We start from the raw sequence: 142,934 nt of genomic DNA on the forward strand, positions 1-142,934 counted from the left end.
ACTATGTTGGCCAGCTGGCCTAGAACTCCTGACCTCAGGTGATCTGCCCACCTCGGCCTCTCAAAGTGCTGAGATTATAGGCACGAGCCACTGTGGCTGGCCTCTTTTTTTAATTTTTTTTTTTCATTCCAGGTGGTTAAAATCACTTGATCACTCTCTTTGAGGCACCTGAAATCTGGATTTAAAACACCAGGGAAACATTGCAATGATTTTGCATAATTTTTTAGGTTGGAACAAATTGTTTCTTCAAGGAAGGAAAACATCTTCAATGAATCATGCTAATTCTTTCTCCTTTTATTTTCTTTTTTGACATGTAGCCAAAGATGAACTTTTTTCCTTTTTTATTTTTATCTATTTATTCACTTATTTTCAGATATAGCATCTCACTCTGTTACCCAGGCTGGAGTGCAATGGCGCAATCATAGCTCACTGCAACCTTGAGTTCCTGAGCTCAAGTGACCCTCCCTCCTCAGCCTCCCAAGTAGCTGGGACTACAGGCACACACCACCCCATCTGGCTAATTTGTTTACTTTTTGTAGATACAGGGTCTTGCTGTGTTGTCCAAGCTAGTCTCCAACTCCTGACCTCAAGCGATCCTCCCCCCTCAGCCTCCCAAAGTGTTGGGATTACAAGCATGAGCCACTGTTCCCAGCTGTTATTTTTTCTTTTTTTAATTAAAGCTGTTAATACTGAGGGATGTAGTATAAAACTAGCATCTGATTCTCTAAGCTTCTCCAGTACAAAATAGGAGCAAGTTGATGCTCCTTTATACTATCCCCAGAAAAGATAAGTCAATGTGTCCTCTAGGCCCCAAGAAAGGGCACAGGGCACAGAGCAAGTAAATCTTCTCTCCCTGACCCTGTTTGAGATTGTGAGCACAGTTCACCTTCCTAGCTCATAGCTGAATGTTTTCATGTTAGAAGCATGTTCAGTGACCCACTAAATAGGATCAAATATTTCATTTCATTCAGGAGATTTTCACAGGTGAAAGTCAAAGAATTTAAATATTCAGTGAACAATTTGAGTCCACCAGCTCAAAACAGGCAGAAGTTCAAACTCAACTAGAAGAGGTTTCCTTGTATAGTGGTTCAAGTCACTGCAATCCAAGACCAATCCGTTCTAGCCAAGGTTCTTGGTTCTGTAGACTGGCAGAATATGCCACCTCAAAATATGACACTTTGACATAAGAATTATTTTGAGCTGAAGTCAATTGAGAAGAAACAGATACAAGAAAAGCTCGCTGCACTCCCCATCTTAGACATAAATTTATGAATATTTTCTTCCTCCCCTCTCTATCAGGAAGAAAAAAAGTTAATCACTGGAGACAACTTTAGATTTTTATCTGCCTAGAGTCGGCCCCAGAGGAACCTGTGAAGCAAACTTTACTAATAGGCCTTTATCTGCCATTGGTTTCCCACGTATTTGTCTTCCCACAATTTGCTGCCCCTAGAGACTCAGGTCCTTTTCCTTTGTCTTGTCACTTCTCTAAAAAATGTACATGGCTGGATGCGGTGGCTTACGCCTGTATTCCCAGTACTTTGGGTGGCCGAGGTAGGCAGATCACCTGAGGTCAGGAGTTTAAGACCAGCCTGGCCAACATGATGAAACCCCATCTCTACCAACAAAACAAAAATTAGCTGGGCGAGGTGGCACGCACCTGTAATCCCAGCTACTCAGGAAGCCGAAGCAGGAGAATGACTTGAACCCGGGAGGCAGAGGTTGTGGTGAGCTGAGATTGCACCATTGCACTCCAGCCTGGGCAACAAGTCTCAAAAAAAAGAAACTGTCTCAAAAAAAAGAAAAAAAAAATGTATTCGTCCTTTGCTAAAATGCTGTAAGCCCATGTTCCAACCAAACCTTTGAGTTTATTCATCTCTGAGTGTTCCCACATGTAATTGCAATGCACGTGCTAATAAAATTCTGATTGTTTTATTTTGTTAATCTGTCTATATCAGTCCAGTGCATAGGGGCTCAACCAGAGAAGCCAGAAAGGTAATCAGAAAAAGAATTTGGTACCTTTCAAAAGTTCTGAACTAGGACTTTCTTGAAGAGACTCTGCTGTCATTAGAGGCAGCTCTAGAGCTCCTACCATACCTCCAGTGGCCCAGCCTATAGACTCAAGACATAGCCCCAACTCCTTTCTCTGCTCATCCAGGCAAGTGTCTACTTGCTCAGTCCCTGGACCTGCCAAATGGGGACCTAACTCCCAGACTATGTGGTTTCCCCTTGACCCTATTTACTGAAGAAATACTCTTTGAATCAGGGTGACCCATCAGTCCAGACCTCTGAGCCTCGCTTAATTAAATGAGTGCCCCAAGGATGGTCCAGGCCTCGACCAGCTCCACACAGAAAGCAGGGAGCTCTAAGCACTCCATCAGTAACACTGAGAGGTGAAGTCAGCTGGACTTCCTGAGTGGGGACTTGGAGAACTTTTCTGGCTAGCTAGAGGACTGTAAACACACCAATCAGTGCTATGTGTCTAGCTAAAGGATTGTAAATGGACCACTCAGCACTCTGTAAAATTGACCAATCAGTGCTCTGTAAAATGGACCAATCAGCAGGACATGGGTGGGGCCAAATAAGGGAATAAAACCTGGCCACCTAAGCCAGCAGCAGCAACCGCTCTGGTCCCCTTCCACGCTGTGGAAGCTTTGTTCTTTCACTCTTCACAATAAATCTTGCTGCTGCTCATTCTTTGAGTCTGCACCATCTTTAAGAACTGTAACACTCACCGCAAAGGTCCACGGCTTCATTCTTGAAGTCAGCGAGACCAAGAACCCACTGGAAGGAATAAATTCTGGGCACAATACCATCTATTATATTGTACACAGAAAGTTTTCACATTTGATAGTGCATTTGTACTTCACTATTGTTTGGGGAAGAGAAGTGTGGTAGGTAACATTACAGTCATTTTACAGAGGAGGATGCTAGGCCTTAGAAGAGATGTAGCTGGCTGGGTGCAGTGGCTCACACCTGTAATCCCAGCACTTTGGGAGGTTGAGATGGGCTTGATCACTTGAGGTCAGGAGTTCGAGACCAGCCTGTCCAACATGGTGAAACCCCGTCTCTACTAAAAATACAAAAATTAACTGGGCATGGTGGCACATGCCTGTAATCCCAGCTACTCAGGAGGCTGAGGCAGGAGAATCACTTGCACTCAGGAGGCAGAGGTTGCAGTGAGCCAAGATCGTGCCACTGCACTCCAGCCTGGGCAACAGAGCGAGACTCCATCTCAAAAAAAAAAAAAAAAAAAGAATTGTGGCTTTCCCAGTGTTTCCGGGCTAAAAGTTGGGAATTAAATGCAGGTCTCCTGACAGGCCTGGTGCCATAGATTAAGAATCTGCTGAGCCAGAGCATAGCAAATGGAGAAGAGGCCATGCTGAAGGAAGCTCCTGCACTCAGCCCTAGCCTCTCCTCCTGTTCCACTGCTCCCTTATCAGCACTGTTTTCCATCCACTCTTTCCACCCGCCTACTGGCTCCCCACGGGGTTTCCTATCTTTGCCCATCCTATCTCTAACTGTCCCGTTTGTCCAAATTTACCTCTTCTACCTCCTACTCTCTTCCTAATAATTTTGAAATTTTCCCTGACTGGCTGCCTTTGGGAGCTGATTACTTCTGTTTTTTACTAAGGGATGAGGGATGGATAGCTCCAGGTAATGGTGGCAGAACCTAAATGAATTCTTAACTGGCAACTCTCTGATAGCATAAGGAGATGAAAATGAATGCAACAGAGGATATTCCAGACAGTGGGTGGAGAGGCATGTTTTCACAAATACTGTGGCAGAGGCCACTAGTTTCTCCCAGTATCCATTCTGTCCTCTTTCAGCATCATAGAACACCCAATTCTTGACTGAGTGTGTGGCTCCCAAGAGTAAATACTTGCTTCTCAACCTCCCTTTTGGCTGTATTTGCTGTGTGGATAAGTGTTGCCAATGTGGAGTGAGTGGAAGTGATGTGTGCCACCTCTGGGCCCCACCCTGAAATGGAAGGGTTGACACATCCCTAATGACCAGCTGACACATGGACAGGGCAGCGAGCCATCCTTGATGCAGAACAGCTACGCAGAAGGAGCTGAATGCCTAGACACCATGGAGTCACGCTGGACTCATGTTTGTACCTGGGCTCAGTGAGAAACTACCTTGGTGATTTTTTATTCTTTGAGGTCTCTGTTAGGGCAGCTAAAATAACGTCCTAAATAATACCAGGGCCCTGCCTGCAAGTCTAAGACTATTTCATTCTTCTAGGTAGAAAGACTGTCCTTAGCCAAGAAGGGGTAGTTGGAGGTGTGCCTAATTCATCAGTGCCTAAAGGAGAAAGCCATTGAATCCTTGAGCTAGAAGAGGCTTGAAATGTAACTTAGCCTAAAGAGGGAAATTTATAAAGTTGGGAAAGATGGTCTGAGCTGTTGCCCACCTGGGGCTAATTGGAGTGCATGCCTCCAACTAAAGAAACTTAAATTTGATTTTTTGAAAGTTGTCTCCTGGCCTGGTGCAGTGGCTAACGTCTATAATACTTAAATGGGAGAGTTCCCTGACCCCCCTCAGAGACGTGTGACAGAGTGTGGCTCATCTCTTCGGCCACTGTGCACTCAAACCCCACAGAGGAGAGGGAGCATGCAGGAGCTGGGGCAAGCGCTTTTTGGCTCCAACCCCACAGTAGCATCTAGGGGTGGGTGTCTGCAACTCCTGAAGCCCCAGTGGGCATATTACAATACTTTTTTAGCTCTGCCATCACAGATGGCTTAAGTGTTAACTAGCTCAGTGCCCTCTTGGTACCCGGGTCCTTTTCCAGCATCCAGGAAGAATCAGGTCACATGGACAAATTGAAGGGTGGCAAATGAGGAGGATTTTATTGCCAGATGGAGGTGGCTCTCAGCGGGATGGATGGGGAGCTGGCAAGGGGATGGAGTGGGAAGATGATCTTCCCCTGGAGTTAGGCAGACCCGCAGCCAATCTCCTCTCCAACCATCCTCAGCCAAACTCCTCTCAACGTTCAGATGTTCCTTCCCTTCTCTCCTCTGCTGCACTCTTATGCTCCTCTGTTCTTCTGCTCGTGGAGCCTGAGGTTTGGGGTTTATATGAGTACAGGATAGGGAGCATGGTGGGGCAAAAGGCAACATTTGGGCACAAAAACAGGAATGCTTGTTCCCATTTAGGGCCATGGGTTCCCAAGCTTGAGGGCAGGGCCTTTGACAGGGAACCGCCCTCTTCTACACAGTATCTCCCTGCCTACTGTCTGTATCACTCCCAGCACTTTGGGAGGCTGAGGTGGGTGGATTGCTTGAGCTCAGGATTTTGAGACCAGCCTAGGAAACACGGAAAAACCCTATCTCTACAAAAAATACAAAAATTCACCAGGCATGGTGGCACGCACCTGTGGTATCAGCTACTTGGGAGGTTGAGATAGGAGGATTGCTTGAGCCCAGGTGGTCAAGGGTGCAGTGAGCCATCATCACACCACTGCACTCCAGCCTGGGCACAGTGGGAGACCCTGTCTAAAAAAAAAAAAAAAAAAGGAAGGAAGTTGACTCCCAAACAAAATAAGGACTTAGGCCAATTTTGGCCATGGGGCACCAGTCTTTGATTTAGATTTGGTCCAATTCATTATTGGAAGAGCAGGGGCACAAGGAGATCAAATTACTTTTCTAACATCACTGGCCCCTTAGAAACAGAGCTGTGCCTGGAATGCAGGTGCTCCACCTCTGGGACCTGTGCCCACCCTGCCTATTCCACTCTTCCAGCTTAACTCCAGGCATCTCTCCTTCCTGCCCCAGAACAAGCACGCATGGGGAGTCAAGTACTATTTTGATTCTGACTCAAAATTCTGCATTTAAGGAAAGATCCGTCTTCTTTCTCTACCTCTTCTCTTCCCAAACAATTCAGTCCTGAAGCCATTAGATGGGTGAGAAGGGTGCCTCCACGTCGCAAAGCTGTGCATGGGTGTAAGACCCTGAACTAGGTGATGAGGGCACTCACGTGAGGACAAGTCCAGCACCATCAGAACCGGAGAGAGGTGAGGAGGGTGTCCTCAGGGGATGGGAGATAAGTGATACACAGGGAGTGATCTACAAAAAAATGCATCAAGGGTAGTGAGGCAGGTTTCTCATCAGAGACAAGTTGCAGATACTGAAAGGAAACAAACTAAAAAGGAACGCTGTGGTGTTGGATAGGATTTGGAAGTTTTCATGTAAACTCACACTTGTCTATATAAACAGATTTAGAAATAAATGTAGATGTACATGTCTGCCAGCTGCAAGAGCCTGGGAGCAGTGACATCCCCACATCAACAGGCGTCTCTATACCAGACTCTCGCTTATAAACATGATGCTTTACCAAAAAAGATCTGGGCTCCTTGAAGAAATGGCTGATTCCAGGGCTGGGGCAGGAAAAGTGCAAACTGAGCCTGGAACATCTTGTACCAAAAAGAAAGGAAGTGCTCAGAGAAGGACAGAAACATGTTGAAAGGACAGTGAAGCCAGCTTGAAGGGAGTCCTGCTGGCCAAATCAGGGATATAAAAATTTATTTTGAGCATCAAAATAAGTAATGTAATAAATGGATTATAACTCATTGGATAAAATAGAAAAATTTAAGTACATACAAATATAAATAAGTGAATCAATGGAAAGTTTGATGGAGAGCAGGACATGTACATAGTTTCAAAGTATCTCCCTTCACAAAGACCTACTAATTTACAAAGGGTAACAGAGATGCTTCACAGTGGAGAATGCTGGCAGACACCACCTTAATCAAGAAATCAAAGTTAACATCATTGGTATGGGCAAACAGAAATCACGTCGCACACTGCCTGATAGGATGCAGGTGAGAATACGGTGTTTTTCTGTGAGTGTATGGCTTAAGATGCACACCTGAATTTAATTATGAGAAAACGTCAACTTGAGGGATGATCTATGAAATAAGTGGCCTGTAATTTCAAAAGCATGAAAGTCATGAGAAGACTAAAAGAGACTAAAGGGATATGACAACATACAAGGGGCAAAAGTTGAACGGGATCTGAGGATTAGATATTAGTAACACGTTGATATGATTTGGCTCTGTCTCCACTGAAATCTTACGTTAAATTGTGATCCCGAGTGTTGGAGGTGGAGCCTGGTGGAAGGTGATTGGATCACATAAGTGGTTTCTAATGGTTTAGCACCATCCCAGTAGTGCTGTCTCGTGATAGAGTTCTCGAGAGATCTGGTCGCTTAAAAGTATGTAGCACTTCCCCCCTCACTCTCTTCCTCCTGCTCTGGCCATGTGAAGACCATGCCTGCATCCCTTCGCCTTCGTCCATGATTATGTTTCCTGAGGCCGCCCCAGCCACACCTCCTGCACAGCCTGTGGAACTGTGAGTCAATTAAACTTCTTTTCTTATAAATTACCCAGTCTCAAGTAGTTCTTTATAGCAGTGTGAGAACAGACTAATACACATATCAATCCTAATTTCCTGATTTTGATGGTTGTATTGTAGATATGCAGGAAAATGTCCTTGTCTGTGGGAAATATACACTAAAGCATTTGGGAGTAACAGGGCCTCATAGCAACAACATTCTCAAATAATTTATGGGGAAAAGTTCTATGTACTTGCAACTTTTCTTTAAGTTAGTGATTATGTCATAATAAAAGACACTGCAGCCCCCACTGGCTGCTCTGAAAAGCCATCTTTGCATTGTTCCTCGTCCGCCTCCTTGCTCGCCGCAGCCGCCTCCGCCGCGCGCTTCCTCCGCCGCCGCGGACTCCGGCAGCTTTATCGCCAGAGTTCCTGAACTCTCGCTTTCTTTTTAAATCCCCTGCATCGGATCACCGGCGTGCCCCACCATGTCAGACGCAGCCGTAGACACCAGCTCCGAAATCACCACCAAGGACTTAAAGGAGAAGAAGGAAGTTGTGGAAGAGGCAGAAAATGGAAGAGACGCCCCTGCTAACGGGAATGCTAATGAGGAAAATGGGGAGCAAGAGGCTGACCATGAGGTAGATGAAGAAGAGGAAGAAGGTGGGGAGGAAGAGGAGGAGGAAGAAGAAGGTGATGGTGAGGAAGAGGATGGAGATGAAGATGAGGAAGCTGAGTCAGCTACGGGCAAGCGGGCAGCTGAAGATGATGAGGATGACAATGTTGATACCAAGAAGCAGAAGACTGACGAGGATGACTAGACAGCAAAAAAGGAAAAGTTAAACTAAAAAAAAAAAGGCCGCCGTGACCTATTCACCCTCCACTTCCCGTCTCAGAATCTAAACGTGGTCACCTTCGAGTAGAGAGGCCCGCCCGCCTGCCCACCGTGGGCAGTGCCACCCGCAGATGACACGCGCTCTCCACCACCCCACCCAAACCATGAGAATTTGCAACAGGGGAGGAAAAAAGAACCAAAACTTCCAAGGCCCTGCTTTTTTTCTTAAAAGTACTTTAAAAAGGAAATTTGTTTGTATTTTTTATTTACATTTTATATTTTTGTACATATTGTTAGGGTCAGCCATTTTTAATGATCTCGGATGACCAAACCAGCCTTCGGAGCGTTCTCTGTCCTACTTCTGACTTTACTTGTGGTGTGACCATGTTCATTATAATCTCAAAGGAGAAAAAAAACCTTGTAAAAAAAGCAAAAACGACAACAGAAAAACAATCTTATTCCGAGCATTCCAGTAACTTTTTTGTGTATGTACTTAGCTGTACTATAAGTAGTTGGTTTGTATGAGATGGTTAAAAAGGCCAAAGATAAAAGGTTTCTTTTTTTTTCCTTTTTTGTCTATGAAGTTGCTGTTTATTTTTTTTGGCCCGTTTGATGTATGTGTGAAACAATGTTGTCCAACAATAAACAGGAATTTTATTTTGCTGAGTTGTTCTAACAACAACAAAGAAAAAGACACTGCAAAAAAAAAAAAAGAAAAGTCAACATTTAAGAGAGTCAGGCAGGGAAGGCGAGCAAATAAGAGCTCTGCTATTTCAGGGGCACTATTGACATTCATAAGAATTCTAACTCTGAGGCCAGGCTACTTGGATTCAAATCTCAGCCCCATCATTTATCAGCTGTGTGACTTGGGGTAAGTTATTCAACCTCTCTGTGCCTCAGTTTCCAAATAAATAAAGTGAAGGTCATAATAATATCTATTTCCTAGGGTTATGAGAATTCCATGGGTTTATATTTGCCAAGTGCTTTGAAAAGTGCCTGGAACAGAGTAGGCATCAGGTAAGTGTAAATAAATAAAACGAATGACCCACGGAGTTGTTCAAAATGGAATAACCTCACACATATGCTCACTGCAGGGAAAGAAAAATGGATGGAAAATTTAAAAAAAAAAAAAATGTTTTGTTTTGTTAGGATAGGGTCTCACTATGTTGCCTAGGCTGGACTCAAATTTCTGGGCTCAAGCAACCCTCCGTCCTCAGCCTCCCCAAATGTTGGGGTTACAGGGATGAGCCATCACGTCCAGTCACATTTTTAACTTAAAAGATACAAACCTGCAATTACAGGCAGTAGGAAAGGCAAGTTACCAATGGTGCTGGAAAGTAAAGCAGCTCATAAATGTGGGGCATTGTCTGTTGAGTGCAAAAACTTTTCCATGGTGACCTCCTGGATACAAAGTCAACACAACTCACTTCCCTGCTAAACTGAGACGTTTCCTTTGACCAACAGTGACACCCACAGGCCAACACTGTAAAGACAATTTGTATCTGAATGTGGGCCAGATTTCTAGAACCCTGTAATTGCCAGGCTGTAAGGATTCTCAACAAGCAAATAGCAAACATTGAGTAGTTGTTGGATCTATGTTTCTATTTTCAAAACTAATCTACCTCAGGGAGTAAATCGTCTCTGCAATAATTTTTGCATAAGATGGGAAATCCCATTCACCATAACGACTGAGCCAGGCGCAGTGGCTCACAACTATAATCTCAGCACTTTGGGAGGCCAAGGCAGAAGGATCACTTGAGGCCAGGAGTTCAAAACCAGCCTGGCCAACATGGCAAAATGCTGTCTCTACTAGAAATACAAAAATTAGCCAGGCTTGGTGGTGTGCACCTGTAATCCCAGCTACTCGGGAAGCTGAGGCATGAGAATCACTTGAATCCAGGAGGCAGAGGTTGCAGTCAGCTGAAATAGCACCACTGCACTCCAGCCTGGGCAACAGACCCTGAAAAAAAAAAAAAAAAAAAAGAAGCAGAGAAAATCCAAAATTATAAAATATATAGGAATAAACTTAAAACTTGTTAAGACATTGCATGAAATAAACTACAGAATGTTGCTAGGAACTATAAAAATTTGATCAAAATATATATCATTGATGTTTTTAAGATCTGAGTATTATATATTAGTTCTTCCTAACTTATAAATTTGAGTCCAATAAAAATCCCAAGGAAATTTACTTTTTAAAAACCTGGAAAATGTTTCTAAATTTTATTTAGGAAAATAATTAAAACATTAAAAGCTGAAAACAAATGTGGAAAACATCTTCATAACAGTAGCCAACATTTATTAAGCCCTTACCATGTACCTACCAGGCACTGTTAACTTTTATAATTTCACTCTTTAATCCTAATAATTGTGTGGGACAGATATTATTAGCATCCTCATGCAGTGGAAATATATTGTTTAAGCTTAGCAGCATCTCTGTTTCTTACCTATGGTAACAACTAATTTATTTTAGGGGAATTATCTGTCCTTGATTTCAGCATTAGGACTATTAATCCAGGCGTTTTGCTCTCCCCTTGCCAAGGGGCAGGTAAATTACCCTAAAGGTAAATGATCCATGCTAGGTGAATTACCTGGTCCTTTCCTGCAGTTTTAATTTTGAGAAACAAAAAGCCTAAAAACAATTGAAGTTCACTCATTCTAGCAGTGACGTTTCTAGAAGACAGTTGATTTTTACCTGCTACCTAACTAGGTCCCTAAAGGAGACAAACGCAGGAAATGTCAGCAGAATTGCATCTCCACTTGCAGACTAAAGGATTAAAAAAAGGGAGTCACGTTAGCAGAATCTACAGAGCCACAGTAGAGGGGCCATCCAACAGGAGATGCAGACACAGAAAAAGGAATAAGCTTTCCAGCGTGATGTCGCTAGAGAAGGATCTCCTTCACGCCTCTCCAGAAGAGAAAACCCGAGAAGCTCCTGGTGACAAACCAATTCCTTCTTCATGGATGTGAAATGACCAGGATACTATAAAGTCACCATGCTCTTTTGCCATGCCCAAAGCTGTGTGTGTTGACTGTTCCACTGTCCTATCAGCCTATGGAAGGACAAGCAAAGCTCACAGAAGAATGTTCCTTAGTAGGAAGCAGCACTAAAAGCACCCTGAATCAGGATGAATGGGAAACCATTCCAATAAACATGTTTTGGATACATTTTCCTTAAAAAAAAAAAAAAAAAAGACAGTAACTACCACAGGCTGGCAGGGGCGGAGTGGGAAAATTAATACTCTTACATTTTTTTTCCGCTCTGATTTTCTACCACTGGCCAAACACAATTAGAAGCCAGAGGATAAAGCAAGCCCAGGTGAAGCGGACCGTAGAGATCAGCCCCAAAGGACGCACTGCAGGAGAATGTCAGAGAGTGGATCTGAGAGGCAAATTGGATCTGGGCTTTCCAAACAGTCCGTGTTTGCTAAAGACACAATTGGTTTCTGCAGCTTGCAACAAAGAAACCAAACTGATACAACCCACGTTACAGACAAGAAAATGAAGTTCAAAGAGATTAGGTTACTTTTTGCAGGTCACATAGATAATGTATGTAGGACTCTAAAACAATTTAAATAGAAGACATTTCAAAGATCACAGAATTAAATGTTATTTTCCCTGGAGTTAGTAACTGCCCTTTTTATTGCTTAATTTGCTCTGTATGTTTTTTTCTCGTATTGTAAAATACAACATAAAACTCACCATTTTAAAATGAGCAATTGAGTAGCATTTAGTATATTTGTAGAGTTGTACAATGACCACCGCTATCTAACAGAATCCTATAGAGCCACGGCAGAGGGGACACCTGACAGGAGATGTAGTCATAGAAAAAGGATTAAGTTTGCCCTTGAGTCTGCACATGGAAATGGCATTCTATTGATCTATAGACACACACATATATACCAATTACTGAATCAGGATACACAGCTAAAAACAGATCCTGTTATACGTAAGAATGCAGTGTACTATAAAAGAGGTATCAGTGTGAAAAGGATAACTCAATTGTCTAATTGGGCTTGAGGAATTATTTTTATTTTTAAAAGGGAAATTAATGTAGACAAATCATAACATGTACCCCAAATTCAAATGGATTAAAGACAAAAATGTCAACAAAACATTTGTGGACCTTTCCAATAGAAAAAAAAAGAGCAAACTCTAACTGCCACCAACATTTTAAATCTCGAATCCTATATTCAATTAATATGGGGATAAAGTTCTTCCCCTTGGATAGGAGAGATTTGGTTTGGTTTTCTTTTAATTTCCTCCAAAACAATCATTGGCAGGAAGCTTCTGCAGGATAGGCTCCAGCAAAAGAAGAGCATAAAGCAATAAAGAGAAAAACAGGATCCAGTGAACAAGAGACTGTAACATAGAAGAGCAGCAAAGTGGAGTCCAAGGATGACACCTGTGCAGCTGCCCTAGAGAGCGGCCGCATGGGAGCAGGGGGACAAAAGGCCCTTGGGGAGTCAATGCCAGGAAAAAAAGGCAAGCAAAACAAAGACTGAAACTGACACCAAGTAACTGGAAAATATTAATGATAGGCATGTGACACAGATCATCCAACTGTTTGGAAATTAGTAAGAGATTTCTGTTTATATGAAATATCCAGAATAGGCAAGTCCATAGAGACAGAAAGCAGAATCAATGGTGGCCGGGGCCTGGGGGGGTGGGGGGAGTGGGGAATGACTGCTTAATAGGTACAAGATTTTTGGGGGGGATGGCAATGTTTTGGATGGAACTAGACAGTGGTGATGGTTGCACAACTAGAAATATATAGGTAAATAAGAGAAAATTAGAAAAGTCAACAGTAGAAAAGTGGTTATTGTGGAATGGAATCAGGAGTTGGGTAGAGTGGGAAAGTGAGCTGCTAGTTTTTATTATAAGCATTCTAGCCCCATTAGAATTTTTTTTTTTTTAAAGACAGGGTCTTACTCTGTTGCCCAGGCTGAAGTGTAATGGCATGATCATGGCTTACTGCAGCCTTGACCTCCTGGGCTCCAGCAATCCTCCCACCTCAGACTCACGAACAGTTGGGACTGCAGGTGATCACCACTGCACTCGGCTAATTTTTGTATTTTCTGTAGAGACAGGGTTTCACCATGTTGCCCAGGCTGGCCTCGAACTCCTGGGCTCAAGCAATCTGCCCATCTCAGCCTCTCAAAGTGCTGGGATTACAGGCGTGAGCCACTGTACCTGGCCCCATTTGAATTTTTAACTGCAAGCAAGTATTACTTTGATCTTTAAAAATACACCTCACAATAAAGAAAAAGCAAAAAGAGATATATTTGTAACCTAACTTTCAAAACTTAAATTGGAAAAACTATAAAAGATCATATATTTTATTATATGAAAAACCTAAAACTCTGGTACATCAACATGTACAGTTTTTGGGACTGAAGATTAATGGCAGCCACCTGCATCTAATCTCTTCACACCTCCTCTTTTAAAATGTTAAGACCAACAAATAGCACAAGTAAAATGAAACGAGTCATTATGTGGAAGGGGAGGTAAGTGCACAGAGGGTAGAAATTGCAGAAATGGTCACCATTGCATGTCTCCAGAGACCTTAATAAGGGATTCAAGGTAAGCAAGTGAATCAAGTCGGGTGTAAAAAAAATAATAATAAAAATAAATGAGTGTGTTGGAGACCATAGGAATTTCATACAAATATTGAAACTGAAAACACTTAAAAAACATTCCAAATCAGCTTTCCAATCTGCAACCTTTGTTAGAATGAAGGCAACAGGAAAATGGTCTGAAAGTGCCAGGGAAGAGAAGAAGGACACTGAGCCCTTTTCGTCCCTTCAGCACTTTCAGGAGACAGAATGCCACAGAGAATTTTCCAGAGAGCTGGGCATGGTAGCGCACTCCTGTAATCCCAATAACTCAAGAGGTTGAGGCGGGAAGATCGCTTGAGGCCACGAGTTCAAGACTAGCATGAGCAATGTAGTACGACCCAATCTTTACCAAAAGAATCATTAGCTGGGCACAGTGGCATGCACCTGTAGTCCCAGCTATGGGGGAGCATGAGGTGGAAGGATAGATTGAGCCCAGGAGTTGGAGGCTGCAATGAGCCATTATTGCACCGCTGCACTCCAGTGTGGGCAAAACTGAGACACCCAAAAAAAAAAAAAAAAAAAAAAAAAGTGTTCTGTGGTTGCAGAGCAGGAGAGAGAGAGGAGGCTTAACAGATTCCCACCCTGAAAGAGAAAGTGGGAAGCGGAGTACGTAATAGCACTCAATTTCCTTAGAGAAAACTGCCTCCCCTCCATTGTGAGAAGTCTTCATCTGGAGGGCCTGCCTCCCCAATGCTGCAGCCAGGAGCTAGGTCTTCACCCACTTCCCAGGGAGTCACAAGAGCCTGGCTGCTAGGCTCAGCGACTGGATGCTCTCTCCAAGTACAGCAAGATCCTAAGCAAGTTAGGCTTTAGTGCCGTGGCAGAAGCAAGCATGCTAACACAATTCCCCACATCCACAATGGAGGCTGGGCATTGTCAGCAGTGGCGGTTGGAATACAGGATTTAGGAGGAGGTAGCAGTTATGAAATACTCAATATAACCAGTAACGAGCAGCACAAGACCCCTCGCACCTTCAAATATAAGACCAGTAATAACACAAATGTACATTTTAACTTGGGTAGTTAAAAATACTAACAAGTGATTTATATCTGCTAAATCAGCAAAAAAGTACAAAGAGGAACAAATTGAAGGCATATGTTTTAATGAACATTATAACCAAAAAAAACTGAGTCCTTGTGCTAGAAACACGTAGAAAAAAATTATAAAATTGTTTCAAAGAAAGCTTTCAGAATCAGTTTTACCTAAAACCTATAGCTAAGATTAGCACTCCCACCTACCTTCACCCATGATTTCTTCCTGCCAACCTTCTCTCAATAGCTGTATCATTAGCATTTGGCTTGATTCATGTTCAATTTTGACAACAGCATGTCTAGTTAAATACTACTCGCAGCTGGCCATGGGACATATTATGAACACCTTTGCTTCCCAGATACATTTACAATTGTTTAGTTTTTCATTTGCTTACTACTCTGGGCCATAATTTAACCCCAAATTATTTGCCATTTATCCAAATCTCCACATCCTGATGGATCAGGTTGTCTACAAATGTCATCTTGTTCAAAGGTCTCTGTTCCAGTCCAACCTGGCAGGAGTAGAGGGGTACCATGCAGAGGGGGATCAGAGAGTGCCAGGAAGAAAGGAGAACAGGGGCCTCTGGACTGAACCATCCCAAAGACTCCTGTGCAGCTTCCTAATGAGAAGAGGTAAGACTGTCAGCAAAGAGAAAGTGAACTTTGCCCAGCTCTCTATGACCACACGCTGCCACACACACTGAGGATTGAGAACAGATCCAAGGGCAACTGCAGACACCTAAAGCTAAAGAAAATGGTCTAAGGTTGTATTAAAAAATCCAGATGCACTTTTTTTTTTTTTTTTTTGGAGACAGGATCTCACTGTTGTCCAGGTTGGAGTGCAGTGGCGCAATCTAGGCTCACTGCAACCTCCGCCTCCTGGGTTCACACAATTCTCCTGCCTCAGCCTCCCAAATAGCTGGGATTACAGGCGCCCACCACCACACCAGGCTAATTTTTGTATTTTTTGGTAAAGAAGGAGTTTCACCATATCGGCCAGGCTGGTCTCAAACTCCTATCCTCTAGTGATCCACCTGCCTCAGCCTCTCAAAGTGCTGGGATTATAGGCGTAAGCCACCTCGCCCAGCCTCCAGATGCACTTTGTATACAATTCTGCTCAGGCAGTTTTGGCCTCAGAGTCCTCCAGCAGGTGAAAGACTCCAACACAGGAACAAAATCTTTGTCTACCCCACAAATCTCTTCCAGGTTGACACAGCCTTCATAAGCAAGAGCCACGACTGTGATGAATGCCTGTTGTCATTTTAAGCACTGCAAGTTATTCCACATGAATACTGAACTATGGTCCAAGCATATAAGGGAATGCATCTCCCTTTCAATCACACGCCATCCAATGCATGCCATAGGTGGGTAATGTCAAGCAATATTCCCCCACCGAATCCTTTGCTTGGTCAGGAGACACCCTGTATCTACTGCAAAGACTTCTGTTTTCTCCTCTGTTCTGTATTTTCCCAAATTCCTACCCTGGTATGTACTCTTTTTTCTAATTACAAAATAATCATTAACTTCTAAAAAGCCATGTACAACTAGTTGACATAAAAATCCATCTAACCCATCTGTTAGTAAATATGACTATGTTGTAACAATTTTATTTTGATTTTAAAAAAAGGGGTCTCTTGATTTAATCAGGGCCTTGGGGTCATAGGGGGATTAGTCACTGTCACAGTCATGGTGATGCCTTTATTCAGGGAAAACTTTAATATTCTTTGTCTTCTTCAAAAACAGCTGCCGGAAAACTTCAAATTAAGGAATGTTCATCTAAAACACCTTTACTGAAACTTGATTCCTTGGGCCAGAGGAAGGTCTTTACTGTAGTTGATAGTACTAGTGGGAAAAAATGAACAGAATTAATGATAGTACATACATAACAGAAGATTTTCATGCCCACTTTTAAAACGTAGCAGATCTGTATATTTTAACAAGGTAAGATCTCCAAGTTACAACTTTTTAAGACAAACCTTTAAGATAAAAGACAATGTTAGTATTGGTCTCATTTTATTTAAAAGAAAAAAGAGAGAAACATAAAAATCTGGAAAGACAAATATCACACATGGTTTTTTGTTGGTTGGTTTTTTGGTTTGTTTGTTTTGTTTTGTTTTGTTTTGAGACAGGGTCTCACTCTGTTGCCCAGACTGGAGTGCAATGGCATGATCTCGGCTCACTGCAACCTCTGCCTCCCAGGCTCAAGCCATTCTCCTGCCTTAGCCTCCCGATTAGCTGGGATTATAAGCACCCGCCATCACGACCAGCTAATTTTTGTATTTTTAGTAGAGACGGGGTTTCACCATGTTGGCCAGGCTGGTCTTGAACTCCTGACCTCAAATGATCCACATGCCTCGGCCTCCCGAACTGCTTGGATTACAGAAATGAGCCACTGCAGGTATGGATCACCTGAGGTCAGGAGTTCAAGACCAGCCTGGCCAACATGGTGAAACCCGGTCTCTACTAAAAAATGCAAAAATTAGCCACGCGTGGTGGTGCATGCCTGCAATCACAGCTAGTTGGGAGGCTGAGGCAGGAGAATCGCTGGAATCTGGGAGGCAGAGCTGAGGCTGCAGTGAGCTGAGATCAGGCCACTGCACTCCAGCCTGGGTGACAGAGCAAGTCTCCATCTCAAAAAAAAAAAAAAAAGGTGTGCCATCAAAAGTGCAAGAAACAGCCCAGCATGGTGACTCACGCCTGTAATCCCAGCACTTTGAGAGGCCAAGGCAGGCAGATCACCTGAGGTCAGGAGTTCAACAACAGCCTGGCCAACATGGTGAAACCCCATCTCTACTAAAAATACAAAAATTAGCCGGGTGCTGTGGCTCACGCCTGTAATCTCAGCACACTGGGAGGCCGAGGCGGGTGGATCACCTGAGGTCGGGAGTTCGAGACCAGCCTGGCCAACACGGAGAAATCCCATCTTTACTAAAAATACAGAAACCACGCACGAGACCATTTCATTGTTGGGTGCTGGGCACTAACTGAAGCTAGATAAGAAAGCTAGAAAAATAGTACCAAATAGATACTCGGAGGAGACAGCTGTGGCATGCTGGAGAAATCAAATCAAATGACACTGCACAAAGACAGCACAGACAGTAGAAGAGTGTAAAAGCACATTCCCAAAGGCTTTAAGCCCAAACCTATCTTCCCAAAGCCATTTCTTACCAAGTAGACCTTCTCATGTAGTGCTTCCAGGCATCACTGCCAGACTCCCTGCCACCACCAGTGTGCTTTTCTCCTCCTAGAGAAATAAAAAATATCATTTGAGCAGTTTCCGTGTGGGCTCATAGTTGGTATCATTGAAAAGAAGATACCCAAAGGACACCAGAACAACCTGATTATTCACTTTACATTTAGCCCACAATATCTCCCCTGCAAACAAATAAATCAAAGACAGACACCAAGAGACCAAAACAAACAGAAAAAAAGGAATTAAGAGGGAAAATAAAATATAAGGAATTAAGAGGAAATGGAAACATATCAGAAACAAACCGTAAACAACAACAAAAAAATTCCATTTGCCAGGCATGGTGGCGCATGCCTGTAACCCCACTGCGCCTGGCCCATACATGTTATTCATAGTTTTTCTTTTGAGCAGCACGCAAGAATATGGGAGCTGTAACTGTCTTCTTTATCTCGCTCAATAACTTGTATTAAATTATCAGGAAAAACACAGATATTCCCATTTGATCGAAATACATTAAGAAAGGCCGGGCGCGGTGGCTCAAGCCTGTAATCCCAGCACTTTGGGAGGCCGAGGCGGGCGGATCACAAGGTCAGGAGATCGAGACCACAGTGAAACCCATCTCTACTAAAAATACAAAAAATTAGCCGGGCGCAGTTGTGGGCGCCTGTAGTCCCAGCTACTCAGGAGGCTGAGGCAGGAGAATGGCGGGAACCCGGGAGGCGGAGCTTGCAGTGAGCCGAGATCGCGCCACTGCACTCCAGCCTGGGCAACAGCGTGAGACTCCGTCTCAAAAAAAAAAAAAAAAAAAAAAGAAATACATTAAGAAAATATAATAATTTTGAAATAAAAGCTTCTCTATAATAAAACCAACTAGTCACCTGGTCTTTCTCATGAAAGGAAAAGAATCTCCATTAAATGGGTTCCAGAAAAATCACAGCTGAATGTTTGCCCTTCTAGTTCTCAAATGCACAAGCAAAGTAAAAAGAGACATAACTGACTTCAAAGAATGGGAAGCTAAAACAAGCCACAGCTAACAGCGCCTCTGAAATTCCTGGCAGGAACAGAGTCACAGAGGCTGTAAGGAACCAAGGCTGAGCACCTGCCTGAGGTTCCAGAGCTAGTGACAGCAGTAAATGGGACTGGGATGGTATCTCTTTGTTCCTCACCCAGTGCTCTTTCTATAAGATAACACCCCATGGGTCTTCCCCAACGAACTCTTTTATTGCACTTGAATAAAAGCTATTTCTACCCAAGGTGGGCAGGGAGGGAGTAGGGGGAGAACAAATAAAAGTAGAAGAATCAGGAGGCTGAGGCAGGAGAATGGCGTGAACCCAGGAGGCGGAGCATGCAGTGAGCCGAGATCGAACCACTGCACTCCAGCCCGGGGGACAGAGCAAGACTCCGTCTCAAAAAAAAAAAAAGTAGAAGAAATAAGTCCTAGTCAAAATCTCCCAAAAGACTCCCTATCCAGCTATGCGCATGCTGGGTGAATGAACTAATCCACTTTCAAGGACCATGCTCACTATTCTGAGAGCTGGTACCCCACTACCCTCTGCTTGCTAGCCAGGCCTGCAGGGCCCTCCCTGCCTCTGTTTTCTACTGCTTCTTCGGTCTGCAAGAGTCCTGAGTGCATCCAAGAAGAAAATGAAAAGAACAGCTTCTTCTTCTTTCTCCTACTAGTTGACTCCCACCTACTCCTGGACAGAAACCTCTATCATAATAGAGGGTCAATACATAATGTCTGAAGCTGTCAGGAGATAGCAGTGAAAGCATACTATTTAGAAAAGCTGACATCAATTCAAAGGTAAATTTGCTTTTTTCTTTTAGTAAAAAAGAATCTCAGCCAGGTACAGTGGCTCACAGCTGTATTCTCAGCACTTTGGGAGGCCAAGGCAGGTGGATCACAAGGTCAGGAGTTCAAGACCAGCCTGGCCAACATGGTGAAACCCCATCTCTACTAAAAAAAAAAAAACAAAAATTAGCCAGGCATGGTGGCGTGCGCCTGTAATCCCAGCTACTCAGGAGGCTGAGGTGGGAGAATTGCTTGAACTGGGGAGGTGGAGGTTGTAGCAAGCAAGATTGCACCGCTGCACTCCAGCATGGGCAACAGAGCAAGACTCCATCTCAAAAAAAAAAAACAAAAAGAATCTCAATGTAGCCTCTGGGAAAGGAGGAGAAGAAAAGTATGGGCAAAACTCCTTTTTCCATTATAATACTTCTTCAAAACTTTTATTTATTTAGAGACAGGGTCAAACTCACTCTGTCACCCGAGCTGAAGTGCAGTGGTGGGATCATGGTTTATTGCAGCCTCAAACTCTTGGGCTTAAGTGAGCCTTGAACCTCAGACTCACGAGAAGCTGGGAATACAGGTGTGTGCCACCATACCTGGCTAGTTTTTTTTATTTTTTGTAGAGACAGGGTCCTACTATGTTGCCCAGGTTCATCTCAAACTCTTGGGCTTAAACAATTACAGGCATGAGCTACCACGCCCAGCCTAAAACTTTTTTTTTTTTTTTTTTTGGGAAAGACAGGGTCTCACTCTGTCATCCAGGCATGAGTGCAATGGCACCATCTTGGCTCACTGCAAGCTCCACCTCCCAGACTCAAGAGATCCTCCCACCTCAGCCTCCCAAGTAGCTGGGACTACAGGCACACACCACTATGCCTAATTTTTGTATTTTTTGTAGAGACGAGTTTTTGCCATGTTGCGCAGGTTGGTCTTGAACTTCTAAGCTCAAGCGATCCGCCCGCCTCTGCCTCCCAAAGTGCGGGGATTCCAGGCATAAGCCAGTGTGAGTGGCCACCAGAACTTTAAAAATTAACTATAAAAGCTTAACTGAAGAATACTCAATTGACTGGGTACGGTGGCTCATGCCTGTAATCCCAACACTTTGGGAAGCCAAGGCAGGTGAATGGCTTGAGCCCAGGAGTTTGAGACCAGCCTGGGTAACAATAGTGAGGGCCTATTTCTAAAAAAAAAAAAAAAATTTTAATTAGCTGGGTGTGGAGGCACATGCCTGTAATCTCAGCTATTCATGAGGCTGAGGCAAGAGGATTGCTTGAGCCTGGGAGGTGGAGGCTGCAGTGAGCTGTGATTGTGCCACTGCACTCTAGCCTGGGCAACAGAACAAGCCCCCAACTCAAAAAAAAAAAAAAAAAAAAAAGGAATAGTCAGTTTGAGAGAGCAGGCATGGGTTGGAAACAGGGAAAAGATAGACACTCATGCATTCAGGCAACCGCACAGTGCAGCCCAGGCGTAAGGGGTGAACTGAAAACAGCGGTCTTTTGTCAGAGTCCGTGCATCAAATAGTAATTGTAGTATTTGGTCTAAAAATACAAAAGAATGCTACTAATGATATAAACTTTTACAAGTATTAATGAATGTTTGTTTTGCTTCTATATTTTTTTTAAAAAAGCAATTTATTTTACTTTGGATCATATTTAATAAATAATACTGAACATACAAGGGTTAGGGAGAGGTTTTTAGGAAAAACTACTACCCAGTTTCATCATTAATAATGCATGACTTATTAAGAGGAAACAGGAGCAGAGCCCAGTGAAAAGAAACAACTTAGTATTCTATCTAGTGAAAAAGAGTATGTTTAACATTTATATGCCTACTCTGCAAATAAAAACCAGACTATTTCATGTAAAATAGGGATTCTTAAGCTTTTTTGGGTCTGCAAACTTCTCCCCAGAAAACAAATGCCACCATTTCAGGGGTTCACACATTTCAGGTTAAGGGCCTCTCCTCTAACATGATGCTGCCTCTGAGGAGATGGCGCAGGACTCTATGCGATAACTTTGAATACAGAATGTAAGCTTTTTCAGGCATGTTAGATCATATTAGGTTATTTCAGAATATAAGGAGTGTTTCAGTCTCGTGGTCAACCTTTTCTAAAAGCTACTACTGGCTTTTCTTTGCTGCCCAACATGGAAAAGGAGAAATGATTCTCTACATACCAAAGGCACCTCCAATCTCAGCCCCACTTGTTGGAATGTTGACATTTACAATGCCACAGTCTGATCCTTTAGGTCTGTGTAAAAAGGGAGGCATGGTGAGAGCAATGAACAGGAAATTAAAAACAAACAAAAATAAATAAAAAATCTAAACCAAAGCTCAAAGGCTTTCAATACTGAAAAATTGATTTTCAACTACAATGGCTTAAGTCCACTCACCACATCAATCAGACTTATATAAATTTTCAAAATAGAGAAAGTTGTACCCAAGCCAGCGGAAGATTCTGCCCAGATCTTTGGTAAAGATGCTACTTGAAAGTCCCTGTTTTACTTCATTATTCCATGCAAAGACCTCTTCTTCATTCTAAAAGGAGAGACATTGGAAGCTGTTAGATGTTACAGTGTTCAGGTCAAAAGTTCACTGACAAAACTCATTTCCTGAGATGCACTCGTATAATTTTAGTATACAAAAAAAAGGAAACCAAAGAGTCATGTTTACTAACTGTTTCTCTTATAATTCAGATCATTGATAATAAGTAAAACTTTTGGGGATTTTTTTCCCCTAATTATAATTTGAGAAACAAATATTAACACATTCTTCCTTTCATTCAAGCTACTACATATAATAGTTAATATCTATTGAGCTCTTATGTGTGTAACACACTGATCTAAGCACTTAACATGCATTTAGTTATTTAATCCTCATCCTATAACATAGGTTTCCTACTACCTCCCAATTTACAGATTGGGCAACTGAGGCCAAGAGAGGCTAATTTGCTCAAGAGCTCACACAGCCTCATAATGTACACAAACACATTACAAAACACAAAATTATATTCTCTAGTCCCCATATGTGAAACGATAGGCAATTTAAAGCAAGAAATAAAGAAATGCAATCATGTAATTGCAACAAGACGCAATTCTCACTATTCTTTAACTGTTAATAATGGTACATTCAAATCTTGATTCAATCTTTCTGCAGTCTCAAAATTACTCCTAAATATTTACTGGCAAGGCTAGGGCCTGTCTCAAGCTAGGGAATGAGATCTTCTAATTTATTCACCTGTGTTGGTTTTTTTGGGTTTTGTTTATTTGTTTTAGAGACAGGATCTCTTCCCACCTCAGCCTCCCGAGCAGCTAGGATTACAGGTACATACCACACCTGGCTAATTTTTTAATTTTTTGTAGAGACAAGGTCTCCCTGTGTTGCGTAGGCTGGTCTTGAGCACCTGGCCTCAAGTGATCCTCCTAAAGCACTGAGATTACAAGCATGAGCCATTGTGCCCAGCTTCCTCACCTATTAAAACCTCTATAGTTTGAGATTAAGATATGAGAGCAGGGAAAACAAAACAAAACTCCGCAGCCTATCCTCTGATGGAGTTTATAACTATAGGTCTTTTGTTTGTTTTTTTTTTTAAGACGGAGTCTCGCTCTGTTGCCCAGGCTGGAGTGCAATGGTGTGATCTTGGCTCACTGCAATCTCAGCCTCCCGGGTTTAAGTGATTCTCCTGCCTCAGCCTCTCAGGTAGCTGGCATTACAGATGACAGGCGCCCATCACTATGCCTGGCTTTTTTATTTTTTAGTAGAGATGGGGTTTCACCACATTGGCCAGGCTGGTCTCGAACTCCTGACCTCAGGTGATCCGCCTGCCTCACCCTCCCAAAGTGCTGGGATTACAGGCATGAGCCACCGTGCCCGGCCAACTTTAGATTACCTCCACATCTCATTTTGTCTGCTGACATGTTCATAGCACTCAGTCTGTCAAACCATCCAGTACCATGGTTCAGGAGAAGGTGACTCTATGGCCTACACAGCCCAGAATTAAGATGACACAAGAAATGATGACTACATACTCCATAAACTCCAACACTAGTGCATTACCCAATCTGGTTTCCCTGGCAGCTAGCTTGGCATGCTATAGAGTTTTAAAGTGTTTATCTCATATTTTATCCTGAACCTTCATATATCTACTATTCAGATTACTTTCTAAAACCCTCTTAAAGGCTCATCAAGTGAAATTTAATCCACCATAATTTTCCTCTTATCATTTATTTCAACATTAGACTAGCGAACAGAAGGCATTTTTACCTTGAATTTAAAGACATAGAGAATCGGGGCAAAAGTCTCTGTGTGTGCAATGGACGCATCGTGGGCAAGACCTGTCACAATTGTCGGTTCTACATAATTTCCAGGGCGATCCATAACCTAATGCAAAGAAATGAAATAAAAAGAATGAAAGCATTATGTTGTCTAGGATTTGGGGTCAGAGGATGCAATCTTTGCCCACACTTATAAAGAAAAAAATTAGCATCATTTATAGGTGAATTATTTCTCCAAAATAAATTCCAATCATGAAAGAAAATTCTCTCTTCCTGACAATGGTTCTAACTTAGTTGGTCAAAGAAAAATGGAAATAAAGAGTCAGGAAGGGATGGAGAGCCATGCCATGTGACACAACCAAGTTATGTTGAACAAACACTGTTGGAAGCAGTTATTTTCACTCAGCCTGGAGTGTAATGGCTTGATCTTGGCTCACTGCAACCTCTGTCTCCCCGGTTCAAGCTATCTTCCCACCTCAGCCTCCCAAGTAACTGGGACTACAGGCACGCACCAGCATGCCCAGCTAAATTTTTTTTGTATTTTTAGTAGAGACCAGGTTTCACCATTTTGGCCAGGCTGCTCTTGAACTCCTGGCCTCAAGTGATCTACCTGCCTCAGTCTCCCAGAGTGCTGGGATTACAGGAATGAGTCAACATGCCCGGCCACAAACAAATCTTTTTATTTGGGGGGGGTTTGTTTTTGATTTGTTTTTTTTTTTTTTAGTTTGTTTTTTTGTTTTTGATTTGGTCTTGCTTTGTTGCCCAGGCTGCAGTGCAGTGATGTCATCACGACTCACTGCAGCCTCAAACTTGTGGGCTCAAGCAATCCTCTCACCTCAGCCTCCCAAGTAGCTAGCACTACACGTGCATGCCACCATACTCAGCTAATTTTTTTTTTTAGAGACAGGGTCTCACTATATTGTCCAGGTGGGTCTTGAACTCCTGGCCTCAAGCAGTCCTCCCAAAGTGCTGAGACTGCAGGTATGAGCCACTGCAATCTGTGTCAATTTCTTTTTTAATGCTTATGATATGCATTTTTTTATTCTGTGCCTTAACTGACTTTTAAAAATAACGAATAAATAGATTGTAACTGCTCTGAATACAAAGACTCCTACTATACTATGAAAAGGAATTCTGCTTTCCATACAAATATTTAGGGACCCAATTCAAAAGCAACCATGACTCAGTTTCTTATACGTCCTTCCAGAAATGTCCCATGCATTTTCTGTTGTCTTTTTTTTTTAATATGGAATGTTTCACGAATTTGCATATCATCCTCGTGCATAGGCCATGCTGATCTTCTCTGTATCATTCCAATTTTAGTATATGTACTGCCAGAGTAAGCACTGTTGTCATTCTTTAAAACATGTATTTCTGGCCGGGCACAGTGACTCGTGCCTGTAATCCCAGCACTTTGGGAGGCCAAGGCGAGTGGATCACAAAGTCAGGAGTTCTAGACCAGCCTGGCCAACATGGTGAAACCCCTTCTCTACTAAAAATACAAAAATTAGCTAGGCATGGTAACAGGTGCCTGTGATCCCAGCTACTCGGGAGGCTGAGACAGGAGAATCACTTGAACCTGGGAGGTGGAGGTTGCAGTGAGCTAAGATCACGCCACTGCACCCCAGTCTGGGCAACAGAGCAAGACTCAGGAGCCTGAGGTGGGATGATTGCTTTAGCCTGGGAAGCAGAGGTTGCAGTGAGCTGAGATGGCGCACCACTGCACTCCAGCCTGGTCAGCAGAGCAAGACCCTGTCACAAAAACAAACAGAGCCAAGTGTGGTGGCTCATGCCTGTAATCCCAGCACCTTGGGAGGCCAAGATGGGTGGATCACTTGAGGCCAGTATCGTGCCACTGCACTCCATCATGGGCAACAGAGTAAGACTCTGTCTCAAAAGCAGACAAACAAAAACATGTATATCCGTGTTTTATAATAATATATGAACAAAGACGGTAGAAGAGGATATCAAATGGGGTCACTTTCCCAATATGCCCAGAGCCCTGCTTGTGTCTCAAGGAAAAGGTTAAAAAGCTGTCACAACTGATCTCAGAGCATCCCTTACCTTGCCCCCATAGACCACTGTGCCACCTTCTTTCTTTGCTTCTTCCACTGCTCCAAGAAACATGCTCACTGCCTGCTTGGTGTGGAGTGGCCCATAGAGAACATTAGCTGGAGAGAGAAGAGGAAGGCTGGCTCAGCATTTTGCCCTTTATGGCATCATTTTATTATTAGAACAGCTTTCTCAATGAACAGACCGATCCCTTCCTGTATGCTCTCAATTGAGAACATAAGTCAGCATCCTTTTTCCATAAAGAACCAGATGGTAAATATTTTATGCTTTGGAGGACATACGTGATCTCCATCCCAATACTCAACTCCATGATTGTAGTGCAAAAGCAGCCACAAATGACATGCAAATGAAAGGGTATTTCTATGTGCCAAGAAACTTTTTTTTTACAGAAACAGGCAGGGCCAATTCTGTTTGCCAACCTCTAGCTTAAAGAATGGCTATCAATTCCTCAAAGTACTGCACTCAAAATATAGGGTCAGTTTACTCATTACGGTGTGACCATTCTCTAAGGAAACATCACAGTCTCAGTAGTTGGTGTGTAATTCAAGGGGGAAGAGAATGATGCTGTCCTATGTTATGGCTGCTGGAGACTAGAGCACTGACAGTGACCCAGCGACAGAGGAAGAAGGAAGATGTACGTAGTCCTCTATGAGGAGGAGGCATGTTAGCAGAGCCATCCCCACTCTGGGTGAAGAATGTTTCCAGCAGACAGCACAGCAGGACAGAGCCTGGCATGCCTGGAACACTGAAAGGATGTTGGAGAAGGTGGAGCTCTGGGAGCAAGAGGGAAAATGGACACAGAAAGGTTGGTGAGAAGGCAAGCAGGGCAGGAGGCAGAGAGCAGACCAGGAAGGATCGGGAGCCTGAAAAAAGAAGAAATCAAGAGGACTCTAGGTTTTAATCTAAAAGCAGGCCTGGTGCAATGGCTCACACCTGTAATCCTAGCACTTTGGGAGGCCGAGGCAGGCAGATTGCTTGAGGTCAGGAGTTTGAGACCAGCCTGGCCAACATGGCAAAACCCTGTCTCTACTAAAAATTACGAAAATCAGTCAGGCGTGGTGGAATGCACCTGTAATCCCAGCTATTCGGGAGGCTGAGGCAGGAGAATTGCTTGAACCCAGAAGGCGGAGGTTGCAGTGAGCCGAGATCAAGCCACTGCACTCCAGCCTGGGTAACAGAGTGAAACTGTGTCTCAAAAAAAAAAAAAAGAAAAAAAATCTAAAAGCAATGAGAAGTTACTGAGGAGTATTTTAAGCAGGAGAGTGATGATTGCATTTTAAAAATCACTCTGTAGCAATGGATGCAGAAAGGTCAGTTAGGGGATTCTTGCAGCCTTCCACAAGAGGGTTGGTGTCAGCTTGGACAAGGGTAATAGTAATGAGAGAGAAGTGCACTAAATCTCATTCCACCTAAACAAACTCTCCCAGTCTCACCCACTAGCCCACACCAAGCACCCAGGGTCGACACCTAGGAGCAGACACAATACCCCAAATCCTAATAACCTGCTTCACGTGCCTTCAGGCCTCTCAGGAAACGGAAAGAAACTCCAAACCTCAGACCAGAAACACTTGTTAACAACAGCTCTCAAAAAAGGATCGCTTTGAAAACAGAAGGACATACTCACAGTCCCATGGGTTCCCAACTCGGATCTGTGCATAGGCCTTTTTAAGTCTGTTTACAACCTCATCATGGATACTTTCATGTACAAACTAAGCGAAAAAAGAGATATTCAAGGGCATAGTATGATAAATGTACACATTTTTAAACAATGAATACTTTTCTTGATAGTTACTGAAATACTGTAATCTCTAAAAATATAAGCAAATCAAAGCATGTTTATTTTTTTAATTACATAATTTCTCATTTTAATATTAACTATATGAAGTTAAAAATTTCCTTTTAGGTAGATATTAGAATAAAAAAATCATAAGCCCTTTTTTTTTTTTTTTTGAGACAGAGTCTCACTCTGTCACCCAGGCTGGAGGACAGTGGCGTGATCTCGGCTCACTGCAACCTCCACCTCCCAGGTTCAAGCGATTCTTATACCTCAACCTCCCAAGTTGCTGGAATTACAGGCACCCACCACCACACCTATCTAATTTTTTGTATTTTTAGTAGAGATGGGTTTTTGCCATGTTGGCCAGGCTGGTCTTGAACTCATGACCTCAGGTGATCCACCCACCTCGGTCTCTCAAAGTGCTGGGATAACAGGTGTGAGTCACTGCACCCAGTCCATAAGCCATGTCTTCATCAAGTTTCCAAGGATGTATTTGGCTAAGCTTCACAAATACATTAAAGAAGGCCTCAAGTACATCTGTCCCATACTATAACCCTAAGTCCCAGTGAATACAGAGCACAGTCATAACTGACCTCTGCTGGGTAACTACAAACACTCAGCCCCAGGCCTTAATTAGGTGAGGACAAGCCTTGCGTTCTCTGGGTAGTTGTGAGGTCCGTGCTATGCTGCAAGTGGCAGAGCTGAACTTGCCAAACTATCTATGCTCTGGGTCAGTCTCCATGTGATGAATGAATTGACATTATGAGAACTAGTCTTTTTTTTTTTTTTTTTTGAGACGGAGTCTCGCGCTGTCACCCAGGCTGGAGTGCAGTGGCCGGATCTCAGCTCACTGCAAGCTCCGCCTCCCGGGTTCACGCCATTCTCCTGCCTCAGCCTCCCGAGTAGCTGGGACTACAGGCGCCCACCACCTCGCCCGGCTAGTTTTTTGTATTTTTTAGTAGAGACGGGGTTTCACCGTGTTAACCAGGATGGTCTCGATCTCCCGACCTAGTGATCCGCCCGTCTCGGCCTCCCAAAGTGCTGGGATTACAGGCTTGAGCCACCGCGCCCGGCCGAGAACTAGTCTTGAAGCAGTCCATAGTATTGGAATTTTTATGTGTATATACTGCTAACTCTAAGGAAATCTATCTGGACAATGACTAATATTATCTATTAATATCTAAAACTAATATAAAGGACATCAATAAATATTTGCTCCAAAACACACGAAAAAAAAATTGGCTGAATAGAGGAATATTTGGCTTTCGTGTTATTTCATATTTTAACATGTAATGAAGGGTATAATCATTTGAAGTACATGGTTTTTTCTTAGCTTTAATATAATCTTTAATGCAATTTAATGTTTATGGTGAACACATTTAATAAACTTTAATGTTACAAATATAGTATCAGATTATTTGAGAATGTCAGCTATGTAAAAATAAAGATTTATTTTCATTTGTGCAAAACACCTGAAAAAACAAATATGAAAGGTGTGAGTGGCCGGGCGTGGTGGCTCACACCTGTAATCCCAGCACTTTGGGAGGCGAAGGCAGGCACATCACCCAAGGTCAGGAGTTTGAGACCAGCCGGGCCAACATGGCAAAACCCCATCTCTGCTAAAAATACAAAAATTAGCCAGGCACGGTGGTGGGTGCCTGTAGTCCCAGCTACTCGGTAGGCTGAGGTGGGAGAATCACTCGAACCTGGGAGGTGGAGGTTGAGGTGAGCTGAGATCACACCATTGCACTCCAGCCTGGCCAACACAGAGAGACTCCATCTCAAAAAAAAAGAGAGAAAAAAGAAAAAACAAGAAAAGTATAAGGTAAAGATAATTTTCATATCTTTTAACTTATTCTAATTAATTTAGATTATGTCAGTCTTATAATTTGTTCACACTCATCATAAATGAGAACAAAAACCCAAAGCCAATTCCTTAATAATTCAACTGAATTATTCCTTTTTCATTACAAAAGGAAAACTCAACAATAATAAAAAAGGCTCAAGTCCAACAGAGCTTAAAAAGAATTTTTTTTAAATGGCAAATGCAGCCAAATTTTGTACCTAACTAAAATTTCCTCAGGGCCGGGCATGGTGGCTCCCACCTGTAATCCCAGCACTTTGGGAGGCCGAGGTGGGTGGATCACCTGAGGTCAGGAGTTCAAGAGCAGCCTGGCCAACATGGTGAAACCTCGTCTCTACTAAAAATACAAAAAATAGCCAGGCAGGGTGGCACACGCCTGTAGTCCCAGCTACTCAGGAGGCTGAGGCAGGAGAATCGCGTGAACCCAGCAGGTGGAGGTTGCAGTGAGCAAGATCACGCCACTACACTCCAACCTGAGCAACAGAGCAAGACTCCAACTCAAAAAATAAAAAAAAATAAATAAATAAATTTTAAAAAGCAAAAAACTTGCTTATAGTATAGTCTTTTAGTACCATAAAGTCATGAAAATCAAAGTTGTAACACATACTAAACTGAAGTCCAGCTCAATCTAAGTATAGAGATTAAACTTCCTAAATCCCACACTGAAGCTAAACCACATCTCCTTATATACACTTCATATTAATCTGTCCTCTCTCTATATATACGTATGCAGGCTATATATGTATATAGAGAGATCACACATATACAGAGCCATTTGCTTTTCAATGAATCATATCTGTATATATGTATATAGAGAGATCACACATATACAGAGCCATTTGCTTTTCAATGAATCATATCTGTATATATGTATATAGAGAGATCACACATATACAGAGCCATTTGCTTTTCAATGAATCATATCATTTCAAGTCAAATCTAATTCTAGACTTGAGGCTAAAAATTAAAATGTTTATTGATTGATTGGTAGAGACAGAGTCTTGCCCTGTCGCCCAGGCTGGAGTACAGTGGTGCAAATCATGGCTCATTGCAGCCTCATTGAGCCCTTTCCTGGGCTCAATCAATCCTCTTGCCTCAGCCTCCCAAGTAGCTGGGACTACAAGCATGAGCCATCATGCCTTGCTAAATTTTTTTTAACTTTTTGTAGAGACAGGGAATCACTATGTTGCCCAGGCTGGTCTCGAACTACTGGGCTCAAGCAATACTGCTGCCTCAACCTCTCAAAGAGTTAGAATTATATGTTCGAGATACTATGCCCAGCCTAAAATGTTTAACACGGTTTACTACTTAAAATGTTTTTATAAAAGAGCAAGACTCTATTTTTAGCTATAGTTTAATAATTTTTTTTATTTTTATCCTGTTTTATTCTCTAAGTGACACTGAACTTCGTCCATATTGTTCTAGGAGTAGGATTGAAAATAGGTCTCATCTCCTAGTCCAACTCCAATCAATTGGTAGTAGAACCCCTACTAGCTTGGGGTGGGAAAAAGGCAAAGTCTCTGATTGATTAACAACATCTGCCATGAGCACAGAAAGAGAACTGCACCACATATTTGCCAGCCACATCTAGAGAGCACATCGTTCTAGCAGTATTGCTGACACCTCCCTAACAGCAGAACTCATTAAAAAGTAGTGTTTTAAAAGCAAGACGATCTCACGGGCCTATGCAGATATACTCACCAGTCGCCTCGCAGTGGTACACCTCTGGCCAGCAGTTCCCACCGCAGCAAAGAGAGCTGATGGAACAACTAAGCTGAGGTCTGCATCTTCAAAGGCTTAGGAAAGCACAAACACTTCCATCAGTGAACCAAAACAGGTAGACAAGGCATTTGTTAGCTAGTGTAAAACAATGTTGTTTTCTGGTTTTGGTTTTGTTTTTTTTGTTTGTTTGTTGGTTGGTTTTTTTTTTTTTTTTTTTTTTTGAAACAGAGTTTTGCTCTTGTTGCCCAGGCTGGAGTGCAATGGCGCAATCATGGCTCACTGCAACCTTCGCCTCCTGGGTTCAAGAGATTCTGCCTCAGCCTCCCAAGTAGTTGGGATTACAAGGATGTACCACCACGCTTAGCTAATTTTTGTATTTTTAGTAGCAATGGAGTTTCACCATGTTGGTCAGGCCAGTCTCGAACTCCTCACCTCAAGTGATGCACCCACCTTGGCCTCCCAAAGTGCTGGGATTACAGGCATGAGCCACCATGCCCGGCAAAAGCTTTTATAAAGTGCAGTAAAAGAACATCAAAACTATTGTTGTAAAGTAAGCATATTAATGTCACAAAGACATATATACACATAACGGGGAAAGGCACACTCTTCTTCCAAGGAAGATTATGAGCTCTATGATCTTTGCCCAGATCACAGAAGGGTAAATTGAGGCTCTCGCCCCTCTGGCCTCTTCATCTTTTATTTCTCAGGGGTTTGTTTGTTCTTTTTTTGTTTAAGATGGGGTCTCACTCTGTCACCCAGGCTGGAGTGTGGTGGCACTACAGCCTTGACCTCCTGGGCTCAAGCAATCCTCCCACCTCAGCCTCTCAGTGGCTAGGACTATAGGTGTGCACCACCACGCCCACGTAATTTTTGTATTTTTTGTACAGGTGGGGTTTTACCATGTTGCCCAGGCTGCTCTCAAATTCCTGGATCAAGTAATCTACCCACCTTGGCCTTCCAAAGTGCTGGGATTACAGATGTGAGTCACCACGCTCAGCCTATTTTAACTTTTCAAGCCTCAGTTTCCTCATCTGTAAAATGGGGCAATAATGCCTGGGGTAATAATGGATGGTAGTAAGTAGATAAGGAAGAACTGTGCTCTGAGGTCTGGCTACCAGGATACAAATACTAGCATTTGTCATTTGCTATCCTGTCACTTCAGGTATATAATCATTGTAAGTCTCAGAATATAACCTTCAAATTAGATTAATAGCAATATTTACTTCATAGGATTGTTGTAGGGATTAAATGAAATAATGCATATAAAATAGCTGAACACAGTACCTGGCAGACACTAGTGCTCACTAAATGTGAACTATATTTTTTACTGAAGTCTCTCTTTAAAAGTTCATCTAGGCCGGGCGCGGTGGCTCAAGCCTGTAATCCCAGCACTTTGGGAGGCCGAGACGGGCGGATCACGAGGTCAGGAGATCGAGACCATCCTGGCTAACACGGTGAAACCCTGTCTCTACTAAAAAATATAAAAAACTAGCCGGGCGAGGTGGTGGGCGCCTGTAGTCCCAGCTACTCGGGAGGCTGAGGCAGGAGAATGGCGTGAACCCGGGAGGCGGAGCTTGCAGTGAGCTGAGATTCGGCCACAGCACTCCAGCCTGGGTGACAGAGCCAGACTCCGTCTCAAAAAAAAAAAAAAAAAAAAAAAGTTCATCTAGAGGCCAGGTGCGATGGCTTATGCCTGTAATCCCACCACTTTGGGAGGCCAAGGCAGGTGGATCACCTGAGGTCAGGAGTTCAAGACCATCCTGGCCAACATGGTGAAACCCCATCTCTACTAAAAATACAAAAATTAGCTGGGCATGGTGGCATGCACCTGTAATTCCAGCTACTCGGAAGGCTGAGGCAGGAGAATAGCTTGAACCTGGGAGGTGGAGGTTGTAGATTGCACCATTGCACTCCAGCCTGGGTGACAGAGTGAGACTCCATCTCGAAAACAACAGAAAAAGTTCATCCAGAACAAACATTTCACCATATACTTCTTATATCTTACACATACTCCTTATGTGTGTCAACTACAAATATCTAAGCATTTTTGTGACAAACTCAAACAGTTAAAAAAGAGTATTAAGTAATCTCTAAGCCTATAGGTAAGTGATTTTTTTGTAATGCCTTAGGGACATGTTCTTTACCAATATAAAAGCACTCAATATTCCACTAAAGATAAAATAATGTTTTTGAAATCTAAAGAAATGATCAAGTTACATAAGAGTTACTTAAGTTATTCTAGAGAAATGTGGCTGGTTTTCAGCAAACAGAAGAAGAAAAAACAATAAATAATGCCACACTACAATGGCAATGGAAGTCTCACTCACAGGTTCTAGATCATCCCAGGTAACATGTTCTAAACATGAATACCTTTCCTTTTTAGTTACCTCTGCCTTCAAACCAAGCTTGTGTCCTGTCTCCCAAGTAAAATTCCTAAACACAGGAACTAGGTCTCAGGCATATGCAACATGGAAGAAATGAGATCCAAAACAAGTTTCATATATTCAGGATGGTGATTTTGGAAACTGAACAGAAAACAAACAAAAACAAAGGGGCAGCCTTACCAATAATGGCATTGTTTCCTCCAAGTTCCAACAAACTTCTCCCTTTAAAAAAAATTATATATAAAAATCAATGCCTAGTTCCATGTTTACTGCACACTGCTACATAGCCTAATCCCAAGTATTAAATTATATAGCCTGTCCAATTATTTTTTATATAGCCTATCCCAATCATATAGCCTATCTCGATTACACCCTATCCCAATTATTTTTCAACTTAAGATTTTCTGATTTATAAAGTAGCATTACTATTGTATCAATATCAAATGTACTGATTTTAGTAACTACTGTGGTTATACAAGAGAATGTCAATATTCTTAGGAAATACACCAAAATATTTAGTAATAAAGGGGACATATCTTTGACTTAATCCAAACAGTTCAACAATAATATGCACCCACAGAGAGTGTGTTGTGTGTGTGTGTGTATGTGTGTGTGTGCGCCCGCGCACGCACTCATAGATGTTGCTGGAGAGAGAGAAAATGATAAATCAAATGGGGCAAAATGTAAGCAATTAGTGACTCTGATTACAGGGTTTACAGGAATTCCTTATGTTGGTTGTATAATTTTAGGTTTGAAATTATACATGAAAGTCTACAGCCAAACCAAACCACCCTGAACGTGCCCGGTCTTGTCTGAAATTATTAAAGAAAAATAAAGTAAAATGGGACAGCCACTGTAGAAAACAGTATGGCAACTGCTCCAAAAAATTAAACAACAGAGCCTGGGCAACATGGCAAGACCCTGTCTCTACAAAAATTAAAACAAATTAGCTGGGCATGGTAGTATCTGCCTATAGTCCCAGCTACTCGTGAAGCCCAGGAATTTGAGACAACAGTGAGCCGTGATCACACCGCTGCACTCCAGCCTGGGCCAACAGAATGAGACTGTCTCAACTAAGTAAGTAAATGAGTGAATGAATTAATTAATTAATTACCATATGATTGAGTAATTCCACTTCTGAGTATATAACCAAAGGTAGTAAAAGCAGGGACTCTGTAGATATTTGTACACCAATATTCATAGTAGCATAATTCACAATAGCCAAAATGTGGCAGCAACCCAAATGTGCATCATCTGATGAATTAGTAAAGTAAATGTGGTATATAAATACAATGAAATATGCAGCCTTTTTACATTTTTATTTTATTAATTTTTTTTTTTTTTTTTTTTGAGACAGGGTCTGATTCTGTTGCCCAGGCTGGGCTATACTGGCACGATCATGGCTTACTGCAGCCTCAACTTCCTGGGCTCAAGCAATTCCCCCACCTCAGCCTCCTAAGTAGCTGGGACAACAGGCATGCACCACCATGCCCAGCTCATTTTTGTACTTTTTTTTTTTGGCAGAGACAGGATCTTGGCATGTTGCCCAGGCTGGTCTCGAACTCCTGGGCTCAAGAGATCCTCCCACCTTGGCCTCCCAAAGTGCTAAGGTTACAGGCATGAGCCACGACACCCAGCTTATCATAGAGCCTTAAAAAGGAAATCCTACTACATGCTACAAGATGGTTGTACGTTGGGCTGGGCGCGGTGGCTGTAATCCCAGCACTTTGGGATTTTAGTCTCTACTAAAAATACAAAAATTAGCTGGGCGTGGTGGCGGATGTCTGTAATCCCAGCTACTCGGGAGGCTGAGGCAGAAGAATTGCTCAAACCCAGGAGGCAGAGGTTGCAGTGAGCTGAGATCACACCACTGCATTCCAGCCTGGCAACAGAGTGAGACTCCATGGTTGTACCTTGTAGACATTATGTTAAGTGAAATAAGGTAGTCACCAAAGGACAAATACTTACAACCCCACTCAAATGTAAATAGTCCATATCAATGAAACAGAAAGAAGTAGAAGGGTGGCTACCAAGGGCTGGGTGTAGGGGGAAGGAGGGATTAGTGTTTATAGGCTATGGAGTTTCAGTTTTACAAGATGAAAAAGTTCTAAAGATAGGCTGTATGATCATGTGAATGTACTTGACACTACTGAACTGTGTACCATGTTAACCATTTTAAAGTAAATTTTATGTTGTGTAGACTTTCGCCCACAATCAAAAAGAAAGAAAGAAAGAAACCTATGGCCCATAAGGCCACCACAAAAATCTCTCCTTACAATTTGATAGTGTCTTCCAATCTTTCCTCTGTGAATTTATATTTAGTTGAGATTATTTCATTTTACTTTATTTCCTGATGTCTTACACCTTTCCCCTAAGTCATTAAGAGTCATGAAAAGAAAAATCACTCCACAGCATTCCATCATGAAGACATACCAAATTTTATTTAGCTGTTTCTCCAGTGTTTAATATATTTGTTGATTATCTACTTAGGTTAGGACTCTTGATAGACACTGCCAACCTATATTCTAGAAGTTATATAGCAGGCCATGAGTGCCATTCTTTTCTTTCAGTCGGAGTCTTGCTCTGTGGCCCAGGTTGGAGTACAGTGGTGTGATCTCAGCTCACTGCAAACCTCCGCCTCCTGAGTTCAAGTGATTCTCCTGTCTCAGCTTCCCAAGTAGCTGGGACAACAGGCATGCACCATCACGCCCAGCTCATTTTTGTATTTATATTAGAGACAGGGTTTTGCCATGTTGGCCAGGCTGGTCTTGAACTCCTGACCCCAGGTGATCCGCCCACCTCGGCCTCCCAAAGTGCCAGGATTACAGGCTTGAGCCACCGCAACCAGCCCACCATTTTTTTTCTTTCTTTTTTTAACAGTCACCCAGGCTGGAATACAATGGTGCTATCATAGCTCACTGCAGCCTCAATTTCTGGGTTCAAGCAAACCTCCATCCTCAGCCTCCCAAGTAGCTCAGACAACAGGCATGTGTCACAACACCTGGCTTGTTTTGTTTTGTTTTGTTTTGTTTTGTTTTAAGAGATGGGTTTTCACTATGTTGCCCAGGCTCTGGTCTCAAACTCCTGGCTTCCAGTGATCCACCCACCTTGGCCTCCCAAAGTGCTGGGATTACAGGCTTGAGCCACCGCAACCAGCCCACCATTTTTTTTTCTTTCTTTTTTTAAGAGTCACCCAGGCCGGGCGCGGTGGCTCAAGCCTGTAATCCCAGCACTTTGGGAGGCCGAGATGGGCGGATCACGAGGTCAGGAGATCGAGACCATCCTGGCTAACACGGTGAAACCCCGTCTCTACTAAGAAATACAAAAAAAAAATAGCCGGGCGAGGTGGCAGCGCCTGTAGTCCCAGCTACTCGGGAGGCTGAGGCCGGAGAATGGCGTGAACCCGGGAGGCGGAGCTTGCAGTGAGCTGAGATCCGGCCACTGCACTCCAGCCTGGGCTACAGAGCGAGACTCCGTCTCAAAAAAAAAAAAAAAAAGAGTCACCCAGGCTGGAATACAATGGTGCTATCATAGCTCACTGCAGCCTCAATTTCTGGGTTCAAGCAAACCTCCATCCTCAGCCTCCCAAGTAGCTCAGACAACAGGCATGTGTCACAACACCTGGCTTGTTTTGTTTTGTTTTAAGAGATGGGTTTTCACTATGTTGCCCAGGCTCTGGTCTCAAACTCCTGGCTTCCAGTGATCCACCCACCTTGGCCTCCCAAAGTGCTGGGATTACAGATATGAGCCACTACACCTGGCCTATAAATGCCATTCTTACCTTACTCCTCCCGGCATAAAGATCTGAGAGATTTGTTTGCCTCAATTTTAGACATATGTTTATTTATTTATTTTTGAGACAGACTCTCACTCTGTTGCCCAGGCTGGAGTGCAGTAGTGCAATCTCAGCTCACTGCAACCTCTGCCTCTGAGTTCAAGCAATTCTCTTGCCTCAGCCTCCTGAGTAGCTGGGCATGCCGCCAAACCCAGCTAATTTTTTTGTATTTTAGTAGGGATGGGAGTTTCACAGTCTAGCCCAGGCTGGTCTTGAACTCTTGCCCGGCCTCAGACATACATTTATTAATGATCTTTTGACCATAAATTTCCTTAAGTGCAGTTTAAAATCAGCTTCCATGTGAATAACTTTTATTCACTTGTGGTATCAGGAGCATATGTGACAACAGGAGAGTATCTTCTCATTTTCATTGCTCTGAAACAGGTAAGCATCAAGTGAACATTAATTATGAAGACGTGGCTGTTATTACCAAAAGCCACCAAATGCTACACCGTCTCTAGTCTCTGCTGCAATCATTGAATTAATGACAGTTTGCTGGCTATAGCATAGCACTATGCTAGGTGTTAAGAAGAGAAGGAAGGAAACAGAAGCTTTTACACCTGCCATTAGCTTCTCCTGCCTGGCTGCAAGTGATGTTTGGCAGAAGAGAAGGGATCTATACTTTCTACATCCTTCCAGTTCTCTATCAGGCACTCTCTGACTATACTCCTAACCACCAACTCCTCCAAGAAAAGCACCTATAACTTAAGAGAGGCAGATACATTTTAAAAATTATAATTCTATTACTACTACTACTACTACTACTACTACTTGGCCAAGAACAACAAACTACTGCCTTGAGTAAGGAAAAGGGGAGAAAGCTGAGAAGATGAAATCTGCTAGTGGAACTAATGATGTTGAGAATCTTTTCATGTGCTAATTGGCCATTTAAGATGTCTATTCTAGGCCTGGTGCGGTGGCTCATTGCTTGTAATCCCAGCACTTTGGGAGGCCAAGGTGGGAGGATCACGAGGTCAGGAGTTCGAGACCAGCCTGGCCAATATGGTGAATCCCTGTCTCTACTAAAAATACAAAAATTAGGCATGGTGGCACATGCCTGTAGTCCCAGCTACTTGGGAGGCTGAGGCAGAAGAATCGCTTGAACTCAGGAGGCGGAGGTTGCAGTGAGCCGGGATCTCCCCCACTGCACTCCAGCTTGGGTAACAGAGCGTGAGAGTCCATCTCAAGAAAAAAAAAAAAAAGATGTCTATTCAAATCCAATGCCCATTTTTAATTGGGTTGTCTTTCATATTCTTAAATTTGAAGAGTTCTTTAGATATTCCACATACAAGTTCCTTATCAAATGACTTCCAAACATTTTCTGCCATTCTGTAGGTTGTTCTTTTCACTTTTTCCTGATGTCCTTTGAATCACAAAGTGCTTTAATTTTGATAAAAACTAATTTGTCTTTTAATTGTTGTTGCTTGTGCTTTAGTTGTCATTTCTAAGAAACTATCGCCTAATCCAAGGTCACGAAAACTTATTCCTATGTTTTCTTCTAAGAGTTTTAAAGGTCTTTGATACATTTTGAGTTTGTCTTTGCATAGGAGATGTAGTGGGGGTCTGACTTCACACTCATGTGTATAGACAGCTGGTTGTGTCAGTACCATTTGTTAAAAAGACCATCCTTTCCCCATTGAAATGTCTTGTCACCCTTGACACAACTGACCATAAATGCAAGAGTTTACTTCTGGACTTCCAATTCTATTCCATTGATTTTTATGTCTATCCGTATGCTGGTGCCACATAGTCTTGATTATCATAGTTTTGCCATAAATTTTTTGACTAAGAAGTGACAGTCCTTCAATTTTCTTCTTTTTCAAGATTGCTTTGGCTTTTTAGGGTCCTTTGCATTGTCATATTAATTTTAGGATTAACTTGTCAATTGTTACAAGACAGAAAACTGGGATTTTTACAGAAATTGCATTGAATCTGTAGATCATGTGGACCACATTGATACCTTTACAACATTAAATCTTCCAAAAACTGAAAAGGGGATATCTACTCATTTATTTAGGTCATCTGTAATTTATTTTGATGAGTGCTCCGTGCAACAGACTTACACTTCTTCTGTTAAATGTATTCCTAAGTATTTTATTCTTTTTGATGCTACTACTAATTAAATTGTTTTCTGGATTTCATTTTTGGATTGTTCATTGTTAATGCATAAAAATGTAATTGATTTTTGTATCTCAATCTTGAGTCCTGAAACCTTGCTGACCTTTTTTATTAGCTGTTATTTAATAAATTGCTTTGCCTAATAAAAAGCAATGCCTACATAGTTAAACAGTCGACAGATTAGTCAAATTTTGTCTTATGCTGGGGTAAAAGTCTAAAATTCAGCCTAACAGCCAAAAATCGATAGCCAGTATTATCCTCGAAAACCTTGGAAATCATTCATAAAGCACAGTACAGTATACAAAGCTACGTCTATACAACTCTTTTCAATCATGTACCCATGATCCATATCCATGATCCATATATATGATTCATATACATGAAAGAGCAGATTTAAACCTTCTATTCCACACTCACTGTAAGTTCTGTGCTCAGTGCTCCTGTTTAAATGATGACATTTTTCTCACCACTATACTAATGAGAAATGACATTTTTCTTATTTAATTTGCCAAACAGGACTAGTACAATTTGATAAGTGTAAAAAGTAAGTAGAGGTTCCTCTTCAAAGACTTTCCTCCCCATCTAATTAAAACTAAATAACTTCTCTTAAAAGCAAAATTTATTCAAAGACCTGTGCTCCTAAATATTTGCCCTGGCATGCTTATACTGGTCCAAGTACACATTAGGTCATAGCCTGTTCCTCTTCCTTATTTAAAAGTGTTTTTACTTTTCTCAGCATTCCTCAAGTTACTTTCTCCTTCCTTTGTTCTCCTCTACCTTTGCCTCTTTTAAAAAGTTCTAAGTTGCTAGCCAATCGGGACCAATACAAAATGTGAGGTTCCATTCCAGCCAATGGAAACCGGACATAGCAGTAGAGTGGACGCGTCAGGTTATAAATGACCCCGTCTCCTTTGTCCAGTGTACTCTCGTGCCAAAACTACTGGCGAGTATACCCTTTCTACAGGAAGTAAAAATGGCCTTACTAAATAAATTTATGTTCAAGTACTATTTCTTTACAGTATGAAAAAACAAACATTTCAAACATAAATATTCTACGTGATTCAATTATACCCATTTAGAGAGAAAATGACTTCCTTTCATAAATTTTTTTTTAGATGGAGTCTCGCTCTGTCACCCAGGCTGGAGTGCAGTGACGCGATCTTGGCTCACTGCAAGCTACACCTCCCAGGTTCAAGTCATTCTCCTGCCTCAGCCTCTCGAGTAGCTGGGACTACAGGCGCCCGCCACCACGCCCGGCTAATTTTTTGTATTTTTAGTAGAGACGGGGTTTCACTGTGTTAGCCAGGATGGTCTCATCTCCTGACCTTGTGATCCGCCTGCCTCGGCCTCCCAAAGTGCTCATATTTTCATAAATTTTGGTATTTAAATTTAAGACTTCCCTAATATTCAACTGCTAATAACTGTACCCTTTTCTTTTACTTAGACATTCAAATAAACATGACCACTGCCTCCATGGAAAAGGTTGAGGGGAAAACAAAAACTCAACTTTCAGATTTCACCTCCATATTTGAGAGAATTACAATCCTCATTAGAAAGCCAACACTTGGCCGGGCGCGGTGGCTCAAGCCTGTAATCCCAGCACTTTGGGAGGCCGAGACGGGCGGATCACGAGGTCGGGAGATCGAGACCATCCTGATTAACACGGTGAAACCCCGTCTCTACTAAAAAAAAAATACAAAAAACTAGCCGGGCGAGGTGGCGGGCGCCTGTAGTCCCAGCTACTCGGGAGGCTGAGGCCGGAGAATGGCGTGAACCCGGGAGGCGGAGCTTGCAGTGAGCTGAGATCCGGCCACTGCACTCCAGCCTAGGTGACAGAGCGAGACTCCGTCTCAAAAAAAAAAAAAAAAAAAAAAAGAAAGCCAACACTTACCAAACCTCTCCTGCACCATCAGGGCCACCTGTTTTCCCACCTGAGTGCTCCCAGTGAAGGACAGCAGGTTCACTCGTTCATCTTTGGCCATTGCTGTGCTGCAAGGGAACAGACATGGTCGGTCACCCAAGCAGAGAAACCCAGCAATGACAACTTCTAATGGTACCCATCACTGAAGTGCCCTTGGAAAAGCAGTCCCTCGAAGCTACAAGAAAGTCTGTCCCAGGGGAGCAAGGGAACGTCTTCAGGAGAAGGAAAAAAGTTTTTCACAAGTAGAACCATATGGCAGAAGAGGCTAACCTGCTGTGAATAGAAATCACCAAGAGGAAGTTGTTAGGGAAGAAAGTCTTTCCTATACTGAGTGAGTGACTGGACAATATGATCTTAGCATTTCCTTGCTGAGCATTCCAGTTTTACAGACTTTTAACTGCTGTGTAATTCCTTTAAGGATTAAAACTTGGCCAGGACTAGCCTAGGCAACACGATGAAACCCCGTCTCTACACAAAATACTAAAATTGGCCAGGTGTGCAGGCATGCGCCTGTAGTCCCAGCTACTTGGGAGGCTGAGGTGGGAGGATCACTTGAACCTGGGAGGCGGAGGTTGCAGTGAGCTGAGATCGAGCCACTGCACTCCAGCCTAGGTGACAGAGTGAGACCCTGTCTCAAAAAAATAAAAATAAAAGAATTAAAACTTAAAAGCCTGTAGGGAAATATCCTAAAGCAGGGGTCCCCAAGCCCCAGGATGCCGACCACTACCAGTCTGTGGCCTATTAGGAACCAGCAGGAGGTAGGCAGCAGGCAACCCAGCGAGCATTACTGCCTGAGCGCCACCTCCTGTCAGATCAGCGGCAGCATTAGATTTTCATAGGAGTGTGAACCCTATTGTGAACTGTGCATGCAAGGGATCTAGATTGCATGCTCCTTATAAGAATCTAACTAATGCCTTATGATCTGAGATGGAACAATTTCATCCTAAAACCATCCCCCTGCCGTGGTCCACGGAAAAATTGTCTTCCACTAAACCAGCCCCAGTCCCTGGTGCCAGAAAGGTTGGGGACCGCTATCCTAAAGTATTCCTCACGGAAGTTGACTTACAAAGGCTATGCTAGGATTTCCAGTTGCTTCTAAGGAATGCAAATCAGACATTACTGATTTGAACCTCTCTGTTCCTAGTTCAGTGCTACAAAAGGTCCAGTGTTAGCCAAGCGGGGCAGCCATAGCATCAGTCTAATGTAGGGCTGTACGGCTTGGCTCAGTTACCTAGGTCAGTCTTCCGAGGTTCAACCTAGCAAGCATGAGCACTAATACTCAAAGTGGCTGCTGCTTAACATGCTCTTGCATATACCACCATAATTATCTGAGCTATTGCAAGGCCAACACAAGCACTAGATACCCAGAATGCAAGAAGTCAAAGGCCGACTCATGTTTTAAATGACACTTAGATAATATTTCACTCTGCATTGTACATGTGGGAGTTGTATTTTGTAAAATTTTCTCATTAATATGAAAAACAGAGTAACTTATTGCTCCTTTTTGAGATTGCCCAGTAAGTACAACGGTATATTAAAAGTGTGGGAAGGCGAGGAAACTAACACTTTAGCCACACCAGTATGGGTTGTAAGACTTGACTCCTGGAAAACTCACCTAATCAAAGTCTAAGCTGATAAGAACCTCAGCTTTTATCCCAGTTCAGCACGATTATAGTCCACGTCATCTTAGTATCATGCCAAGTAAAAGCAGCAAGACACAAAAGGCCACATATTATATAACTACATTTATACAAAATGTCTCAAATAGGCAAATCCATAGAGAGAAAATTCTTTAGTGGCTGTCAGGGCATGAGAGCAGGGGGAATGGGAAGAGACTGCCAACGGGTATGGGATTACTTTCTGGGCTCATCAAAATGTTCTGGAAAAAGATAGTGGTGATAGTTGTACAATAGCCTGAATATTTTTAAAACCACTATATTGTACACTTTAAAAGAGAGGATTTTATGGTATACAAATTGTGAATTATATGGCAATTTAAAAAGAAAAAAAAAATTTTACTAAAAAGAGGCTGTGTTCCCAGGGTTTCCTTTTTCGGTCAGCTGAGAAACTCAGACAATAGGCTAGGTTCTCGGCAGGCAGTGAGACCCCAGACTACAATTTCATAGCTTTCTTTGTAAGTAAACACCTTGACAAACCAAGTGTCAGGAAGTCACAGGCTGCCCCCCATTACAGCAGTTTGTTATTTCAGGATATAAACACCTTAGAAACAGTACCTCTGGGCAATTAAAAAGACGATTCTTATTCATCCTCCAATAGAGGTTAGGCATTAATACAATAAGAACCCAACAAACTCCATAATAATAATGATTTCAAAAACCATTCTCAACTCCTTAGTTAAAAGCGAGTTCATTATTCTAGTAACGATGATTCTAGTTGGTGAACCTGGGGTCCTTCAACAGAGGATGCTCTCAGTCTAATAACCTACCCAATATCTGCTCCACCACAAGTCAAGGAACAAATCGCACCAGGCAGCTTGTTGTCCTCCAGAACCTTGGCTATTATCCTAGAAAGGAAAAAGCAATTATTGAGGCAATAATTTAATTTCTGAAGTCATTTTTTTAAAAACAAGGAATAAATTGCAACCACTTGACTCTCCTTTTTTCAACTTTCTCTCCCATCCCTCAAATATACTACTCTCTTGCTTTTTCAGCCCACTTTTCAATTTCTAAGTCACTGTTCCTAAATGGCCTTCTAACATTAAGAACACTCTTATACCAGACTCTGCCCTCAAACATTCAGACCTGGATTTCTCCTCACATATTGAAAATGCCATTTTCAAAAAACTATTAGCAGAATTTTTTTTTTTTTTTTGTCCTAAAAGAATCTTGAGGCCAGGTGTGGTGGCTCATGCCTGTAATCCCAGCACTTTGGGAGGCCGAGGCTGGTGGATCACTTGAGGTCAGGAGTTCAAGATCAGCCTGGCCAACATGGTGAAACCCCATCTCTACTAAAAATATAAAAATTAGCCAGGAGTGATGGTGGAAGCCTGTAATCCCACCAACTCAGGAGGCTGAGGCAGGAGAATCGCTTGAACCTGAAAGGCAGAGGTTGCAGCGAGCTGAGATTGTGCCACTGCACTCCAGCCTGGGAGACAGAGCAAGACTCTATCTCAAAAAAAAAAAAGAATCTTGAGAAGAAGAAAAGAACATAGAACATAAATAGAAGACACAAAGCATTGTTTAAGTAGCTCAAATTGTCATTGTTTTCAAGAATTTTCTACCAAACTATGAGGACACATCTGGTTCAAGACAGCAGACTGATCACTGGGCCATTTATTTATTTATTTAATTTATTTATTTTGGTCTTACACAAATCTATTAAAATGTGATTACAAAGGAAAATAAAAAGGAATAAGACCTAGAACGATGAAGGAAATTAGAGGTGGTCCCCACCAGCAAATAAGAGATTTAAACACACCTCTGCAAAGCAGAGTTAGAGAAGTTGTAAAGCACAAATTGGGGAAGAGGACGGGATCCTCAAAACCTAAAGTAAATGCCACAGACACAAAAGAAGGAGCTGGGGCCACCCTGCAGAACCCTGAAAGAGCTTGGGGCTAGTTCCCACCAAACCATGTCAGTCAGAAAATATCAGCGCCCTGCAGGCTACAGAATTGTGGACAAGCAGAGGTTTTTCTCTTGTTAAAATGAGAAATACATTTAAATGCTACTTAAATCTGATTTTGAGTTATTAAAAAAAAAAATGGCTAAAATAATTCTGGTTTCTCTGAAAAAGGATTCCATTCATTTTGCGTTTCCAGAGGACCAATAGAGCAAAGGTTATCTTTATCAATCATCTCAACTTACTGGCTACTTTCCAATTTGTTTAAACTTCAAAAAGACCCAAATCCCATACTCACTTTCATAGAAAAGGTACCATTATCACACCTAAGTTCCCCTAAAATACGCTTTATAGCTGTTTTCTTTCTTCCTTCCAATCCAGGATCCAATCAAGGATCATGAACTCCAGCTCTCATGTCCAAGACCAGGTTTCAGGATGTACAATTCTTTCCAGGGATTTCGGGTGTCTATATTGTCTGCACAAGTAGACTGTACTCTCTTTAAGGGCAAGGCTTTTGTTTTGTGCCTATGGGTAAAGGTTAACAAACCCCTACCCCTAAGATGAGACTCTAACTTTAAGTTGAACTCTAGCTCTGTTCTCCGTGTGACCTGGAAAGTGTCAGAGTGTCGTCAGTGTTTCTTAGACAACCCGGCTTACGGTAAACATGACCCCTGCCTGGTCACTTCCATCTGAACTGGGATAACTATCTATGAGCTATTAATGGGAATGCCATGCTTTTTGGCCTTTCCTGAGTGCAGTGACACTTGTAACTGCATGTCCCTGTGGCCCCTGAAAGCTACGATTGTTACAAGAGATTTTTGTTTCTGTGGGGCATTAGGCTTTAAGCCAGGGTAAACCCCACACCTCTCCAATGTGGCTCTCACTTCCTTGTACCTACGTGACTATGACAAGAACACTGATTGAAGAGGAATACCTGATGCCACCCTCCTGACAAGCTATGCTCCCGCACTCTATCCTTCTGAATACACAGAAGAACCATATGTGGCCTGTGGTCATCTAAGGAATCTGAAAATTTAGTTGAACTTAAGAAGACCTCCTTGTGGCACTGCATCACCCTTAGTTAATTCCAGCAAAATTTAGCATCATCTGACTTACTATCTTCCATTACAAAAGCAAATCACATTTTCAATGCTTTGAAAACTATCAACCCGCACATAAACTCTCACACGAACATTTCAAATTCTTCAACTCTTTAAAACAAAAAAAAAGCTTAAAGCAAAACCGGTATCAAATGGACAAAATTTTAACCAACTACTTCGTAACAATTGTTAGTTCACTACTTCCACATTAATTATTCTGCTGGTTTTTTGTTTGTTTGTTTTATTTTTAGGCCACGGGCAGGGGTTCATGCCTGTAATCCCAGCACTTTGGGAGGCCGAGGCAGGCAGATGACTTGAGGCCAGGAGTTCAAGACCAGCCTGGACAACATGGTGAAACCCCATGTCTACTAAAAATATGAAAATTAGCTAGCCGGGCACGGTGGCTCACGCCTGTAATCCCAGCACTTTGGGAGGCTGAGGCGGGCAGATCACGAGGTCAGGAGATTGAGACCATCCTGGTCAACATGGTAAAACCCCATCTCTACTAAAATACAAAAAATTAGCCAGGCGTGGTAGCACATGCCTGTAGCCCCAACCACTCAGGAGGCTGAGGCAGGGGAACCGCTTGAACCCAGGAAGCGGAGGTTTCAGTGGGCCGAGAGATCACGCCACTGCACTCCAGCCTGGCGACAGAGCAAGACTCTGTCTCAAAAAAAAAAAAAAAGAAAAAATGAGCCAATCATGGTGGCATGCACCTGTAATCCCAGCTACCTGGGAGGCTGAGGCAGGAGAATCGCTTGAACCTTGGAGGCAGAGGTTGGAGTCAGCCAAGATTGTGCCACTGAACTCCAGCCTGGGCGACAGAGCGAGACTCTCTCTTAAAAAAAAAAAATTAGCCTGGCATGGTGACCCACACCTGTAATCCCAGCTACTCGGGAGGCTGAAGCATGAGAATCTCTTGAACCCAGGAAGCAGAAACTACAGTGAGCTGAGATGGCCCCACTGCACTCCAGCCCGGGCAACAAAGACTCTGTCTCAAAAAAAAATAAAAAATAAAAATTAAAACAATTACCCTTGCTCTTTTCCAGCCCACCACTTTCCAATTCCTAAGCCACTATTCTAAATAATTGTCTAGGCTGGGCGCAGTGGCTCATGCCTGTAATCCCAGCACTTTGGGAAGCTGAGGCAGGTGGATCACGAGGTCAGGAGATCGAGACCATCCTGGTCAACATGGTGAAACCCCATCTCTACTAAAAATATAAAAATTAGCTGGGCGTGGTGGCACATGCCTGTAATCCCAGCTACTTGGGAGGCTGAGGCAGAAGAATCACTTGAACCAGGGAGTAGGAGGTTGCCGTGAGCTGAGATTGTGCCAGTGAGCTCCAGCCTGGGTGACAAAGTGAGACTCCATCTCAAAAATAATAATAATAATAATAATCTTCTAATATGAAGAACCCTCTTGCCCACAGACTCCACCCCAATTTCTCTACTAATAATTCTGAAATCAGAATGCAGACCAGGCAAGCAATGGAACATCAAAGGTACATCCTAATCCTACATGGGAAGGCACCCTAACTCTATACATCCTCCAAATTCCAGAATGATACATCAGTCACATTGCTTTTATGACTTAATCAGAGCTCCCAAGTTCTCAAATACAAGTAAACACTAATAATTGTTTAACCAAAAGATGCAATACATTTCAGTGTTAGATGAATCAGCAGATTAGTATAATAATCAATTTTGTTAACACTCTATTAAGCAAAAGCAATGTAAGTATTAACTGTATAGAAATCTATTCTCAAAACCATTAACTTGTTGAATAGTGAGAAAATATAGCTCCTAAATTGCAAAAATTTCCTTTCCACTGAAGATGCTTTTATTTTCCAAGTGACAAAATAATGTCTGCAAGTGTTCAATCAATATGTCAATATCTGGCATGTTTCCAAAGAGTTAAATTAAATGACATGGCACTGAAAGCACTCTGTATATAAAAATAATATTACAAGCAAAGGAGAAAGAGGTTATCCAAATTCCATGCTATGTGACTCTTTGATATCAGATTAAAAAGTCATGGCTATTAATCACCCTTTCAATATCATTCCATACCCAGGAAAAAGAAAGCCACACGTACTTACTTTGTGACAGCCACACTAATGAGGGAAGTGGTTGGAGCTCCTTTCCTTAAGAAGGTTAAAACAAAAAAAGAAAAAGAAAAACTTATTGACAGAAACCATAAATACCTTTTATTATCAAACAGACGCAAAAGTGTGAGAAAACGCTCTGTCCAATCAGACAACTGACAAATGAGTCTAGTAACTGAAATAGAAATCTGTCCTTTAGCTGGGTGTCTTTGAGACCTAAGGAACAACAAAACTTTCATGAACACAAAAATGGCACCGAGCAATTCTGAATCAGCTTGCTGCACTAATCGCAGGAATCATTACATTAACCTCAGCCAATTATGGGAAATGAGTGAAGCAGAAATCTACCAACGTGCTGCATTAACTAAACTTTCCTTGGAAAACTCAGAGAGCCGAGGAAAACTACACAATGAGCCTTTTTGGATTAGAATGTTGGAAAACATGAGTTTGCTTCACCACATGGTGCAAATTATTAGTCCTCCCAAATATGTCCTATTTTATAGTTTTTGAATAGATTCAACTGAGTACCACACATTTAAACTAAATTAATAACTAGTGGAACAGACGTAAGCAAAATGAGCCAAAAACAATTGTCCTGATTTTTCTCATTTAATTTCTTCCACTGAACACAAAAGCAAAAAACAAGTAACTGTTTGCCATCTGTAATATACAGACATTTTTACTATCAAATATTTTGTAAGTTGAAAAATTTAAGACCTAAATGAGAACACTGACCAAGTGCCTCAGAATTACTTGGGAGTTTACTATCAAAGTTTTACTAGCCAGGTGCAATGGCTCACACCTGTAATCCCAACACTTTGGGAGGCTGAGGCAGGTGGGTCACCTAAGGTCAGGAGTTCAAAACTAGCGTGGCCAACATGGTGAAACCCCATCTCTACTAAAAATACAAAAAATTAGCTGGGTGTGGTGGCACATGCCTGTAATCCCAGCTACTTGGAAGGCTAAGGCAGGAGAATTGCTTGAACCTGGGAGGCGGAGGTTGCAGTGAGCTGAGTTCACACCATTGCGCTCTAGCCTGGGCAACAAGAGTGAAACTCCATCTCAAAAAAAGATAAAATAAAGTGTTATTGATGAAGCCAGGTGTAGCGACACACACTTATAATCCCAGTTACTCAAGAGGCTGAGGCAGTAGTATCTAGAAATGCTATTTTTATCACTCACTACTAGAGAGGAAAGTGAGCAGGTCTTACCAGAGGCAGACATTTCCACAGATCATGGCAATGGCATTGTTCCAGCCATACACTGCCACAGGGAAATTGAATGCCGTGATGATTCCAACCAGGCCTACAGGATTCCACTGCTCAATCAGCGCATGGCCAGGTCCTGAGAACAGGAAAAGGAAGCAACATGCTGAAGCAAGTTAATTTAATGCCCATCAAGTTAATAAGAACAAATGTATAGCAGACCGGAGAAGATTTCAGGTGCCTTATAGTAGGATATTGCTACACAGCCGTGGGATATTGGTACATTAACTAATGTACAACAAAAGTGGTTATTACTATACTACCTTGTAAATCATAATGATATTCATTATGCCTCTGATCTTCATAGGACTCTGCATAGATCAGAGCAGTATCAGTGCACCTGGGAGACAAGGACACTTTCTAGAGATAATGGCTGCCCTAGGTGGTATGAACACAAAGGGCAGAACATGACCAGGGCACAGGGACTTAGGCCCACGTTCTTTGTTTTGTTTGGTTTTGAGTCAGTCTCACTCTGTCACTCAGGCTGGAGTGAAGCGGCGCAATCTCAGCTCACTGCAACCTGCACCTCCCAAGTTCCAGAAATTCTCGAGCCCCAGACTCCTGAGTAGCTGGGATTACAGGCACACACCACCATGCCCAGCTAATTGTTGTATTTTTAGTAGAGAAGGAGTTTCACCATGTTGCCCAGGCTGGTCTCAAACTCCTGACCTCAAGTGACCTGTCCACCTTGGCCTCCCAAAGTGCTGGGATTACAGGAGTGAGCCACCACACCTGGCCTCCCATATTCTTTATGTTACCTGATGAATCCCTGGGCCAACATCTCTGAATTCGAGACAAGATGGCTCATTTATTGGTGGAAGATGGGACGGGGGAGTTCTAATAATTATATATATGTTGAATAAATGAATTATGCAGGCCAGGCGCGGTGGCTCACGCCTGTAATCCCAGCACTTGGGGAGGCAGAGGCGGGCGGATCACGAGGTCAGGAGTTCGAGACCAGCCTGACCAACATGGTAAAACCCCGTCTCTACTAAAAATACAAAAATTAGCCGGGTGTGGTGGCACGTGCCTGTAATCCCAGCTACTCAGGAGGCTGAGGCAGGAGAATCGCTTGAACCCGGGAGGCAGAGGTTGCAGTGAGCTGAGATCCTGCGATTGCACTCCAGCCTGGACAACAGAGGGAGACTCCATCTCAATAAATAAATAAATAAATAAATAAATAAATAAAATGAATTATGCATATCTTTACATTCACTATAAGAAAACTAAAAATACAAATAAGCTTAACAGTGGCCCATGCCTGTAATCTCCAGCACTTTGGGATGCTGGGACAGGAGAATCACTTGAGCTCAGTTTGAAACTTGGATGAACATGGCAAGACCCCTGTCTCCACAAAAAAAAATTAAAAATTAGTTAGGTATGATTGGTATATGCCTGTAGTCCCAGCTACTTGGGAGGCTGAGGTGGGAGAACTGCTTAAGCCCAGGAGGTTGAGGCTGAAGTGACCTGTGATTGCACCACTGCACTCCAGCTTGGACAACAGAGTAAGACGCTATCTCCAAAAAAAAAAAAAAAGAAAGAAAAGAAAAAGAAAATACAAACAAAAATATTGTATTTTAAATACAAACTTTAAAGTCACCCATTATCCCTCAAGGTGTTTATTTTAATTAAAGGCAGCTGGAACAGTATAGAACCATACCACAGGAATACAAGGGTTCACAACTCCTGGTTAAAACCACAGATCAACTGGAAAGGTGGCTGTCCCAGCCATCAGTCTTTCTGGCCACACTCATACTGCTAGCTAGGATGAGGGACCATACCAGATGCAGCACCTCACTCCTGGGCCCTCCTTAATCTAGGCACCTTAATCCCTAGAGATGAAGTGCTGGCACAGCCTCTGCCTGGTAGGGCTCTCCTCCTCTCCTGCCCTCCCATCTCTGCCCTGATGTCACCCCCTTGCTTATAACCCTCTGGAGTTTGGATACCTACTGTAGCTATTCTCAGAATAAAGTCCAGTCTCCTTGTCAGAAAACGTCCCTTCCCAAGGTTCTCTTTCCAGTCCACCTGCCCTACCACTATACCTGCAGCTGTGCTGAAGCAATACAATCCCCCCAAATAAGCCAGACTCGCCCAGCTTTCACACAGGCGTCTTCCTTCTTTAAAACAACTTCCAGCACTCCACTCCTTCTCCTCTTTGTCCCATTTGGGACCTTACCTTGGCTGACCTTCTCTTGGAGGCCTTCCCCGACTGCACTCACGAGGCTGGGTTAGGGGCTCCCAGCTACGTGCCCACCATCCTACCGTCTACTCCCTCATATTACTTACCATGATGGAGTATGCTGGATATAATTACCTGTTTATTTATCTCCCACTGTAAGGTAAAATTTATAAGCTTATAAATCCCTTGAGGACAGGGACTATGCCTTATAGATTGAGTATCACCTAGTAGATTATCCGGCACCTGATAGATGCTCCGTAAGTATTTATTGAATTAATAAAGCCAAAGTTACCCCAAAGCTTCTACATAGATGAGTAAACTACTTAAAAAAAAAAAAACAAAAAAAAAAGTGTAGGCTAGGTGTAGTGGCTCATGCCTATAATCCCAACACTTTGGGTGGCCAAGGCAGGAGGATTATTCGAGCCAAGGAGTTCTAGACCAGCCTAGGCAACATAGTGTGACCTCGTCTCAACAAGAAAAATTTAAAAATTAGCTGGGCTTGGTGGCGTGTGCCTGTAATCCCAGCTACTCAGGAGGCTGAGGTGGAAAGATTGCTTGAGTCCAGGAGGTCCAGGCTGCAAGGGGTCATAATCACACCACTGCACTCCAGCCTGGGTGACAGAGATCCTATCTCAAATAAACAAACAAAAATGTACAAGCAACTGAGAAATGTTTTAATTGTGAGGCAGGCATCATAGTAGGTATAAATCAAAGGAGTTACCTGCTTGCACATGTACATGTCCCCAAATTGGAGGTTTATTAACCTTTTTTTGAAACGGAGTTTTCCTCCTGTTGCCCAGGTTGGAGAGCAATGGTGTGATTTTGGCTCACTGCAACCTCCACCTCCCAGGTTCAAGCGATTCTCCTGCCTCAGTCTCTCAAGTAGCTGGGATTACAGGTATGTGCCACCACGCCCAGCTTATCTGTATTTTTATTAGAGATGGGGTTTCTCCATGTTGGTCAGGCTGGTCTTGAACTCCCGACCTCAAGAGATCCACCCACTTCTGCCTCCCAAAGTGCTGGGATTACAGGCGTGAGTCACCGCATTGTTATTAACTTTTTTTAGCTGGAAAAAAAACTCCTGAAAGTGTTCAATGACATAAAATTAATATTGGATAATGGGAATCATTGCTAGATATCTAATTAAGGACATTAACTGTATATTAAAAAGACTCCCCCAACTCTTTCTACAAGAAGGGAATTTACTTAATATCTGGAGAAAAAGAGAAAAATATGATTTTTTAAAAAATGTTTATTTCCTGATTATAAATGTAACCTAATAACCATCATGGAAATTTAGAAAATATAGAAAAATAGAAGAAAATCCACTACTAATAATTCTGCCACAGAGATAACCACTGCTACCACTTTAGCATACATTTCTATCCCAGCATTGCCAATACAGACACAGTCACCTGTTTTGCTCCATCCACATTGCAAACATCACAAATCGCATATACTCTTAACCGCGTTTTTTTTGTTTTTTTTTTTTTTTTGAGATGGAGTTTCGCTCTTGTTGCCCAGGCTGGAGTGCAATGGCACGATCTTGGCTCACGGTAACCTCCACCTTCCGGGTTCAAGTGATTCTCCTGCCTCAGCCTCCATAGTAGCCAGGATTACAGGCATGCGCCACCATACCTGGCTAATTTTGTATTTTTAGTAGAGACAGGGTTTCTCCGTGTTGGCCAGGATGGTCTCTAACTCCTGACCTCGGGTGATCTGCCCGCCTCGGCCTCCCAAAGTGCTGGGATTACAGGTGTGAGCCACCATGTCCAGTTTTTTTTTTCTTACTCTTGCTGTCATCTTATTATCTTCATTGTTAAAACCTCAGAGTATAAGATTGGTTCTTACAGAACAGCTTGTAATAGCAAAACATTGAAAACAACCCTACATATACATCATTTGGGAGCTGACTAAATAAATTATGGTCTCTTTATATCAGAATAGACAGCAGCAGACACAGATGAAGGAAGCCCCTTAATAGACTAACATGAAAACAATTTCCAGCCTGATACAGTGGTTCACACCTATAATCCTAACACTTTGGGAGGCTGAGACAGGCCGATCACCTGAACCCTGGAGTTCGAGACCAGCCTGGGCAACATTGCCAAATCTCACCTCTACAAAAAAAAAAAAAAAAAAAAGTCAGGTATGGTGGCGTGCACCTATAGTCCCAGCCACTCAGGAGGCTGAGGTGGGAGGATGGCCTGATCCCGGGGTTGTTAAGGCTGCAATGAACTGTGATCGTGCCACTACATTCTGGCCTGGGCCAGACAGTAAAATCTTGTCTCAAAAAAAGAAAACAAAAAAACAATTTCCAAGATATATTATTGAATATAAAAGTATAAAACAGAATGTATAGTTTGCGGGCGGGCACAGTGGCTCACGCCTGTAATCCCAGCACTTTGGGAGGCCGAGTCATGTGGATCATGAGGTAAGGAGTTCAAGACCAGCCTGGTCAAGACGGTGAAACCCCACCTCTACCAAAAATATAAAAATTAGCTGGGTGTGGTGGTGCATGCCTGTAATCCCAGCTACTCGGGAGGCTGAGGCAGAAAATCGCTTGAACCCGGGAAGCGGAGGTTGCAGTGAGCCGAGATCACGCCACTGCACTCCAGCCTGGGCGACAGAGCGAGAGTCAGTCTCAAAAAAAAAAAAAAAAAACAAGAATGCATAGTTTGCTATATATTTGGCTGTACAAGCTCTAAAAAAGATACACAAGGGCCTAGCAGGGTGGCTTACGCCTATAATCCCAACTACTGGAGAGGCTGAAGGGCAGGATCACTTGAGGCCAGAAGTTTGAGACCAGCCTGAAGAACACAGCAAGATTCTACAAATATAAAAAGAACACACAAGAAATTGAAAGCATTCACTACTTCCATGGTGTACTATGGCTTAGCCACAGGGGTAGGAGGGAAACTTTTCATCCTTTACCCTTTTATTGCTTTCTAATTTTCTGATATGAATCTATCACCTCTTCAAAAAAAATTAACATTAGTATAATTTAAAAACAAGTAAATAAAACCTTCCTGTAAACGTGTGGGTCAGGGGAAGACAACCTTCACAAACATTATTTTTAGTACATGCTAATAGTCTACTAAAATTGGCTTAGATTTTTTCCCCTTATGATTCGACATTTAGGTCATTTCTAATGTTTTTAATTGATGCCACAATGAACTTCTTTACACATAACTTCTGTCTCATTTCAGATTATTTACTTAGATTCTTAAAACTGGGCTCTTTAAAGTTACAGCTCTTTGGGCATATTTCCAAATCATTTTACAGATGAGTTAAAAGTGTCTAACCATGCACTTGCCAACATTAAGTTTTATCTTTAAAACAAAAACGTTCTTGATCTAACATTTTCATATTTTAATTTACATTTCTTTGAAAGATTGAGGATATTTTCACCTATTTATGTCACTTTAAATTTCTCTTATGGCCGGGCGCGGGGGCTCACGCCTGTAATCCCAGCATTTTGGGAGGTTGAGGCGGGCGGATCATGAGGTCAGGAGATCGAGACCATCCTGGCTAACATGGTGAAACCCTGTCTCTACTAAAAATACAAAAACATTAGCCGGGCGTGGTGGTGGGTGCCTGTGGTCCCAGCTACTCGGGAGGCTCAGGCAGGAGAATGGCGTGGACCTGGGAGGCAGAGCTTGCAGTGAGCCGAGATGGCGCCACTGCACTCCAGCCTGGGCGACAGAGCAAGACTCCGTCTCAAAAAAAAAAAAAAAAGAAATTTCTCTTTTGCACAGTCCATAGCCAGAGTACTTTTTTTTTTTTTTTTTTTTTTTTTGGAGCTCTGTATATCAGAGTACAAAACTCAGCTCAACTAATTTCATTGCTTACTTTCAGAAGGCAAGATAGGTCCTCCAATCATCCGTGATAAACCAACAGCATAGTCACAGATATCCACATACTCCTGAACTTCACCCACACCTTCCACTAAGATTTTCCCCATCTCCAAAGACACCTAGAAATATAAAACGACAAGCAGAATTTTTCCAACAGAATTCACATTATAAACATTAAATTAAAGAAAGGGGGAAGCAAAACATATTTTGTAAATGTAATAAACTGAAGAAAGTCTGTTTTATTTCCCAAAGAAATTTCAAACACAAGAATTGCCTTCACTTTTTCCTGTCTACCTTGTTAATCTTTCCTCTAAGGAAAGAATTTTTAAAATACATTAAGTATAACCGGGCACAGTGGCTCATGCCTGTAATCCCAGCACTTTGGGGGGCCAAGGCAGGCGGATCACCTGAGGTCCAGAGTTCAAGACCAGCCTGGCCAACATGGTGAAACCGCATCTCTACTAAAAACACAAAAATTAGCCATACGTGGCGGCGCACACCTGTAATCCCAGCTACTCGGGAGGCTGAGGCAGGAGAATCGCTTGAACCCGAGATGGAGAGGTTGCAGTGAGCCAAGATCCTGCCATTGCACTCTAGCCTGGGTGACTCCATCTGGAAAGAGCAAGACTCCATCTCGAAAATAAATAAATTATTAAATAATAAATAAATAAAATATAAACTACTTTTCTTAAAAACTCATCTACCCAAGTGTGGTGGCCCACGCCTATAATCCCAGCACTTCGAGAGTCTGAGGCAGGTGGGATCACCTGAGGTTAAGAGTTCAAGACCAGCCTGGCCAACATGGGGAAACTCCATCTCTACTTAAAAAACACAAAAAATTGCTGGGCACGGTGGCTCACGCCTGTAACCCCAGCACTTTGGGAGGCTGAGGCGGGCAAATCACGAGGTCAGGAGATCGAGACCATCCTGGCTAACATGGTGAAACCCCGTATCTACTAAAAATACAAAAAAATTAGCCGGGCATGGTGGTGGGCACCTGTAGTCCCAGCTACTCAGGAGGCTGAGGCAGGAGAATGGTGTGAACCTGGGAGGCAAAGCTTGCAGTGAGCCGAGATCGCGCCACTGCACTCCAGCCTGGGCGACAGAGTGAGACTCAGTCTCAAAAAAAAAAAAAAATACAAAAACGTAGCCAGCCGTGGTATAACAAGCCTGTAATCCCAGCTACTCAGGAGGCTCAGGCAGGGAAATTGCTAGAACACGGGAGGCAGAGGCTGCAGTGAGTCAAGACTGTACCACTGCTCTCCAGCCTGGGTGACAGCGAGACTCCATCTCAAAATAAATTTTAAAAAACCTCACAATCGGCGGGGCGTGGTGGCTCACACCTGTAATCCCAGCACTTTGGGAGGCTGAGGCAGGAGGATCACAAGGTCAGGAGATCGAGACCACGGTGAAACCCCGTCTCTACTAAAAATACAAAAAATTAGCCGGGCGCGGTGGCAGGCACCTGTAGTCCCAGCTACTCAGGAGGCTGAGGCAGGAGAATGGCGTGAACCCGGGAGGCGGAGCTTGCAGTGAGCCGAGATCGCGCCACTGCACTCCAGCCAGGGGGACAGAGCGAGACTCCGTCTCAAAAAAAACCTCACAATCTTATATATAGAAAAGCATGACAGCCTTATTCTCCACTCAAAGAATTGTGTATATACTACAAAAATACTTTACCAAGCTTCCTAGTACTTGGATCTTCTCCCGCAAGGCATCGCCAATCTGTCTTACAATTTCTCCTCGTTTTGGAGCAGGAATCTAAGAAAATAATGCAATTTTTGTGTCTGATTCAAAGCATAAATTCATGTCTGTAACACAGTATTGGATGTGTGCTGTAAAAGAACAAAGTACAATCATATCAAAGACTTTTGATCATGTCAAGACTGTGATATGACCAGACACTAAAGCTAAAATAAGAAGCAAGGCATTCCTAGAGCAAATACCTACTGGAAGGCACAGAGGAGAAGAAAAGGCAACAAATAACTACAAATTGCCATCAGGGTTATAAAGACAAAGGAAATAAAAAGGAAGCTGAGGAAGAGAAAAACAGCAAGATTGGAGGGGAAATGGGTAAGTAACTTTACCTAAAAGGTTGGCAGGAGGCCCGGTGCAGTGGCTCACACCTGTAATCCCAACACTTTGGAAGGCTGAGGGGGGGCAGATCACGAGGTCAGGAGTTCGAGACCAGCCAGGCCAACATGGTGAAACCCCATCTCTACTACAAACACAAAAATTATCTGGGCATGGTAGTGTGCGCCTGTCATCCCAGCTACTTGGGAGGCCGAGATGGGAGAATTGCTTGAACCTTGGAGGCGGAGGTTGCAGTGAGCCGAGATCGTGCCACTGCCCTCCAGCCTTGGCAATAGAGTGAGACTCCATCTCCAAAAAAAAAAAAAAAAAAAGGTTGCCAGGAAAAATCTCAAAGGAGGTAATATTGAAGCTGAAACCTGAAGAATGGGAAAAGTAAGTCATAGGAATATTCTTCCCAGGGATAAGAAAAAAACATGTAAGAGGGATCCAAGGAAAATAAAAGCGGCTGATTGGGAAAGCCAGTATGTCTAAAGCCAGAAGCTTGTAAGGTGTTAGAATCTTACTCCAGGTGCAATGTGAAGTCTTGAATGGCTTTTAAGGTGCAGAATAAGAGGATTTGCTTTAATTTTAATATGCTATCAGACAAGTAGAGGATATGTTGAAGGGGAAAAGAGTAGAAGCAGGGAGATCAGTTAAGACTGTATTATAGGCCAGGCGCGGTGTCACACGCCTGTAATCCCAGCTTCGGGAGGCCAAGGTGGGTGGATCATCTGAGGTCAGTAGATCAAGACCAGCCTGACGAACATGGTGAAACCTCGTCTCACTAAAAATACAAAAAATTAGCCAGATGTGGTGGTGGGCACCTGTAATCCCAGCTACTTGGGAGGCTGAGGCAGGAGAATCATTGGAACCCAGGAGGCGGAGGCTGCAGTGAACCAAGATCATGATCATGCCACTGCACTCCAGCCTGGGCAACAAGAGCAAGACTCTGTCTCAAAAAAAAAAAAAAAAAAAAAAAAAGATTACAGAGACTTAGTCTTAAGATTGCAGTGGTAGCCGGGCACGGTGGCTCATGCCTATAAACCCAGCACTTCGGGAGGCCGAGGCAGGCGGATCACAAGGTCAGGAGATGGAAACCATTCTGGCTAACATGGTGAAACCCTATCTGTACTAAAAATGCAAAAAATTAGCTGGGCATGGTGGCGGGCACCTGTAGTCCCAGCTACTCAGGAGGCTGAGGCAGGAGAATGGTGTGAACCTGGGAGGCAGAGCTTGCAGTAAGCCGAGATCACACCACTGCACTCCAGCCTGGGCGACAGAGCGAGACTCCATTTCAAAAAAAAAAAAAAAGGATTGCAGTGGTAACAAGGGGAACAACAAGTGGATTCAGGGTCTATTTTGGGAGCAGAATTGAAAGGACACACAGATGCAGGAAATGAAGAGCATAAAAGAACTCAGGATGACTTCCAGGTTTCTAGCTTCAATAGCTAGGTAGATGGAAGTATAATTACTGGGATGAAGAAGACTTGAAGGGAAACATCAGGTTTTGGGGGTAAAGAGCACAGCTTATGTCATAAAGTTTGAGATGTGATTCATGAATGAGACACAATTTTTCCAACTGTGACCATTACTCCCTCTCTCCCATCAAGTTCTTCCCAATTCTGCCTCTTCTTCAAAGTACAGCTAAGGCTGGACGTGGTGGCTCACATCTGTAATCCCAGCACTTTGAGAGGCCAAGGCAGGTGGATCACTTGGGGTCAGGAGTTCAAGATGAGCCTGGCCAACATGGTGAAACCCCATCTTTACTAAAAATGCAAAAATTAGCCGGGTATGGTGGCAGGTGCCTGTAATCCCAGCTACTCGGGAGGCTGAAACAGGAGAATCACTTGAACCCAGGAGGGGGAGGTTGCAGGGAGCTGAGAGCCCACCATTACACTCCAGCCTGGATGACAAGAGTGAAATTCCATCTCAAATAAAAAAATAAAAAAATAAAAGTACAGGTAAAAGGAACACTCCCCTCCATGAAACCTTCCCCCAGGCAGAGGCCAATCACACCCTCCCCCTAACTCCCACTGCGCCTAATCACAGTACTGCTCACACTTGCCTCACAGAGCTTGACTGTGAGCTCAAGGCTTTTTCCTTGCTCTCTCTTCTCCCCAAGTGTATTATTATGTCTTAGCACAGCTTTTCTGGATGGTCACTCTGTAATCTATTAACATTTAAAACATTCCTATCCTTTATTTATTTATTTATTTATTTATTGAGACGGGGTCTCGCTCTGTTGCACCCAGGCTTGAGCGCAGTGGCACAATCTCGGCTCACTGCAATCTCCGCCTCTTGGGTTCAAGTGATTCTCCTGCCTCAGCCTCCCAAGTAGCTGGGATTACAGGCGCCTGCCACCACACCCGGCTAATTTTTTGTATTTTTAGCAGAGACGGGGTTTCACCATTGTTGGTCAGGCTGGTCTCGAACTCCTGATCTCAGGTAATCCGCCCGCCTCGGTCTCCCAAAGTGCTGGGATTACAGGCATGACATTCCTACCCTTTAACTAAGCAGTTCAGCTTATGGAAACTGAGCTTATACATAAGTATGCAAAAGTATAGGTACAATGATATTCATTGCAGTGCTGTTTCTAGTAAAGAAAAAAATAAAACCATCCAACTGTCCATCAGCACATGATTGGTTAATTATGGAACAGTGATAAAATAAGGTCGATTTTTATGGGAAAACATTGAAAAGCTATGATAGGATAATAGAAAACAAGAAAACACTTATGGTAACTAAACTTTTGCTTAAATTTGGAGGAACATATACCAAGCTGTTCACAATGGTTTTTTCTGGTGAGTGAAATTATAACAGATTTTCATCCACAATTTGTATGTTTGCAATGTCTGTCATTTTCACAATATATGCACACTTTTGGAAACAGGAAACAAAACCTGTAGCATTAAATCAATCAGCACACAACCTATACATTTCCTAGCACATGGTGTGGGTTTAATGATGTTTCAATTGAATTTAGTAAGCACATTTTTACGTTTAGTTAAGTTGGTTAATTTCAACTCAGAATGGCCAGTATACATGGCCTTTTACCTCCCATTCTGGACACATTTTATTCAGTCAGTCTTTCAACAATAATCATTGCACATGTTCTATGTGCCAGATACTGTGCTAATCCCTGGATACTCTACTGCAAATGAGGCAGTTACAATTCTTGCTCTCTATAGAGTTGACAGTCCATGGGGATGATAAAGGCAAGAAACAGGTAAGTACAATCTAATGTGGCAAATGCCACGAAAGGGGAGCTGGATTTCACAACTGGAGCAATCCGAAGTAGTCTTTTTACAAGTTTAGAGTTTAGGGCTAAGACCTAAAACATGCCAGATGTTGTGAAGAGGCAGGCAAAGTAGAGGAAAAGCATGGGGATAGAGAGGAACAGAGCATACGCAAAGGCTAAAAAGCAAGAGAAAGTGGTTTTGGAAAATTATGGCTGGGGATGGTGGTTCACACCTCTATTCCCAGCACTTTGGGAGGCCGAGGCAGGTGGATCATTTGAAATCAGGAGTTCAAGACCAGCTTGGCCAACATGGTGAGCCCCTGTAAACACAAAAATTAGCCACATATGGTGCCCATAATCCCAGGTTCTCAGGAGGCTGAGGCAGGAGAATCACTTGAACCCAGGAGGCAGAGGTTGCAGTGTGCCGAGATCACACCACTGCACTCCAGCCTGGGTGACAGAGTAAGACTCCACTCTTTCTCACCAGAGATGAGAGGGAAAATGAGGACACATGGGGATGCAGAGGGCAGAAACGGGCCCCATTCTGTGCTGAAACTGGCTCATGGAAGAAAGCAGCAAGTATATTCCTTAGAAAGAAATCAATTTCTATAAACTACCTTTCCATATGTTTCACTTTGTTTCCATTTCCCTTAAAGAAAAATGTTCCCTTTGAAAACTTCTAGAATTGGCCAGATGCAGTGGCTCATGCCTGTAATCCTAGCACTTTGGGAGTCCAAGGCGGGTGGATCACTTGAGGTCAGGAGTTCGAAACCAGCCTGGCCAACATGGTGAAACCCCATCTCTACTAAAAATATTTTTAAAATTGGTGGTGGGCGCCTGTAATCCCAGCTACTTGGGAGGCTGAGGTAGGAGAATCGCTTGAACAGGGGAGGCAGGGGTTGCAGTGAGCCAAGATGGCACCATTGCACTCCAGCCTGGGCAACAAGAGCAAAACTCTGTCTGAAAAAAAAAAAAGAAAAGAAAAGAAAAAGAAAAATTCTAGAATTAACTCAAATGAACTACATGAAACAGTGGTTTGTCCTAACACAGTCAAGGCCAGCCAAACGGACGAGGGCCAAGCAGAGAAGCCTCACATGAGGGAGGATCGAGACAGGAAAGCTTCTGTGACGAGAAGGGGGGTCAAGCTTTGGTCTGTCCTTACTGAGCCTCTCTAAGTCCCTGACCTATTGGCAGGCGCCCCAGAGCACAGTTAGGAAAAACTCTGCCTCTTTGCTAAACCTTGAACTCAATTGCTTAACTCAAAATCAAACAAGTAGGATCCCCAACGGACTCTACTATTACCCAGTAAAGCAACCTGTTCCCACTTAGCACCCCCATTCTATTTATTGGGAGGTCTAAAAAGCACCAGAAGTATGAGAAAGGATATTAGGTGCAGAGGCTGGCATGGTGAGCAAGACCTGACTGCCAGATAAGATCCTGAATGTGAAAATAGCAACCAAAAAAAGTACAGCCCGATATTTAAGAAAGATCATAATGTCAGCTGGCACTCCCTAGGGCAAAGATAGATTTAAAAACCAGTTCATTCCAGGTGCGGTGGCTCATGCCTGCAATCCCAGCACTTTGCGAGGCAGAGGCGGGCAGATCACTTGAGGTCAGGAGTTCAAGACCATCCTAGCCAACATGGTGAAACCCTGTTCTCTACTAAAAAACACACAAAAAAATTTTTTTTGCAATGGCTCATGCCTGTAGTTCCGGCTACTCAGGAAGATGAAGCAGGAGAATTGCTTGAGTCTAAGAGGTAGAGGTTGCAGTGAGCCAAGATCATGCCACTGCATTCCAGCCTGGGCAACAGAGCAAGACTCAGTCTCAAAAAAAAAAAAAAAAAAAAAACAGTTCAGGAAAAGACAAGATCCTGAATTCATATAAACTCTTTTTTTCTTTTTCAAATGTGTTTGTATTTACCCTGGATAAATAGACACATACAATAGACGCTTCTAGTCAGAAGACAACATGTTAAGTTGTACTAGCATTCAAAACAGTATATGCAAAGAGTGAACCCTCATGTAAATTGTGTACTTTAGTTAATAATAACACATCAACAATCGCTCATCAGTTGTAACAAAATATGACATACTAATGCAAAACTTTAATAATAGGGGAAATGGCCAGGCCTGGTGGCTCATGCCTGTAATCCCAGCACTTTGGGAGGTTGAGGTGGGCAAACTGCTTGAGCCCAGGAGTTTGAGACCAGCCTAGGCAACAGAGCAAAACCTCATCTCTACAAAAAATACAAAAATTAGCCAGGTGTGGAGGAACATGCCTGTAATCCTAGTTACTAAGGAGGCTGAGGTAGGAGGATTGCTTGAGCCCAGGTCGAAGCTGCAGTGAGCCGCAAGCTGTGAACATGCCACTGTACACTAGCCTGGGTGACAGAGTGAGACTCTGTCTTAAAAAAAAAAAAGGAAACTTGGGAAGAGGAATGAGGGAGGAATGGAAATTCTGTACTTTCTACTTGTTTTTCTGTAAACTTAAAACAGCTCTAAAAAATAAAAGTCTATTAATTTTTTTTTTCTTTGAGAGGGAGTTTTGCTCTTGTTGCCCAGGCTGGAGTGCAATGGCTCGATCTCAGCTCACGGTAACCTCCACCTCCCAGGTTCAACTGATTCTCCTGCCTCAGCCTCCTGAGTAGCTGGGATTACAGGCGCACACCACCACGCCTGGCTAATTTTGTATTTTTTAGTGTAGACAGGGTTTCTCCATGTTGGTCAGGCTGGTCTCGAACTCCCAACCTCAGGTGATCCACCCACCTTGGCCTTCCAAAGTGTTGGGATTACAAGCGTGAGCTACCGTGCCTGGTCTATTTTTTTTTTTTAAGTATAAATGTATAGGAAGGCCGGGTGCAGTGGCTCACGCCTGTAATCCAAACACTCTGGAAGGCCAAGGCAGGTGGATCACGAGGTCAGGAGTTCGAGACCAACCTGGCCAGCATGGTGAAACCGTCTCTACTAAAAATACAAAAATTAGCCAGGCCTGCCACCCACTCTGGAAAGTGAGGAGCGCCTCTGCCCAGCCGCCGCCCCATCTGGGATGTGAGGAGTGCCACTGCCGGGCCATCCCAGGGTCTGGAAAGTAAGGAGCGCCTCTGCCCAGCTGCCCAACTGTCTGGGAAGTGAGGTGCCCCTCTGCCCGGCTGCCCACCATCTGGCAAGTGAGGAGCACCTCTGCCCGGCCGCCGCCCCATCTGGGAAGTGAGGAGCGCCTCTGCCAGGCTTCCCACCGTCTGGCCAAGTGAGGAGCACCTCTGCCCCGCCGCCCCACCATCTGGGAAGTGTGGAGCGCCTCTGCCCGGCTTCCCACCGTCTGGCCAAGTGAGGAGCACCTCTGCCCCGCCGCCCCACCATCTGGGAAGTGTGGAGCGCCTCTGCCCCACTGCCCACCCTCTGGCAAGTGAGGAGCGCCTCGGCTCGGCCGCCCCATCTGGGAAGTAAGGAGCACTTCTGTCTGGCTTCTGCCCTGTCTGGAAAGTGAGGAGTGCCTCTGTCCAGCGGCTGTGCAACCTTCCAAGTGTGAAGTGACAGCCTTGTGTGTGATCTTTTCTGTCTTCCCCAAGTTTGCATTTTCGACATTAAAGCTTACTTTTTAATTAAAAGTTTTAAGTTGGAGAACATATTTAAGAAAAAAATTAGCCAGGCCTGGTGGTGCACATCTGTAGTCTCAGCTACTTGGGAGACTGAGGCAGGAAATTACTTGAACCTGGAAGGCAGAGGTTGCAGTGAGCGGAGATCACACCACTGCACTCCAGCCTGAGTGACAGAGCAAGACTCCATCTCAAAAGAAAAAAGTATATACGTATAGGAAAACAACAATTTTAAAAAAAATTACGCAGCTGGGCATGGTGGTTCACATCTGTAATCCCAGCACTTTGGGAGGCCAAAGAGGGCAGATCATTTGAACTTAGGAGTTCAAGACCGCCCTAGGCAATATGGTGAAACCCCATCTCTACAAAAAATGCAAAAAAATTAGCCAGGCATGGTGGTGTGTGCATGTAATCACAGCTACTTGGGAGGCTGAGATGGGAGGATCCCCTGAGCCCAGAAGGCAGAGGTCACAGTGAGCTGAGATTGACTCACTGCACTCCAGCCTAGGTGACAGAGCCAGATCCTGTCTTCAAAAAAAAAAAAAAAAAAAAAAGCAGTAACTCTAGGATGGTATGCAATAAAATCATCACAGGTCACAGGTCACAAAATTTTATACACGCCATGTATATATGAACGTATAATAATCACAGCTATGAAATAAATACATAAAAGACTGAAAGGAAATGCACCAAAACCTAAACCTAATAATCATTTTGCATTGCAGAGGTTGGGGTAAGGGGACTAAATTTGTTTATCTTATTTACAGCATCAATCTTTTCTTAAAAAAAAAAAGAAAAGAAAAAGAATATTTATTACTTTTATGATCAGAAATAAATAACAGTAAGTTTTTAAAACAATGAAGGATATTGTTTTGGACACTATTCTCTATCCAGGTAGGGTGAACTTTACCTAGCACACTGTTTACTTGTGGAAGTGGTATTTTTCTGCCCAAAGACACTTTTGATTGTGTATAATGGAACCGGAGGCCATACTTCTATCCATAATTAAAGTAGAGGAAAGATGTGCTTCATGCTTTACACAAAGACGTCTCTTGGCTGATTTAAAAAAAAAGAAAGAAAAAAAAAAAGCTTCATCCAAACCAGGGCTCTCCTGGACAGGTTGCCACTCTGCAACCCACCCCAACCCCACCCAACCCCCCTTGCAATCATTGACTCAGAGAAAACACTGCAGCTCAGCAGTCCCTCACCCAGCAGCACAGGGTTTAACTCAAATGTCTGGAGGCTTTTCCTGTGCCAGGCTCTCCAGTAAACACTTTAAATGATTAACTCATTTAACCCTCCCAGAAGGCAGGCACCCTCAGTCTTTTCTTTTTACAAGACCAAGCACACTGAGGATGGGGGTAGTGGGAAGGTTGGGAAATCAGGCTATCCCGGGTTCGGTTTGCCTTTACTCTCCCCTTCTCAGGAGCCTAGCCACCACCTAGTGACGAGTCAGTGTGGCCAGCCCAGCCCCAGTCACAGTTCCTAAATTTGCTCTCCACCAATGGTGGAGACTCAGAGACCAAGGAGGCTGACTCTGCCTCACAGCCTCATTAGACAGTCAAGGAATATGAGCTTCTGGCCCTGAGAAAGGGATGCTGCCACTGCTCTTTTTTTTCCTTTTTTTTTGAGACGGAGTCTCACTCTGTCGCCCAGGCTGGATGGAGTGTAGTGGTGCTATCTTGGTTCACTGCAGCCTCCGCCTCCCAAGCTCAAGCAATTCTACTGCCTCAGCCTCCTGAGTAGACTGGATTACACATGCCACCATGTTCGGCTAATTTTTGTATTTTTACTACAGACAGGGTTTCACCACGTTGGCCAGGCTGGTCTCAAACTCCTGACCTCAGATGATCCACCTGCCTCAGCCTCCTAAAAGTGCTGGGATTACAGGTGTGAGCCACCAGGTCCAGTCTGCTGCTGTTCTTTAAACCAGGAATGCTGACCTATTGCTGAGATACTCCCAGACAAATCTGGCAGGGGGTAAGAGGAGGAGCAAATGAATATATCTAGCATAGGTCTTCTATTCATTTTCTATTTAATTATAAATTCAAGTAATTTCAGTGAAGAATAGTGTTCACAGCTCAAGTTTATACTATACCAGCACAAAGTTTTAATTCATTTAAATTTATCCATTCAATGAATGGCAAGTACAGAAAAGGCACTACCCTAGAAATATGGCAGAGGTGTTACCAAGACAGCAGGAGCCCTAGTACAGTATCACAGCCCCCAAGGAGCTCACATTTTAACAAGGCAGCACTGACCTGCTTATCAGATGTTTATGTATCTCATTGCTTACAATAGGCAAAGTGACCTCTTATGAATTCTAGAAACAAAGGTCATACTTACATCTGCCCAGATTTTCCATGCTTCTTTTGCTTTCTTTACAGTTTCTTCATAGTCTGCCACACTGGCCTAAATTAAGAAGTAGGGGGACAGAGAGGGGGAAATAAAGAAAAGTGATGACAATCTTCTAGAACACACAAATATTTTCAGAAGAGAATTGGAAAATCTCTAGGGTTCTCTAACATTTATGGCTGAGAATGATTCCCACAGTCTACACTCCCCAAAACTAGCTAGAACCCGGTAAAATAGGTTGGAATCCAGCTATGCCTTAAAACCTTGCTTTTCAAAGCAAATCTGTCAGCTTCATCTGAGAACAACATGTGAGGCATATTAGAAATGCAGAACCTTGAGCTCCAACCCAAACTTCAGAAATCAAAAGCTTCATTCTAACAAAATCCTCAGGTACTTCAGAAGCACTGTCTTAAATGGCCCTCTGCCTAGTCTTTCTATGCTTCGCCTTTTCTATGGTTCTTTCCTTTTCACGCCCCCACCCAAGGGAGGACAGTCTCCCCCAGACAGTCCTAAATGTCAAATGAAAAATAAACACATTATTCTCTGCATTTGTGATTTTGTATTATTCTTCATCTGCCTAACTGGCTTCTGCCTCTAAAGAAAGCCTGCACAAACTCCTTGTGTGTAATTTGAATTAAACACACACACACACTTACCTGTCGGACTCTTGCTATTGGCTCATTGTTAGCAGGGCAATAGGTCGTAATAACCTTAAAACAAAAGGATGATGATCATGTATAGAAAACGTAATCCCTTCTGAAGTAAGGGAATAGACCAAACTTCAGGGGAAAGAAAAAGAAGAGAGGAAAAAATGATATAATATCCAAACTCAAAAACCTTAGGTTAACTTCTGTTACATATAAACCACTCTACAGAGGTTGTCTTTCATTTCTGACTTAAACATTAGAAACTACCTTTACTGCAAAACTCTCCCCGACATCTCAATATTAGGTGTATAAACAAAAGCTTTAATGTAACCAGTTATTTTGCCTCTTTTTCCATTAATAACAGCCCAAACTGACTAGTTTTAGTTATTCCTTCTCTCCCTTACTAGTGACAAGTCATCTCTGCTCAGAGATGAAATGGCCAAGGTGGGAAAACCATGGGAAAGGCCTGTGTCCACACCAGTTGGAGAGGTCTCAGGTCAACAATGAAAGGGAAAATCAAGGCACAGCTAAAAAGGCCTAATGATTAGATATCACATGGAAATCAAGATTAAACACTGAGGTTTGAGGAGCAATTAAAATTATCTGTATCTCCTACAGCCACTAATAACCAAAAGGAAGAAGTGTTCCCTTTACCAAGGCAGGTTCATTATATAATATACAACGTCCAACAAAGTTTAACTGTTATATAACGTCTTCTTATAAAAAATTTTCTTTTTAAAAAAATCTGGGCGATAATAACCTTACCTTTCCTTTGTATTCTATAAAACGTTGTATTGAGCAGTAACGGGCATCAGGCGCGGTGTTAAGCCCTGGGCAACGGAGAAATGCTGAAAACCCAGTCCTCAAAGGAGTTCACAACCCAAAGTAAAACATGGCAGGATTTCAGCAAGTCCGAGCTTGCAAACTCCCAAGGAATTCAGGAAGAGAGATAACTTTAAACTACACTGAAGAACGTTACTTGCGGTGCATGTCACAGGTGAAGAGCCAAAGTTAAGCTCTAAATTAAGATCAGTTGCACCCCTCAATGTGCCACATTTCTCACTACAGATCCAAGACCACAAGGTTTTAAATATGAGCGGGAAGTTTAGGCCCCTACAGCTCCAAAATGACTTCGGTTCTGCATAGGGCACAAGGACCTAAAATCTAAGTTTTCATTTTAAAGGCACCCTACACGAGAAAACTTGTACTGTGGAGCTTCAAAATCTCCCACTCTGTACTACCTCCTCCAGCGCCAGCGGGGACTCGGTAGGTCAGTGCCCGCCCGGCCTCCTCGAGCGAACCCCGGCGGCTGCAGAGATTTCTTAAGCGCCCGCATACCTCTCCCCGGCCTCCCCAGCTTCCATTATACACGCCCTCGTTTTCCTCGCGGAGCCCCAGCTCTTTCAGCCACGCATACTGGGGTTGATTGATGAGGAGAGTGGACATGAAGGCGGCAGGCCTGCTCCAAGGTCCGGGGAGCTTGCTGGTCTTTGCAGCGTGCACACACAGCGCGCGGGGTAGGCGCCACATACTGAGCTCAGAATTCGGAAGGAGCCTAAGGCCGGTCGAGTTGCTGAAATAGAGCCCCGCCCCCCGCCCGAGAGAACCCATTGGGCAGACCCGATCCCTCCCACAGGGTACGACCCCGCCACCGCCCCTTCGGCCCCTAGTCTTCCGGAGATGCCTGCGGCTGAATCCTGCCTGGAACAATGGGAGTGCCATAGGGAGGAGTGGGCTGCTGCCATCTGGTGAAAGACTCCGGGAGCCACGGCTCCAGCTAGGAATTCTTTTCAGCAAAATATTGGCTCTGAAGTATAGCAGGCTATAGCAGGGGTTCTGAAACTGTAAAATGCCTGAAGTTACCTGGTGGTCGTGGTAAATGCTCATTCTGATTCAGTAAGTCTGGGCTAGGGTCGGAGAGCCGACATTCCTAACCAGCTCCTTAGCGATGGCGATGCCTCTGGTCCCTGGAGTAGCCAAGGGAGGGTTTGTATTGAGGGGCGGGGGAAGGGTTGTTTGTTTTCACTGTTTTGGTAAATTACAAATGAAAGATTTGTAATTAATGATAAATATTAGATTGTTGCATTTCCTCTATAAATACCCTGCCTAGGTATATTCTTACTTTATTATTTATTTATTTATTTATTTATTTATTTATTTTGTTTTTTTGGAGACGGAGTTTCGATCTTGTTGCCCGAACTAGAGTGCAATGGCGCGATCTCGGCTCACTGCAACCTCCGCCTCCCGGGTTCAAGCGGATTCTCCTGCCTCAGCCTCCCAGTAGCTGCGATTACAGGTGTGTGCCACCACACCCAGCTAATTTTTTTGTATTTTTAGTAGAAACGGGGTTTCACCATGTTAGCCAGACTGGTCTGGAACTCCTGACCTCTGATCTGCCCACCTCAGTCTCTCAAAGTCCTGGGATTACAGGTGTGAGCCACTGCATCCGTCCTATTCTTGCTTTTTTTTTTTTTTTTTTTTTTTTTTTTAGAGGGAGTCTTGCACTGTCCCTGGGGCTGGAGTCCAATGGCTCAATCTCAGCTCACTGCCACCTCCACCTTCTGGGTTCAGGCGATTCTCCTGCCTCAGCCTCCTGCGTAGCTGGGATTTCAGGCGCCCACTACCACACTTGGCCAATTTTTTGTATTTTGAATATTGAGGGGGTTTCACTATGTTGGCTAGACTGGTCTCGAACTCCTGACCTCGTGATCCACCCACCTCAGCCTCCCAAAGTGCTGGGATTACAGGTATGAGCCACAGCACCCGGCTCTTACTTTTAAAGAATAAAGACAGTTTTGATCAATTTCCTTCATTCTCCATTTCTTCTGTCTTCCTACACTATCCTTTCACTCGTGCATGCCCCATCTCATTTCACAATAACTGGGCCAACCCTATAAGAAGGAAATACTAATATCTCAATTGGCATTATTTGAACATGAGTTTAAAATATGCTTGCCCATGCTAGAGTGCCGTGGCAAGATCATGGCTTACTGAAGCCTCAACCTCCAGGGCTCTAGTGATCCTCCTACCTCAACCTCCTGAGTCGCTGGGACTACAGGCATGCTACCACACCCAGCTAATTTTTGTGGGTTTTTTGTAAAGACGAGGTTCCCCCATGTTGCCCAGGCTGGTCTGCACCTCTTGGCTCAAGGGATCTGCCCACCTCGGCCTCCCAAACTGCTGGGATTACAGGCTTGAACCACTGGCCTCCCAAACTGCTGGGATTACAGGCTTGAGCCACCGCTCCTGGCCCCTTTCATCTCTGCATTCAAGCATGAGCTTTATCTCTTCCACCCTTATAATAAAAATGATTTGAACAAACACTCTGCATGTATCAAGCAGCTACCAGAAACTGCAGTTAGTACTAGGCATACATGCAAGATGCTTCCTTTTGTAAATGCTACGGTTTTTTCCTATTAGGGCAAGGACCATCTCTGACTCATCCTTGCATTGCTCCACAGTTCCTAGCATTGTTCCAAGTTTATGCTCACTTATATGAGTGTATGAACAAATGAACCAATGAATAACACCTTCGAAGGAGTAACAATGCCCTATCTGACATCGGTAATCTCTATCAACAACCCTGCTGCTGTCTTCCATCTACACGGAGGACCACAGTGCTAATTTTTCTAATTTTAATTCTCAGACTTCTTTTGTGTGTGTTTTTTTTGTTTTGTTTTGTTTTTTGAGGCAGAGTCTCACTCTGTCGCCAGGTTGGAGTACAGTGGCGCAATCTCAGCTCACCACAACCTCCACCTCCCAGGTTCAAGTGATTCGCCTGCCTCAGCCTCCTGAGTAGCTGGGACTACAGGTACGCACCATCACACCCAGCTAATTTTTGTATTTTTAGTAGAGACAGGGTTTCACCACGTTGGCCAGGATGGTCTCGATTTCCTGACCTTGTGATCCACCCACCTCAGCCTCCCAAAGTGCTGGGATTACAGGCATTAGCCACCGCACCCAGCTAATTCTCAGACATTTTAACTGACTCTCATCACTTTCTATCAGCCAACAAAGATTCTTTGTCTGCATATTCCAAAACCACATTATTTATTCTTTTCTCTTCCATTCACTTCCACGAAATTAAAACACATAGACAGATGCACTGAGGATTAGGAGCAATACATAGTGTCCTCAAGGAGTGTTGGCTTCCCTCTCTTCAAGTCAAGAAGAGAAGTGTGGCCATCCTTCTAAACCAATTCTGGCTGGCTGGGCACAGTGGCTCATACCTGTGATCCCAGAACTTTGGGAGGCCAAGGTGGAAGGATCACTTAGTGATCAGGAGTTCGAGACCAGCCTGGCCAACACGGTGAAACCCCATCTCTACTAAAAATACAAAAATTAGCCAGATATGGTGGTGCACATCTGAAGGTCCAGCTACTTGGGAGGCTGAGCCTGGAGAATCGCTTAAACCCAGGATGTGGAGGTTGCAGAGCACCAAGATCGTGCCATTCCATTCCAGCCTGGGGGACAGAGCAAGACCCTGTCTCAAAAAATAACTAAATAAGCCGATTCTGGGAAAATAGGCACCAGCAACTGCTCACACTGAAAATAGGGATTGCATCCTTTTTCTACCTTGTTTTTTCAAAACTCCTGTTAGCCCTGCTTAACAGGAGTTCAGGAAAAATCAGAAATGATGAATTGTAATGAGGTTGAGCAGGAAGAGACAGAATTAAATGAATCATATATGAAAGCACTTTGAAAACTGCAAAGCCCTATAGAAATGAAAATGTAGTGGCTAAACTCAGGACAGCTTAAAACAGTTCTGTATTAAAAGTGGCAGAGGAACCAGGTACTGTGGCTCACGCCTGTAGTCCCAGCACTTTGGGAGACCAAGGAGGGCAAATCAAGATTCAGGGCGATCAGGAGTTCGAGACCAGCCTGACCAACATGGTCAAGTGCCATCTCTACTAAAAATACAAAAATTAGCCGAACCTGGTGGTGTATGCCTGTATTCCCAGCTATTTGGGAGACTGAGGGATGAGAATGACTTGAACCCGGGAGGCAGAGGCTGCAGTGAGCCGAGATTTTGCCACTGCACTCCAGCCTGGGAGACAGAGCAAACTTGTCTCAAAAAGAAGAAAGAAAGAATTTAATAGACAGGAGGCCACCCACGCCGTGTGGGAGACAGAGTTATTACTCAAATCAATCTCTTGGAGAATTCAGGGACTAGTGTTTTCCAAAGATAGTTTGGGGAAGTGATGGAATGGCTAAGCAATGGGTTCTTGCTGCTTACTGGCTGGGGATACAGTCATTGGGGTGTGGGAAATTGTCCTCAAGCAGGTCAATAGCTTCTGTGTGGGACCACAGAAGCGGTTAGAGCTTCAGGTGGAACCATTGGTAGTCATACATGCAAAATACCTGAAAAGATATCTCAAAATGCCAATCTTAGGGTCTACAATAGTGATGTTATCTGGAAGAGTAATTGGAAAAGTTGCGTACCTTGTGACCTCTGGGATAATGACTGGCAACGGTTTATGTCTACACCTTAGCAGAATTCAGCCTCCTTTATCCTTCTACCCTGGTGATTTCTTATTAGCTTTACAAAGGCGGTTGGCTTTTGGGGAAGGGTTATTATCATTTAAACTATAAACTAAATATCTCCCAAAGTTACACTGACTGGCCCAAGCCCAGGAATAATTAAGGGCAGCTTGAAGGCTAAAAGCAAAATAGGGGTTAGCTAGATCAGATCTCCCCCGCTGCCGTAATTTTCTCACTGTTACAATTTTTGCAAAGGCGATTCCAAGATAATCTTTAAAGAATGGGGTGGGTTGAGGGAAGGGCCTTCCAGGCCGAGTGAACAGCAAATGCAGAGGGCTTGCCTGAGGAACAACAGGTTCAGCGCGCCCGCGGCTGGGCAGGGGGACACACCAGGACCAGTGACCTGGTGCCCAGTCCACATAACCTTGTTTGCCATTGTAAAAAGTAAAATAGAGGTTCCTCTTCAAAGACTTTCCTCCCCATCTAATTAGGAATAAATAGTAACCTCTCTTAAAAGCAAAATTTATTCAAAGACCTGTGCTAACATTCTTAAATATCTGCTAGCTATAATAAAATAAATGTACTTTATGTTCTTATCTCCCACAATTTAGCCTAAATATTTGCCCTGGCATGCTTATACTAGTCCAAGCAAGCATTAGGTCATAGCCTGTTCCTCTTCCTTATTTAAAAGTGTTTTTGTCTTTCTCCACATTCCACAAGGTACTTCTTCCTTCCTTTGTTCTCCTCTACCTTTGCCTCTTTTAAAAAGTTCCAAGTTGCTAGCCAATCCCGAGGAATACAAAATGTGAGGTCCTGTTCCAGCCAATAAAAACCAGCCACAGCAGTAAGGTAAACGCCTCAGCTTACAAATGACCCTGTCTCCTTTGTTCAGTGTACTCTCCTGGCAAAACTGCTGGTGGGCGTACCCTTTCTGCAGAAAGTAAAAATGGCCTTACTCAATAAATTAAATTTATGTTCAAGTGCTATTTCTTTATGACACCGAAAAACAAACATTTCAAACACCATGCTGAGAACTCAGTCCTTGTTTTGAGGAGGGGTGCACTTGGAAGATTCCAGCTAAGGTACAATCGTCCCTCGGTATCTGCCGGTCATTGTTTTCAGGACCCCCACAGATACCAACATAGGCCATGCTCGAGCCCCCTTATATTATGTGGTGGTGCACAGTGCGTCCTTCCCATCCGCAGGTTTGGCATCTGTGGATAGGGAGTGGATACAGAGGGCGGACTATACCGCTTGAAAGGCTTCCCTGGAAGCAATATGTAGAGTGGGTAGCGGAGGAGCAAGAATGGAAGCAAGGAGGCTTGTCCAGAGCATACAGGCGAAGGATGTACGGCCAAGGGGGGAATCCCAGACGACCGCGATTCGTGACATATTTTTGTTTGCACGAAAATAAAGTTCGAAAGAAAAGTGTTGGGGGAACAAGGGATTCATTTTCCCGCGGTAGTTGAAACGCAATGGCTACGCCTCAAGCCGCTGCAACATGCTGGCCTCCGTGCGGGGGCGCCCAAACAGGCGCGCCGCCGGGCCTTCCGGCCGCACCGCCGGAAGTGCTCTCCTGACCCTCCGCCGCGCAGCTCATCGCAGGGCAGGAAGATGGCGTTGGAGGTTGGCGACATGGAAGATGGGCAGCTTTCCGACTCGGATTCCGACATGACGGTCGCACCCAGCGACAGGACGCTGCAATTGCCGGTGAGTGTGAAAGGAGGGTGCGTTATCGTGGCTGGGCGCGCCGAGCCTGGGCCGCGGAAAGCGCGCAGGCAGCGGTGAGGGTGAGGGGTGAGAGCTAGGAGCCCGGTCCGGACCGGGCTGCTCGGTCAGTGGCGGCAGAAAGGGCGAGCAGGCGTCCCCCGGGCGGGCTCACGGAGCCCGGGCTGCAGGGGCCGGCAGCGAGGGGCGGAGGCGGCGGCAGCGGCTGGGCGTGCGAGCCCCAACCTGGCGGCTCCCTGCGAGGCCGGGCGCGCGAGCCCTGGCGCCTCCTGGAGGCTGGCTTGGCGGCTGTCTCTTGGCGGTCTCACCTCCACCTACCGCTCTTTGTTTTTTTCTAAACTTAGGGCTTCCCCACTCCAGCGCCGCTAGGTGACCATTAAGGGGCAGATTTTGCCAGATGTGTAGCATCTGGGGACATTGGCCTGAAACAGCCTGTGGTGCTCCTTTTCTCCCTGAGACAGAGACTGAGGCCCAGGAATGAAGTTTATCAGAGTTCACTTAAAGAGCTGGTTTTCCTTGTTTCCACCGAACCTAGCTTTGTCATGCGGTACCATGGCACTAGGTTTTTGTGGTAGCTTCTCTGGTTTTGTTTGTTGTTTTAAGACAGAGTCTCACTCTGTCACCCAGGCTGGAGTGTAGTGGCGCAGTCTTGGCTCACTGCAACCTCCGCCTCCCGGGTGCAAGCGATTCTCCTGCCTCAGCCTCCCGAGTAGCTGGGATTACAGGGGCCTGCGGCCACGCCCGGCTAATTTTTATATTTTTGGTAGACACGGAGTTTCACCATGTTGGCCAGGCTGGTCTCGAACTCCCGCCTGAAGTGATCCACCCGCCTTGGGCTCCTGAAGTGCTGGAATTACAGGCGTGAGCCACCGCGCCCAGCCTAGCTTTTTGTATTTTTATTAGAGACGGGGATTCTCCATGTTGGCCAGGCTGGTCTTGAACTCCTGACCTCAAGTGATCCACCTGCCTCGGCCTCCCGAAGTGCTGTGATTAGAGGCGCGAGCCACCGCGCCGGGCCCAGCTTCCCTGCTTTCTAAACGGTAATTTGTCTTGACTGCCTTAGTAGGTAGCAACCTCTTTGAGGGGGCTTTGGTGCCAGATTGCCTGTGTTCAGATCCTGGGGCCACCGATGTGTGACCTACAGCAGGTTTATTTAGCCTAACTGCTTTTTGTCTCCATCTATGGAATTGGCATGATGTTCCACTGATAGGGTTATTGCAAGGATTCTATGGAGCATACAGTGCGCGGTAATGCCTGAAAAGTGTTATCTCTGATCATTATTTGAAGATAGTGGGAGATAGATCCTCCCTACTTGCGTTTCCAGCGTAGTAGGAGTTTTAACAAATACAAATACTTGCTTTTGCATATAAATGTTTAGGAAATTAGTACCAAGATATTTTGTTTTTCAATCTCAGGTTGTTTTTACATAAATTGACCCATGACTTGGTAAATAAACTTAATGCTGTGGACTGTGGGGTTTTAAAAATATGCCCAGGCCGGGTGCGGTGGCTCACGCCCGTAATCCCAGCACTTTGGGAGGCCGAGGCAGGTGGATCACGAGGTCAGGAGATTGAGACCATCCTGGCTAACACAGTGAAACCCCGTCTCTACTAAAAATACAAAAAAATTAGCCGGGCGTGGTGGCAGGCGCCTGTAGTCCCAGCTACTTGGGAGGCTGAGGCAGGAGAATGGCCTGAACCCGGGAGACAAAGCTTGCAGTGAGCCAAGATCGCACCACTGCACTCCAGCCTGGGTGACAGTGCGAGACTCCCTCTAAAAAAAAAAAAAAAAAAATCATGCCCAGCCTAGGCAATATGGCAGAACCCCATCTCTACAAAAAATGCAAAAAAAAAAAAATTAGCTGGTTATGGTGAGGGTCCCTCAGGAGGCTGAGGTAGGAGGATTGCTTGAACCTGGGAGGTTGAGGCTGCGGTGAGCCATGATTGCTCCACTGCACTCCAGCCTGGGCCACAGAACAAAACTTTGTCTCAAAAAAAAAAAAGTAACAATTATTATGTATGTCATTTTAAAACATTCTGACAATAACTGAAAAGTTTGAAATCTTTTAAAGGTGACAAGAACTTTGGTAATATAGTAAAAGGATATCTTAGAACAAAGTGCTGCATTAGTTGTAAAGATAAGAATTTGTGGCTTTTAAATTGGCGAATTCCATGTGGAACTTAGAAAAGTAAGGATTTGATTGGTCTCAGACTTGTCTTTGAAGATCAGTTCCTTTTGGAATGGCGCAGTTGAATCTCTAAATTTTTAAAAATTAGGTAGGTGGAGTTTATGTGTTTTGTGAAATGGATTGTGTTTCTTTTCACTTGCAGAAAGTGCTAGGTGGCGACAGTGCTACGAGGGCCTTCCAGAACACAGCAACGACATGTGCGCCAGTATCACATTATCGAGCTGTTGAAAGCGTGGATTCAAGTGAAGAGAGTTTTTCTGATTCAGATGATGATAGCTGTCTTTGGAAACGCAAACGACAGAAATGTTTTAACCCTCCTCCCAAACCAGAGCCTTTTCAGTTTGGCCAGAGCAGTCAGAAACCACCTGTTGCTGGAGGAAAGAAGATTAACAACATATGGGGTGCTGTGCTGCAGGAACAGAATCAAGATGCAGTGGCCACTGAACTTGGTATCTTGGGAATGGAGGGCACTATTGACAGAAGCAGGCAATCCGAGACCTACAATTATTTGCTTGCTAAGAAACTTAGGAGGGAATCTCAAGAGCATACAAAAGATCTAGACAAGGAACTAGATGAATATATGCACGGTGGCAAAAAAATGGGATCAAAGGAAGAGGAAAATGGGCAAGGTCATCTCAAAAGGAAACGACCTGTCAAAGACAGGCTGGGGAACAGACCAGAAATGAACTATAAAGGTCGATATGAGATCACAGAGGAAGATTCTCAAGAGAAAGTGGCTGATGAAATTTCATTCAGGTGAACATTTGAATTACAAATAAGTACTTGACCAGATGGCTTCTATTTACAGGAAATAAATGCCAAATACTTTAATGATATGTTCCCCTCTTTTTTTTTTTTTTTTTGAGATTTTTTTTTTCTTTTTCTTTTTCCTTTTTTCTTTTTTCTTTTTGTTTTTTTTGAGACAGCGTCTTGCTCTGTCACCCATGCTGGAGTGCAGTTAGTTGCTCACTGCAACCTCCGCCTCCTGGCTCAAGGGATTCTCCCACCTCAGCCTCCTGAATAGCTGGGACCACAGACACGCACCCCCACACCCAACTATTCTTTGTATTTTTAGTAGAGACAGGGTCTTACCATGCTGTCCAAGCTACTCTCAAACTCCAGAGCTCAAGGGATCCACCCGCCTTCGCCTCTCAAAGTGCTGGGATTACAGGCGTGAGCCAAGAGCTGGCCTAATTTATTTTTTTTTGGAGGGGAGAGGATCTCACTCTGTTGCCCAGGCTGGAGTGCAGTGCTACAATCACACCTCACTGGAGCCTAGAATTCTTGGGCTGAAGGGATTCTTCCACCTCAGCTTCCTAAGTAGCTGGGACTACAGACTCAGGCCATGATGCCTGGCTAATTTAAAAAAAAAAAAAAAAAAAAAGATGGCCAGGCACGGTGCCTCACGCTTGTAATCCCAGCACTTTGGGAGGCCAAGGTGGGTGGATCATGAGGTCAGGAGTTTGAGACCAGCCTGGCCAAAACAGTGAAACCCCGTCTCTACTAAAAATACAAAAATTAGCTGGGCATGGTGGTGGACACCTATAATCCCAGCTACTTGGGAGGCTGAGGCAGGAGAATTGCTTGAACCTGAGAGGCAGAGGTTGCAGTGAGTCGAGATTGTGTTACTGCACTCCAGGGTAGGCAACAGAGCTAGACTCCATCTCAAAAAAAAAAAAAAAAAATTAGGAGTTTCACTATGTTGCCCAGGCTGGTGTCAAACTCCTGGGTGCAAGCAGTCCTCCCACATTGGTCTCCCAAAGTGCTGGGATTATATGCATGAGCCACTGCGCTGTCCGCAGATTTTTTTGTTTTTGTTTTTTAAGAGACGATCTTGCTCTGGTCACTCAACTGGAGTGCAGTAGCACAATCATAGCTCACTGAAGCTGAACTCCTGGGCTCAAGCAATCCTGCTTCAGCTTTCCAGATTGCTGGGATTATAGGTATGAGCCACTGTGCCTGACTTTTTTTGAGGCTTTTTCTTTAAGGAACTGGGGTAATTTGGTTATATGAATACATTTGTATTGTATTTTTCAGTTTGTTTTTTTGGTTTGTTTTTTTAGACAGTCTTGTTCTGTCACCCAGGCTGGAGTGCAGTGGTGTTATCTTGGCTCACTGCAACCTCCCCTCCCGAGTTCAAGCAATTCTCGTGTCTCAGCCACCTGGGTAACCTGGATTATAGGCATTCACCACCACATTCAAATACTTTTTTTTGTTTTGTTTTGTTTTTGTTTTTTGTGTTTTTAGTAGAGATGGGGTTTCAGTATGTTGGCCGGGCTGGTCTTGAACTCCTGGCTTCAAGTGATTTGCCTGCCTTGGCCTCCCAGAGTGCTGGGATTACAGGCATGAGCTGCACACCAGCTGTATTTTCTTAAATTTGAACAAGCCTGATAGAATAATTTTGCAGACTTTTATGAACTGTTAAACAACTCGTTGCATTTAGTGCCATAGAGCTTTTTAAATAAAGCATATCTTTTTAAATCATGAGTTGTTTTTGTTTGTTTAGTGTTTTCAAGAAATTATCCCTTTTTTCTTAACTTTGAGGTATAATTTACAGATAATAATATTCACCCATTTCTAGTGTTAATTTTTTTAGGAAACATATCAAGTTGTATAACCATCACCTTTGAAACATTTCCGTCACCCAGTAAGATCCCTTATGTCCCCATGCCAATTTACAGTTAATCCCTGTTCTCATCCCAGATAACTGCTAATCTACTTTCTATCTGTATAAATTTGCCTTTTCTGGTATTTCATATAAATGGTGTCATGTAGTATGTAATCTCGTGCTTTGCTTCTGTCACCTGATGTTATGTTTTTGTTTTTTTGTTGTGTGTGTGTGTGTGTGTGGTTTGTTTATTTGAGACAGAGTGTCACACTGTTGCCCAGGCTGGAGTGCAGTGTCATGATCTCAGCTCACTGCAACCTCCGCCTCCCGGGTTCAAGCAATTCTTGTGCCTCAGCCTCGTGAGTAGCTGGGATTACAGGCATGTGCTACAACACCCAGCTAATTTTTATATTTCTTAGTAGAGACAGGGTTTTGACATGTTGGCCAGGCTGGTCTCAAACTGCAGACCTCAGGTCATCCGCCCACCTCAGCCTCCCAAAGTGGTGGGATTAGAGGCGTGAGCCACTGTGACTGGCCAGTGTTATGTTTTTGAGATTGATCCGTGGTGTAGCAGGAGTCAATACATTTTTATTGTGTGTGTATATATGCATATATTCATATTGATTATTCTACTTTTTGGCTATTATGAATAATGCTGTTATGAACCTTCACATCCAGATCTTTAAACATATATTTTCATATCTTTGTTTTGTTTTGTTTTAGATGGAGTCTCACTCTGTCGCCCAGGTTGGAGTGCAGTGGCACGATCTCAGCTCACTGCAACCTCCACCTCCTGGGTTCAACCAATTCTCCTGCCTCAGCCTCCCTAGTAGCTGGGATTAGAGGCGTGTGCACCACGCCCAGCTAATTTTTTTTTTTTTTTTTTTTTTTTTGTATTTTAGTAGAGACAGGGTTTCACCATGTTGACCAGGCTGGTCTCAAACTTGTAACCTCAGATGATCCACCCTCTTCAGCCTCCCAAAGTGTTGGGATTGCAGGCATGAGCCACCTCGCCTGGCCATATTTTCATTTCTTTTGGGTAAATGTCCAGAAGTAGAATTGCTTGGTGTATGGTAAATTTACAATTCATGTATTTTTACCAAGTTCAGATTTTGAATTAACATTTTCATTAGCTCTAAATCACTAATGAACAGTGTCACAAATTTGAAAACAGGTATGGTTCAAGAGTAATGCAACTGGTAGGAAAACAAGTATTTACTTTCCAGGCAAACCTATCTGAACACCAGTACTTGATTTTTAAAATACTGGGGAAGTTTGGAATTTGAGTGCTGGAAAGGAACTTAGAGATGTTGTAAACCAAAACCTTCATTTTACAGATTAATATTAGACCTGGAACTAAACCCTGATCCTCATGTTCCTAGTGTCTATCTCTCTTTCCACAAAAATACACTGCCTCCCGTTGAGAAGAAACAAAGGATGCCAAGTCTGAATTCTTTTTTTTTTTTTTTTTTTTTTGAGACGGAGTTTCGCTCTTGTTGCCCGGGCTGGAGCGCAGTGGTGCAATCTCAACTCACTGCAACCTCTGCCTCAGGGTTCAAGCAGTTCTCCTGCCTCAGCCTCCTGAGTAGCTGGGATTACAGGCATGCGCCACCGCACCCAGCTAATTTTGTATTTTTTGTAGAGACAGGGTTTCTCCACGTTAGGCTGTTCTCTCAAACTCCCGACCTCAGGTGATCTGCCCACCTCAGCCTCCCAAAGTGCTGGGATTACAGGCATGAGCCATGGCACCCAGCTGAATTCTTGATCTGTTGAGAGTGTGAGCTTTGACACTGGAAGAATTACTTAGGCTACCTATGTTTCTAAAATCTCAATGACAAAATGAAAATGTACATTCTTTTTTTTTTTTTTCCGAGATGGAGTTTTGCTCTTGTTCCCCAGGCTGGAGTGCAATGGCGCGATCTCAGCTCACCGCAACCTCTGCCTCCCAGGTTCAAGCAATTCTGCCTCAGCCTCCCGAGTAGCTGGGATTACAGGCATGCGCCACCAGGCCTGGCTACTTTTTTTGTATTTTTAGTGGAGACGGGGTTACTCCATGTTGGTCAGGCTGGTCTCGAACTCCTCACCTCAGATATCTGCCCAGCTCGGCCTCCCAAAGTGCTGGGACTACAGGCGTGAGCCACGGTGCCTGGCCGGTATCTTGTACATTCTTGAGAGAATCAACTGGCATAGTGCATGTAAGGTTCTTAGGATTATGCTTACTGTAATAATAATGAGCCATCAGTAAATATTAGCTATTTCTATTTTTTGTTCTGAGGCAGGGAGTCTATGAGGGAAAGGTCCTATTCCATTGTAAAGCTCCAGCCATCTCTGGAGTTAGAGAGCCTTAGCTTTTAGGCATAATAATTGAAAGCGTATATGTCTGTCATTTATTTTGACAATAGTGGACTGGCTTTATCTTCTTTTGCATTCAGGCCTGCATTCGTCGTGCTGTATGTGCATTTTGAAATATACTGCAATACAGTATGGCAAATAAAGAAGCCAAATATGAGAGTTTAGATGGAAACTTGAGGTTACCATCTCCTGTGACCAAAGATTAGGAATGTTTACATGTCAGTGATTCCAAGATTAAATATTGAAGATTTAGGAAACCAGGTGTTGCTGGAATCAGATTTTATTCTAGCTGGGGACTAAGCTGGAGACTCAGGTAGATTTCTTCAACTTTGTACAACAAACAGAGGTTAATTTTACTTATTTGTTTCTCATCAGGTTACAGGAACCAAAGAAAGACCTGATAGCTCGAGTAGTGAGGATTATTGGGAACAAAAAGGCAATTGAACTTCTGATGGAAACTGCTGAAGTTGAACAAAATGGTGGTCTCTTTATAATGGTAAGACTGCTTAACCGTTTTTGTTTTTGTATTGTTTCTCCTGTGGTTTTGTTTTTGTTTTTGATTACAAATTTAACTTGGTCTTTGTTGGATCTCTGATTTATCATGCCTTCTTACAGTATGTTTGAGGTTTTTAAACTATTATCAACAGTGAAGACTGGGTTTAAAAAAAAAAATCAGTGGCTGGGCGCAGTGGCTCACGCCTGTAATCTCAGCACTTTGGGAGGTTGAGGTGGGCCTATCACCTGAGTTTGGGAGTTCCGAGACCAGCCTGACCAACATGGAGAAACCCTGTCTCTACTAAAAATACAAAATTAGCCAAGCATGGTGGCGTATGCCTATACTCCCAGCTACTCAGGAGGCTGAGGCAGGAGAATCACTTGAATCCGGGAGGCCAGAGGTTGCGGTGAGCTAAGATGGTACCCTTGCACTCAAGCCTGGGCAAAGAAGCAAAACTCCGTCTGGAAAAAAAAAATTAATACAGTTATAGACTGTATTAATTATACTTTCCTGACAAAAGAAAACAGATAAATTGTAGCCTGTTACTGTATAGTCACCAAAACATTTCTTACATGATTCGTTAAAGGTAGGGGTTGAATTTTGTTTTAATTAATTTTTTTTTTTTTTTTTTTTGAGAAGGAGTCTTGCTCTGTCGCCCAGACTGGAGTGCAGTGGTTCAATCTTGGCTTACTGAAACCTCCGCCTCCCGGGTTCAAGCGATTCCCCTGCCTCAACCTCCCAAGTAGCTGAGATCACAGGCGTGCACCACCACACCTGGCTAATATTTGTATTTTTAGTAGAGATGGGGTTTCACCATGTTGGCCAGGCTGGTCTGAAACTCCTAACCTCAGGTAATCCACCCACCTCGGCCTCCCAAAGTGCTGGGATTATAGGCGTGAACCACTGCACCCGGCCAAGGGGTTGAAATTTTAAGACAATAGAGTCTAGGGGAGCCTAGGAGCTCAGATATTGAGAATATGGGTTTTAGAGTTTAGGTACCCTTTTTTACTTCTAGATTTTCAGCATATTAATTGAAATTTGGCTAAGTTGTTTGACTCCCTGGAGCCTCAGTCTCCTTAGCTGTAAAATGGAGATTAGTCCTACTTTGTAAGGAGTAGAGGAGATGATGCACGTAAAGTACTGACCACGGTGTCCAGCACTTTAGCAATGGTAAACAGAAGTATTCTTTTTGGTTCACTTAATTCATGCGTTCTTGAAAAAGAGAGCAAAAAAATAACTTTTTTTGTTTGTTTTTTGAGACGGGGTCTCACTCTGTCAACCAGGCTGGAGTGCAGTGGTGCGATCTCAGCTCACTGCAACCTCCGCCTCTGGATTCAAGCAATTCCCCTGCCTCAGCCTCCCGAGTGGCTAGGACTACAGGCATCTACCACCACGCTTGGCTAATTTTTGTATTTTAATAGAGGCAGGTTTTCACCATGTTGCCTAGGCTGGTTGAGAACTCCTGAGCTCAGGCAATCCACCCGCCTCAGCCTCCCAAAGTGCTAGGATTACAGGCTTGAGCCACTGCGCCCGGCCAACACTTTTGTTGTATGAGCACACAGGAAAGCACAAATAGGTACACAGTATTTTTGTGTGTATTAAAATTTCCTGGGTGTAGGAATGAAAGCTGGGGGAAGTCTAAAAAGGGTCCTGGAGCAATAATGGGAGAAAAGTTTGAGAAGCACTTAACTGTTTCAGAATGACAGAAAGAGCTGCTCTGCCTAGGCCAGATCACGAGCACTGGCAGTTGTAGAAGGGTTTGGCACATCTCATTTAATTCAGCTTTCACCACCGGGTGAGGATGAAGGTTTGAATGACTTCCTTGTTTTTTTTACTGGTTAAGTCTGAATAGTATAATGACATCACAAGGGAGTAGATCAATATTGTGCTTTAAACATGGGGAGAAAGAAAACCCAGTTAAGATTGATAGCATTGGCTAAGGAAATAGCCTATGAACATAAATTACAGGAGTCAAAACAGAAGTTAGCAACAAAACAAATTATAATAATCACGAATGCACTGCCATCCCTATTTGTGTCATTGTTAAAAGTACTTCAATTTTCATTCAGTTAAACACAGTTACAGATTTCATCAATATTTTAATACTGTAGTAATAAAACTTTATATTCCAATGAGCTAATGCAGATTTACTGAATATTGGGAAGATGCAAGTTCAAATTTACTTTATTTTATTTTATTTTTTGAGACACAGTCTGGCTCTGTTGCCTAAGCTGGAGTGCAGTGGTGTGATCTTAGCTCACTGTAACCTCCCCCTCCCAGGCTCAAGCCATCCCCCACTTCAGCCTCTGAGTAGCTCGGATTGCAGGTGCATGCCACTGTGCTTGGCTAATTTTTTTGTGTTTTTAATAGAGACGGAGTTTCATCATGTTGCCCAGGCTGGTTTTGAACTTGTGAGCTCAAGCAATCTGCCAGCCTCGGTCTCCCAAAGTGCTAGGATTACAGGTGTGAGCCACTATGTCTGGCCCCCAAATTTACTTCTTTGGATACATTCTGTCCTTGAATTTAGTGCTTTCTACATGCCAGGCACTGTTCTAGAGGAAGGAGCTTATGGTGTGGTTGGGGGAGAGGAAGACAGTCTATAAACAATAAGTATAACTTCAAGTACATTAAAAACTGATACATTGACTGGACACACCTGTAATCCCAGCACTTTGGGAGGCCGAGGAGGGTAGATGGCTTGAGTACAGGAGTTCGAGACCAGCCTGGGCAACACGGTGAAATCCTGTTTCTAAAAAAAAAAAAAAAAAAAAAATGAACATACATATATATATATATATATATATATATATATATATATATATATATATATATATATATATATTAGCTGGGCTTGGTAGCACATGTGTTTAGTCCCAGCTATCCAGGAGGCTGAGGTGAGAGGATCACTTGAACTTGGGAGGTCAAGGCTGCAATGAACCGTAATCATACCACTACACTCTAGCTTGGGTGACAGAGCGAGACCCTGTCTCAAAAAAAATAAAAAGTGATACATCCTATGGTAAAAGAAAGAAATCAGATGGAGCTATAGGGAGTAGTGGAGAGGGGGACGTTGCAGTTAAACTAGAGTGGTCTGGGTAGATGTTATTAAGAATGCGCCATTTGAACGAAGACTTGAGGTGAAGCAGTGACTACTGCTGGAAGAATAGACCAAGTAGAGGCCGGGCGCGGTGGCTCAAGCCTGTAATCCCAGCACTTTGGGAGGCCGAGGCGGGTGGATCACGAGGTCAGGAGATCGAGACTATCCTGGCTAACATGGTGAAACCCTGTCTCTACTAAAAATACAAAAAACTAGCCGGGTGTGGTGGCGGGCGCCTGTAGTCTCAGCTACTTGGGAGGCTGAGGCGAGAGAATGGCGTGAACCCGGGAGGCGGAGCTTGCAGTGAGCCGAGATCACGCCACTGCACTCCAGCCTGGGAGACACAGCGAGACTCCGTCTCAAAAAAAAAAAAGAATAGACCAAGTAGAAGTAACACCCATTGTAGAAGTGAAGGGTGCCCAGCAAGGCCAGAACTGGGGTGAAGTGAACAATTTACTTGCTTTAGGTGCAAAATTTGAGAGTGCCTTAAAAACTCAGTAATCAAAACAAATAATATTTGAATGTACCAATTTCAAAAATCAAAATTAATGCAAAAAATCCATAATGGACAAAATTTTAAAGACAGGCTCTTACCCTGAACTTGGCAAGGCTGCTCTTTCCACCCTAATCTCTACCTAGTTCCTGTCTGAACAAGGGGCCAGTGTGGCAGGAGCAGAGTGCATGAGAGAGTGAGTTGGGTTATAAGGTTAGAGAGGTAATTGGGCCAGGTCTAGTGGGAACTTGTTTGCCATCTTAAGGAATTTGCCTTTTACTTTAAATGAGATAGTCCATAGAGGGTTTTGAATGATAAGAAATGCATTTCCTAGGCCGGGCGTGGTGGTTTATACCTGTAATCCCAACACTTTGGGAGGCTGAGGCGGGCGGATCACTTGAGGTTGGGAGTTCGAGACCAGCCTGACCAACATAGCGAAACCCCATCTCTATTAAAAATACACAAAAATTAGCCGGGCATGGTGGTGTATTCCTGTAATCCCAGCTACTCACGAGGCTGAGGCAGGAGAATCGTTTGAACCCAGGAGGTGGAGGTTGCCATGAACCGAGATCACGCCATTGCACTCCAGCCTGGGCAACAAGAGTGAAACTCAGTCTCAAAAAAAAAGAAAAAGAAATGCATTTCCTTTCAGCTGCTGTTTTGAGGGATAAGAGTAGAAGCAGGAAATGCCATTCCAGGTGGGTCTGACCAGCATGGTAGCACTGGGGTGAAGGAAAAGTGGTCAGATTCTGAGTATATGTGGAAGATACAGCCAACAGAATTTCCTAGTGGATTAGATGCAGGATGTAAGAAAAGGAAGAGTCAAGGATTACTCCAAGGTTTTTAGCCAGTTTAAAGAGCAATGTCCAAAAATTCACATTAGCTCCAGAGTCTCAAAAGTCTATTTAACATGAACATGGAAGGCTGTGTATAATGGATTGTTAAATGAAAAGACACAGATTACAAACCAATTGGCCAGGCGCAGTGGCTTACTCGCTTTGGGAGGCTGAGACGGGCATATCACCTGAGGTCAGGAGTTCAAGACGAGCCTGGCCAACAAGGTGAAACCCCATCTCTACTAAAAATACAAAATTAGCCTGATGTGGTGGCACATGCCTGTAATTCCAGCTGCTCGGGAGGCTGAGGCAGGAGCATCGCTTGAACCAGAGAGGTAGAGGTTACAGTGAGCAGAAATGTGCCACTGCATTCTAGCCCGGGCAACAAGAACATAACTCTGTCTCAAAAATAAATAAATAAATAAATAAACAAACCAATTTATATAACAGAATCCCATTTGGGTTGGGTTACAAATGTATGTGGCATACAAAAAAGTAAAAAGATGTCCAGGTGTGGTGGCTCACACCTATAATTCTGAGACCAGCCTGGGTGACATGGTGAAACCTAATCACTACAAAAAAATACAAAAATTAGCTGGATGTTGTGGCAAGTGCTTGTAGTCCCAGCTACTCGGGAGGCTAAGGAGGTGGGAAGATCCCTTCAGCCCAGGAGGTCAAGCTGCAGTGAGGTATGATCACACCACTTCACTTCAGCCTGGGTGACGGAGTGAGACTGTGTCAAATAAAAGTAAAAAGATTATGTGTCAAAATGTTACAGTGATTACCTATGGGTAGTGGGATTATGGGTGGTTTTTTTTCTTTTTTCTTTCTTTTTTTTTTCTTTTTGATACAGGGTCTCCCTCTGTCATCCACGCTGGAGTGCAGTGGCACAATCAGGTCACTGCAGCCTCAACCTCCCTGACTCAAGCAGTCCTCCCACCTCAGCCTTCCAAGTAGCTGGGACTGTAGGCTTGAGCCACCATGCCCAGCTAATTTTTGTATATTTTGTAGAGATGAGGTTTTACCATGTTGCCCAGGTTGGTCTCAAACTCCTACAAAAATATGTGTGTGAGTTTTTTGGTTTTTGTTTTTTGGTTTTTGTTTTTTTTTTAGACAGAGTCTTGCTCTGTCATCCAGGGTGGAATGCAGTGGTGCCATCTCAGCTCACTGCAACCTCTGCCTCCCAGGTTCAAGCAATTCTGCCTCAACCTTCTTAGTAGCTGGGATTACAGGCATATCCTACCATGCCCAGCTAATTTTGTATTTTTAGTAGAAACAGGGTTTCACCCTGTTGGCCAGGCTGGTCTCAAACTCCTGACCTCAAGTGATCCACCCGTCTTGGCCCCCCAACCCACGAGCCACTGCGCCCGGCCACACGTGTGTATATGTACCTATTTCCTTATTTTTAAAAATTCAATTGTTTGAATGGCAACCAGTTCACATGATAAAACATAAGAAAGAGTATCAAGGGCTGAAGGGAGGAGGCTAAGGAAAATTGATGTGTACAGAGTGTCAGATTTGCAAGATGAAACAGTTTTGTTTTTTTTGTTTTTTTTTTTTTTTTTTGAGACGGAGTCTGGCTCTGTCGCCCAGGCTGGACTGCAGTGGCCGGATCTCAGCTCACTGCAAGCTCCGCCTCCCGGGTTTACGCCATTCTCCTGCCTCAGCCTCCCGAGTAGCTGGGACTACAGGCGCCCGCCACCTCGTCTGGCTAGGTTTTTTTTGTGTGTTTTTTGGTAGAGGCGGGGTTTCACCGTGTTAGCCAGGATGGTCTCGACCTCCTGACCTAGTGATCCGCCCGTCTCGGCCTCCCAAAGTGCTGGGGTTACAGGCTTGAGCCACCGCGCCCGGCCGATGAAACAGTTTTGGAGATCATTTTATAACAGTGTAAATATACTTTACTGCTGAACTGTACACTTAAAAATTGTGAAGACAGTAAAAATTTTTGTCATGTGTTTATTATCACAGTAAAAAATCAGAAGAGTAAAAGGTATGTAGTGAGAGGCTACCCGACCACATGTATCCTCAAGCCACTCAGACTCCTCCCCAACACACATTATTATTTTTTTGAGATGGAGTCTCGCTCTGTCACCCAGGCTGGAGTGCAGTGGTGCGATCTCGGCTCACTGCAACCTCTGCCTCCCGGGTTCAAGCAATTCTCCTGCCTCAGCCTTCTAAGTAGCTGGGATTACAGGCACGCGCCACCATGGCCAGCTAATTTTTATATTTTTAGTAGAGATGGGGTTTCACCATGATAGTCAGGCTGGTCTCAAACTCCTGACCTCATAATCTGCCCACCTTGGCCTCCCAAAGTGCTGGGATGACAGGCGTGAGCCACTGCGCGTGGCTCCAACACACTTTTTTTTTTTACACAGGTGGTCATATACTATACACACTATTCTATACCCTTGCTTTTTTAACTTAATGTATCTTAGAAATGTTATGAAGTATATAAAGAGAGCCCCTCCATTCTTTTTTGCAGTTGCTAGCATTCCAGTGAATGGTTATATCATAATTTGTATTACACATATACACATACGTGTGTGTATATACACATACGTGCTCAGTTGATCTTCATTATTTGTAGATTTTATATTTTCAAATTTGCCTACTTGGTAAAAAGTTATTAACCTCAAAATTAATGCTAGTGGTTTCACAGTCGTTCACAGACGTGCAGTTTCTAAAAAAATTTGAGTTGTCCAACATGCACATGCTTAACTGAGGTCGAACAAGGCAACACTCTGCCTTGTGTCAGCTTCCATACTATAAAATAAATAATACGTTTATCTTCTCCAATTTAAGATAGTACCTATATCATAGACTAAATACCAATATATATTTGGCCTTTTTTCCTGGATTTTCTGTTTTGCTTCACTGATCATTCTAGATTTATTTTGTTACCATACAGTTTTAATTATACAGGGTTTATGATGTGTTTTAACATCTAATAGAATATTCATGGTGGATGCGGTGGCTCGCAACTGTAATGCTAGCACTTTGGGAGGCCAAGGCGGGCAGATCACCTGAGGTCAGGAGTTCGAGACCAGGCTGGCCAACATGGCAATTTCTGTTTCTACTAAAAATACAAAAATTCTCCAGTCATGGTCGTGAGTACCTGTAATCCCAGCTACTCAGGAGGCTGAGGCAGGAGAATCACTTGAACCCCGCGGGAGAGGCAGAGGCTACAGTGAGCCAAGATCACGCCATTTCACTCTAGCCTGAGCAAAAGAGTGAAACTCCGTCTCAAAAAAAAAAAAAAAAAAAAAAATTTACTGACTTAAGCAGCTGGCAGATAAAAACAGAAAATCCAGTGATTTGTTAGGTCATTTGAGCTGAGTGGCCTATTTTTCTTTGTTACCATATAGATTTTTTAAATCACAGAATTTCAGAGTTAAAAAAGACCAAAGACCTTTGGCCTTCGTTTTATAGATGAAGAAACTGAAACTCATATTTCGGTAATTTACTGGTGTTATCTATTTCATAAGAGTCAGAATCAGGACTGGACTTCAGATCTGGTATTCCTTCTATCTCCTGAATTGTGTCCCTGTTAAAAGATGCCTTGACCATTTATGGGAAGAGTATATGCACTTTAACTTTTCTGTTCCTTTTTGTAGAATGGTAGTCGAAGAAGAACACCAGGTGGAGTTTTTCTGAATCTCTTGAAAAACACTCCTAGTATCAGCGAGGAACAAATTAAGGTAATAATAATGTCCTCACCTCTTAAACTCCATCATAATTTGACTTGTAACTCACCCTCTAGCTTCATTTTCTATGAATATCCATTACCTGCTGTGCCTTCAGTGGACTGATTTTGTTACTGTCTTATTCTAAGGAACATTTGTGCCTTTTATTTTATTTTTTTTTATTTTTTTTTGAGGTGGAGTCTCACTCTTTCGCCCAGGCTGGAGTGCAGTGGCGTGATCTCAGCACCCTGCAACCTCTGCCTTCTGGGTTCAAGTGATTCTCGTGCCTCAGCCTCCCAGGTAGCTGGGATTACAAGCACATGCCACTATGCCTGGCTGATTTTTATATATATATATATATATTTTTTTTTTTTTTTTTTTTTTTGAGATGGAGTCTGGCTCTGTCGCCCAGGCTGGAGTGCAGTGGCCGGATCTCAGCTCACTGCAAGCTCCGCCTCCTGGGTTTATGCCATTCTCCTGCCTCAGCCTCCGGAGTAGCTGGGACTACAGGCGCCCGCCACCTCGCCCGGCTAGTTTTTCGTATTTTTTAGTAGAGACGGGGTTTCACTGTGTTAGCCAGGATGGTCTCGATCTCCTGACCTCGTGATCCGCCCGTCTCGGCCTCCCAAAGTGCTGGGATTACAGGCTTGAGCCACCGCGCCCGGCCTGATTTTTATATTTTTAGTAGAGACGGAGTTTCACCATGTTGGCCAGGCTGGTCTCAAACTCCTGACCTCAAGCAATCTGCCCATCTGGGCCTCCCAAAGTGCTGGGATTACAGGCGCCCAGCCAGCTTTTTATTTTTTGTAGATACAGGGTCTCGGTATGTTGCCCAGGCTGGTCTTGTACATCTCAGCTCAAGTAATCCTCCTGCCCCAATCTCCCAAAGTGCTGCAATTACAGGCATGAACCGTTCTTACTTTACCTATACACTTTATTTATTTATTTATTTATTTATTTATTTAATCCTTTGAGACAGGGTCTAAGAATCTAGCTCTGTTGCCCAGGCTGGAGTGCAGTGGCACAATTTCTGTTCACTGCGCAACCTCTGCCTCCTGGGCTCAAATGGTCCTCCCACCTCAGCCTCCAGAGTAACTGGGAGTACAGGTATGCGCCACCACACCCAGCTAATTTTTGTATTTTTTTGTAGAGATGTTGCCCAGGCTGGTCTGGAACTCTAGGCTCTAGTGATCCACCCACCTCAGCCTCCCATAGTGTTGGGATTATAGGCATGAGCCACTACGCCTGGCCTATACAGTCTTTTTCTGTTCCATGTGGAAATAAATAACAAGCATCAAATGCTTAGCTCTAATTATTTGAACAAGCGTAAGGGCAGGCAGTGAGTCTGGAGTGAGTAGTACAGTTAGCACTTCAGCGTGGTGCTATCTCCCACCAAAAAAAAAAAAAGTATGTCCCAGTAATGACAATACCCTACATAACCGCAAGACCCGTTATCACTCCTAAGAGAAATAAAAACAGTTTCATAATATTCAATATCTAGGCCTTATTCCAATTTCGTAATTTGTACCAAGAATATATTTTACGGCCAGGCGCGGTGGCTCAAGCCTGTAATCCCAGCACTTTGGGAGGCCGAGACAGGCGGATCACGAAGTCAGGAGATCGAGACCATCCTGGCTAACCCGGTGAAACTCCGTCTCTACTAAAAAAATACAAAAAACTAGCCGGGCGAGGTGGCGGGCGCCTGTAGTGGAGGCTGAGGCAGGAGAATGGCATAAACCCAGGAGGCGGAGCTTGCAGTGAGCTGAGATCCGGCCACTGCACTCCAGCCTGGGAGACAGAGCGAGACTCCGTCTCAAAAAAAAAAAAAAAAAAAAAAGAATATATTTTACATACCTTCCTCCTAAGCAGGATACAGTCTAGGTTTCCATATTCCATTTGTTAAATCTCCTTTATTATATATTTTTAATTATTTTATTTTATTTTATTTTTTTGAGACAAAGTCTTACTCTGTTGCCCGAGCTGGAGTGCATCATCACGGCTCACTGCAGTCTTGACCTCCCTGGTCTTAGATGACCCTCAGCTTCCCAATTAGCTGGGACTACAGGCACGCACCACTATGGCCAGCTAATTTTTGTATTTTTTGTAGAGACGGAGTTTCACCATGTTGGCCAGGCTGGTCTTCAACTCCTGGGCTCAAGCAGTCCTCCCACCTTGGCCTCCCAAAGTGCTGGAATTACAGGTGTTAGCCACCTCGCCTGGCCCTCCTTTATTCTTTTTAACCCCACATTTTCCTTCATGATTTAGACCTTTTAAAGAGTTAAGGCCGGTCGCAGTGGCTCAAGCCTGTAATCCCAGCACTTTGGAAGGCTGAGACGGGCAGATCAAGAGGTCAGGAGATCGAGACCATCCTGGCTAACATGGTGAAACCCCATCTCTACTAAAAAAATACAAAAAAACTAGCCGGGCAAGGTGGCGGGCGCCTGTAGTCCCAGCTACTCGGGACTGAGGCAGGAGAATGGCGTAAACCCGGGAGGCAGAGCTTGCAGTGACCTGAGATCCGGCCACTGCACTCCGGCCTGGGCGACAGAGTGAGACTCCGTCTCAAAAAAAAAAAAAAAAAAGTTAAAGATGGTGAGGTCAGGCATGGTGGCTCATGTTTGTAATTCCAGCACTTTGGGAGGCCGAGGTGGGCAGATCACTTGAGTTCAGGATTTCAAGACCAGCCAGGCCAACATGGTGAAACCCTGACTCTACTCAAAATACAAAAATTAACCAGGCATGGTGGCGGACGCCTGTAGTCCCTACTAGGGAGGCTAACGCAGGACAATCACTTGAACCTGGGAGGTGGAGGTTGCAGTGAGCTGAGATCACACCACTGCACTCCAGCCTGGGTGACAGAGCAAGACTCTGTCTTTTTAAAAAAAAAAGGAAGAAGAGTTACAGGTGGTTATCTTACAGAATATTTGGTTACTTTATTATATTCTGGTGATTGTCTCCTCCTGGCTTTGTTTAATTCATTCTTCTGTCTCCAGTATTATAAACTGGAAGGTGTAGACTCTCTAGTTTTTTGGGGGTTTTTTCCCCCCAAGACAGAGTTTCGCTCTGTCGCTGAGGCTGGAGTGCAGTTGCACGATCTCAGCTCACTGCAAGCTCCGCCTCCTGGGTTCACACCATTCTCCTGCCTCAGCCTCCTGTGTAGCTGGGACTACAGGCACCCACCACCACGCCCAGCTAATTTTTTTATTTTTAGTAGAAATGGGGTTTCACCGTGTTAGCCAGGATGGTCTCGATCTCCTGACCTCGTGATCCACCCGCTTTGGCCTCCCAAAGTGCTGGGATTACAGGCATGAGCCACCATGCCCAGAGACTCTTTAGTATTTTAAGTCATTTTTGTGTTATTGGGAATGTCTTTTATAGACATATTTTAATTTGTTAATCAGAGAACATAATTTGTACTTAGCATTTATTCAAATACTAAAGATTGAGAACTAACCTCTTGCATAGGAAAGAGGTGGTACACATCTAATGCAGCTGTTGTATTTGAGTAGCTCTGTGTTTTCCTTACGATAACAATGGTGATAAAGATTAATAAGAATGTGTCTTTTAGCCATACTGACTGTAATGCTAATGATGACAGATAAAGCCACTTACCTTGAGCTGGTCCAGGTAATTGTATTTTGCATCTGCTCAGTGTTCTTTTTCCTTAAGTTTTCTGGCTGTTCACTTAACAGTCACTTTAAAAGAGTCTGCTATGTTGACATTCCTATAGGAGATGTTACTGTTACTGCAAATCTAAAATCTCTAGTATAGTAACTACTTTTTTCATTTCATTGTAACAACTGTTTCAGTAACATGATTTGTGACAATGTAAGTTTCCTTAGGAACACAACTGTTGAGTGGTAGCAAAGATTATACTCTAATGTTCTCTCCCCTCACCCAAAATAATTCTTGACAAAAGTATGTACTTAAAAGATACCTTCTAAGTAACTAAACCTTGGACAAACCATATTCTCAGGCAGGAGAGAAGAAATACTGTAACATTTATTGATTTCCTCCCACTGGACCAGAGATTAATATTATGTAACTTAATCTTCACATTGTATCACTGTGGGTGTTACTTTGTTATGCAAATGAAGAATAATCAAAATTATATGCCTGAGATCACACAGACCACTCTGACTCCAAACCCATGCTGGAGTTACTTTCACTGTATTATGTCTTTGTAATTCAGTAATTCCAGCTCATTTAGGGAAAGGATTTTAATGCTAGAAAGTTTTTATGTTAAACTGCCAGAAACTTTGCATTATAATAAGAAAATATAGAAACATTTGGAATATCTAATAATAGGGACATATTGATTTACAAGGACATTCTTTTGTTTGTTTGTTTGTTTGTTTGTTTGTTGAGATGGAGTCTCGCTCTGCCTCCCAGGCTGGAGTGCAGTGGCCGGATCTCAGCTCACTGCAAGCTCTGCCTCCCGGGTTCACGCCATTCTCCTGCCTCAGCAAGACGGAGTCTCACTCTGTCCCCTAGGCTGAATGAAGTGCAATGGCACGATCTTGGCGCACTGCGTCCTCCGCCTCCCAGGTTCAAGCAGTTTTGTCACCTCAGCCTCTCGAGTAGCTGAGATTACAGGCGTATCACCACACCCGGCTAATTTTTGTATTTTTAGTAGAGACGGGGTTTCACCATGTTGGCCAGGCTTGTCCCAAATTCCTGACTTCAGGTGATCCACCCTCCTTGGCCTCCCAAAGTGCTGGGATTACAGGCGTGAGCCACTGCGCCTGGTCAAAAAATTCTTTTTAAAAAGAGACTGTTTCACTCTGTCACCCAGGTCTCACGCCGTGTTGCTCAGGGTGGTCTTGAACTCTGGGGCTCAAATGATGTTCATGCCTTGGCCTCTCAAAGTGCTGGGATTGCAGGTGTGAGCCAGTGTACCCGGCAGTTTTGTTTTGAAGAGATAGATCTCCTGCTCTCACTCACACAGGAGTCCAGTGGCACTATCATAGCTCACTGTAGCCTCAAACTCCAGGGCTCAAGTGACCCTCTTGCCTCACCCTCCCAAGTAGCTGGGACTACAGGCACATGCCATCACTCTCGGCTTTTTTAAATGTTTTGTAGAGACAGGGTCTTTCTGTATTGATCAGTCTAGTCTCAAACACCTGGCCTTAAGCAGTCCTCCTGCCTGGGCCTCCCAAAGGCCTGGGATTACAGGTGTGAGCCACCATGCCTGACCAATACAATTTTATTATACATAATTTATTTCAGATGCTACCCAAATGATGATGTTACAATTATTCTTTTCATTGCTGTGTTGCTAACAGTCACCGTATGTAGAACTTAGAAGCCAGAACTTGACTGAATGGATTTGTTTTCCTGTTTTAAAATTCCATTTGGGTACATGACCTCACAATTAAGTTTTGTTTTAAAAAATATAAAGTTTTCTGAAGGGAAAAAGCAATAGTTAAAACTTTATTTACTTTGTTCAAAAAAAAAAAAAAAAAAAAGCTTAGCTAAAACACTAGAGTTAGATCCTTAACTTCCTTAACTTGGAGAGTAAAGTATATATAGATATGGATGGGAAGGGGAAAATTTTCCCTCAAATTACCTGCCTGCCTTTGTGATAAAGATATTAACAATTGCCAGGCATGGTGGCTCACGCCTGTAATCCCAGCACTTTGGGAGGCTGAGTTGGGCAGATCACGAGGTCAGGAGATCGAGACCATCCAGGCTAACACAGTGAAACCCCGTCTCTACTAAAAATACAAAAAGTTAGCCAGTTGTAGTGGCAGGCGCCTGTAGTCCCAGCTACTCAGGAGGCTGAGGCAGAAGAATGGTGTGAACCCAGGAGGTGGAGCTTGCAGTGAGCCAAGATTGTGCCACTGCACTCCAGCCTGGGCAACAGAGCGAGACTCCGTCTAAAAAAATAAAAAGATACTAACGTATTGCAACAACATTTTGGGAACCATTTCCCACTTTGTTCTATTAAATTCATAACGCATGGGAATAAAGTTTCTTTTTATTTTGTTTATTGTTTTTTCTTTTAATTTTTGAGATGGAGTCTCCTAGCTCTGTCGCCCAGGCTGGAGTGCAGTGGTGCGATCTTGGCTCACTGCAACCTCTGCCTCCCACATTCAAGCGATTCCCCTGCCTCAGCCTCCCTAGTAGCTGGGATTACAGGCTCGCACCACCACGCCCAGCTGATTTTTTGTATTTTAGTAGAGATGGGGTTTCACCATGTTGCCCAGGATGGTCTCGATCTCCGGACCTCGTGATCCACCTGCCTCGGCCTTCCAAAGTGCTGGGATTACAGGCATGAGCCAGCACGCCCAGCCTAATTTTTGTATTTTTTTTTTTTAAAGTAGAGATGGAATTTTACCATATTGGCTAGTCTGGTCTCAAACTCCTGACCTCAAGTGATCTGACCACCTCGGCCTCCTAAAGTGCTAGGATTACAAGCATGAGCTACCGCACTTGGCCAAAGTTTCTTTTTAGTAAGGCTTGCCATGTTTGGAGAGAAAAGGACAGCTTCATAAAATTTATTCGTTGTTACCAAGCATTATACTACTTAGAATTCTTAGCAAGATGCTTGGATGTGCTTCCATATAAAATGAAAATGCTTCTACTTGTGGCTTCTTCATAGTCTTTGAATTAAAGGTAATTGAACTCTTGGAAAAAATTGCAAATCATCACACTTTTGTGAAGTCAGTATAATGGATTTTAAGAATATTGGGCTGGGTGCAGTGGCTCACCCCTGTAAATCCCAGCACTTTGGGAGGCCAAGGCAGGTGGATCGCTTGAGGCCAGGAGTTGGAGACCAGCCTGGGCAACATGGAGAAACCCCATCTCTACTAAAAATACAAAATTTAGTTGGGTGTGGTAGCTCACGCCTGTAGTTCCAGCTACTCGGGAGGCCGAGGCATGAGAATTGCTTGAACCCTGAAAGCAGAGATTGCAGTGAGCCGAGATTGCACCGCTACCCTCCAGCCTGGGCAACAGAGCCAGACTCTGTCTCAAAAAAAAGAAGAAAAAAAAAAAAACAAGAATGTGGGAGAAATCACCAGCTACTTGGGATGCTGAGGCAGGATGATTGCTTTAGTCCAGGAATTCGAGGCTGCAGTGAGGTTTAATTATACCACTCCACTCCAGCTTGGGTGACAGAGCAAGGCCCCATCTCTATCAAAAACTTTTAAGAAGAAGAATATTAGAGAAATCTTATATGAGTTCAGACTTCATACTTTCACATGTTAGCTCTGTAATTTTGTGCCTCATTTTCCACATCTGAAAACAAAGATAGTATAACTACCTCGTAAGGCTTTTGTGAGGATGAAATGAGTTAATGTGTGTGTAAAGTCCTTAGCAAAATGCCTGGTACATAAAAGTACTCACTTGATAACTGGTAGCGAGCCTCATTATCTTCTGAGTTTACCTTTGTCTTTTCTCACATATGTACCCTCCTTCTCCATCCTCAGTTCCTCCTTTTTAGCAAATACTTTTATTATTTCTCTTCATCAAAACACTCATATTCTGAAGTTTTCCTTACCCCTTCATTTCAAAGATCTTTACACCTTCCTCTGTTAATTCTGTGTGCTGCTTATAACTATTCAGCATACATTTTAGGAGAGGGTCTCCTTTTTCCCACCATCTTCCATAGTGCTTTTTATAAACAAAAAGGCATTGGGATTTATATTCGTTAAGAATATTAGAGGCACTGGCTTGGCTGCAGCTTTTAGGAATCCCTGCCCAGAAGATAATAGGGTCCCAGAAGTGTGTCCTGCCAACACCAGTTTCTTTTTTAAAGCTTTGAACCTTCTTTGTTTTAGTACAGTTTGATGATCCCTAATCTAGAAATCCAAAATGCTCCAAAACTTTGTTGTTTTGGTTTGGGTCTTTTTTTTTTTTTTGAGACAGTCTTGCTCTGCCACCCAGGCTGGAGTGCAGTGGCACAATCTCGGCTCACTGCAACCTCTGTCTCCTGGGTTCAAATGATCCTCCTTCCTCAGCCTCCCTAGTAGCTGGGACTACAGATGTATGCCACCACACCTGGCTAATTTTTGTATTTTTAGTACAGACAGGGTTTCACCATGTTGGCCAGGCTGGTCTGCAACTCCTGACCTCAAGTGAACCACCCACCTCCGCCTCCCAAAGTGCTGGGATTATAGGCATAAGCCACCATGCCCAGCCTTCATTTAGGAAATTTTTAACTGTAGAGATGATACGTTATGGTAGAATAAGCATGGGCCCTAAACCTAGCACTAGGCTGGGTTTAAATCAGTTCAACCTTTACTTGCAGTGAGTACTTACTTAATATCTTGAACTCCATCTTAATAAGGAGCCTAATGATATTTGCTAATTTTTGGTAAGAAATGGAGATAATGATTTTAAAGGGACAGGCATGGAATAAACTTTTAATACGTGGTAGTTCTTGCTTACTAAAGTTGTTCCTTTATTACAGGACATTTTCTACATTGAAAACCAAAAGGAATACGAAAATAAAAAAGCTGCTAGGAAGAGGAGAACACAAGTGTTGGGAAAAAAGATGAAACAAGCTATTAAAAGTCTAAATTTTCAAGAGGATGATGATACATCACGAGAAACTTTTGCAAGTGATACAAATGAGGCCTTGGCCTCTCTTGATGAGTCACAGGAAGGACATGGAGAAGCCAAGTTGGATGCAGAGGAAGCCATTGAAGTTGATCATTCTCATGATTTGGACATTTTTTAAGTACATTTTTGACAGTTTGAGGACTAAGCCTTTCTAAAATAACATTGTAATAAACCATTTTTACTGAGATTGCAATGTTTTGCACTGATAAACATGAGAATCTGGAGGAAAGACAATTGTTTTGTTTAAAATGGTGTATGTGCAGAAAGGAATGCAATTGATAGAACATTTAAGGATATCTCATGTCTGACAATACTTAAGAGTATATAGCACAGGATTTAATTTCTCATTCTGTTGCACGTGCTAATTGTGAGTATTACTAGTTGATAATCAGTTTTGTCTAGGTCATAACATACTATTCGAAAGTTTGCTTTTTCAAGTTTATCTTTGCAGTGAATTATGCTTTGACTTTAAAACATTCCACTAAAATCATAATGGGACATATAAATTATTAAGCTGTTACAAATGCATTCAAATTTGTTTTTTCTGTGTTCTAAGAACTCAGGCAATTTTAAGGATAAAAACTAACATTGGCCAGGCACGGTGACTCACGCTTGTAATTCCAGCACTTTGGGTGGCTGAGGCAGGCGGATCACTTGCGGTCAGGAGTTTGAGACCAGCCAGGCCAACATGGTGAAACTTTGTTTCTACTAAAAATATAAAAACTAGCCAGGCGTGGTTATGCATGCCTATAATCCGAGCTAGTGGGGAGGCTGAGGCAGGAGAATCACCTGAACCCGGGAGGCAGAGGTTGCAGTGAACTGAGATTGCACCACTGCACTCCAGCCTGGGCGACAGAGCGAGACTCCGTCTCAAAAAAAAAAAAGATACAGTTAAGAGGTGTATGCTGATGATTCGTCCCACTCATTTGTTTGTCCAGAAGTAAATAAATGTCAGAAATTTTTAAGAGTCTCAGTCTGTCGCCCAGGCTAGAGTGCAGTGGCACGATCTCGGCTTATTGCAGCTGCCATTTCCCAGGTTCAAGTGATCATGTGCCTCAGCTTCCTGAGTAGCTGGGATCACAGGTGTGCACCACCACGCCCAGCTAATTTTTGTATTTTTAGTAAAGACTGTTACGCCATGTTGTCCAGGCTGGTCTTGAACTCCTGGCCTCAAGTGGTCTGCCCACCTCTGCCTCCCAAAGTGCTGGGATTACAGGCATGAGCCACTGCACCCAGCCTTATTCTTAAATTTAACATGTTTTTTGACTTCTTAATTAACTTGGTTATATACTAAATGTGATCTACTCCTGTGTATTACTACATACTTTAAAAAAATTTTCAAGCTGGGCGTGGTGACACACACCTGTAATCCCAACACTTTGGGAGGCCAAGAGAGGAAGATTGCTTGAGCCCACGAGTTCAAGACCAACCTGGGCAACATCGTGAGACCCTGTCTCTAGTTTAAAAAAGAAAAAGAAAAACAAACATTCCCAGTGGCAGCATGCCTAAGACTGTTTTACCTTATGTTAAGGAAGTTAGGTATTTCAAATGTTACATATGCCGGCACAGTGGCTCATGCCTGTAATCCCAGCACTTTGGGAGGCTGAGATGGGTGGATCATTTGAGGTCAGGAGTTGAAAACCAGCCTGGCCAACATGGTGAAACCCCATCTCAACTAAAAATATAAAAAATTAGCCAGGCATGGTGGTGCATGCCTGTAATCCAGCTACTTGGGAGGCTGAGGCAGGAAAATCGCTTGAACCTGGGAGGCAGAGGTTGCAGTGAGTCGAGATCATGCCACTGCACTCAAGCCTGGGCGACAAAGCAAGACTTTGTCTCAGTAATAATAATAATGAAATATTACATGTGCATGAAGTTTTAAATTACTCATTAATGAAGAAAATAAAGGTAGTTTAGACATTCCAAGAGTTAACTGTAGTTTACAAAAATATATTAAGCAAAAATATGCTTGATATATTAAGCAGAAATTTTGTTTGTTAAGCAAAAATGTAAAATTCAGCAATTATAAACTATTCCTTCAGACAATGTACTTGAAGTCTTTCGGTAGTTCTGAGAATATGGTCATTGAAGTTGGATCTAAGAGGAAAGTGGTTATCGGTTGCTTTTTATTTATAAAGAATGCAAAAATAAAATTAGATTTTTGGCAGTCCTTAATGAGCTTCAAGTGATTATAATTTTAAATCTTGAATGTTTTTTCATAAAATTGCTATAACCAAGAAAAATATTTTTAAAAGGTAACTGGATATTGACTCAAAACAATTTATGGGAGGTGATTTTAGAATTAGTACATTAAGAAAGATAATCTGAGTACTTAAATGCCACATATTATAAATATTGCCAATTTTTCTAGCAAAATTATGCCTTTTTAAGGGCATTGATGCCTGAAGCTACTTTATCTTCGTCAAGATTGTTTCTTCTCCACACTTTCCTGGTTTTTTATCAATAGTTTTTTTTTCTTTTTTTTTTTTTTTTTTTTTTTTTTTGAGAGGGAGTTTTCACTTTTGTCGCCCAGGCTGGAGTGCAATGACGCGATATCAGCTCACTGCAACCTCTGCCTCCTGGGTCAAGCGATTCTCCTGCCTCAGCCTCCCAAGTGGCTGGGATTACAAGCACACGCCACCACACCCAGCTAATTTTTTTGTATTTTTAGTAGAGATGGAGTTTCACCATGTTGGCCAGGCTGGTCTTGAACTCCTGACCTCAGGTGATCCACCTGCCTCAGCCTCCCGAAGTACTGGGATTACATGAGCCACCACACCTGGCCAATAGTTGTTTCTTTAACATTTGAAAACCATTCAGATTTCTGGCTTGTGTTGCATCCTACTGCCATACAGAAAACAGTGCTTCAATTTTTAAGGTTATTTATTTCTTTTTTTCAAAGTTTAGGTTTTTATTGAATATGCTATAAAAGAGGTTTAGTCAAAAAGACCAAAGCCCATGTCCTTATCAGACTCCTCAGATTGTTCTTTCTTTGCTTCCACTTTTTTTCAACTGAAGCAGTAGCAGTGGAGTGGGCAGGACCTCCAGCTACTGCAGGTCCACCAGCCCTTACATTGCAAATCGGGTTCCCAATGCTGACATTGGCTAGGGCATTTGCAAACACACCAGGCCAGAAAGGTTCAACATTTACACCAGCTGCTTTAATGAGGGCTTTGATTTTATCATCATGCAGAACGAGGGCCGAGTAGATGTAGGCAAGCTCGGAGAGGGAGGCCATGGCACGGGCATGTGTGGGGTTGGCGCTGCTGGACACAGTGCTAATCGCTGGATAAAGTGAGGCTCTCACCCCAGTGTGGCCTTAGCTTCCTTGGAAGGACCAAGCACCTTGGCAGCAGCTGAGGAAAGGGGAGTTTTTAAGGTTCTTTAAAAATTTATCGGCCAGGCATGGTGGTTCACGCCTGTAATTCTAACACTGGGAGGCCGAGGCAGGCGGATTGCCTGAGCTCGGGAGTTCGAGACCAGCCTGGACAACATGGTGAAAACCCATCTCTACTAAAATACAAAAAATCGGCCAGGCATGGCAGCATGTGCCTGTGGTCCCAGCTACTCGGGAGCCTGAGGCAGGAGAATTGCTTGAACCTGGGAGGAGGAGGTTGCAGTGAATGGAGATCATGCCACTGCACTCCAGACTGGGCACAGAGCAAGACTCTGTCTCCAAAAATAAAATAAAAATGTATCTCAGATGACTCTCTCTGAACCTTTCTGGCTATCCAAATGAAGATGTGCAAACTGTTCTTAGGTATGTATTCATTTAGTTTATGCTCTCATCAAACCAGCATGTCTTGCAGTAATTCTTCCTGCTTAGCCTAATATTAATATTTTTCCTACTTGCCAGTGGGTAGGACTTGCACTAATAACCCTCCATCTCTCTGTTTTAGTAGTTTAAGCATTTATCCTCACTTGTAACCTTTATTAAAATCAGTTTTCATAATCTAAAATATTCTGCAATATGACAAATCTTAGGAAATAAAATAGGCTGGATTGATTTGGGTTTAGACAAATTGGATTTACACTCGAGCTGAATGTAATAGATGGTGAAACATAAATGGGACACGTATCAGTTGTGCAGTATATAGTGATGTTGAGCATTTTTTCATGTACTTGACCTTTGCATGCATTCTTTTGAGAAATGCCTACTGGCCGGGCGCGGTGGCTCAAGCCTGTAATCCCAGCACTTTGGGAGGCCGAGACGGGCGGATCACGAGGTCAGGAGATCGAGACCATCCTGGCTAACACGGTGAAACCCCGTCTCTACTAAAAATACAAAAAAAAAAATAAGCCGGGCGAGGTGGCGGGCGCCTGTAGTCCCAGCTACTCAGGAGGCTGAGGCAGGAGAATTGCGCGAACCCGGGAGGCAGAGCTTGCAGTGAGCGGAGATCTGGCCACTGCACTCCAGCCTGGGCGACAGAGGCAGACTCCGTCTCAAAAAAAAAAAAAAAAAAAGAAATGTCTACTAAGATCTTTTACCTTTTGAGACAGGGTCTTGCTGTGTTGCCTGGACTGGGAGTGCAGTGGCACAGTCATGGCTCACTGCAGCCTCGACCTTCGGGGCTCAAGTGACCTTCCTGCCTGAGGATCCACCATGCCTAACACCACACTGGTCTCAAACTCCTGGGCTCAAGCAATCCTCCCGCCTCAGCCTCCCAAAGTGCTGGGATTATAGGCGTGAGCCACCACACCCAGTCCTTTTACCCAGTTTTAAATCAGATTGGTCATTTTTCACTATTCTTTATATAGTCTGGTTTTTAACCCCTTGTCAGGTACATATTTTGCAGATGTTTCGTCCCATTCCGTAGGTTGTCTCATCACTCCTGTTTCCTTTGCTGTGCAAAAGTCTATCAGTTTGATGTAATCCCATGTGTTTATTTTTGCTATTGGCCTGTTTTGCTGAGGTCTTATTTTAAAAATCCTTGGGCCAGGCGAAGTGGCTCACACCTGTAATCCCAGCACTTTGGGAGGCTAGGGTGGGTGAATCACATAAGCATAGGAGTTCAAGACCAGCCTGGGAACATGGCAAAACCCCATCTCTACAAAAAAATTAAAAATTAGCCAGGCATAGTGGTGCACACCTGTGGTCCCAGCTACTCGGGAGGTTGGGGTGGGAAGCTCACCTGTGCCCACGATTGATTGAGGTTGAGGCTGCAGGGAGCAGTGATTGCGCCACTGCACTCAACCTTGAGTGACAGAGAACCTCCCTGTCTCAGAAAACAAAAAAAAACAAAAAAAAACAAAAAAACCTTGCCCAGCCCAATGTTGTAGACTATTTCCGTATGTTTTCTAGTAGTTTTGTAATTTCAAGCTACATTTAATCCTAATCCATTTTGAGTTGATTTTTGTGTATGGTAAGAGGTAGGAGTCTAGTCTCATTCTTCTTCATGGGGATGTTCAATTTCCCCAGCACCGTGTATTGAAAAGACTGTCTTTTCCCTCATGTGTGTTCTTGGCACCTTTGTTGAAAATCAGTTGACTGTAGGTGGCATGCGCAATATATAAAGAGGAAAATCAGCCATGGACCAATAAAGAATGTTAATTTGAAGCGATTTTTTTTTTTTTTTTTTTTTAATGACGAAGTCTCGTTCTGTGGCCCAGGCTGGAGTGCAGTGGCGCGATCTTGGCTTACTGCAAGCTCTGTCTCCCAGGTTCACACATTCTCCTGCCTCAGCCTCCCCAGTAGCTGGGACTACAGGCGCCCACCATCATGCCCAGCTAATTTTTTTTGTATTTTTTAGTAGAGATGGGGTTTCACCATGTTAACCAGCAAGGTCTCGATCTCCTGACCTCATGATCTGCCCGCCTCAGGCTCCCAAAGTGCTGGGCTTACAGGCGTGAGCCACCGTGCCCGGCCTGAATAATTGTTCAGTTCAACATATTTTCTAGTATGTGTCAAAGTTGTATTATGTCACAAACAAACATCTGCATTTTTTAATTGCTCATTATAAGAATGATGTTTTACTCAAGAAGAGATTTGTTTTGTTTGTTTTGTCTTGTCTTGTCTTGTCTTATTTTTTGGAGACAAGCTGTTGCTCTGTTGCCCAGACTGGAGTGCAGTGGTGCAATCACAGCTCACTGCAGCCTCAGCCTCCTGGGTTCAAGTGATCCTCTGGCCCCAGCCTCTCAAGTAGCTGGGACCACAAGTACACGTGACCATGCCTGGCTTATTTATTTATTTATTTATTTAATTTTTTGAGACAGAGTCTTGCTCTGTCACCCAGGCTGGACTGGACTGGCACCATCTCTGTTCACTGCAACCTCCGCCTCCCGAGTTCAAGCAATCCTCCTGCCTCAGCCTCCCGAGTAGCTGGGATTACAGGTGCACACCACCATGCCTGGCTAATTTTTATGTTTTTAATAGAGATGGTGTTTTACCATGTTGGCCAGCCTGGTCTTGAACTCCTGACCTTAAGTGATAACACCTGCCTTGGACTCCCAAAGTGCTGGGATTACAGGCATGAGCCACTACACCCGGCCAAATTTTTTTATTTTTTGTAGAGATAGGAATTTACTATGTTGCCCAGGCTGGTCTCGAATTCCTGGGCTCAAGTGATCCTTCTGCCTCATCCCCCCAAAGTGCTAGGATTACAGGCATGAGCCACTGTGCCAGGCCAGAAGGGGGATTTTTTTTAAAGCCCTTAAAATAGCTCTGAGCTGGACACTTTTTTTTTTTTAAGATAGATCTCACTCTGTCACCCAGGTTGGAGTGCAGTGCCTCTGCCTCCTGGGTTCAAGTGATTCTCCTGCCTCAGCCCCCTGAGTAGCTGGGATTACGGGCACCCACCACCACACCTGTAAGCTGGACACGCTTAACTGCTACTACAACTGCTGAGAGTTACTATGAAGTTAGCAAAACATTGTTACATCAGAGCAGCGTTGTCATCATAATTAGACTAGTGAGTTAGTAAAGTAGATGAGAATTCCATCCACTGCTGTCAAGAATGGCTTCAGGGAAAGATACTTATCCTACTTTGCCTAAACTCAGTAACAACTGCTCTGATGAGAGTCCCTACAAATCTGCTAATAAGTAAGGACTTACGGGGTTCTGGGGGTTTTTGTTTGCTTGTTTTGCAACCTGGGAGCTACAAAGATAAGGTCAATAACTTTGTGTTCCCCTCTGGCATCTATATAGAAAGTTTTATGTTCCAGAGGGAAATATGTGTGCAAGGAAAGCAAGTGTGACCTGAGTGTAGAGCATACATAAATTCAGAAGTCAATATAGTTACTGTTTTTTGTGGCTGGCCAGACATTTCCTTTAGGCAGTGGGTAGGCCTGAGGCAAATCCCTTAAAGTCAAGTTAAAATGGGCCTGATGCAGTGGCTCACGGCTCTAATGTCAACAGTTTGGGAGGCCAAGGCGGGTGGATCACTTGAGGTCAGGAATTTGAGACCAGCCTGACCAACATGGCAAAACCCCAGCTGGGCATGGTGATGAACTCCATCTCATTTAAAAAAAAAAAAAAAAAAAAAAAAAAAAAAAAAAAAAAAAAGATTAAAATGGACATTGTGGGCAAATTGTAAAGGATAGCATGCAGTTAGAGTTACAGATACCTGGCCCTGACTTGATCTTGGTGATACCTGGGTACTTGAATGGTTATCTTTTAGTTGAGTTTCAATAGCACAGCTGTCTGTCCTGCAGCAGCAGGGGACCAAACGTGAATGCACAATTGCCTCCAGTCCATGGAATGATGCTAAAATGATTGTATTTGGCTCACAAGATATCTTTTCTTCTTGCTTTCCTAATCGTCAGGTATGAGGAGATTCATTTGCCACAATTTTCATTAAAGCAAGGGATGATCCCAAGACGTTATGTTATGCCTTGGAAAGAAAACATGATATTCAGGAATGTGAATCTGAAGGTATTTCCCCATAAGCATACATAAGAAAAAAAAAAAAAAAAACCTTAAGCTGGATGCGGTGACTCATGCCAATAATTGTAGCACTTTGGGAGACCAGAGGCTGGTGGATCATTTGAGGTCAGGAGTTCAAGACCAGCCTAGCCAACATGGTGAAACCCCGTCTCTACTAAAAATATGAAAATTAGCTGGGAGTGGTGGCGGGCACTTGTAATCCCAGCTACTTGGGAGGCTGAGGCATGAGAATCTCTTGAACCCGGGAGGCAGAGTTTGCAGTGAGCCGAAATTGCGCCACTGCAATCTAGCCTGGGCGACAGAGCTAGATTCTGTCTCTAAATAAATAAATAAATTATACATATATAATTTAGTATATCGGTGATAGATGTACATAACTATACAAAAACTATTTTGAGCCGGGCGCGGTGGCTCAAGCCTGTAATCCCAGTACTTTGGGAGGCCGAGGCGGGTGGATCACGAAGTCAGGAGATCGAGACCATCCTGGCTAACATGGTGAAACCTCGTCTCTACTAAAAATACAAAAAACTAGCCGGGCGTGGTGGCGGGCACCTGTAGTCCCAGCTACTCGGAGGCTGAGGCAGGAGAATGGCGTAAACCCGGGAGGCAGAGCTTGCAGTGAGCCGAGATCGGGCCACTGCACTCCAGCCTGGGTGACACAGCGAGACTCCGTCTCAAAAAAAAAAAAAAAAAAAAAAACTATTTTGATGTACTGTCACATAAACTTGCAAATGAATGTTAAATAGTAATATTTGTTTAAATAACCTATTTATATACTGAAGAATTTCAGAAATTTCACGTGATGCTATCTAGAAGTTGTTAAACTCATCATCAGAAGATGCCATTAATATTAAAAGTACACTACAGAGTGTATATTTTTTAGGTTGTACTGCATATTCAGATAGCAAGGCACGGGAATATTTTGGCTAGTTTTACACATGATTTACCCATTCAATGCTCCTGTTCAGTCAGCAGTTTTATTTACTTATTCCTTTTTTTCTTTTTGGAGACAGGGTCTTGCTCTGTCGTCCAGGCTGGAGTGCAGTGGCATGATCAAAGCTCACTGCAGCCTCAATCTGCTGAGCTCAATTGATTCTCCTGCCTCAACCTCCCAAGTAGCTGGGATTACAGGTGCACATCACCATGCCTTGCTAGCTTTTTGATTTTTAGTAGAGATGAGGTCTCACTATGACTTCCAGTTTGGTCTTGAACTCGTGAGCTCAAGCGATCCTACTGCCTCGACCTTCCAAAGTTCTAGGATTATAGGAGTTAGCCACCACGCCGGGCCTACTTTATTTATTTATTTATTTATTTATTTATTTAGAGATAGGGTCTCACTCTGTCAGCCAGACAGGAGTGCAATGATGCAGTCATGGCTCACTGCAGCTGCAGCAACCTCTTGGGCTCAGGTGATCCTCCCACCTCAGCCTCCTGAGCAGCCGGGACTACAGGCATATGCCACCATGCCCAGAGAGTTTTGGTATTTTTTGTAGAGATGGGATCTCTCTATATGGTCCAGGTTGGTCTCCTGGGCTCAAGCGATCCTCCTGCCTTGGCCTCCCAAAGTGCTAGGATTACAGGCATGAACCACTGTACCCGGCTCCAGTCAATAGTTTTAAAACAGCAGGAAAACTACTATAGGTAAAATGCTGCAGCCACTGTAGAAGATAGTGAGACCATTCTTCAAAAAATTAAGCATAGAATTACCATATGATTCAGCAATTCCACTTCTAGGTATATGCTCAAAATAATCGAAAGCAGGGATTCCAACAGGCTTGTTTTAAAACATTTTGTGGCTGGCACGATGGCTCATGCCTGTGATCCTAGCACTTTGGGAGGCTGAGGCAGGCAGATAACCTGAGGTCAGGAGTTTGAGACCAGCCTGGCCAACATGGTGAAACACCATCTCTACTAAAAATACAAAAATTAGCCGGGCATGATGGCACATGTCTGTAATCCCTGCTACTTGGGAGGCTGAGGCAGGAGAATCACTTGAATCCAGGAGACAGAGGTTGCAGCAAGCCAGATCACGCCAGTGCACTCCAGCCTGGGCAACAGAGCGAGACTCCATCTCAAAATAAATAAATAAGTAAATAAATAAATAAACAAATATGTTTACTCAGATTTACTACAGTCTTAATATTAGTCTGCATTTCATGTAATTTAGTAGCGTATCCAGGTCATTTTAAATGCCCTAAGTAGCTTCAGCATGGTGACAGTATTGACTTTTTCATTTATGAGAATTATAGGTTGTAAACTTTATAAGTTAAAATCAGTAAAGAAAAACTTTGTTTTGATTGCATCAAAACACTTATTCTTGACCTTACTTTTAGAGCTATGATTCAGCATCATTTTTCAGAGCTATTTTACTTTTGCAATTTAGTTGACAGTGTTCCTACCAATGAAACTTAAATAAGTGAATTAAGTAATTAAGTAAAGTGAATGTTCCCACACTGAGTAAATGCTAACTTATGCTTTCCTTCCTTTTATTTATCCTCACCATTTTTCCATTAGGAGTTTAAAAACTGCATCTAACAACATTAAAAAATGTAGCACAGAGGCTGGGTGCAGTGGCTTATGCCTCTAATCCTAGCACTTTGGGAGGCTGAGACTGGGGGGTGGTTTGAGGCCAGGAGTTTAAGACCAGCCAGAGCAACATAGTGAGATCCTGTCTATAAATTAAAAAAAAAAAAAAAATTATCCAGGCATTGTGGTGTATGCTGTAGTCCCAGCTGCTTGGGAGGCTGAGGCAGGAGGATTGCTTGAGCCTAGGAGTTCCAGGCTGCAGTGAGTTATGATTGCACCACTGCACTCCAGCCTGGGTGACAGACTAAGGCCCCCCATCTGTGAACTATATATATATATATAAAACACAGCATTTTATATATATGTAATTAGCAGACCAATCCAGTTCCACTGCCTAATCTTACCACATTCCTCTACCTTTCTGTCCTCCTCACTGTATCTTTATTATTCATCCTCGTTGATCTTCAATGTCAGATGAACCAAACTGAAATAGACTTGCAGGATGTTTAATTAATTTATTTATTTTTGATAAATATATATATATATATATATATATATACAACATACCAGAGTTGGGACTGCATCCCAAGAACAGGCCAGAATGCTATTTGGCAATATTGAAGAATCAGAAGTAGATATGTATTTAAGTTAATAACTTCAAATAGTTGTTATTTATTTATTCAACAGTCATAACAGCATCATTATACTTTATACCCTTTTGATACTTAGTAGTTGGCAAAGCTTTTTCATTCACATATATTTTATTTGCTACTCAAAGAATCCTTTAATATTCCCATTTTATATTTGAAAAAACTGAGTCTTCTGGGAGTAAAGGACTTGAAAAGGTCACGTTAAGCAGTGAAGCTCAAGTTCAACGATCTGCCTCCAAATGTATCACCTTTATAATCTGCGTGACTCTTTCTGGTAGTCAGATCACACTGACCCACAAAGCATTGCTTTTAGAAAAGGGATGTTCCTCTGTTCAGCAGAGCTTCCTTCTCAACCAGGATGGTTAGAAAAACTATGGGGAAATTTCCATCTTTTTTTGGAGAGGGGATGGGGTCTCACTCTCTTGCCCAGGCTGAAGTGCAGGGGTGTGATCATAGCTCACTGCAGCCTTGGTTTCCCAGGATCAAGGGATTCTCCTGCCTCAGCCTCACAGACATGTGCCACCATACCCACCTAATTTTTTATTTTTTGTATAGATGGGGTCTTGCTATGTTGCCCAGGCTGGTCTCAAACTCCTGAGCTCAAGCAATCTTTCTTGGCTTCCCAAAGTGCTGGGATTAGAGGTATGAGCCATGGCTCCTGGTGAAACTTCCTTCTTAATCTAACAAGAAAATGATGTTTGATGTGTAACAGAGAAGATTTTCTTTCCTCTTAGCGAGCAGAAGTGTGTGGAATCCATACTGGCCCTTTAGAAGACTCTCTGTTTTTGGATCACAGTGAAAGGCTTTGCCATGGGGAAGATCGCAAAGTTGTCTTGCAGAAAGGCCCACCAGAAATAAAAATTGCAGATATGCCTCTGCATTCGCCTCTCTCCAGATACCAAAGCACTGTGATTTCCCATGGCTTCAGGAGGCGACTAGTCTGATGAAAGAAGAGTAAAATAATAAAGTGTTTCAATCTCTGCTCTCTTACTGTCTCTGATAAATGTTTAATGTGTTGTAAATTTGTATTTCACCTGCAAGTTCAATTTGTTTAAAGGTCTTAAGTCAGTTGTATAACTTAGAGATTATACAAGCTTTAGCAAGGAAACACTCTGAGATAATCTGAGATGAAGTGGAGGAGGAAGGAAAACTGCCTTGCTGACATTCATTTCACACTAAGCACATAAGAATCAGCAGACCAATCCAGTTCCACTGCCTAATCTTACCACATTCCTCTACCTTTCTCTCCTCCTCACTGTATCTTTATTATTCATCCTCGTTGATCTTCAATGTCAGATGAACCAAACTGAAATAGAGTTGCAGGATGTTTTACTTATTTATTTATTTATTTTTGATACAGAGTCTCGCTCTGTTGCCCAGCGGCTCACTGCAACCTCTGCATCCCGAGTAGCTGGGTCTATAAGTGCACAATTCAGGAGGAAAGAGAGCATGCCTGGCTAATTTTTTATTTTTTGTAGAGGTGAGGTTTCATCATGTTCCTCAGGCTGGTCTCAAACTCCTGAGCTCAAGTGATCCACCCACCTAAACCTCCCAAAGTGTTGGGATTACAGGTGTGAGCCACCACGCCTGGCAAGATTTGGAAATATTTTTGCTACTTGCTGATTCCACCTAACCTCCTCTTTTCTGACTACTCCTCCAACACACATATACCTAAGATTCTGGATACTGGTAATTAATCACCATGGTAATTAGAAGTGTTTGGCAGAAAACTCTTTGATGCATCAAACAATTTTAGTGAGAGTGTAGCAGGACGAGCCACAGACGAAACTCCTCAGACACCGAATTAAAGAAGGAAGAGGTTTTTTTATTCAGCCTGGAGCGCCAGCAGACTAGCATCTTAAGAGAGCCGAGCTCCCCAAAAAAGAAATTCTTGGCCTTTTTAAAGGCTTACAACTTTAAGAGGTCCACGTGAAAGGGTTGTGATAGATAGAGCAAGCGTGGGAAACGTGACTAGGGGCTACATGCATCAGCTAACAGAACAAAAAGTTTTACAATGCTTTTTTCATACAGTGTCTGGAATTTACAGATAACACAAGTAGTTTAGGTCAGGGGTTGATGTTATTATTACTACTTTTTTTTTTTTTTTTTTTTGAGACGGAGTCTCGCTCTGTCGCCCAGAATGGAGTGCAGTGGCCAGATCTCAGCTCACTGCAAGCTCCGCCTCCCGGGTTCCCGCCATTCTCCTGCCTCAGCCTCCTGAGTAGGTGGGACCACAGGCGCCGCCACCTCGCCCGGCTAATTTTTTGTGTTTTTAGTAGAGACGGGGTTTCACCGTGTTAGCCAGGATGGTCTCGATCTCCTGACCTAGTGATCCGCCCGTCTCGGCCTCCCAAAGTGCTGGGATTACAGGCTTGACCAACCGCGCCCGGCCTATTACTACTTTTTTTTTTAACCGCTAGGGCAGGGTGGTGGTGTCAAGGTTGTCTGGCTATTTATCTTATTTTTGTTTCTTTCTAACTTTTTTCTCTCTTTCCTCCTGTCTTGTGAACTACGCAAGGTGGAGGGAGGAGGGCAGCAGGAGTAGTAGTGGTCTCCTTCCTTAAGAGAGATACATTTTCTGTATTGGTTTAGAGTATCCAAGTGCCAATTTCCTACAGCAAATAATTTATTCACATAATTTGGCTACACAACAACTACCATATGTAAAGTGATGCAGCCACTGTAAAAGACAGCCTGGTAGTTCCTCAAAAAATTAAACGTAGAATTACCATATGATTCAGCAATTCCACTTCTCAGAATATACTCAAAAGAATTGACACCAAGAATGTGAACAGATATTTGTACACCAGTGTTCATAGCAGCATTATTCACAAGAGCAAAAATGTGGAAACAACCCAAATGTTGATCAACTAATGAATGGATAAACAAAATGTGGTATACACCTACAATGGAATATCATTTACCCACAAAAAGGAGTGATATTCTGATACATGCTACAACATGGAGGAACATTAAAACATCATACTAAATAAAACAACCCAGACACAAAAGAATAAATATTGTGTGGATTCCTCTTATGTGAGATCTGAAAATAGTCACCTTCATAAAGAAAGAAAGAATAGCTGGGCACAGTGGCTCACACCTGTAATCCTAGCACCTTTGGGAGGCCGAGGTGGGTGGATCACCTGAGGTTGGGAATTTGAGACCAGCCTGACCAACATGGAGAAATCCTGTCTCTACTAAAAGTACAAAATTAGCCAGGTGTGGTGGCGCATGCCTGTAATCCCATCTACTCGGGAGGCTAAGGCAGGAGAATTGCTTGAACCTGGGAGGTGGAGGCTGTGGTGAGCCGAGATCGCGCCATTGCACTACAACCTGGACAACAACAGCAAAACTCTGTCAAGAAAAAAAGGAAGGAAGGGAGGGAAGGGAATGGAAGGGAAGGGAAGGGAAGGGGAGGGGACGGGAGGGGAGGGGAGGGGAGGGGAGGGAAGGGAAGGGAAGGGAAGGGAAGGGAAAGGAAGGGAAGGGAAGGGAAGGGAGAAAAAGAAAAAGAAAAAGAAAGGAAAGAAAAGAAAAGAAAAAGAATAGTGGTTACCACAGTCTGTGGGGGAGCAGGGAATGGGAAGTTATCATTTAATATGTACAGAATTTCAGATTGGCATGATGGAAAAATTCTAGAGATGGATGGTTGCCTAAGGTGAATGTACTTAATGCCACTAAATAGGATATTCAAAAAGGGCTAGCCAGGTGCGGTGATGTGGGCTTGTAGTCCCAGCTACTGCAGATGCTGATGTGGGAGGATTGCTTGAGCCCATTAGTTAGAGACCAGCCTGAGCAACATAGCAAAACTTTTATTTTATTTTTATCTTATTTTATTTTATTTTATTTCATTTGGTTTTGTTTGTTTTTTGAGACGGAGTCTCGCTCTGTCGCCCAAGCTGGAGTGCAGTGGCATGATCTCAGCTCATTGCAGCCTCCACCTCCCAGGTTCAAACGATTCTCCTGCCTCAACGTCCCAAGTAGCTAGCTGGGACTACAGGCGCGTGCCAGGACACCTGGTTACATTTTTGTGTTTTTAGTAGAGACGGGGTTTTACCTTGTTAGCCAGGATGGTCTCCATCTCCTGACCTCGTGATCTGCCTGCCTCGGCCTCCCAAAGTGCTGGGATTACAGGCGTGAGCCACCGCGGCCCAGCCAAGCACAGCTATTCTTAACGTGACAAATGCTCAGTATGCCGTCTTCGTATCATGAAGTGGCATATATAAATTCTGTTTAATTTAGGCCAGGTGCTTCGTAGCATATCAAAGATAACTGAGATGGCAGCCTTGGATAAAAAGCAGTTCAGACTTGAGGTTCTTGGCATATTCTCACCAAATTACTATTTAGTAATATAGCTGGGACTACAGGCTCACACCACCATACCCAGCTAAGTTTTTTGTATTTTGGGTTTCACCGTGTTGACCAGACTGGTCTTGAACCCTTGAGCTGAGGCAATCCACCCACCTCGGCCTCCTAAAATCCTGGGATTACAGGCATGAGCCACTGCGCCCAGCCAGTAATACACTTTTTTTTAAATGTTAGGTTATTTGTTTTACGTATTTGTTTATGTATTTATTTATTTTGAGACGGAGTCTCACTCTGTCACCCAGGCTGGAGTGTGGTGGCGCAATCTCGGCTCACTGCAACCTCCACCTCCCAGGTTCAAGCAATGCTCCTGCCTCAGCCTCCCGAGCTGGGTCTACAGGCACCTGCCACCATGCCCGGCTAAATTTTGTATTTTTAGTAGAGATGGGGTTTTACTACGTTGGCCAGGCTGGTCTTGAACTCCTGACCTCAGCTGATCCTCCCGCTTCAGCCTCCCAGAGTGTTGGGATTACAGGCGTGAGCCACCACACCCAGCCTTTTTGTTTTATTTTCCTAAAGACAAATTATTGCTCTGTTGCACAGGCTGGAGTGCAGTGGCTATTCACAGGTGAAAACAGCATACTGAAGCTTTTCTAAAAAACAATATTGCCTGGCGCAGTGGCTCACGCCTGTAATCCCAGCACTTTGGGAGGCCTAGGTGGATGGATTACCAGGTCAGGAGTCGAGACCATCCTGGCTAACACGGTGAAACCCCGTCTCTACTAAAAAAAAAAAAATTAGCCGAGCATGGTGGCGGGCGCCTGTAGTCCCAGCTACTCGGGAGGCTGAGACAGAAGAACTGCTTGAACCCAGGAGGCAGAGGTTGCAGTGAGGCGAGATCAGGCCATTGCACTCCAGCCTGGGTGACAAAGCAAGACCTCATCTCAAAACAAACAAAAACAATATTTTAAGACTTAAGTATGTACATTTTTTGGACAGAATACTATTGCACACTTAATACTACACTATAGCATAAATGTAATTTTTTTTTTTTTTTTTGGAGATGGAGTCTCGCTCTCTCACCCAGGCTAGAGTGCAGTGGCGCCATCTCAGCTCAATGCAGCCTCTGCCTCCCAGGTTCAAGCAATTCTCCTGCCTCAGCCTGCTGAGTAACTGGGATTACAGGCGCGTGCCACCAAGCCCGGCTAGTTTTGGTGTTTTTAGTAGAGATGAGGTTTCACCATGTTGGTCGGGCTGGTCTCGAACCCCTGACCTCATCATCTGGCCGCCTCGGCCTCTCACAGTGCTGGGATTATAGGCGTGAGCCATCGTGCCCAGCCGTAAATGTAACTTTTATATGCATTTGGAAACCAAAAAAAATTTGTGTGATTCACTTTATTGCAATACTTGCTTTATTGCAATTCTTCCAGTGAAGGAAATTAAAAGTACTACTCCAGGGAATACAAGAATGCTAAGTGACACAGCCATGTTGCTGATATGGGGAAAGTTTTAGTGGTCTACATAGAAGATCAAGCCAGCCACAAAATTCCCTTAAGCCAAAGCCTGATTCAGAGCACTTCCAGTGGTCTCGAACTGAACGTGCAATATCTCCCTCCCTGCATTTCTGGGTTAAATCACATTTAGTCAGGATGTATAAGGTATAAGTATAAGTCACATCCTGACTAAATGTGATTTAACCCAGGAATGCAGGGTTAGATTAATATCCAAGAATCAGTTAATGTAACACTCTATATCAAAAGAATAAAACACAAAAGCCACATGATCTCAGTAGACACTAAACAAGTGTGTAACAAAATCTGACACTCCTTCATGATAAAAACTAGGAATCAAAGGAAACTTCCTCAACCTGATACAGCTCATCCGTGAAAAACCCACAGCAAAAAAATTAAAAACAAACAAAACAAAACAAAAAGCCCACAGCTAATATTATAACTAATGGTGAAGAAAGACTGGATCACTTCCTCCTAAGGTAAGGAACAAGGCAGAGATGGCTGCTCTCACCAATTCTGTGTGTTATAGACTCAGCTTCTTAAACCTCATGAGCCAACCTCTGCTAGCTTCACCAGCTTCTTAAACCTCATGAGCCAACCTCTGCTAGCTTCAGACTATTCTTCTGCAGCTTCTTCACCTCTCAGCTTGCTCTGGATTAGGCATTGGCTTAAGAGAATTTTGTGGCTGGTTTGACCTTCTATATGGACCACTAAAACTTTCCCCATGTCAGCGATATGACTGTTTGACTTATTAATATCATTCATATATTCCCTGGAATGGCACTTTTAATTTCCTTCAAGAACTTTTCCTTTGCATTCAAAACCTGGCTGTTTGATGCAAGAGGCTTTCTTTTGGCCTATCTTGGCTTTCAACATTTCTTCACTAAGCTTAACCATTTCTAGCTTTCAGTTTTGATACAGTTTGAATGTATGTTCCTGTCCAAATCTCATGTTGAAATGTAATCCCAAGTCTAGGAGGTGGGGCCTGGTGGGAGGTGTGTGGATCATGGAGGCAGATCCCTCATGAATGGCTTGGGCCATCCCCTTGGCGATAAGTGAGCTTTTACTCTGAGTTCACATGAGATGTGGTCCTTTAAGTGTGTAGCACTTCCCCCACCCCGACTCTCTCTTGCCCCTGCTTTTGCCTTGTGATGTGCCTGCTCCCACTTTCCCTTCCACCATGAGTAAAAGCCCCCTGAGGCCTCCCCAGAAGCCAAGCAATGGTGGCGCCATGCTTCTACAGCCTGCACAGCCATTAGCCCATTTAACCTCTTTTCTTTATAAATTACCCGGTCTCAGGTACTCCTTTATAGCAAAGCGAGAACCAACTAATAGAGATTTAAAGTGGAAGACGTGTGATACTTCCTTTCTCTTGAACACTTAGAAGCCATTGTAGGGTTATTAATTGGACTAATTTCAATACTGTTGCGTCTCAGGGAATAGGAAAGTCCAAGGAGAGGCGTAGGAATAGGGGAATGGCCAGTAAGTGGAGCAGTCAGAACACACACCACATTTATCTATTACGTTTCTGTCTTCTATGGGTGCAGCTTATGGCGCCCCAAACAATTCCAATAGTAACTTCAAAGATCACCGATCACAGATCACTACAACAGATATAATAATCATGAAAAAGCTTGAAAAATTGTTAGAATTTCCAAAATGTGACGCAGAAACATGAAGTGAGTGCATAGTGTTAGAAAAATGGCACCAATGACTTAACGGGGCTGCCACAAATCTTCAATGTGTAAAAAACACAGTGTCTGCCAAACACAAGAAAATGAGGTATGCTTGTGATTCTTTTTATATGCTGCTGGATATGATTTGATATTATTTTGCTAAGGATTTTTACATCCATATTCAAAAGGGATATTGCTCTGTGCAGCTTTGATATCACAGTAATACTGGCTTCATAGAATGAATTGGGAAATATCCTTCCTATTTTTTTGAAACAATGTGAAAAGAATTGGTATAAATTCTTCTTTAAATGGTAGAATTGACCAGTGAAGCGGGCCGGCCGCGGTGGCTCATGCCTGTAATCCCAGCACTTTGGGAGGCCGAGGCAGGCGGATCACAAGGTCAGGAGATCGAGACTGTCCCGGCTAACACGGTGAAACCCCATCTCTACTAAAAATACAAAAAAATTAGCCGGGCGTGGTGGCGGCGCCTGTAGTCCCAGCTACTTAGGAGGCTGAGGCAGGAGAATGGCATGAACCCAGGAGGCGGAGCTTGCAGTGAGCCGAGATTGTGCCACTGCACTCCAGCCTGGGTGACAGGGCCAGACTCCATCTCAAACAAAAAAAAAAAAGAATTGACCAGTGAAGCAATCTGTAGCCTGGGCTTTTCTTTGCAGTTAGGTTTTGGGTTATTTATTCAATCTTTTTACTTATAATAGGTCTATTCAGATTGTCTTTTTTTTTTTTTTTCCCTTGAGTGAGTTTTTGTTATTGATAATATTAAAAAGAAGAATGTTGAATTAATATGAATAATAGTTGGATTTACATTTGCAGTTTTACTGTGTTTTCTATATGCCTCATGTCCTTTTTGTTCCTCGATTTACATTTACTGCTTTCTTTTGCATTAAGTGAATACTTTCAAAGTAACGTTTTAATTTATTTAATAGTTATTTAATATATTTTTTGAAGTATTTCTTTAGTGGTTGCTCTCAGGCTTGCCATATGCAACTTAATTTATCAACTTCAGATTTCAACTAATTTAATTTCAGTGAGATATAGACCCATTACTTCATTATAGCTCTATTTCTTGCCCCCCGTTTTTGTGTTATTACTGTTACACATATTACATTTTTAAATGTTACAAATACAACAGTACATTGGTATAATCATTACATTATATAATTTTATATCTTTTAAAGAAGCTGAAAGAAGGAAAGATAGCAAGTATATATTTATAGCTTTTGTTATATCAACCTTCTTACTTATCATTTCTGGCTCTCTTCATTTGTTCCTATGGATTTGAGTTACCATCTGGAGTCATTTCTTTGGTCCAAAACAGCTATGCCACCATCCGTCTCCTTTGGGCTGTTATTGGCAAATATTTTCTTGTTTTTTTAAATTTTTTAACTTTATTTTTTTTTGAGACAAAGTCTCACTCCGTCGCCCAGGCTGCAGTGTAGTGGTGCGATCTTGGCTCACTGAAACTTCTGCTTCCCAGGTTCAAGCAATTCTCATGCCCCAGCCTCCTGAGTAGCTGGGATTACAGGCACGTGCCATCACACCCCGCTGATTTTTGTGTTTTTAGTAGACAGGGTTTCACCATGTTGGCAAGGCTAGTCACGAACTCCTGACTTCAGGTGATCCACCCTCTTCAACCTCCCAAAGTGCGGGGATTACAGGCGTGAGCCACCGCACCCATCCAGGCAAATATATTTGTTTAGGTTATAGGCCCCAAAATACAGTGTATACATATTATTTTACACTATTGCTGTTTAAATCAGTTAAAATAAGAAAGCAGAAGAAATATGTATTTATACTATCTTGAATAATTACATAATTAGATTTACTGGTTGTTAGGGACCAAATGTTTTTGTCCCCTCAGATTCAAAGGTTGAAACCTCAACTCCTGATGTGATTGTATTGGGAGGTGAGTATTGTATTGGGAAGTGAGTATGTTTAGATGGAGCCATGAGGGTGGAGTCCCATGATGGGATTAATATCCTTATAAGAAGAGAAAGAGACCAGAACTCACTTACTCTCTTCACCATGTGATAACACAGCAAGAAAAAGTGGTCATCTGCAAGCCAGGAAGAAGAAGGCTCTCACCAGGAACTCAATCTTCTGGGACCTTGACCTTGGACTTCCCAGATTCCACAACTGTGAGACATGAATGAATGTTGTTTAAGCCACCCAGTCTACTATATTTTGTTACAGCAGCCAGAGCCAAATAAGTCACTACTGCTCTTTGTGTAGATTCAGATTACCTTCTGAGATCCATTTCTTTTGGTCTGAAGAACTTCCTTTACTTTTTTTTTTTTTTTTGAGACGGAGTCTCGCTCTGTCACCCAAGCTGGAGTGCAGTGGCCGGATCTCAGCTCACTGCAAGCTCCACCTCCCGGGTTCACGCCATTCTCCTGCCTCAGCCTCCCGAGTAGCTGGGACTACAGGCGTCCGCCACCTCGCCCAGCTAGTTTTTTGTATTTTTTTAGTAGAGACAGGGTTTCACCATGTTAGCCAGGATGGTCTCGATCTCCTGACCTTGTGATCCGCCCGTCTCGGCCTCCCAAAGTGCTGGGATTACAGGCTTGAGCCACCGCGGCCGGCCCTACTTTTTTTTTTTAAGGCATGTCTACTAGCAATGAATTGTCTTAGTTTTTGTTAATCTGAGAAATCTTTATTTCACCACCATTTTTGAAAGAAGCTTTGGTGGATATAGGATTCTTGGTTGTCAGGTTTAGTTTTGCTTCTTTTTTTTTTTTTTTTAAGAGCACTTTGAATATGTTATTCCACTGCCTTCTGGCTGCCACTGTTTCAGCTGAAAAGATAACTGTCAATGTTATTGGGGTTCCCTTGTAAGTGACTCATTGTTTTCTTTGGCTATTCTTTGTTGCTGAGTCTCAGCATTTTTCCTATGATGTTTCTGTTTGTGGGTCTACTTGTGTTTATCCTACTTGGAGTTCATTGACACTCTAGATGTGTCAGTTAACATTCAATAAATTTGGCAAGACTTCAGCCATTATATGTTCAATTTTTTTTTCTGCTCCATTCTTTTTCCCCTCTCCTTCATGCTTCCATTACTTCTGTGTTAATTAACTGAGTGGTGTCCCAAATTTCTCTAAGACTCTTAATTTTTCTTCATTCTATTTTCTTTTTGTTTTTCATGTTATGTAAGCCCTATTAATCTATCTTCAAATTCCCTACTTTTTTATTCTGCCAGTTTGAAGATACTATTGAATCCCCTCCTCCCTACCCCCAACCCCTAGTGAATTAATATTTAATTTGTTATACTTTCCAACTCCAGAATATCCATTTGTCTCTTTATAGTTTCTATCTCTTTACTGTTATTCTCTATTTAATGCAACATTTTTCTCATATCTTCCTTTACTACTTCTTTTTTATTTTTATTATAAAAGGATACAGTTTAAGCACAGCCAGGTGGAAGACACGCATAAGGCAAGGTATGGAGGAAGGAGCAGAGAGCGCCTATGCTCTCTTCAGGTGCACCACCCTCTCAGCACCTCCACATGTTCAGCAAGTTGAAACTATTCATTTTATTTTTTTCTTTTTCTTTTCTCTCTCTCTCTCTTTCCTTCCTTCTTTTCTTTTCTGTTCCTTTTCTTTCATGACAGGGTCCTGCTCTGTCACCCAAGCTGCAGTCCAGTAGTAAGATCATGGCTCATTGCAGCTTCCACCTCCCAGGCTCCAGCACTCCCCCTGCCTCAGCCTCCCGAGCAGCTGAGACTACAGGCACATGCCACCACACCAAATTTGTTTGTTTGTTTGTTTGAGACAGTTTCTCTCTCGTCACCCAGGCTGGAGTGCAGTGGCACAATATTGGCTCACTGTGACCTCCGCCTCCCAGGTTCAAGCGATTCTCCTGCCTCAGCCTCCCGAAGTAGGTAGGATTACAGGCGCGTGCCAACACACCCAGCTAATTTTTTTGTATTTTTAGTTGAGATGGGGTTCACCATGTTGGCCAGGCTGGTCTTGAACTCCTGACCTCAGGTGATCCACCTGCCTCGGCCTCCCAAAGTGCTTGGATTACAGGTGTGAGCCACCACAACTGGCCTACTATTTTTTTTTAATTTTCATTTATTTATTTGTAGAGACAAGGTCTTGCCATGTTGCCCAGGCTGGTGGAACTACTTCTTTAATCATAGTTTTCTTTAGTTCTTTGAACATATTTATAATGGTTCCTTTGAATGCTTTGTTAAAACTGACAGCTCAGCCAGGCACAATGGCTCACACCTGTAATCCAAGCATTTTGGGAGGCTGAGGGAGGATTGCTGGAGCTCAGAAATTCAAGACCAGCCTGGGCAACATAGTGAGACCCCCATCTCAATAAACAAAACAAAGCTGGTCATTTCTCTTACTTGCTTTTTTTTTTTTTTTTTTTCTTTTTTGGTGAATGGATTATACTTCTCTCTTTTTTTGCATGTCTCAAAATTTTTTCTTGGAAAATGGATATTTTAGAAAATATGCCGGGCGCGGTGGCTCAAGCCTGTAATCCCAGCACTTTGGGAGGCCGAGACGGGCGGATCATAAGGTCAGGAGATCGAGACCATCCTGGCTAACACGGTGAAACCCCGTCTCTACTAAAAAATACAAAAAACTAGCCGGGCGAGGTGGCGGGCACCTGTGGTCCCAGCTACTCCGGAGGCTGAGGCAGGAGAATGGCGTAAACCCGGGAGGCGGAGCTTGCAGTGAGCTGAGATCCGGCCACTGCACTCCAGCCTGGGCGACAGAGCCAGACTCAGTCTCAAAAAAAAAAAAGAAAATATATTGTAGCAACTTTGGGTACTAATTCCTTCCATTCCCACCCAACTGTAGTGCATTTTGTTCTTATTTGCTTGTTTATTTGTTTAGTGACTGGCTGGACAATTTTAGTGAAGTATAATCTCTCCCCACCCCCATTACCACCCCACATCCACCTGCAGTGTTAAACCTCTGATATTGTTTCTCAGGATCTCAGCCTTGGGTATGCCCAGTTACCCTCTGAGGACAGTGGTTTTGGCAGAACTCTCTTCAATATTTATTTTCCTGACTCCACCCAGCTGTTAAGCTCCACTAATTGCAGCTGATTGCTCTATTGTTTTCAACAACACCCTAAGGAATGAATTGCTCCAAAGACTAATCCCATTACATTTGGGTTCTTTTTTTTCAGTCTCAGCTCACCGCAGCCTCCACCTTCTGGGTTCCAGCTATTCTTGTGCCACAGCCTCCAGAGTAGCTGGGATTATAGTCGCACACCACCACACCCAGCTAATTTTTGTATTTTTAGTAGAGATAGTTTCGCCATGTTGTCCAGGCTGGTCTTGAACTCCTGACTTCAAGTGATCCACCCACCTTGGCCTCCCAAAGTGCTGGGATTACAGGCATGAGCCACCACAGCTTTGGGCTCTTTTGAAGGGATAGTTCTCAAGGTCAATGAGATTTGTTCTTACTCCAGAAGGATTCTTCCAGCTATCTCTTTCCCTGGTTCTCTCAGTCAAACTAGCCAGCCTACAGTTTATATCTCCAGTGAGTCTACCAATCTCCTTTCGATTGCCTTTCATGACAACCTCCCTTGTGTTGGAGAGCACCTTAGGCTTAAGCTTCTCCAAACACTTTTGCAAAAAAGTCACGTCCTCTGGGAAGAAAGTAGGTGTGTTATGGCCTGCTTCTCCCCTTAGGCAAAATCTCCAAGCCATGGCTGTGGAGTTTGGGATGATTTTTAAAAAGAAACGTAGGCCAGGCGTGGTGCCTAATGCCTCCCACTTTGGGAGGCCGAGGCGATTGGATCACCTGAGGTCGGGAGTTTGAGACCAGCCTGACTAACATGGAGAAACCCCGTCTCTACTAAAAATACAAATTTAGCCGGGCGTGGTGGTACAAGCCTGTAATCCCAGCTACTCAGGAGACTGAGGCAGGAGAATCACTTGAACCTGGGAGTTGTACTTCGGCCTGGCAGTAAGAGTGAAACTCAGTCTCAAAAAAAAAAAAAAAAAAAGGCACAAATCTCTCCACATGACATATTCCAGGAGTTGAGCACTCAGTGGAGTGGGAGGACAGTGTAATTGGGTCTTCTTATCTTGGAACCACCACCTGACAACCTGGGCAAGTGTAATTGGGGCCTCAATATTCTTGGTGGCTCTGTGCCCAATGTAGAGAGCTTCTATCCCATGGGTTGGAGCAGGGTAGAAGAGAGTCCCCACCTCCTGGTAACACTTGCCTGGTGCTTAGCCTGAGAAACAGGTAAGGGGAAGGATGAGAAATACTGACATCCTGCCCCTCCTGCAAAGACAGCCCTCTGACTAGAAATGGGAGAGGAGAAGCCCTGTGTTCAAGTTCATCTAGATATTCATGCTCTCTAGAGTGTGCGGTTGGATTTCTTACAGAAGCACCAGAACCGCGCCCTGTAGCCTTTTCGTCCAAACACCTTGACCTTACTCTTTTAGCCTAGCCCTTGTGTTTGCGTGCGGCGGCTGCCGCAGCTCTAATACTTTCAGAGGCCCTCAAAATCACAAACTATGCTCAACTCACTCTCTACAGTTCTCATAACTTCCAAACTCTATTTTCTTCCTCACACCTGACGCATATACTTTCTGCTCCCCAGCTCCTTCAGCTGTACTCACTGTTTGTTGAGTCTCCCACAATTACCATTGTTCCTGACCCAGACTTCAATCCGGCCTCCCATATTATTCCTGATACCACACCTGACCCCCATGGCTGTATCTCTCTGATTCACCTGGCATTCACTCCATTTCCCCATATTTCCTTCTTTCCTGTTCCTCGCCCTGATCACACTTGGTTTCTCAATGGCAGTTCCACCAGGCCTAATCGCCACTCACCAGCAAAGGCAGGCTATGCTATAGTATCTTCCACGTCTATCCTTGAGGCTACCGCTCTGTCCCACTCCACTACCTCTCAGCAAGCCGAACTCATTGCCTCATTCTTGCAAAAGGACTGCGTGTCAATATTTATATTGACTGTCTCTTTGGACTCAGCCCACTTGCACCCAAGGGAAATAAACAGCCTTGTTGCTCAAACAAAGCCTGTTGGTGGACTCTCTTCACACAGACTCATGTAACATAGAGAACATAAGTACAGACCAAAGAATTAGAAGAAATACTAGACTAATTCTGTCTTCTTATTTGGCAAGTACTGAAACCTAAGTAAAGGTATATGAGAAAAGATAAACAGTGAGCTATAATTTACATAACTATGCCATTCTGTCACCCAATTCAGTCCAAGACTCGAGAAATAACTGGGAGGACCTCATAGAGGAGTTATTTTATATATCACATGTAAGGAACAAAAAGCTGTAGTCCTGAATTTCTAAAAGCTATTTAGGATACGTAGATTTTTACTTCCTATAATCCCTTAACACTACCTTACCACTAAAATATGCCAGAGCCAATTAACCCACTTCTCTTTAAGAGGAAGCATTATCAGCACTCTGTGTCTATTAAGAATCTTTCCAGGGCCAGGCGCGGTGGCTCACACCTGTAATCCCAGCACTTTGGGAGGCCGAGGCAGGCGGATCACCTGAGGTCGGGAGTTTGAGACCAGCCTGACCAACATGGAGAACCCCTGTCTACTAAAAATACAAAATTAGCCGGGCATGGTGTCGCATGTCTGTAATCCCAGCTACTTGGGAGGCTGAGGCAGGATAATTGATTGAACCCAGGAGGCAGAGGTTGCAATGAGCTGAAATCGTACCATTGCTCTCCAGCCTAGTCAATGAGGGAAACTCCGTCTCAAAAGAAAAGAATTTTGTCCTCCACTGAAAACAAAGGTAAATTTAGCTGGTGATGGGATAATTTCCAGCAAGGTCTTTGAGTAAAATTTTGAGGTATTTCTTATGTTTATACCACTCAACTAGAAATCAAAATCCAAGGTAATTACTGAGACCAAATAAATTTCCTAGGAATGAGGAATGGGAATGTTACAGGACATCCTGAAGGGGCTACACCCTCTATGAACAGATATCTTGCACTCCAGGAGCTCTTTACCATGATTTACTGACAGAAGCCTGCCTTTCAGAAAACATCTTTTTCTTCTTTTTAGAATGTGGGAACACGTGTGTGATAGAATACTGAATAATTTGAGATTTACCTAGTTTTGTGGACAAAAATAACGTATATAACCAGAAAACAAAGTCAGTGCATCCAAATATTTCCGGTATTATTTCTGCTTGGTGGAGTTATGGATGATTCTTATTTACATCCTTATACCTTTAAAAATTATCAACAGCATGGCTGGGCTGGGCAATAGCTCACACCTGTAATCCCAACACTTTGGGAGGCTAAAGCAAGGGGATTGCTCGAGCCCAGGAGTTCGAGATTAACCTGGGTAACATAACAAAACTCTGTCTCTACAACAAATAGAAAAATTAGCTGGGTGTGGTAGTGCACTCCTGTCGTCCCAGCTACTCCAGAGGCTGCGGTGGGAGGATCACTTAAGCCTGAGAGGTCGAGGCTACAGTGAGCCGTGATTGCACCACCGCACTCCAGCCTGGGTGACAGAGTAAGTCCTTGCCTCAAAAAAAAAAAAAAAGAAAGAAAGAAAGAAAAAAAAGAAAAAGAAAAGAATAATTATCTGCAGCAGATGTATTTCATCAGAAAAGAAGGAACCATTTTTGCTTTGCACACACTGCTCCTCATGTGGAATGCACTCTCCCTCTGTTCTGTCAGAGTTTCAAATCCAAGATAAATGTCAAGTCTTCTTGAAATCTGTTTCTTCGTCTATTTTCTCCTTAACCTGACTTTTCCACCCTGATTTCCAAATTCATTATTTGCCTAATACTTCTGCTTCCTGACCAGAAGAGGTCAGTGTTGTGTTGCTTAAGAAAAAACAAAGCCTTTCTGATAAATTGTTTTGGGGTTTTTGTTTGTTTTGTTTTGCTCTTTTTTACTAAGGGAAAACTTTTTCTTTAGAAATATGATATTATATTTCCTAGAGATATTATGGTATTATAGAAATCAGACATAAACATCTATCAGTGCCTCTGTAACTAACAAGATTTCAAGTGGAGTATCTTATCAACAAATGGGAACTTACACATTTTGGACTATTCTCATTAGTACCTAGCACTTTACTGAGCCACAGACAATTTTATCTGATATGTAAAAATTTGAAAGTAGAAAAAGAGAAAACAAGAGAGATGTATATTTAAACAGGAAAACCAAACTTTTCCAGGGACAAACTAAAAACCATTAGTACAGTACTTCAAAGCATCAACTTGGGAGTTAGACCAACTAGGATTTGAGGTTTTTTGTGTTTGTTGTTTTTGTTTGTTTGTTTGTTTGTTTTTCAGAGGGAATCTTGCTCTGTCAGCCAGGCTGGAGTGCAGTGGTGCGATCTCAGCTCACTACAACCTCTGCCTCCCGGGTTCAGGTGATTCTCCTGCCTCAGTCTCCCAAGTAGCTGAGTTTGCAGGTGTGCACCACCACGCCCAGCTAATTTATTTTGTATTTTCAGTAGAGACAGGATTTCATCATGTTGACCAGGCTGGTCTCAAACTCCTGGCCTCAGGTGATCTGCCTGCCTTGGCCTCCCAAAGTGTTAGGATTACAGGCGTGAGTCACCACACCTGGCCAGTATTTGAGTTTTGACTCCATCACTTACTGTGCAACTTTAAGCATGCTCCATACACCACATGCCTCATCCTCAGTTTCTCATCTTGAAAATGGGGATACTGATAGCTAATTCATAATATTGTTTTTATTTTGTGGTGGTGATGGTGGGTTTTCTGTTTTGTTTTGTTTATTTGAGACAGGGTCTCACTCTGTCCCCCAGGTTGGAGTGCAGTGGTGCGATCTGAGCACACTGCAACCTCCAAGCAGTGACTACAGGCACACACCACCACACCTAGCATAGCTGTTCCTTCTTTAACTTTCACTGTGGGAACTACTCTCCTGGCACCAAGTGTCTTACAATAACCTCTTAGTTCGTCCCCTGCCTCCTCTCTCACCTTTCCCATAAATAAATTGGGACAGTTCTGTAAATTCTGTATGCTGCTACTAGGATGATGTAGTCACCTGTGGTCCCTTCATCTTCCTGTTCAAAAGCCATTCATAGGCCGGGCGCAGTGGCTCACGCCTGTAATCCCAGGACTTTGGGAGGCCGAGTTGGGTGGATCACTTGAGGTCAGGAGTTTGAGACCAGCCTGGCCAACATGGTGAAACCCCGTCTCTATTAAAAATACAAAAAATTAGCCGGGCGTGGTGGTGCAGGCCTGTGGTCCCAGCTGCTCGGGAGGCTGAGGCGCGAGAATTGCTTGAACTCGGGAGATGGAGGTTGCAGTGAGCGGAGATCACCACTGCACTCCAGCTTGGGTGACAGAAGAAGACTGTCAAAAAAAAAAAAAAAAGCCATTCATGAAATGTTCTGTGGATGGATGGTGGTGGTGATTCCACAACAATGCGAATGTACTTAGTGACACTGAACTGTACACTCAAAAATGGGTAAAATGATAAATTTTATGTTATGCATATTTATTACCAAAAACCCATTAATGATTCAAACATCCACAACATAATGCTCTATAGGGACCATCACCATCCAACTCCAGTCAATCTTCATTAGTACAACTGCATCTTACTGTATGATGCTCATGCCACCCCCACCGCCCCCACATATGCTTGCACTCACACTCCTTTCTCGGCAACAACTTCCTTCAAAGTCCTCATACCTAGCCTGTGCTTTGTCTTGGATTTAGCTCTTTTGTTTTTCAGACTTGCTGGATATAACCATATGCTGACCTTCCAGCCATTCAAAGCCCAGTTCAACTGCATTTTGTCCATGAAGTTTTCCCTCTCACATCTGTCATGTTGGAAATAATCCTCTCTTTTGCTGGGCTTCGATAGTGTTTTCTATCACTATTCAGCCTGTACAAATCTGCTTAAGGACTGAGACCGTGCCTTAATCCTCTTGGTATTTCCCTTCACTTTTACCACAGTGCTTCACACAGAGCAGATCTGCAATGACCATTTATTGAATAGCTGATGTGAAAGACAAAGGCAGCCCGGAAGCTGATGCTGGGATCCCCGTGGAGCTTTGCACCACCCCTGACTCTTAAGGTCCAATCCCCAACCTGTCTGCACAGGCATTTAAAGGGCTTTACATGCTTTGGTGTAACATTTCATTTTGATGGTTTTTGGAAATGTTAGTTTTCCTCTTTCTTCATTTTATTAGTCATTAAATTCTAAATTATGAAATTGTGGGACCAAAATATAATGGGTTTATAGTCAATATTCCTTAGGTTCCCATGGAAAACCTGTAGGAAAGGAATATTCTTTTTTTTTTTTTTTTTTTTTTTTGAGACAGGGTTTCACTCTGTCAGCCAGGCTGGAGTACAAGGCTGGAGTACAGTGATGCAATCTCAGCTCACTGCAATCTCCACCTCCCAGGCTCAAGCGATCCTCCTGCCTCAGCCTCCTGAGTAGCTGGAATTACAGGTGCATGCCACCACCACCCGTCTAATTTTTTGTATTTTTTTAGTAAAGATGGGGTTTCACCATGTTAGGCACACTGGTCTCGAACTCCTGACCTCGAGGCCACCCACCTGGCCTCCCAAAGTGCTGGGATTACAGGCGTGAGCCACCATGCCCAGCCAGGAAAGGAATGTTCTATCTCTCTAACTCCATTTCTTTATTGGGTGTGCTAGCAGCATTTTGCAATTGGATGGCCTAAGGACATAATTTTAAAGATAATGAATTAATCTTGATAAAATTTTAAATGTTAAGCACCATTATCTTCTTCCTTTTTTTTTCTTTTTTTGAGACGGAGTCTTGCTGTCACCAGACTGGAGTGCTGTGGTGCGATCTCAGCTCACTGCAACCTCCAACTCCCTGGTTCAAGCAATTCTCCTGCCTCAGCCTCCCGAATAGATGGGATTACAGGCATGCACCACCACGTCCAGCTAATTTTTGTATTTTCAGTAGACAAGGGGTTCCACCATGTTGGCCAGAATGGTCTTGGTCTCCTGACCTCATGATCTGCCTGCCTCAGCCTCCCAAAGTGCTGGGATTACAGATGTGAGCCACCCCGCCGAGCCTTTTTTTTTTTTTTTTTTTTTTTGGTCAGCCAGGCAGGAGTGCAGTAGAGCAATCACAGCTCACTGCAGCTTTGACCTCCTGGGCTCAAACTGTCCTCCCACCTCAGTTTCCCAAATTGCTGGGACTGCAGACACACACCACAACACCTGGCTAATTTTTGTATTTTTTGTAAAGACATGTTTTTGCCATATTGCCCAGGCAGGTCTTGAATTCCTGAGCTCAAGCAATCCACATGCTTCAGTCTCTCAAAGTGCTGCGATTACAGCTGTGAGCCACCGTGCCCAGCCGTTATCTTCTTAATGAATGATTGCCGAGCAATACTTTATCTTCCAGGAAAATAACCATGGAAGAATGCATGGATGTCCCTTGTGTAACTTTGCCTCCATTGTTGCCAGGAGTTAACATTATGTTAACATCTCCATTATAGAGATGCATCTTCACCTATAATCCCAGCAATTTGGGAGGCTGAAGTGGGAGAATCTCTTGAGCCCAGAGTTCGAGACCATCCTGGGCAACATGGTGAAACCCCGTCTCTAACCAAAACCCAAACCGGAAAACAAAAACAAAAACAAAAGCAAAAAATCCACCCACACAAATTAACCTGGTGTGGTGGCATGCACCTGTACTTCCAGCTACTTGGGAGACTGAGGTAGGAAGATAGCTTGAGCCAAGGAGTTGGAGGCTGCAGTGAGCCATAATTGCACCACTGCACTCCAGCCTGGGTGACAGAGTAAGACACTGTCCCCCCAGACTCCTCCCAAAAAACAGATGAATCTTCATTGTAAATGATTTGTCAGTGTTAACAATGAACTCTGGACTTCTTAGCTATTTTTACTAGCTTAGCCATTTTACTTGGCCATTTTAACTAGGAGAAAAGTTTAACTCTTTTTTTCCTTTTTTTTTTAACCTTTTTTTCTTTTTTTTTTCAGCTTTTTTTCTTTTTTCTTACTTTTGGAGAAAAGTCTCTTAAAAAACAAGAAAACAAAAACACAAAGAAAGAGCTTTGAACCTACTTGAGGACTGAGCTCCCGGTCTAATATAAATATACATTTTCTATTTCAGAAAATAGCATTCTTAGACCAGGCACAGTGACTCATGCCTGTAATCCCAGCACTTTGGGAGGCTGAGGTGGGTGGATCTCCTGAGGTCAGGAGTTCGAGACCAGCCTGGCCAACATGGTGAAACCCCATCTCTACTAAAAACACAAAAACTAGCCAAGTGTGGTGGCATGGGCCTGGAATCCCAGCTACTTGGGAAGCTGAGGCAGGAGAATCCCTTGAACCTGGGAGGCAGAAGTTGCCGTGAGCCGAGATTGCGCCATTGCACTCCAGCCTGGGCGACAAAAGCCAAACTCTTGTCTTAAAAAAAAAAAAAAATAGCCAGGCACGGTGGCAGGCCCCTGTAATTCCAGCTACTTGGGAGGCTGAGGCAGGAGAATCGCTTGAACCCGGGACGCGGAGGTTGCAGTGAGCCGAGATCGCACCACTGCATCTAGCCTGGGTGATGGAGTGAGACCCTGTCTAAAAAAAAAGAAGTTGCCTTTCCTTTAGGTGGAGGTGGTGCTGCACACCTATAATCCTCGCTACTCAGGAAGCTGAGGCAGAAGAATTCCTTGAACCCAGGAGGTGGAGGTTGCAGTGAGCCAAGATTGCGCCTAGGTGACAGAGCAAGACCCTGTCTCAATCAATCAATCAATCGATCAATCAATAAAAAGAAATTGCACTACTGTTTGTTCCTAAGCAGACAGCTACAGATAAAAGATTAAATCTCTCTGTAGGTAGCTACTCTGTGTTCACCTTCTTTTATGTAAAGTACTGATTTATGATTTACTTAGAGCAAGATGAATACATAATTGACTATTACCCTCCCTGCTCCTTTTCTCCTGCAACATGTGGATTACCACACACTTCCTCTTTCCCCTCCAGCCCATTTTTCCCCTTTAAATATTGAAGCCCTCAAAATCATCTTTGGAGAAAGGCACAGACCACAGACTGTTTCTGTGATTTCATGTTTATTTCTTCCAGGCCTGTCCTTAACCTTGACAAAATAAACTTCTAAATTGATTGAGACCTGTCTCAGATACTTTTTGTTTACAGTAGTCACAGTCACAGCCCACATAGCTGAGGCAGAGTTAAAGAAATTGGATCACGGGTAAATGACTTTCATTTCCTATAAGCAAGGTCAATGATGTTGCTATTTCACTAGTACAGGCTGCTTCTGACCAGTGTTCATTCTGATTGATGAATACTAGTGCTGAACAGCGTGTCAATGATTTTGATTACTGCTCCTTTCTGAAAGCTTTTAGGCCTAGCTTTTGAAAACAGAGTGATCTAGAAACAGAGAGAAGAGTCATTCTCCACCACCAAATACAGAGTGCTGAGTCCTCAGTACTGAACCCAAAGGCTGGTAGGTCATAGAGAGTATATCCTGAGTCAATAGAGGCAACTGTTTTTGTTTTTGAAACAGAGTCTCTCTCTGTCACCCAGGCTGGAGTGCAGTGGCATGATATCGGCTCACTGCAGCCTCCGCCTCCCAGGTTCAAGTGATTCTCGTGCCTCAGCCCCACAAGTAGCTGCAATTACAGGCGTGCGCCACCACACCCGGCTAATTTTTGTATTTTTAGCAGAAATGGGGTTTCACTATGTTGGCCAGGCTGGTCTCGAATTCCTGGAGTCAAATTCCAGCCCTGTTCTCCCAAAGTGCTGGGATTTCAGACGTGAGCCACCATGCCCGGCCGAGGCAACCGTTATACAAATACTTTAAGGTTAGCGAAAAGACTGTTTAGACTTCATGCAAAAGCACTAACCATAAAGAAAAGATTGAAAATTTGAAGTTCATTAAAATTAAAAACTTATCTTCATCATAAGATTCCATTAAAGGAGTGAAAGAAGGCGATAGACTGATAGAAGACATGTGAAATACATAAATCTAAAGTCTCCCATTCAGAATATATAAAACACCCCTTTAAATCAATAAGAAAAAATAAGCAATCCAATTGTTTTTTTTTTTTTTTTTTTTTTGGAAATGGGGTCTCACTCTGTTGCCCACGCTGGAGTGCAGTGGCACAATCTTGGCTCACTGCAAACTGTACCTCCCAGGTTCAACCGATTCTCCCATTTCAGCCTCCTGATTAGCTGGGACTACAGGCGTGTGCCACCACGCTCAGCTAATTTTTGTTGTTTTGTTTTGTTTTGTTTTGTTTCTTTGAAATGGACTCTCACTCTGTCACCCAGGCTGGAGTGTGCAGTGGCACGATCTCGGCTCACTGCAACCCCTGCCTCAAAGGTTCAAGTGATTTTTCTGCCTCAGCCTCCAGAGTAGCTGGGATTACAGGTGCACACCACCACATCCAGCCTAATTTTTTTATTTTTTATTTTTTATTTTTAGTAGAGACAGGGTTTCACCATGTTGACCAGGCTTGTCTCGAACTCATGATCTCAAGTGATCCACCCGCCTCAGCGTCCCAAAGTGCTGGGATTACAGGCGTGAGCCACCACGCCTGGCCTAATTTTTGTATTTTTCTGATAAAGATAGGATTTTGCCATGTTGGCCAGGCTCCAATCTTTCAAATGGGAAACAGACAAACAGGCATTTAACAAAAGAGAGCATCCTCTTTGTTCTCTGGCAGTGTGAGGGAAAAAGCATGCCCCTTTATTTTCTCTAGGGACTTCTTGTCTCCTACGGATAGGCCTTAGACAAATTACACACACACACACACACACACCAAGCACAGATGAGCAATAATTCTCAGCGATGATGAAGTTCAAATCCAAACTAAGAACAACAAACATTTTCCCAAACACAAAAATAATTTTCTAAGATGACTCCTGCACACAATGAAGAAAATAATTTGGGCTCTCCAGATCTTTGCACCAACAAGAAAATTCTTTGAGATGCTTTACTTAGCAAAACAAAATAGCCATTTATACCTAGTCTCTACCATCAGCAGCACGAAGAATTAGCAAAGGCTTTGAAATCAGTTTTCTTTTTTTTTTTCCTAAAGATCACCAGGAGGAGATAAAGGTACTGTCCTCTGTCTGAAGTGTTTGGAATTTTTTTAACTCTCTCTCTCTCTCCCACAGACCCCCACCCACCCCCTCCACACACACACACACACACACACACACACACACACACACACACACACTTTTTTCCTTTAATACTTTTTTTTTCTTTTTGAGACGGAGTCTCACTCTATTGCCCAAGCTGGAGTGCAGTGGTGTGATCTCAGCTCACTGGAACCTCCGCCTCCCAGGTTCAAGTGATTCTTCTGCCTCAGCCTCCCGAGTAGCTGGGACTACAGGCACAAGCCACCATACCTGGCTAATTTTTTTTTATTTTTAGTAGAGATGGGGTTTCACCGTGTTAGCAAGGATGGTCTTGAACTCCCAACCTCAGGTGATCCACCCGCCTCGGCCTCCCAAAGTGCTGGGATTATAGGCATGAGCCACTGCACCCTGTCTTTTTTTTTTGAGATGGAGTCTCCCTCTGTCACCCAGGCTGGAGTGCAATGGCACGACCTCGGCTCACTGCAACCTCCATCTCCCGAGCTCAAGCGATTTTCCTGCCTTAGCCTTCTGAATAGCTGGGACTACAGGTGCGCACCACCATACCCAGCTAATTTTGTACTTTTAGTAGAAATGGGGTTTTGCCATGTTGGTCAAGCTGGTCTCGAATTCCTGACCTCAGGTGATCTGCCCACCTTGGCCTCCCAAAGTGCTGGGATTACAGGCATGAGCCACCATGCCTGGCCTCTCTGGCCACTTCTGATCTGTTCTTAGTTACTGTAATTTTGCCACTTCAGAAATGTAATATGAAATCATAAGGCATATAACCTTTGAGACTGGGTTTTCTCACTCAGCATAATGTACTTTTAATTAATTAATTAATTAATTTTTTGAGACAGAGTCTTGCTCCATTAACCAGGCTGGAGTGCAGTGGCACAATCTCAGCTCACTGCAACCTCTGCATCCCGGCTCAAGCAATTGTCCTGCCTCACCTCTCAAGTAGCGGGGACTACAGGTATGTGCTACAACACTCAGCTAATTTTTTGTATTTTTTTCAGTTGTTTGTTTCCTTTAATTAACATCTAAATAGGTTATACATCTTTTATAATTATAATATGGAAATGTATATGAGCAAAATATATAAATTTTTTGGTGAATGCTTAGGGAAGAATGAGGTCAGTCAAGTTCACCCAAGGTCTTAAGCAGCAGCATCTATGCAGCCAGGGCGTGGTCAGAGTTTGGGGACAGAGGTAAATATCCGCAATTCATGCATCCTTTTGATTTCTTCTTTTAGTGCCTGATTAACCATCTGGTGTTGCTGGGCAGTTCTCTTCTCCTTAATTCTTCTGATTCAATTTTAATTTCATCCATCGTCCCACAACTCCTGAAATGTCAGTGACTTTGACAGCTGTAGCTCACGGAAACTTTGAGAATTTGGGTCACTCTGAGCTCCCCCTCAGTCTGGGTGGCAAACATCCGGTGGTGAAGTGGAAGCCCGCGGATCCAGCGGAGCAGAGGCGCTGCTGCGGCCAGGCTCCGGGCCGCCATGCCTGGCCGACGGGACCTGCTGCCCGAGGTCACTGTATGCCCCTAATTTTTTGTATTTGTAGTAGAGACGGGGTTTCACCATGTTGGCCAGGCTGCTCTCAAACTCCCGGCCTCAGGTAATCCACCCACCTCGGCCTCCCAAAGTGCTGGGATTACAAGTGTGAGCCACCGTTCCCGGCCAGACCAGCAGCCCTTTGCCACATTGTAACCCTGTGAGTTTGTTTTCATTAAATCGTTTCTCTTTTCTATATTTATGAGTCATTTTCCTAAAGATTTGGGGCCTTATATCTTCAAAATGATAACCTCCTTCCTTCCTTCCTTCCCTCCATCCCTCCCTCCCTCCCTCCTTTCCTCCCTCCCTCCCTCCCTCCTTTCCTCCCTCCCTCCCTCCCTCCCTCCCTCCTTCCTTCCTTCCTTCCTTCCTTCCTTCCTTCCTTCCTTCCTTCCTTCTTTCCTTCCTTCCTTCCTTCCTTCTTTCCTTCCTTCCTTCCTTCCTTTCTTTTTGAGACACAGTGTCACTCTGTTGCCCAGGCTGGAGTACAATGGCGGGACCTCAGCTCACTGCAACCTCTGCCTTCTGGGTTCAAGTGATTCTCCTGCCTCAGCTTCCCAAGTAGCTGAGATAACAGGCATCTGCCACCATGCCCAGCTAATTTTTTATATTTTTAATAGAGATGGGGTTTCACCATGCTGGCCAGGCTGGTCTCGAACTCCCAACCTCAGGCAATCCACTCGCCTCGGCCTACCAAAGTGCTGGGATTACAGGCATGAGCCAGCGCACCTGGCCTTTCTCTCTCTCTCTCTCTTTCTTTTTTTTTTTTTTTTTCCGAAGTCTCGCTCTGTTACCCAGGCTGGAATGCAGTGGTGCCATCTTGACTCACTGCAACCTCTGCCTCCTGGGTTCTAGCAATACTCCTGCCTCAGCCTCCCAAGTAACTGGAACTATAGGCACCCGCCACCATGCCCAGCGAATTTTTGTATTTTTAGTAGAGACGGGGTTTCACCATGTTGGCCAGGATGGTCTTGGCCCGCCTCAGCCTCCCAAAGTGCTAGGATTACAGGCATGAGCCACTGCGCCCGGCCTTCTTTCTTTCTTTCTTCCTTTGTTTTCTTTCTCTCTTTCTCTCTTTCTTTCTTTCTTTTTCCTTCCTTCCTTCCTTCTTCCTTTCTTTCTTTCTTTCTGTCTCTCTCTTTCTTTCTTTCTTTCTTTCTTTCTTTCTTTCTTTCTTTCTTTCTTTCTTTCTTTCCTTTTGGGTCAGGATTATAAAGGTGTTCATCCTTTGATCTTTCTGGGGAGTTGAAGAATTATTTTCAAGTACAGGAAGGTTCGTTGTCATTCTGGTACTGGAAGACAAAGATGATGCTTGTGTCACAGTGTTTTCAAGCAATCGCTTGTGCATTTTATCCTAAGTATTTACAGGCAAGAAGTCTTTGACTGGTGCTGTCAGAGGAGAGAGAGGTTTTTGTGAGCCAAGGGTCAGAGTGGGTTCCAAGAGGGCACAGGATTTGAGGAGATGAGAGCTGGGCATGGTGGCATAGGCCTGTAGTTCCAGCTACTCAGAAGGCCAAAGCGGGAGGATCGCTTGAGTCCAGGTGTTCAAGGCCAACCTGGGCAACATAGTGAAAACCCATCTCTGTTAAAAAGAAAAGGATTTGAGGAAATTAAAACTGCAGTGGACTTTCTACACGAGGAAAAATTACGAATAGAGGCAATGAGGAAGTAAAAAAAAACCCACTGTATTTATGGGAAGGTGAAAACCTCCTGGGTAGGCCGGGCGCGGTGGCTCGCACCTGTAATCCCAGCACTTTGGGAGGCCGAGATGGGCGGATCACGAGGTCAGGAGATCAAGACCATCCTGGCTAACACGGTGAAACCCCGTCTCTACTAAGAAATACAAAAAACTAGCCGGGCGAGGTGGCGGGCGCCTGTAGTCCCAGCTACTCGGGAGGCTGAGGCAGGAGAATGGCGTAAACCCAGGAGGCAGAGCTTGCAGTGAGCTGAGATCGCGCCACTGCACTCCAGCCTGGGTGACAGAGCGAGACTCCGTCTCAAAAAAAAAAAAAGAAATGTGATCTATCCTGTAAAAAACTTTAAATCCCCAAACAAGTGATTGACACAGATTACTGTGGATTAGAGGGGACGTTCATGATCAGAACAGGATTTGACAAAAATTAATCTGGCAATACCTCAAAGGATGAATTGGAGACAAAGAGACAGCGACATTTGTTTGGAAACATATCCAGGTGAGAAGTGCCAGATTCACATCAAAGCTGCGTTAATGGAGAAAAAGGGGCTGCTCGCGACATTTTATGTTGGAGTGAATGAAGTGCACAGTGGAGAACTGGGCACATGGACACAGCTTTGACCCACAGTGGAAGAGGTGAATTGCACTTGGGAGTTATCTTTATAAAGGAGATCAGGAAGGCAGTATTAAAGAGAGTTATTTTAACCTCCAAAAAAAAAAAAAAAGGAATAAAACAGTTTTCTAGAAAGACAGATGGTGATACAGAAAGGAAAAAAAAAAATTGGCCAGGCACAGTGGCTCACACCTGCAATCCCAGCACTTTGGGAGGCCGAGGCAGGTGGATTACCTGAGGTCAAGACTTTGAGACCAGCCTAGCCAACATAGTGAAACCCCATCTCTACTAAAAATACAAAAAAGTAGCCGGGTGTGGTGGCATGTGCCTGTAATCCCAGCTACTCTGGAGGCTGAGGTATGAGAATTGCTTGATCCTGGGAGGCAGAGGTTGCAGTGAGCCAAGGTTGCACCACTGCACTCCAGCCTGGGCAACAAGACCAAAAGTCTGTCTCCAAAAAAAAAAAAAAAAGAAATAAAAAAAAGTAAGAAAGAAATCAAGGTGTGGTGTCGGAAGTAGGAAGATGTAGGGAGCTTTCTTTTCTTTTCTTTTCTTTTTGAGACTGAGTTTCGCTCTTGTTGCCCAGGCTGGAGTGCAATGGCGCGATTTGGCTCACCGCAACCTCCACCTCCTGAGTTCGAGCAATTCTCCTACCTCAGCCTCCCTAGTAGCTGGGATTACAGGCATGTGCCACCACACACAGCTAATTTTTGTATTTTTAGTTGAGACGGGGTTTCTCCATGTTGGTCAGGCTGGTTTCAAACTCCCGACCTCAGGTGATCCGCCTGCCCCAGTATCCCAAAATGCTGGATTACAGGCATGAGCCACTACTGGCGGGAGCTTTCTTTTATGGTGAAATTGTTTAAGGAAGCATTTAGCATGACTAATCTGTTTTCCCCTTTGGAAATGGTTCACTTAAGTACAGCCTAATTAGGAGGGAATAGACAATGCACCCAAGGTCAAGATGGAACTTGCTTTGTTACCTTCTAAAGACTCATGAGAGTGGCAATATTTACGAACTGATACATTTAGAATGAGCCATGAACTGATGTGTGGGTGTGCATTTTTAATCAAAGCAGGAATGACATATCTAATCATGTCACTAACTCAAATTTCTTGTGTCTTAGTGCAAATCAAATTAATACCATGACTCTTATTTATCTTATTAAAAAAGCAATTCCCAACATGTATTACTTATTTATTTAGAAAGTAAATAACTTTATCAACCTGCTTTGGAGATATAAACTGCCCTGAGGAAGCAGTAGTCAGAATAAAAGCCAGCTACTGCAATTATCTCCTGCCGCCCTCTTGGATTCAAAAACTCACAGCTGGGCATGCACCTGTCATCCCAGCTACTTGGGAGCCTGAGGTGATTCGATTGCTTGAGCCCAGGAGTTTGAGACCAGCTTGGACAATGTAGTGAGACTCCTGTCTCAAAAAAAAAGAAGATTCATAAGCCTAGTTTCTCCCTATTTCCTCTCCTTCACCACATTCCACTGATGTGTTGGCCTTCCTCCTGTACTTCAAGTATAGTGAGTTTGTCTCCATCTCAGAATGACCTGGAAAGTTCTTCCTGAGATTTTCACATGGCTCTTTCTTTCTTTCTTTCTTTCTTTCTTTCTTTCTTTCTTTCTTTTTCTTTCTTTCTTTCTTTTCTTTCTTTCTCTGAGGCAGGGTTTCACTCTGTCACCCAGGCTGTCACTGCAGCCTCAACCTCCCAGGCTCAAGTGATCCTCCCACCTCAACCTCCCAATGTTCTGGGATTACAAGTGTAAGCCACCATGCCTGGCATCATTCAGTTTTTTCTCTTTTTTTCTTTTTTTTTTTCTTTTTTTTGGAGCAATAAAGCTTTTTAATCACCTGGGTGCAGGTGGGCTGAGTCCAAAAAGAGAGTCAGCAAAGGGTGGTGGGATTATCATTAGTTCTAACAGGCTTGGGATAGGCGGTGGAGTTAGGAGCAATTTTTTGCGGGCAGGGGGTGGATCTCACAAAGTACATTCTCAAGGGTGGGGAGAATATTATAAAGGACCTTCTTAAGGGTGGGGGAATATCACAAAGTGCATTATCACAAGGGCGGGGAGGCTGTATTGTCATAAGGTCAATTGATCAGTTAGGGTGTGGCAGGAACAGATCACAATGGTGGAATGTCATCTTTTGTGGTTCTTCAGTTGTTTCAGGCCATCTGGATGCATACATGCAGGTCACAGGGGATATGATGGCTTAGCTTGGGCTCAGAGGCCTGACATTCCTGTCTTCTTATATTAATAAGAAAAACAAAACAAAATGGTGTTGAAGTGTTGGGGCAGCAAACATCTTTGGCAGTGGTATGGAGAGATAATGGGCAGTGTTTCTCAGGGCTGCTTCAAGTGAGATTAGGGGCAACATGGGACCCTAGAGTGGGAGAGATTAAACTGAAGAAAGATTTGGGGGTAAAGGGTGATATTGTGGAGTTGTTTGAAGGAGCATTTGTCATGTAGAATAAATGGTGATGGCCTAGATGTGGTTTTTTATGAACTGAGAAACTAAATGAAAGACACAAGGTCCAAATAAAAGAAGGAGAAAAATAGGTATTAAAGGACTAAGAATTGGGAGTACCCAGGACATCCAATTAGAGAGTGTCCAAGGGTGTTCAGCATAATTATTTGCTTGGCTGGCGAGTTTTTTTTTTTTTTTTTTTTTTTAGACGGAGTCTCGCTCTGCTGCCCAGGCTGGAGTGCAGTGGCCGGATCTCAGCTCACTGCAAGCTCCGCCTCCCGGGTTCACGCCATTCTCCTGCCTCAGCCTCCCGAGTAGTTGGGACCACAGGCGCCCGCCACCGCGCCCGGCTAGTTTTTTGTATTTTTTAGTAGAGACGGGGTTTCACCGTGTTAGCCAGGATGGTCTCGATCTCCTGACCTCGTGATCTGCCCGTCTCGGCCTCCCAAAGTGCTGGGATTACAGGCTTGAGCCACCGCGCCCGGCCTGGCTGGCGAGTTTTTGGGCTTTATCCTTGAGTTTTTTTTTTATGTTGTCATATACCAGACCAGATTGGTTTAGGTAAAAACAACACTCTTCATTTAAAATTATACAGAGTCCCCTTTTTTTTAAGCAGTGAGTAAGTCAGGGCCTCAGTAATTTTGGTGGAAAGAGAAATGCAAAGCCAGCAACTGTTTGTTAAAGAAGGATTAGAAGTGGCTAGGAGAGAGTGAGATTGATAGTGTGGTGGAGATAGCTGGGGAGAGGTAGAGGGCAGCATAAGAACGGGAATGAGAATAAGAGTGAGTATAAAAGTAAAGAATAGGACTTCATCAGGGTGAAAGTATTGGAGGGTGCCCTGTCAGCACAGATCATCCATCCACTCCAAGAGGGAGTCAAGAGTGGCAGATTGGGGATAGTACCAGGAGATATCCACTATGGTGGTTTGGAGGAAAAGTGTAAACTGGCAGTGTAAACAAGGGCAGGGCATATACAAGTAGTTGAGAATGGTGAATAGGAGTATGACTAGACAGAAGATAGTAGGGATGACAAGTTTTTGGGGTGCAGTCCAAGTAGTGGGGGTGACTGTGTAAAGCCCTGTTGTAAAGAGTAGGGTAAGGAAGAAGAGACCTAATAAAAATGAAAGGATGTATTAGGCTTATAAGTGTTACTATTATCCTTTAGGAATGAAGGTGAATTTAAGGGAAGTAGGAGAGAGTACTTGTGACTTCCAGGAGGAAGAGGAGAAATCAGATTGTCTGTCTGATGGGCACAGCTTTACTCTGGAACGATGAACCTAATGGGGGGGGGCTTCTGCAGACGAACAACCATTGGGGTACTATAGATGACTAAGTGGGGTCCGATCCACCGAGGTTGTAGAGTTTGAGGGGTCAGATTCTTTTTTTTTTTTTTTTTGAGACGGAGTCTCGCTCTGTAGCCCAGGCTGGAGTGCAGTGGCTGGATCTCAGCTCACTGCAAGCTCCGCCTCCCGGGTTCACGCCATTCTCCTGCCTCAGCCTCCCAAGTAGCTGGGACTACAAGCGCTGCCCCCTCGCCCGGCTATTTTTTGTATTTTTTAGTAGAGACAGGGTTTCACCGTGTTAGCCAGGATGGTCTTGATCTCCTGACCTCGTGATCTGCCCATCTCGGCCTCCCAAAGTGCTGGGATTACAGGCTTGAGCCACCGCGCCCGGCCTGAGGGGTCAGATTCTTAACAAGAACTGATTGACCAGCTAGGGTGTCTTCATATGGCTGGGAATCTGGGGTAGGCAAAAGAAGATTAGCAGCTCAGCAAATTTCCTGTCTAGCTTGCTGGAGGACTGGAATATAATCACCTAGAGGGCTGGTGTCTGGAATGAGACTGGGGCCTAATAAAAAGGAGCATCCATACAGGAGCTCAAATGGGCTGTGCCCTGTAGCATCCCAAGGACAGGCCTGAATTCTGAGAAGGACAGTGGTAAAAGTACTGTGTAGTCCTTTTTAAGTTGGAGGCTGAGCTTGGTGAGGTGTGTCTTTAAAAGACCATTAGTTCTTTCTACCTTTCCTGAGGATTGAGGGTGATAAGGAGCGTGAAGTTTCCATTGAATGTCCAGGGCCTGGGAGACTACCTGAGTGACTTGACTAATGAAGGCCGGTCTGCTATCGGACTGTATAGAGGTGGGAAGGCCAAACCGAGGAATTGTCTGACAGAAGGGAAGAAATGATCCTGGTGGCCTTCTCAGACCCTGTAGGAAAGGCCTCTACCTATCCAGTGAAAGTGTCTACCCAGACCAAGAGGTATTTTAGTTTCCTAACTTGGGGCATGTGAGTAAAGTCAGTTTGTCAGTCCTGGGCAGGGGCAAATCCCCAAGCTTGATGCATAGGGAAGGGAGGGGGCCTGAACAATCCCTGAGGAGTAGTAGAATAGTAGATGGAACACTGAGAAGTGATGTCCTTGAGGATAGATTTCCACAATGGAAAGGAAATGAGAGGTTCTAAGAGGCAGGCTAACGGCTTGTAACCTACATGGAAGAGGTTATGAAATGATGACAGAATAGAATGGGCCTGTGAGGCTGGAAGGAGATAGTCTCCTTGGTCCAAGAACCATTTGCCTTGTGTGGGAAGAGATTGATAGGTGGAAGTTTCAGTGGGGAAGTAGGTGGGAGTGACCGATGAGAAGGAGAAAAACTGGCCATGGGAGATAGAAGTTGG

General features: G+C 43.5%; 4 protein-coding genes, 1 long non-coding RNA gene, 1 other non-coding gene and 3 pseudogenes across 15 annotated transcripts; 4 read left to right on the plus strand and 5 right to left on the minus strand.

Annotated features, from left to right (window-relative positions):
• Positions 1 to 7,236: 7,236 nt before the first annotated feature.
• On the plus strand, positions 7,237 to 15,660 carry LOC141407056 (uncharacterized). Its single transcript, XR_012414043.1, has 2 exons — positions 7,237 to 7,349; positions 15,309 to 15,660. It is a non-coding gene; the product is annotated as an uncharacterized lncRNA (long non-coding RNA).
• Positions 7,636 to 8,829, plus strand: LOC102120395 (prothymosin alpha). The gene has a single exon (XM_005557652.4). It carries the CDS (start codon positions 7,820 to 7,822, stop codon positions 8,150 to 8,152), a length of 333 nt encoding a protein of 110 aa, XP_005557709.3. The 5' UTR covers positions 7,636 to 7,819; the 3' UTR covers positions 8,153 to 8,829.
• ALDH7A1 (aldehyde dehydrogenase 7 family member A1) lies at positions 14,870 to 69,724 on the minus strand. Of its 10 annotated transcripts, XM_015451839.3 has the most exons (19): positions 68,997 to 69,306; positions 68,521 to 68,585; positions 67,765 to 67,818; positions 67,100 to 67,165; positions 57,525 to 57,605; positions 55,840 to 55,963; positions 49,755 to 49,887; positions 48,538 to 48,582; positions 44,206 to 44,283; positions 41,730 to 41,827; positions 34,066 to 34,107; positions 31,481 to 31,575; positions 27,763 to 27,847; positions 26,130 to 26,236; positions 24,055 to 24,171; positions 22,232 to 22,329; positions 21,969 to 22,042; positions 17,984 to 18,059; positions 14,870 to 16,657 (listed from the first exon to the last, which is right to left on the minus strand). In XM_015451839.3, exons 1-19 carry the CDS (start codon positions 69,283 to 69,285, stop codon positions 16,603 to 16,605), a joined length of 1,782 nt encoding a protein of 593 aa, XP_015307325.3. In that variant the 5' UTR covers positions 69,286 to 69,306; the 3' UTR covers positions 14,870 to 16,602. The 10 variants fall into 10 exon arrangements, with proteins under 10 accessions (XP_015307325.3, XP_005557710.3, XP_065402771.1 ...); XM_005557653.4 differs by lacking the exon at positions 68,521 to 68,585 and having other exon boundaries at positions 69,094 to 69,306; XM_065546699.1 differs by lacking the exon at positions 67,765 to 67,818.
• Positions 25,306 to 25,412, minus strand: LOC123574188 (U6 spliceosomal RNA). The gene has a single exon (XR_006699085.2). It is a non-coding gene; the product is annotated as a U6 spliceosomal RNA (small nuclear RNA).
• Positions 63,844 to 65,652, minus strand: LOC135971413 (uncharacterized; annotated as a pseudogene).
• Positions 69,725 to 74,837: 5,113 nt separating the features above from the next.
• Positions 74,838 to 101,460, plus strand: PHAX (phosphorylated adaptor for RNA export). Its single transcript, XM_005557655.4, has 5 exons — positions 74,838 to 74,946; positions 77,295 to 77,908; positions 82,488 to 82,608; positions 90,649 to 90,732; positions 99,134 to 101,460. Exons 1-5 carry the CDS (start codon positions 74,851 to 74,853, stop codon positions 99,401 to 99,403), a joined length of 1,185 nt encoding a protein of 394 aa, XP_005557712.2. The 5' UTR covers positions 74,838 to 74,850; the 3' UTR covers positions 99,404 to 101,460.
• Positions 101,461 to 102,221: 761 nt separating this feature from the next.
• LOC102121784 (large ribosomal subunit protein P1 pseudogene) lies at positions 102,222 to 102,523 on the minus strand (annotated as a pseudogene).
• Positions 102,524 to 105,437: 2,914 nt separating this feature from the next.
• SPMIP10 (sperm microtubule inner protein 10) lies at positions 105,438 to 111,330 on the plus strand. The gene is made up of 3 exons (XM_005557656.4): positions 105,438 to 106,324; positions 107,047 to 107,155; positions 111,078 to 111,330. The coding sequence occupies exons 1-3, from the start codon at positions 106,239 to 106,241 to the stop codon at positions 111,285 to 111,287; spliced, it is 405 nt and encodes a 134-aa protein (XP_005557713.3). The 5' UTR covers positions 105,438 to 106,238; the 3' UTR covers positions 111,288 to 111,330.
• A 23,589-nt stretch (positions 111,331 to 134,919) lies between these two features.
• On the minus strand, positions 134,920 to 135,532 carry LOC102122548 (bolA-like protein 3 pseudogene; annotated as a pseudogene).
• Between the last annotated feature and the right edge of the window lie 7,402 nt (positions 135,533 to 142,934).

This window comes from Macaca fascicularis, chromosome 6, assembly GCF_037993035.2.
Source record: "Macaca fascicularis isolate 582-1 chromosome 6, T2T-MFA8v1.1".
NCBI classification, from domain to species: Eukaryota; Metazoa; Chordata; class Mammalia; order Primates; family Cercopithecidae; genus Macaca; species Macaca fascicularis.

What these genes read in the sequence shown, in the direction of transcription:
- LOC102120395 (XM_005557652.4), top strand. Translation starts at nt 7,820, where the DNA reads ATGTCAGACGCAGCCGTAGACACCAGCTCCGAAATCACCACCAAGGAC.
- ALDH7A1 (XM_015451839.3), bottom strand. Translation starts at nt 69,285, where the DNA reads ATGTGGCGCCTACCCCGCGCGCTGTGTGTGCACGCTGCAAAGACCAGC. An exon ending in GATGGTGCAGGAGAGGTTTG is followed by an intron (nt 34,108 to 41,729) that starts GTAAGTGTTGGC and finishes TTTTTTTTAAAG; the next exon opens with GGAGAAGTTTGTTGGAACTT. An exon ending in AGGAAACAATGCCATTATTG is followed by an intron (nt 31,576 to 34,065) that starts GTAAGGCTGCCC and finishes TGCTTTCCTAAG; the next exon opens with CCTTTGAAGATGCAGACCTC.
- PHAX (XM_005557655.4), top strand. Translation starts at nt 74,851, where the DNA reads ATGGCGTTGGAGGTTGGCGACATGGAAGATGGGCAGCTTTCCGACTCG. An exon ending in ACAGGACGCTGCAATTGCCG is followed by an intron (nt 74,947 to 77,294) that starts GTGAGTGTGAAA and finishes TTTCACTTGCAG; the next exon opens with AAAGTGCTAGGTGGCGACAG. An exon ending in GCTGATGAAATTTCATTCAG is followed by an intron (nt 77,909 to 82,487) that starts GTGAACATTTGA and finishes GTTTCTCATCAG; the next exon opens with GTTACAGGAACCAAAGAAAG.
- SPMIP10 (XM_005557656.4), top strand. Translation starts at nt 106,239, where the DNA reads ATGGCTTCAGGGAAAGATACTTATCCTACTTTGCCTAAACTCAGTAAC. An exon ending in CCCTACAAATCTGCTAATAA is followed by an intron (nt 106,325 to 107,046) that starts GTAAGGACTTAC and finishes CCTAATCGTCAG; the next exon opens with GTATGAGGAGATTCATTTGC. An exon ending in TCAGGAATGTGAATCTGAAG is followed by an intron (nt 107,156 to 111,077) that starts GTATTTCCCCAT and finishes CTTTCCTCTTAG; the next exon opens with CGAGCAGAAGTGTGTGGAAT.